Genomic DNA, 110940 nt, shown 5'->3' on the forward strand with positions numbered 1-110940 from the left:
TTGAGAAATCAAGAATCAATGAGCAAGCTCCAGGCTCAGACCTCAAGTCATCAAATTCTAAGGCTTTTAAATAAAAATTCGAAATTTTTATTGTAGCCTAGGAGTCCAAAATAAGAAATATCACAGAGTACTTTTAGAACAATTTTGAGATCAGTTTTTTTTTTTTATGAATCTACTTTTCATCTATATTTGCACAAGTGACCTTGGCCGAGCTATAAACTTTCCTAAGAATCTTCACCTGAAACATGAAATGATAGATACATGAAGTAATGTGTTGGCACACGAGCTACATCAAGTTTTGTTACTTGTAGCCACTCTCCTTATCAAGTATGATACAACGCAACGCTGATGCTATAGTGAACAGTATTTGGTAGAAATGAAGATTGCAATCAGTAGTTCATGTGCTACCTCAACAACTCTTTCACATCAGACTGTAAGATAACTTGTAGGCCCCAGCACAATGGCTCAGTGGCTAAATCCTCACCTTGCACATGCCAGGATCCCATATCAGCTCTAGTTCATGTTCCAGCTGCTCCACTTCCCATCCAGCTCCCTGCTTGTGGCCTGAGAAGCAGTAGAGGACGACTCAAAGCCTTGGGACCCTGCACTTGCATAGGAGATCCAGAAGAAGCTCCACAAATGACTAGAGCTGAGCCAATCTGAAGCCAGGAGTTAAGAGCTTCTTCTGGGTCTCCTACACTGGTGCAGGGTCCCAAGACTTTGGGCGATCCTCCATTGTTTTCCCAAGACATAAGCAGGGTGATAGATTAGAACTAGAGCAACCAGGACACAAACAGGCACTGATATGGGATGCTGGTCCATGCAGGTGGGGGATTAGCCAACTGAGCCATCACGTCAGACTCATTATTTCCTATTTCTAACAAGAGCGCATGAGGGGCCAACATTTTAGTTCAGCAGCTAAAGCCGTTTTCTGTGAAACTGGCACCAATGTGAGCCCTGATTTATGTATGGCCTGCTCTGCTTTCAATCCAGCTCCCAGCTAATGTTCTGAGATAAGAAGCAGAAGATGGCTCAAGTGTTGGGGTCATCTAGAGAGTGAACCAACAGGTGGAAGAGGTGCGTGTGTGTGTGTACGCATGTCTATAACTCTTTCATATAAATAAATACATCTTTTATAAAAGAAAAGTACACGAATAACCTTGCTTTAGAAAATTTATTTAAATATTCTATTTTTCTTTTCTTTGTTTTTCATCTTTTACTTTTCATCTAAACAGAAATGAGCGAAAATTTTATCACAATGTTTTGTGCAGACACGGGAGAGAAATGGAATGGAAAAGCCATCTATTCTGGCTGATTTTTGTAAAATTCACTTTCCTTGTCAGAGCCTGTTATCTCATCTGTAGAATAAAGATGTTATCCACCAAGTACTCCTGTCCTGCTCTGAATTTCCAAGTCATTGCAAAATAAGGCAACATATTTACCTAACTGCTAAAACCACTGTTAGACAAGTCACACCAACCCAGGGTGGGTACTAGCTTTATGTCAGCAAGCTACTAATTACAGTCAAGGCTCAGTTCATAAGCTCGTCAGTCCTTCCACCCATGTCGTCTTTCACCAAGATTCATGAACACTCTTTCTACATCATTTCCCTAGTAGAGTACCCAGAGGTGATGTGGAAACTTCCATGACTGGCACAAACCAAGGGTGACACACACGAGAGGAAAAGCGAAGCCAGGGAGAAGAATGCCCGCAACACCAGTTCAAGAAGCTTCACTGACTCTCCAATGAAACAAACCTCCCTGATGACCCTCATCATAAACAGTAGCATTGGTATATACTCTTGGAGATTGGATTAAGAGCCCACTGTAACTGATTAAAATGTTCAAATATCTTTAGGAGCTGGAAGAGTCTCTGGCTCGACCTCTTTGCTTTCCCTGTGTCTGCACTCAATCTGAGGGACCCAGTACACCGGACGGATGAAGCCAAGAGATTCTAGACTAGGGCTGCAGTTTCTGCTCAGAAAAGTCTGGCCTTCCCTCAGTGTCACAAAACCAAGGTCTGTGCCCCAAAATGCATGGCACCCACTGCCTTGCAAGCAAATGCGATTGAAATCCTTTTGGCCATGCTGCCCCACTCATAGGGTTGACGTTCTACCCTAGATAAAGCAACCCAGGAACAGTGGACTCCAATCATTCTCACCCAAGCTTGTTTGGCAAATTGAGCTCAGCAGAATGAGACACAAGCCAGAAGATGGGGGTGATGTGGAAGGCTGAAGCTATCTAGCACCCTATCCATAAAGCAGACACTTCTGCAGAAGCAAGTCATTGCCATGCCCCTGTCTGCAAAGCGATTGAAGAGAGCTCTGTCAGAGCAGGGAGGTACCCTAGTCAGAACACTACAGCTGTCTTGAGGAGCACCAACCTTAATTGTAAGGAAGTACATAGCAACTCAAGCCAATGGGCGCTGTCAGACACAATATATAATTAGCTTGTCAGCCATGGAAAGGAGCTAGTAGCCCCATGATAGTTACACATAATAGGGTATATCAAACAGATGATTAACAGAAGAATCATAGAAAGAAACAGCTACTAAGACACCCCTTATGTCAGAAAAGGTCTCAAAGACTACCCTTCAAAATTACACTAGAAAGGGGCCTGACTTTAATTGGATAATTATTTAATAGAACAATTTATACCCGATTGCTTGAGAACAAAAGACCAATCGCTCTAACAGTTGCTGGAGGCTGACAACTGAATATATCAGTAAAGATGATAGACCAGCTCAAAATTGGAGACTGTCATCTCTATAGGTACCTGCATTTAAGGTAACCAATGTTCCTAGAGATAAAAAGGAATATTTGAGAAAATCAAACGACCCAATAAATCAGAGCAATTAAAAGCTTTTATGTACCAAGTCAGATTCATTCATGGAAGCCAAGGACGGTTTAATACCCACAAACTACTTATTCTAATATATATTATGCCCATACAATGAAAGATAAAACCGCACATCCATTTCAATAGACTGAGAAAAATGACAAAAATCAGCAGACTAGCAAATGAAGTGAATTTTCCCAACTTGACAAAATCCACGGACAGCATCATGCTTGAAAGCTAAATGCAACTCCCCTAAAACCAGGAACAAGAAAACACGCCTATCTTCACCACTTCAATTCAATCATATACTAGAAGTTCTAGCAAGGGAATTAGGCAGTAATTTTTTAAAAGGCATTCAAATGGAAACTGAAAGAGTAAAAGCCTTCCTGTTTACAGATGACATATCATTTATATAGAACATACTAGATGATTGACTAAAATGCTTTAGACTTAATAAATGTTATAAGCAAGTTTGTAAGATATATGAAATCATTACATGAAAATGAGTCTTATTTTATGTTAACAAAAAAAGAAACTAACAAAATTAAGAAAAAAGTGTAATTTAAAATAGCATTTAGATGCCAGTTTTTAGAAATACTTTATAAAGGATCTGACACAATGGCTGTAGTGGCTAATCACCCTCCCTTGCGGGTGCAAGTTCATGTTCCAGCTGCCCCACTTCCCATCCAGCTCCCTGCTTGTGGCCTGGGAAAGCGGTCAAGGAGGACAGCCCAAAGCCTTGGGACCCTGCATTTGTGCAGGAGACCCAGAAGAAGTGCCTGATTCCTAACCCTGATTCCTAAGAATGGGTCAGCTCTGGCCATAGAGGCCACTTGAGGAGTAAATCAACAGAAGATCTTTCTGTGTCTTCTCTCTGTAGATTTGCATTTCCAATAAATAAATAAATAAATCTATTTTAAAAATACTTAAGAAAGTAAGTGTTGGGGTCTAGCCAGTTGAGCCATGCCTGGAATGCCAGCATCCTTGATGAGTGCAGGCTCAGTCCCAGATGCTCCGTTTCTGAGTGGACCCCCTGGTATTGTGCCTGGAAAGGCAAAACAGAATAGCATAAACACTCTGCCACTTACACACACATGGGAGACCCAGGCAGAGGTTCTGGCTCCTGGCTTTGTCTGGGTCAGATAAAACCATAGTTGCCAGTTGGACTCTCTCTCTCTCTCTCTCTCTCTCTCAGCCTTTTTAAGTAAAATAAATGGAACTTTAAAACAAGAAAGTCAAACTTCTAATCCGAAAAGCAAAACATTGTCAAAGCAGTTCAGATAAGTAGAAATAAGGTCTTTTTCATGGATAAGAAGACCTGACACTGTTATAATGGCAATACTTTTACAAAGAACCAAGTTGTCATCATTTCTACCAAAATTCTAGGTGTCTTTTTTCTTTCTTAGAAACTAACAAGCTTGTCCTGATATTTGTATGGAATATATCCAGACCAGCCTCCCTGCACCGCTCCCCCAAAAGAAAGAAAGAAAAGATAAAATCTCGAAAGGAACAAAATTGGAAGATTTATGCTTTCACATTTTAAACTTAATAGAAAAAAATTTGAAACCCAAACATGGTGACACTGAGCCTCAAAAGTAGATCTTGACGTTTATAGTGATGCCGAGATAATTTAACATGTATAAAACAGCCTTTCATAAATCTAGACACACTGGAAGAACATATAAAAATAAAGGGGACCTGGGTTGTATCTCCAATGGATTAAGTTCTTGTCTGTGATGCCAGCACTACACATGATGGTTCAAGTCCTGGCTGCTCTGCTTCCAATCCAGCTCCTTGCTAACATACGGGATAGTGCTGGAAGATGGTCCAGTGTTTAGGTTCCTGTCACCCACATGGGAAATCGGATGAAAATTTCTGGCTTCCAGCTGCTTTGGACATTTGGGGAATGAGCCAGCAGACAAACAATCTGGTGATTCATTCTCTCTCTCTCTCTCTCTCTCTCTCTCTCTCTCTCTTAAATAAATAAATCTTTAAAAGATTCAAATGCAATAAAAATGCATGAATACATAAGAAGTGAGCACAACATGGGGTTGAGGAAACCCTCTGAGAGTTCAGCTGTCCCTCTTGTATGTCCTGTGGATAGCAGAGAGAGAATGGGACGTTTATGAACACCTTTTATGTTGCAGAGATTTTTAACACCAGGAGGATGCAGACATTTAAGGATGGTCATGACACTTAACAAAAGGAAGCCTTATGCTTATAGCCTCACAGCTAATCTTACAGGCTTGCAGTTAGGGATTCATCTTGACATGGTTCATGGAAGTAAGATCTAAATGATAACAATGAACTAACCCCATGGAAGGAAACTATTCACAGAGGCACCAGGGCATCCCAGGGTGCTGGGAACATATCTGTGTATACTTGTACACATAGAGAGAGCTTTGGTGGGTGAAGGGACATGTTTGCTCTTATTTGCAAAGTCCAGAATTAATGAAATAGTTTTGAAATTTGAAATAAATAGTGAGTTCTTGAATTACCTGGAATGTGTCAGTCTAATTATCCAGGTACTTGACATTAGAGATCTTTCCTATTGTAAGCCCGAAAGGTGACAATCCTTGCAGTCTTTGCCATCTGTTCTTGCAAACCCATCCATCCCCAAGGCCAGTGCTGAGGAAGGAGTGACCTGTCTTCCTTTCCCCAACCCTTATAACATAGGTTGCCATGTCTTGTTTAGACTCATGGGAGTAACCAATCATGTAACGCCTCCAGGAGATTCTCCAATCCGCAAGACTTTAGCTGTGCACCGCCTGAAGCAGTTTGGTGGTTCTTTCCTCTTTTACCCTTAGTTTATGCTTCAGAGAAATTTCAAAGGAAGCAGGAAGAAGCCTGATATCATATCTGGGATGATATGATCATCACTTTATAAGAACAGCTTTCAACACGGTGAACAGCATACTTGTCTTCCTTGCCATGACTTGGTTGTACTTGATTTTCCCAGGAAAAGTTTGCACAACACAAAGAGGATGAAGTCTGTTGCTGCCTCCTGAGCACTTGTTGCTTTGTCAGGGCTCAAATTTCCTTTCTTTTTTTAGGAAGAAAAAAGAAAACAATAATGAAGAATTGCTTACGCTGTCCAGAAACACAATTTGCTTTCCAAGCCTTTAGCTAGCAATTAAGCCGAAAGGCCACAGATCAAGTTCTGGGCCATCAACACCCTAAATTGAAAGCCTTCTCTCCGTCCTGAGCTGGAGAGGAGTCAAACATCTTGACCCTGCTTTCAGGACAGCCAACGTGAGCTCTGTCGCTCCTTGCAAGCTTCCACCATTCACAGGGAAAGCAAAGAGGCTGAGGAAGGAAGCAGGAGGCTCCAGAAGACAAGATACCACAGTGCAGCAGGGCAGGTGGATCAGCAGGAATGTGAATTCTGGAATGAGGCAGATTTGCATAGCAGAGTGAGTGCCACCTTCTAGCTTTACTAGGGGATAGGAGTTTTCTAATAGGGACCATTTAGGGCATGTGTTAGACTCCTTCAGGCCTTGATGGCTTTGATGAGGAGGATGACAGTGACTACAGATTATTTTTGTCTATCTTTTATTAAAGTTTTTTCTTTTTAAAATTTGACTGAAAAGCAAGAGAGAGAGACAGGGAGAGAAAGAGATCTATCTGTTGGCTCACATCTCAAATGACCACGATCCAGGAGCCAAGAACTCTATCCTTAGTTTTATTTCAAATAGATTACAAACTCTTTATCAGTAAGTCTTTATCTACTGCTGGTAGTATGTTCATTTCTACAACATGTTCTACATGTTTTAGATGGTTGAGTTAAGATATCCAGGTGGTCAAAAATGAAATGCATCCTCTTCTATTATTTTATTTTTGATGATGTTTACATTGTTGAGAAGAATGCAAGCCCATGTGGACCACTGGGTAAAGTGGGAGGGGTGGAAGAATAGGAGGAAGTGGATGAAACCATTGTTTCCAGTTTTCTTCTTCTTAAATCTGGGGAAAGATGATAAAGAAAGGGAAAGCGCTGTACCTAGCACCCTAACTACATCAATACCCAGATATGCGGACAGCTACTCAATGTCATTCCTGGGTCCCCAATGTGGAGCATGTTCTGATGGTACTCCTTAAGACGTTTTGATAGCTCTAAGATGCTGGTGATTTGTTGCTCCAAAGTTCAGGAAATTCTTCCAAGACCCATTGACTGACATAGTCCACATTAGAGTTTTGATTCACCCCAGATACTTGCTGTGAAAAGTTAGTTGAGAGAGCTGTCCAATTTGTTCTGTCCTCCATTCTCTGTCATGGTACTAGACATACTCTGCAGGCCCACTGAGATGTCATGTCCCCATGTACATTTGGGCATGCTATCCACTCTAAAGGTTTCAGTAACCAAGGAGGCCCACTTCTGACACAGGAACTCCCCAGTCAGACCACAGATCCTGTGATTTTGCTTAGGGTTGGAGTTCTGAATCCAGTGGTGCAGTTGGGTGGGTCGCTGAAGAAACTTCACAGGTGAACCCAGATATGATGCTTGTATGTGCCAGCTAGTGTGGGGTCCAGCTCAGTTTATCACTCACATCAGCCTACACACACAGTGGTTGCAGTTCTGTCCCTAAGCCCATCTCATACATAAATGGATGCTGTGGCCTAGCCCGACCCTGCAACACCACACTAGGCCCTTATACACACCAGTGGGAACTGCAGCCTTGTCAGAGACACCTCCAATAACCTCCAGCCTCAGCTCCTGGGCATGCAGCATGTGCAGCAAACTGGTCCAATCTCTTCTAGTTCCCATTCAGCTTTTGTACACATCAATGGGTGCTGCAGCCTAGCCCAGCCCAACCAACCTCAACATCCGGTCCACACTTAATGCCAGTGAGTGCTACCACCTGTCCAGCCATACCCACCCCCAGCCCTGGTTCTCAGGCTATGGGAAGCTGTAGCCCATAAAAGGGGTACCCACAGTTTCCCTGTTAGGGCCAATCCCAGCCCCTAATCTTTCAGTTTCTAAGTGTTTCTATGGTCTCGTCTGACAGAACTTGCCCCCTTTCTCAACATTGCCAGCTGATGCTGAGGCAAAGCCCAACCAGCACTTACTCTGGCTCATGCCTGCACCAGTGGTACGGTCAGTTAGCTCAGTCTAGCTCTCCCCCTAATTCAGCTTACATGCAGGCCAACAGGTTTCGTAGCTCTACTCAGCCTAATCTAGCTCCAGTCCCAACTCTCACATTCAACACCAGGAGCAATGGCAGAGCAGGAAAGCCCATGTCCCCCTACCAGGCATGTGCCTGTTGGGGTCATGAGGCCCAGTCTGGCACAGCCCAACTCGCCTTGGCATTTGCCAGTGGGTATTGCAGTTTGGCCCAGCTTGGTCTGCCCCTGATTCCAACTGATGTTGGCGTGTGCTGCAGTCAAGCCCAGCCAGTCCCTAGTCTCATCACTAATGTTAACTGGTTGGTGTTGCTACCTAACCCAGCCTGTCCCACACCCCATCCATTCTAGTTCTCACATCTGCCAGTGGGTGCTGAGAACTGGCCCAGCCCATGCTGCCCCCAGACCTGACCCACACGTATGCCAGCAGGCACTGAAACCTGGCCTGGTCTGGGTTACTCCCCTGCCTCAGTCTTTGTGCTCACCTTCAGGGACTGCAACCTGACAGAGGAGTTTCTCAAGCTTCTCTAGCATGTCACCTTTCAATCACAGATATCACACACATCGGTGGGTTCTTGGCCTTGCCTGATTTGGCCCATCTCCTGTCCTGGCAGGTACAGTGGCCTTGCCCTACTGGCCCACATGCATTCTGGCTCTTACCATTGGGTGTTGCTACAGCCCTACCCCATATAGTCCACCCCCAGACTCAGCTCTCATGTGGTTCAGTAGGTACCAAGACCCATACTGGCCCATATGAGCTCCAGTATGTGCTGGAGCTTAGCCCAGTCTGGCATACCCCAAACCCAGTCTGAGAAATGCCCATGCTGAGAGATGCTGCAGCCATGTCCAGCCTAATTTACCACCCCATTCTGGCTCTTGTGCTCACCAATGAGAACCACAACTGAGGTGGGGTGTCCCCTTAGCTCCCTAACCAGACCTGTACCAAGCCACAGATCTTATACATGCTAATAGTTGCTCTTGCTCTATCTATCTGGATTATCCACCAGTGACTACTGGTCAAAAAATCAACAATCACAAGGCTAGTCAAGCATAAACTAGAACAGCTCAGCTAACAGTTGCATGTTCTGCAACTGCTCCCCCTCCTTTCTGGGGCCAGGAGCCCTCCCCCTAACACTCCATTCATCATCGTCACTTCTTGTACTAGCAATGCCTGTCTTCACCCTCTCTTCTTTCTACAGTTATTCTTCCTTTTCTTTTTTCCTCAACAAAATAGCTATTCTCTTAGGATAACATTGGGTTCCATTAAATTTCAAAGAACATTGATTCTCATACTAGACAAGTGGATAGCACACACTGATACTGTGAGAGGCTAGCTTTGTATGCCTGGAAGAACTGCTGGTAGATATTCAGACAGTTTAGATAACTGATTAGACATGACAGGCTCAGGCTGCTGAGATGGAGAGAGACATTGAGTGTGGGTCTCCTAGGCCAATTTGTGGTGTTGTAGCAGACCACTACAGAGTGAGTAATCAACTATGAAAAGCAATGTTTTGACTTATAGTTCATAGGCTAGGAGGTCCAAGATCATGGTGACAGAATCTAGCAAGGGCCTTCAAACTATGGGCTGACATCATGGAAGGTATCACATGGCAGATGAGCAAATCTTTTGAGCAAAGAGAGGACAAGCGTGCGTGGCACATCCTACAATGAGAAATCCACCCCCATGATAATGGCACCCCTCATTCCATTCATACGTAGCCTTTATACTTGAATTTATCTTAAAATCCCACCTCTTCATCAAGTTCTCTTTTATATGTGGAAGTTCAAGCCATTGGGATTGCAGTGAAGGCTCTCTACCTAGCTTGCCTATCAATCAGTTCTTAGCTATTATAACAAAGTACCTAATGAAGGCTACTTTATAAAGAAAAGAGGTTGGATTTGCAATCTTGAAGTACAAACAGCATGATGTTAGCTTTTTCCAGGCACCCTAGCTACATCATATTATGGTAGAAGCCATGACTGCCTCATTGTAGTACAGACAAAGCCACCAGGACTCATTCATGAGTCACTACCCTACAGATGCTCAACTCACTTTCCAAAGGCTCCAGTATAGACATGACAGTTTTGTTACATTTCCACACTCCTTATACAATCAGCATAATACTGGAGGAATAAAACTCATGCATGAATTTGGGGATAAAAAAATGATTCAAACAATAGTGTCTGCAGATGTCTGCTTGTTCTGTGACATACTCATGCAGCCTTCCTTCTGTACTTGTTAAAAAGAAAGAGATGATATGAAAGAGATGAAGGAGATGGAGAGGGAGAAAAGAGAGAAGAGAGAGAAAAAAGGAGAGAAAAAGAGACTTTGGTGTCTCTTTGGATAAAATTGTAAACCCTAATTGCAAATACAGTACCACTGTGGCTTAGGGCTTCAACACTGAATGACATTTGATGACACAATTTGGTTCATACTGGAAAGCTTTTGGAAGTGCTTTGTTGGTAACCCAGCTCTTAACTTCCCTTGATGAGAGATGATACCTACCGGATTGTTCTTTTTCTTGTCTTATAGAACCAGAGTTGGTTTTCGTGCACTAATTGGGCACAAAAACCTGCCAGTGTTTCCGGTATGGCAGGCTTCCACAGGAAGCTTGTAATTTCTGAGATTTTCTGCTTTGTTGCCAGACAGAACTTTGTGTGCAATTCACAACATTGAGACTTAACGCTGGTCCAGGCTGAGCCCAGGAGCTAGGTCATCCAGGTCTCTAATCACCTTTTATGTTAACATGCACTTATATCACAAAACCATACCAGAAAATATCTCCTTTTTGAGTTTGTTTTGTTTTTCTTTCAACAGACTACATTTTAAATGTTTCCAATATTGTGATATGTAACTCAGGGCTTATCGAAATACTAAGCAGTGCTCATTAACAGAGGAAGAAGAAGAAGGTGGAGGAGGAGGAGAGCTTGCAAGATCTGGGATGGGAGCAGACTGAGCAGGGCCAGGTTGCAGCACCTGCTAGCGAGAGTTGGGACTGGGGGCTGGCTGAGTCAGGCCAGGTTGCAGCATCCAAGGGCAAAGTCTAAGACAGGGAAGGGGCTATGCCAAGTTGGGGCAGAGCAACCACTGGCTTGCATAATTTCTGTGGCTGCGAACAGGCCTGATTGGGAACTTGAGAGGATGCCCTGACTGGATTGTGGTTCCCACTGGTGAGCGCGAGGGCTGGAGTGTGGGCTGATGTCTGGCCTGAACATCGTTTCAGTGTTCCTCGACACAAGTGTGGATTAGGTCTGGGATGCACCAGACTGAGCTAGACACAACACCCACAGGAGCTTGTGAGAACTGGGATGGGTGTAGGATGGGCTGGGCTAGGTCTCTACCCCTGCTGAGCCATGTGTGAGCTGTGTCTGGGTGTGGACCAGGCTTGGATGGGCTGTACTCCCCAACAGTAAGAACTGGAAAGGGAAAGGGCCAGACAGGAAAGACCACTGTTCCTGCTAGGACAGAAAGTGAAACAAGTAGGGCTGGCCCATGTACCCACCAGTATGCGTGAGATCTGGCATTTGGAGAAGTTCTGATGGAGTAGCTTGGTAAATCCTCTGTTGGAACACAGTCCCTGAAGGTGAGCACAAGAACCAAGACAGGGAGCAGCCCAAACCAGGCCAGGTAATGATACCCACTGACATACATTTGGCTCAGGTCTGAGGCAAGTCAGGTTAGGCCAGTTCATATCACCCACTGGCAAGTTCAAGAACCAGAATGGTATGTGGGTCAGACTGAGTCAGGCTGCAATATCAGCCAGTCCACATTAGGGCCAGGATTGGGGGTTGTCTGGGTTGGGCTGGGCTGGGCTAGGCTAGGCTGCGACCCTCTCCAGCATGAGCTGGAACTGTGGACTGCACCAAGCCAGGCCAGGCTACAGCACCCACTGGCAAATGTCAAGGTGAGGCAGGCCATGCCAGACTGGACTGCAGCACACAACCAGCACATGCAAGACACAGGAAGGGAGCTGGTAAAGCTGGTAGGTAGGGGACCTGCATCGGGCTCCCCTGCTGAACCACCACACCCACTGGAGAGCATGAGAGTTGGAACTGGGCAGATAAGGGCAGCCAGGGCTACAATACTTATTGGCTTCATGTGAGTTGGATCAGGGGACAGCCAGGATGGACTGACTGTTCCTACTGGTACATGCATAAACTAGAGTTGATGTGGGTCAGTTGGGCTTTGTTACAGTAATAGCTGGTAGATGCTGGCACGGCTGGGGGCGGGGGTGGGCAAATCCTGTCAAGTTAAACTACAGAACCACCTGGAGAGTAAAAGATCCAGGAGTGGGAGTGGACCCAGTAGGGAAATAGGGGGCACCCACCTCTTGGGTTGTCACTCCAACTGGTGAGCATGAGAACCAGGACTAGGGCAGGCATGGCTAGACAGACAGTAGCACCCGCTGATACCTGTGTGGGATGGAGAGTGGGGCTGGTTGTATTAAACTAGACTTCAAGGCCTGTTGACATGTATGAGAGCTGAATGGGATGTGGGACAGATTGGAACAGTTTGTAGTACGTACTGGCAAGCACGGGAATCAAAGCGGGGGGCGGGCCTGCTGGGGGTTATTGCAGGTTGCCCCGACTAGGCTGCAGCTCCCACTGGTTTGTTTAAGGGCCAAGTGTGTGGTGTACAGAATCAGGCTGGGCTCCAATACCCATTAGTTTGTGTAAAAGGCGCAATTGGAAACAGAACTGACTCAGCAATTGCAACCAGCACCATATGCATAAGTTGATTGGGAGGACAGATATGCCAGATCCTGTATTGGCAAGCACACACAAGAATCAGGTTTGAGATGACCTCAGATGAGGTTTCTTTGGGGATCCCCCAACTGAACCACTGGACTCAGAACCCCAACCATGGAGAGAATTGCAGTTTCTATGGTCTGATCATGGAGGTTATATGTCAGGGCATCCTCAATGGCTTAGACGGACCAGTGGACAGCATATCCAGGTGCACGTGGAGATATGGCAGTACACTGGAACCTGCAGGACACTTGGTGCCATAACAGAGGATGGAGAACAGAAAAAATGGATTAATAACCCCAGCCATGTGTTGACAGTGAATATCTGGGCAAAAGGAGACTCTAAGGTGGACTATGTCAATCAGTGGATTCTGGAGAGATTTCGTTGTGATTGAAGTAGTGAAACTGGCAGAAATACAGAACTGTTGAACTAGCAAAGCATCTTGAGCAGAACCCTTGGAGCATGCCACACATCGGGGACCTGGGGTGGTTTCGAGAGATAGCCTTCCATCCCAGGGTACAGAGGCGATTGGGAGACTGGATGCGGCTTCTCCCCTTATCCCCTTCCCCCAGATACGGGAAGGAAAAAAGAGAGAATGTGGAAATGATGATCTCACCCGCCTTCCTGTAGCCCTTAACTCTTATCACCTGAATCAACTATGTAAAAATCATCAAAATAAAGAAATAAGAAGAAAAAAATGTTTATTTCATTTTTATTGGAAAGTCAGATATACAGAGAAGAAGAGAGACAGAGAGGAAAATCTTCCATCCTCTGATTTCACTCCCCAAGTAGCCACAGCAGCCAAGCTGAACTGATCTCAAGCCAGGATCCCGGAACCTCTTCTAGGTCTCCCACACAAGTGCAGGGTCTCAAGGCTTTAGGCCGTCCTCAACTGCCTTCCCAGGCCACAAACAGGGAACTGGATGGGAAGCAGGGTGCTGGGATTAGAACTGGCGCCCATATGGGATCCTGGTTTAGCTAGTAGGCTACCACACCTGGCCCACAATGTTAATTTTTGTTGCCGCAGGCAACTGGTCCTTTTTGATGAAGATTCCATACTTCAGCCAAACAATATTGATTACATTCCATAACCTTTCAGCTCTATTTGGGTCAGATTATATGTGCATTTCCAGTGGCTCATCTGAGATTTAGTTATTGTAAAAAAGTAAGCAATTTCCCTTCCTAGAAAAAGTGGGCTCTTGAATGTTCCCGTTCCTGCTGCTGGGAATGGTATTGTCGCTGCCAGCACAGATGGCTCAGGGACTTGAGAAGGAGAAAACACTGCAGCAGGAAATTCCTTTCCCTGTATTTAAGCCACTGCTAGTATCTCTTTCTGGACCTCTTCTGTCATCAAAAATGTAGACTTGTGGGCTTGAATGTTTGAATGTTTCAATAGATCCGCTTCTCTCTTTCTCCATTCCCCGTCCCTTTGTTCTTTTTCTTTATTTTTAATACGTTTTTAATTTTGTTTTTTAATAATGAGTACATGGTTGACCAGAGTGGGGAGGATCGAGGTTTAGGGAAAATTGAGTGATCTCATTGCTTCCAAATTTGCTATTTCTTCTTGTTGTTCCTGGGGGGAAGAGGAGAGACTAAGAGGGAAACCACTCATGACTTTCCACACATCCCAGAACCCAGGGATGAGGAACCTCCACCTTGTATCAACACAGAGTCTCCATGTGTGCATATTCCGAGGGTTCTGTCCATGTGGTTTGGATAGTTCTGAAATATTGCAGATTTCACCGATCCAAGAATGATGTCACCCTCTCAATGTCCTTTGGCTCCATTCACTGGGATTTTGTGCTGTCATTTTTTGTTTGGGGTAGTTGTCCAGTTAGTTCTGTTCTGCTACAGCACCAAATGTGCTGCCATGTTTTCCTTTTACAACAGGGCCTGTGTCCACTGCTCCACCTTTTTCATTAAGTAGGGTGCGTTCTTTTTTTTTTTTAAAGATTTTATTGTTACTGGAAAGCCGGATATACAGAGAGGAGGAGAGACAGAGAGGAAGATCTTCCATCCGATGTTTCACTCCCCAAGTGAGCCGCAACGGGCCGGTACGCGCCAATCCGATGCTGGGAACCTGGAACCTCTTCTGGGTCTCCCACGCGGGTGCAGGGTCCCAAAGCTTTGGGCCGTCCTCGACTGCTTTCCCAGGCCACAAGCAGGGAGCTGGATGGGAAGTGGAGCAGCCGGGATTAGAACCGGCGCCCATATGGGATCCCGGGGCTTTCAAGGTGAGGACTTTAGCTGCTAGGCCACGCCGCCGGGCCCAAGTAGGGCGTGTTCTTACAGGGAAGTCCGAGTACCTGGACCAGGTGCCCCGAGTACCTGGACCAGGTGCCCCAAGCATCACCAAATCCCTCACCCTGAGGCTCACAAACTCAGCACCCACCTAGTATGTGAGCCCCAGCATCTGGATCAGGAGACCCAAGCCTCACTAGATCCCCAAACCCCGGAGTTCCCAAAACCAATACCAACTTAGAAGGCAAGCCCCAGGATCTGGGTCATTCAGCCCATACCCCACTGGTTTCCCTGTCCCCAGGGCCCAGAAACCCAGCCTTCAGGACACAGGTGGGCCCCAGGATCTGGGCCAAGCTACCCGAGCCCAAGGGTAGCTTGGAAGACGGCCCAAGGGTTAGAGTGCTTGCCACCCATGTAGCAGACCAGGAAGGAGTTCCTTGCTCCTGCCTTTGGTCTAACTCATATTAGGTTGTTGCAGCCATTTGGGCGAATGAACTAGCAGAAGGAAGATCTTTTCCTCTGTCATTCTGCCTTTTAAGTAAATAGATCTATTTTTTTTTTTTGCTCAATCATAGCTTCCCAGACATAGAAAATTCATTTAAGTTGACTATTTTGCTTTGGTTGATTTACTTGTAAGAAATACAAATAACCCTTTTTCCTGAAGGTTTATTCTCTCTCTGCCTGGGAAGGAGTGCAAACTAACCATGTTAATGAGCGGTAAAGATCTCTCTTTGTGCAGGTGCAATCCTGGGGCTTCTTCACAAAGCTAAAGGACAAAACTCTGACCTTGTAAATGGCAGTAGCATCTTAGAATAAGGCAAACCTGGAAAGACTGGCCTCTGATGAACTCAGAGGTTTCTGAGTTGTGGATCTCAGGGAGCAGCTGGCAGCAGGGCCTGGGCTCCTGGCCATCCCCCAAATCTAAGGGCACAATGACAGTGTGGGTTCCTCCCTGCTGAGACCCTGCAATGATCCTTCCCACAGGAAACTTCCTTCAGGCATAATTGATACTCTGTAACTCCTCCTTAACTTCATCACTGACATTTTCAACAAGGATATCACTTGGTGCCAAGGCCTCACTGGTTTTTATGATGTGGGTGCTCTGTAGAGAAAGATCAGAGGAGCATCTCCCACAAGACCCAGGGGACCACATGACAATGGCTTTTAAAAGTCACTCTGGATGTGGATCACCTCAGAATGGAGGATGTGACATATTGCAAGGGAGTGAGTTAAGACGCTGCTTTTCCTTAGTGCTTGCTGGATGAATCACCATTACACCAAGGCACACAGAGCAGGCAGATCTTTCGTAGGCCACCCAAAACTACAGAGAACACTGTTTTGGCTGCATGGTGAGCTCTCATAAGGAAAATAAGAGGATGACATTGGCCTTGTTCACCAAGAGCAATGACTTGGCCCTCTAAAGTAGCAGCCAACCACTTGGTGGACTGAAGCTGATACTGCAAGGCCAGCAAGCACATGAGAGTGCCAACCTTAGCAGGCCAGTAACTCAGACAAAAGTTCCAGCCCACTTCCATTCTTGTTCAATTTGCCTGTGTGCACACTTACTGTCCAGACTCCTTATGTATCTACTGACTCTTGCCACCACCTTTCTAGTTTGTGCGTAACTGCTAGTTGATTCTGTGTTTCCTCAGAGACCATAATAATGTGGGCTTAGTTGGCCAGTGTCAACTCCCCAAGGTCCCAGGCTAAAGCTTTGTACTTTAAGCCTTTCACTTAGGTCTCCAGCCAATGACAAAAAGAAGGAACTGAAGTTGCCGCCACCTTGCTTGCCGTGCCTGTATTCTGACCTAGAGCACATCCACCTAATGGAAGATGCCCCTTCTGTAAACAGGCTCTACTGATGATGGCTTGACTTGAGACTTTCTGGCTTCACAGTGATGCAGAAGCAATATGCGCTCTGTAGAAATCATACTTAGGATTTTGCATCTGGGTCTCGTCCTGGTCTGGCTCTATGCAGTCTGATCCTCTTGAATGATGCTGAGCAGTGGCAGCTCCTGTGCAGTCCCGCGGTCATGTGGGAAACACTCGAGCTCCACAGTGTGCTAGGACACTCAGCAAGGATATTCAGGGTGCTAGGCAGAGTCCACGCCTTTTCACTTCTATTTTCTCCTTAACAGTGGATTTAGCAGGATGCAACCTCACTGCTGGTTGAGGGGGATCTATAGTTCATTGCTCAGCATGTGTCACAAGGACTAGCACTGATCACAGGCCTCTCTGCTTATTGTCCCACAGGACTCTTCATACTTAATTCCCATGCTTGATTCAATGAAGAAACAGTGCAAGAACCATCACAGGGGGCCAGTGTGGAGGTTCCAACAGGCTAATCCTCCACAGTGCGGTGCTAGCATTCCATATGGGCTCTGGTTTATGTCCCAGCTGCTCCGCTTCCCGTCCTGCTCCTTGCTTGTGGCCTAGGAAATCAGCAGCGGATGGCCCAAGAGCTTGGAACCCTGCACCTTGTGGGAGACCCAGCAGAAGTTCCCAATTCCCAGCTTTGGATCAGCTCGGCTGTGGCCAGTGTATCTAGCAGATGGAACATCTTTCTGTGTCCCCCTTCTCTTTCAAATGAAAACAAAGTAAATCTTTGAAATAAGGTTATGGTTGACAATAACTACTTGAGTAGTTCAAAAATAGCTAGTATGGAAGATTTTGAACGTTCCCAGCACACACAAAAGCATAAAGACTGTCTGAGCTGATGGGCTTGCTACTTTCCTTGGTTAGATCATCACACATTGCATCCGTATTTTGAAAGCTACCCTGCACCACCCAAATATGCGCAATCTCTGCATGTTCATTAAAAATGAAACATACATATTTATTGGAAAAGAATTCTCTTCTCATGGAAAACCTGGAGGCACAGTTGAACTCATTCTATCCTAACGCAATGGTATTTATCTGAGACAATATGTATAAACGAAGTCCTAAGTGACCACAGTCCTTTGTCACAAAGCAGGAAGTGCAGCACCGCAGCTTCCACTGTGATCGCTGGGAACATGCTGGGGGCACCGTGTGCAGGACATGCGCAAAGCTCTGGAGAATTCCCTCTGCCCCGTCCCATCCTTCAGCCAGCCACAGTGTTGTTCTCCTTTCTGTGTCTGTCCAGCCTGCTTGGGGCTGGAGGAAGGCTTGCTCTTCCACGTGTCTGTTGCGGGCTGGGTGTTGGGGCATTTCACATTCCTCCCACCCGGTGCCGGGTAGGCAGCGTGTTCTTACCCAATTCAGAGTTCTTTAAGCTAGGAGCTCTTTAAGGAGCTAGGAGTTCTTTAAGCTAAGTGGCTTCAGACTTCCTGAATCTTTCGTAGTGGGGGAAAAAATTGTGGGATAATTCTGAACTTGCTACATGCGATTCCTTTAGCGTTTTTAACAGGCATGTGGTAGCGCATTTGGGTCCAGAACCGGGAACCGGGAGGAACTGATTTTAAGCCTTTCCACGTGATGGTGGGCAAAACCCTCAGGGCTTTTTTCACTAGATGAGGTAGCGATTCTGGCTCCTCAAAGGCACGGAACTTAATTAAAATTAGTTTCAGTGTTTTATCATCCAGGGCAAGATTCACTGCTGCTTGTAATTCAAAGATACTCGGTCCATTGACATAATTTGGGCTCAAGATAAATACTCCTCTTCGGCTTTTCTTAATAAGGTTGATAATGTCTTCTGTATACACTGGAAAGAAGAAATATAATCATTTTGCAGTTGATATGGTTAAAGCTTGGGTCACAACAACCTAAACTGGGGCCTGTTGTGGCTAAATCCTCGCCTTGCAAGTGCCAGGATCCCATATTAAAAGTTCATGTCCCAGCTGCTCCACTTCCCATCCAGCTCCCTGCTTGTGTGGTCTGGGAAAGCAGTCGAGGACAGCCCAAAGCCTGGGGACCCTGCACCCATGTGAGAGACCTGGAGGAGCTCCTGGGTGTTGGTTTCTCTGTCTCTCCTCTCCATAAATTTGATCTGCCCTTGCAATAAATATAAATACATCTTTTTTTATAAAAAAAAAGTAAAAACAAAACAAATAAAACCTAGATCGCTAGATCTGTCGGGAGGGTTTCCTGCAATAGATACAATCAACAGTCTTACGTAAGGAGGGAAAGAGATAAGATTTATTCTATCACTGTCGATGGTTAGAGACACATTCTGGTGTCTAGAGATGCCATTCTACATCCTTCCCTTTTGTCCTCCTATCCCAAGTTATTGATTCCTCTCAACTCACAGGAACTGCAGGGTGGCTCGGACAACAGGGGTCTCCAAATGTCCCAGGAGCCTTGCCAGACTAGTCAGCAATACAGCCTGAAATCTGGCTGTTCTCTGGATAAGCTGAGCTTCCTCATGTCCCTGGGAGCCTGTGTGTCCCAGTGCTGGGGTCTATGAAGGGCAGAGCCCCTGGCTGAACAAGAGAGTCACCTCACTGTGCAAGGGGCAAGGAACCACCTTGGCTCCAGAGGTTCTCTTGAAGGCCTCAACACTACTTTTCTTCCTTTTCATGGAGGAACATGTTGCTGGAACATTCTGATCAGGCATGCTACCCAAAACGAAACAGCTCATGAAAATACCTGGAAGTTGCACCTTCCAATACAAAAGGCAATAAAGAAAGACATAAATCAAATTAAAATTTTTTTAAAAAACCCTCACTTAGGCTGGCTGGCCTCAAATTGCCCTTCTTATTCTTCAGTTTTTCTTGGCACGAAGGCCTACCTCCTCCCGGGGCTGCATCTCTGTCCAGCAAACACAAGGAGTACCCGTATTTTTTCTCCAAAACCTCAGGGAACAAATTCAAAGCCAGCAGTTCCTCACTCAGCCACGGGGAGGCGTCACACTCCGAAAGGCTCCATTTCGCGTAGGACACGAAGGCGTCAAACTCCTTTTCGTCTGAGAAAGAGGCAGATTGGACAGCGTAAGCTTTATTATCGAGGCCCGTATGCATGGGCCAGAGACACGTGGTAACAGCCAAGAAAGAAACGGAGGATTCTCACAGAACAGAGTTAAAAAACGAAGATAACTCCGGCTTGTGTCCCTTCGGAAGCCCCGCCGCTGAGAGGTGCGCTGCCCAGCTCAAACCGAGTTTTCATTTCTGAAGAAACTTGTCCCTGGGCTGAGATCAAACGGCTGAGGGCTCTGGTGATGCAGTCACACCACCCCGGAGTGCCTGGGCGTTCTCTGTGCCTCTGCAGTGTTTGTCTCATTAGCTCCACATCAAAGCGGGGTCAGCTGCATCGCAGGTGACAGGCACGGCTGAGCCCCACCACATGGCCTCCACTGCGGCGACAGGCGCCCCGTGAGAGAGGCCTGAATGCACCTTGCCAATGCTGAAGGCCCACGCGTTCCAAGAAAAAGGCCAGGAACTCACCAAGAGGCTGTTTCCAAGACTGCCTGAGATAATGTAAATGAAATGCTGGGTGCCTGGCTCAGAGCAGTCATCTGTGCAAGCAATTTATGAAATCATGCTATGAGAGATCTGAAAAAAGTTTCTGAAAAATGTGTATTATATATTAAAAAATGATGCTTGGATTTCAATTGCTTTCTGCACCAAAATAAACATATGTTTTCATTTCGTTGTTCCCACTGTTTTAAAAACCTCCCCACCTTTTTGTTGTCACGCAATAGCAAACGACAGTGCCGGGATGGAGCTTGCCCACAGTACACCTGTTCTATGTGAACCTCAGAGGCCCCAGTGGAAAGGTGTGAGAATCCAGAGTGTAGTACTGGATTTAAAGTTGAGCAAAATTCTCAAAATTTGTGTTTCTAAAATCTGGGGCAGGAGCTAGCTTTCTGGAGCAGCAAGCTAACCGAGTGTTTGGAATGCCAGCATTCCCGGTCAGAGTACGGGCTCAGGCTTCCAATCTCAGGCGTCCCTGTCCGGGAGAGCAGTGGAAGATGACCTGAATGCATGGGTTTCTCCATCAGTGTGGGGACTCAAGTGGAGTTCTAGGCTCCAGACCGGGGCCTGGACCATGCCTTTGGTTGAAGTCATTCAGGAAGTCAATCAGGGAATAATGCAAGATTCTTCCTCTCTCCTCTGTTCTCTCTCTCCTTTCTTTCTCTCTCAGCCTACTCTGCTTTCCAAATAAATAAATAAATCTTTGCAAACAATTAATAATAAAATGTTGAAGATTCAATATTAATTTCATCGAACAACATCGGTTTGGCCAGCAGGTGGCGCTGCATGACTGTGCTTACAAGCCTCGCTGTGGGTCAGGGCCTCTGCAAAGTCAGAGAAAGGGGACGATTTGGTGTCTCTGCGGGCTGATTCCTCCACACAAGCTCTAGAACTGTACAATAAACAGCATTTGGGCGGAAAAAAAGTGAAGAAGTCACCTTAGGACTCAAGTTAGAAGTTATTTCTTAATGGTCTTGTAGGTAAAAGGGGAGCAAGAAGGCAAGTTTACGTCTTCTGTCCTCTGAAAAGTAAATAGAGATTCTCCCACCAGGGACTATTCATCCTGCGGTTCAGAAGGTCAGTTTAAGCTGTCCCCACCCAAGTCTCTGCATTTCGTTGCTCTCTGGGAGCAAGATCTATCCAGGTTAGAAGGCCAGGGAAAACCACTCTTCTTGGAACTTTTCTTGGAACTCCCTACCCCTAAGACCTCATTTGTGCAAAGCCCAGTTTATGAAAAGGACCGGCCCTCTGCACAGGGGCCACTCTGTGTGCCCAGGCAGACAGCCACCTCTGGGAATTCAGTTGGGCTGTAAATTCTCTCCCTGTTTTCTGCTCTGTTCCTGCACACCTTCCCCAACATTCAGTGCTCCACTTCCTGTACCATTCTTCTTAACAAAACCTACCTCAAGAACACTGCAGGCCTAAAGATTTCTAGAATGGAGTCTGAAAATTAGTCTAAAGCCAGATGTGAGTCATGCACTTACTTTTATGATTGTTTGTAAAGCAAAGATGAGAGAGAGAATATCCCATACACTAGTTCATTCCCCAAATGCGCTCAACAGCTAGGTCTGAGCCATATTGAAACCAAGGTGCAGGAGTTCCATCTCATCCCTCAGGTGAGTAAGATTGAAGCCATCACTGTTACCTCCCAAGGTGTACATTAGCAGGGAGTTGGAGTTGGAAGTTGAGGACAGACTTGAGCAAGGAATGCAATGTCCAGGCTATGTGTCAACCACTGCGCCAAGCACCAACCCCTCGGTGTGTTTCTTTGCTAGTCTGTTGGCCGACGAGCTAATGATTCTTCCTGGATTCCTTACGAGAGAAAAGCACATGAATTTGGAGAAGCCTCCCAGCACAAAGCCCCTTCAAACACGAGAACCACTCACTACCACCAGAGACACCCTAATCTTGGAAGGTGCCAGAACTAGGACAGAACAGAAGCAGCTGTGCTATTCTAAAGAATGAAATGTTGATGTGTATCATTATCCTCTCTAGTAACGGTAATCTTGTAATGTAGCTGCTTGCATTGGACACAGCTTCCTATTGTAGAGGTTCGTTTGTGTTAGTGAACAGCCAGTGGGGTCTCTTCAGGCAGACTGCCACAGCTTCTAGTGGTGTAATTTGAGGCAAATGACTTCTGTGACAGTTCACGTAGTTCATATACATGGTCAGCAAATCCTCCAGTCCCCAAAACAACAGTGGCTTGCCAGAGGCTGGCAGTAGATTTTGTGCTCAGTGCCATTCTTTATGCTTGCTTTACCTGAACTCAAGGAGCCCTCGCAGCTTCTTTGGGACTGGTGCTATTACAGCCGTATCACACAGATCAATAAATCAAACCACAGGGATGTTTAGTCACTCTTCATGTTGATTTAGAGAGACCATGTTCATACCCGAGACATTATTTTGCCAAGAACATCATCTACAGGATTTCTGAAAACTGGAATGAAAACCGAATGTTTCTGCACCCTTCCCCACTGGGAGGCCTCCAGACTTGGAAGAAGATCTCCAAAAATTTGAGGCATGACTCACCACCAGGAAACACTCATTTCCTGAACTCCTCCCTCCTAGTCTGCCTCCCCCTGAAATTCTAAGATCACTCCAAGTAAGTGACATTGATGGGTGGTGGTGGCATTTAACTGCAGTACTAAGCCCAATCTGAGGGGGATGCGTGGGGTTGCATGTTAGGGAGACCTTACCTCCAAGCGTCTCATCCTTGCTCCGGTAGGTCTGGCACAGCAGCACTATTTCAATCCAGTACATATAGAGTAGGGCACTCGCTGCCAACAGGCCCAGCAGGGTCACCACGGTGCCAAGCAGGATGTAGGCAAGAACCACTGGGGAAATGGGGCAGTGGTGAGCACAGGTCTAGCAACCCGTCCAACTGCGAATGTCTCATACCCACCCCTTTCCCAACTCCATTTCTTAAGCAGCGTCACTGCCCCAGCAGCCTCTCTCTCTCTTGAATCTGGGAGCATCTTAAATTATGATTGAGGGGAACCACTGTACAAGTAACCACGGAGAAGTCATGGGAAGGGACAGCTCCCAATCACGGTAACCTGGAGCCTAGGTTTTCTCCCACCTAAGCAGCCACAAAATGTATGGCATCTCCCTCACAGAATGTTGTAAATGAATGTTGTGTATTGCCTTTTAACCTGGAGTTAGTTCTGACTTACCTTTGAGTCATCCATTGTACCTAGGCACCTGCAAGGCATCCTCAGGGAGCATCATTACAGGTTGGAGAGTCCTGTAAGCCTCACACCCCTCAATGCTGCCAGTCACCCCTTCTGACTGGATGAATGACTGCATAAATTATATTGAATTCATCTCTGGGCATCATCATAAACAATTAAAGGCTATAGGGAACGGTCCTTCACCTCAGGGTGACATATTTCAAGATCCTGTGGATACCCCAAATTGGAAATAGTTCTGCTTTATAGATATACTGTTTTTCTTATGCATATCTAAAATAAAACAGTTTATAAATCAGGCACATTAAGATTAAAAATGATACTCAATGGCAAAAAGTGGATTAATTATTACTATACTAAAAGCTATATGAATGGGGTCTCTCAACCTCTTTCTCATTCAGACTTTCTTTGTGGCCATTATTAAGTACAAGAGAGTAACTTGGACATAAGCATTACAAATGTTATGACAATTGATCTACCAGGTTAATAAAGGGAAGATAGCACATGCAACATAGTTTGGGCAAAGTAAGTCATGAGTCACACATCCCAGGCACATAAGGTGTAGTTTGCCTGAGATGTCATCACATAACAAATGATGTGCCGTCTAAAACTTGGGAATCATTTATTTCTGAAAATTTCAATGTATTCTTTTCAGGTGTTGGTGGTTCACAGGCCACTAAAATCTTACAAAGTGAAATTGCAGAGAAGGTTACCTAGAAATTCTATTCTATTGTTTTAAGGGTATGATCTGTGATTTTAAACATATTCTATGCACTGAGCAAAATCAATTCTTCCCTGCTCTATTCTCCACCCACCAGAACAGGATTCCATCTTATTTTCTGGATGTGGAAGCCAGGAAAGGATGAGAGGAAACTTGTCGTGTTGGCCATCTCATGGCATGACACTTTTCCAACACAGCCCCCTACACACAGAGGATCAATTCTGAATTATTGGCAAGCGATTTACCAGCTGTGTCTTTGGTCAGGACCAGCAAAGAACGCGTGACATTCCTGGCACCCAGAAACCATTCGTTGCTGTCCTCATTATTTCTATTCTTCAGGAGTTTTCTCCTCTCAGTGCTGGAAGCTGGTGCACCCTTTTCTCCAAGGCAAACTCACAGACTCACCTCCTTTCTTTTCCTTCAGTTGAATGGGTTGGGTTGTGTTCCCGATAGAGTTTTGAGCAAAGCAAAGGAACCTCTTGTGAAGATCGCTTTGAGTCACTTCTTTCAAGAAGAGAACACGCTCAATGATTTCATCCTCCAAGGTGGATTTAACGCTAGGGAAGGAGGGAAAATGCCACACCCACAGCAAAAATGGACAATCAGTGAGAGTATTCGGAGCTTGCACAAAAGTATTTCCAAAAGATTCTGGAAGATAGAATTAAAAGATAAACTCATCTTTGTGTAAATATTGAAATCCGTGCGTCATTTTTTCTCCAATATGTGTTATGTAGCGGTGTAGGCCACAAACTAATTTTTTTTTTAAGGATGTAAGGAGCAGCCTTTATTAGTCAAGTTTGGCAGCAGCAGCTCCTGTTATACTCCAGACACCACTACCAGACATGAACTTTTGGAAGTTTTGCACAGATGCTTTTCACCCAAACCAACTTATCTTTGCATTTTGTTTTCCATGGACTTTTGAAATACCACCATATAAGCAGACCTCACAAAACTGCTGTGGTATCAATAGCAAAAGAAGATAAAATGAACAGAGAAGTTTATTCATGCTTGAATTGTTGACTCTGGGGCCAGTGTGATGGCTGAACTGCCACTGAAGCATGTCCCAGCGGCACCCAGTTCCAATCCAGCTCCCTGCTATGATCAGCAAAAGTAATAGAGGATGACCTAAAATCCTGGAACGCTACACCCATGTAGGAGATCTGGAAGAAACTTCTGGCTCCTGACTTTAGATCAGCTCAGCTCTGGCTTTTTTGATCATTTGGGGACTAAACCAGCAGAGAGAAGATCTTACTGCTCTGTGAATCCAGGATAAGGAAGGCATCCCTTCTGGACAAGCTGATCTTTGCTGGCAAGCAGCTAGAAGATGGCCGCACCCTGTCCGATTACAACATCCAGAAGGAGTCTACCCTGCACCTGGTCCTGCACCTGAGGGGAGGTGTCTATGTTCTCCCCCTCAAGCTTTCAGCGCATTTCCTCGCACTTTTCTTTCAACAACGTTCTTGCATTCCCCAACCCCCCAAAAATAGCTTTTAAAAAACCTTATTGAATCTGCTAGGCATTTACCCTAACATAGAACTTCCTCGTGGGTCTCACTTGACTTTAGTTATTCTAAGCATTTCCCTAGAGTACAGATAATAACAATAATCCAAGAATAATATTTAAAATGACTAAATCTCACAGGGGATTTACCAGTGCCTCCTAGTGTTGAATAAGAAGTGTCTCATTTCCTCCATGTGTGTCTCACTTCTCAGGAATCGTACAAAATAATATTATGAGCATCCTAACTTGACCATGGATTCAGGCAAGAAGGTATGTGAAGGTATGTGATCTGCCACCTTCTCTTTGTATCTTTGTCTCTGTCTCTCTGTCCCCAAAATCAATCATATAAACAACTAAAAATTTCCAAAAGGAAGTCTTGTCTGTGTGGCTGATATTTTAGGCTATGTCACCCTGACCTTGTAAAATCAACTATTATCCACCATTGACTTCTTCCCTGCCACAGTTCTAGCAAACTGCAAGGAACTGTGGTGAATAGACTCTACTGCACTGACCCCTTACAGTGGGCTAATCCCAAGAGGCTTTGGATACAGTGACAGATACTCACAAGGGTTAGGGGCCATGTTGCCACTAAATGGAAAACAAAGATTCACACCTAAGACGGGTGACAACATATTCTTTGTCATTACACTTCATATTGCCATGGCAATGTTCCTTAAGATGGGACCCAAAGGCATCCCTGATCTTAAAAAGTTTCTACTGAACTTTATGGTGTTACCAAAATATTTTCCTTTGCTTTCTCTAATGGTATGCTTTTTATTTCCAAATGGTTTTAACGTTTGTTCATCAAAGCGCTTCCAAACATCATAAGATGGCATTTAATGCACAGACTCTTGCTACTGGTCTGACCTTGGTAAACTGGTAGAACTCATGACTGTTTGGATCTGACTGGATGCAAGCCCTTGGACTCTGCTTAGGACTTCAGCCCAGCATTTCAAGGCTCACGGTAGCTCTCACTGTGTGCCCTGAATCTCTCGCCTGGGTTCTGTGATCCATAGGTCAGCAAACTAAATTTAATTTCTCCTTTCACATGACATCTCCTAAGTAATTCTAGACAAATGAGCTACCCCCAAGACTCCTTTTCCCAGTGAAGTTGCTTCAGCTATTCCCCACTGCACACCTTTCTGTCAGATTCCTCATTACAATACCATTTGTGGTATTCTATCAGATTCTTAATGACTACCTGGATTCGAGTCCTTGTATTTTCCCCACACTGAATAAATGGCATTGATGAAAACAGCATGTTGGGTGGGCAGAACTGTTTCCCATTTGTTGGACGATGCTGTTCTGTTTTTCGAATAGTTTGTGTCCACACATGTCTGCATTACCCAAATTTGTAAGAATGTATTTATTTACTTATTTGAGAGGCAGAACTGCACAAAGAAAGAGAAAGACAGAGATCATCCACCCACTGGCTTACTCCTCCGACAGCTAGGACTGGGCCAGGCTGAGGTCAAGAGCCAGAAAGTTCAGCCTGGTCTCTCGCAGGTGTGACAGAGACCTAACACCTGGGCCATCTCCACTGACTCCCCAGGTTCATCAGCAGAGGTCTGGGCCAGAACATCAGCTGGGGCTCAAACCAGCGCTGTGATATGGGAAGCCAGTGTCACAAGCAACGGCTTAGTAACGATGCCTCAGCGGAAGATCTAGGGCTCTACAGTTTAAAGCAGACACATCAAACTGTTGCTGTAAATGAAGCAACAACACACATCACCTAAGAAACAGTTTCAAGATCTTAGCTTCTAGTCCTGTTCTAAACCATGTGAGGATCCCATCTTCAAACCCAGCCCTCTGTGGGACTGTATCCGTATTTCCTCAGCTAGTTGACCCACCACCTCCATGTGTGAGTTTTAGAGGTGTGAGCATCTAATCTAGGCTACAAAGACTGAAGTTCACTAGTGTTCACTAGTGTTCACCTCACCTTTTCCCCTTGGGTATTGGGGCTTCCCACTTCCTGTTGGACTCCATGATGTACCATCTGATCACAGGGTTGAAGTTCTTCTCAAAGCCAAATCGCACCTTGCAAGGAAGCGTTACAGGCTTTCCTGAAAATGCAGATATCAGACAAAACAAGAAAGGAAGACATGAGAGGACAGGAGGAGATTATTTGCTGAGCTAATCTGATCTTCAGCTAAAGCACGTGTGCCATGAATAACTCCATGTCAGCATTTCTCACTCAGAAACACACACATTCAGGTATTAACATTTGAGATGTATTGATACAACACATTTTACTGGAACTGGTGTTGTGGCATGGAAAGTTCAATCACTGTGTCTGGCACCAGCTGTATAGGAGTAGCAGTCCCCACTGCTCTATTTCTGGTCCGACTTCCTGCTAATGGACATGGGAAAGCTGCAGATGACAGCTCAGTGCTTGAGCCTCTCCGTGTGTGGGAGACCCACACGGAGTCCCTGGCTCCTGTCTTCAGGCTGGTCCAGCTCTGTCTGTTGAGGGCATTTCGAGTATGAATCAGAGGATGGAAGATCTTTCTCTGTCACTTGGCTTTTCACATCAACACATCTTATAAGAACAAAGTAAATGAAAATCTTGAATTTACTTTAGCATGTCGTTTAAAGAAGTAATTGTTCACATATTTTGCCATTTGAGGATGGGCATGCAAATCATTGTAATTTTATAAAGAATATTCATATATATATATTTTTCTACCTAAAACAGCATTTTACTATGAAATAATCAGTAATTTCATTCAAAAATTTAGATTTGTATCCTGAAATTCGTCACCATGTGTAAGTTGAATATGTATTTTGGATTCATTATTTTTTTTTTCTTCTTGTCCCTTCTATGTATTCTTGTGATGCTGCTCATATTTTTACTACTGTTGCTATAATTAAGATATATTACTACTGCCATGTAATATGCTTACTTCATAATATCTGTCCTTACATTTCTTCCTGTAATAATAAATCTCTTATTCGTGCCTTAAAAAGAACTTATTTTATTAAAACACAGCATTGGTTTTAAATACAGCAATGTTGTGTCTCTGGCTTATTTCACTTAGGATAATGAGCTCCAGTTCCACCTATTTTATTGTGAATTTTAGGGTTTTGTTATTTTTTCTGGTTAAGCAGTAGTCCACTGTTTAAACATAGAAGACAAATACCAGATGTTTTCTCACAAGTGTGGAAGTATACAAACAAGTTCAGGCACATATTTATATATACACACATGCATTGTGCAAATATCTTATTATTTTACAGATATTTATAAATGTTATTTGGCTGGGTGGAAGGAGATGATATTATCAAAGCAAACACAATGAAATAAGACTGCAGGGAAAATCAATTTCCTCTCTGCCCCAAATAAACTCTATTTTGGACATCACTACATTTTTTGAGCAGGAATTGTACTATCCCACCCTAATTCTCTTAGAGGCAACATCAAATAACATCAAACATCCACAGGGGTCAACACTACTCAAGTTGGTAAATTTATAGACATAACTAATGCATAACATTCATTTACACGCCCAGCTATTTCTGGCAGCAGTAAGAAAAAAATATAAAACTTATTGATCATATCCAAGGCACTGGCTGTATTTATTATACATTTGACCATTATTTCTTATAAAATCATTTTTATGATGCCCGTTTCCATACTTGAAGATTGAGTTTCAAAAGGATTAAGTCGCTGTGCAATGTCACAGAAGTAATCAGGGCCGACGAAGCTGCATATCCAAATCTGGTTGACTCTAAGGACCAGTGCCTTTTTCTCCTTTGGTGGCAGTGTCATTCGAGGTGACCATGTAGCTCACTTACCGATTTCTACTTCCACCATGTCCTTGATAGGATCCAAAATATCTGGTTTGAGTTTGGTGTTTTTCACTAAAAGAGAAAACAGGAGCCATGTACATTGACAAATCAAAGTCCTGCTTGCTGAAGATTTGAGTTTCTGGCTAACTAGTGAGAAATCTCTTCAGGTTTTTATCCAGTCTGGTTTATTCAAATATCTAGTTGCTGCCGTGACTTGGGTGGCTAAACTTCCTTTTAAAATGGATACTTATCACCTCCACTTTCTCCTCCAGTGTCATTAAAGGATGCCCCCATTTACCAACTTATCCCAGCCAGAAAACAAACATATCTTTAAATTCTGTCCTCAGCCTTCTTCATGGACTCCTCCCTTGACCTGTGCCCTGTGTTAGCTCCCAACCCTGACAGACTCTAATAGTCAGTTACAGAAAGTGCATCTCATCGCCCAACTCAAAGCCTGGCTCTGAGCCCTGGGGTCTCCTTTGCTCCCCCCTTCAATCACCAGATACTTACAGAGGGAGCTCACAGGTAGTTATGAAATCCATTCATGTCTATCCATCCCCACTGCCACTCACTATTCAAGTCCCCATCACCTGTTGCCTGCCTGACATACCAATCTTCTAGCTCTTTTTCCTGCTTTCTCTCTTGCTCTCAAAAATCTCATTTCTACACAGTAAACTGAGTGATCTATCTCAAACAGAAATCTCTTTATGGCACCTTCCCTTCTACAACATTCATACGGTCCCATTTTTCCTTGGGCCAAATTGTCAACTTATCTGAGCAGTGTGATTCATCCTGCCTCGAGACTTTCTCTTCCTGGGTTGTGATGTCCTCTTTCACTTCCTGAATACTCAATTCTGTTTGGAGTGTTATCTTTCATGCAGTGTGTCCTCATTTCTCACTTCTCACTTGCAGCTGGTTTACCCAGGCATGAGTCTAACGAGTTATGTCATGGTTCATCTCTTGCTCACTGCATTTTAAATATCTAGTTCTTATTGTTCATCTCACAAATAATTATGTTCTTAGAAACCACAAAATGTTTTCTTGGAGTGGAAGACAGACTCTGCCAAAGGAAATTTGAGGAGTCAAGTAACAATTGAATAAAAGGGGAACTGCGGCATTGGGAGAGTTACGTGGCACAAGTGGAATGGGCACACCCTGCCTTCTTTCCGAAGGAATGACATGAGAGAAGGTGGCTGTGACGTGAAGTGCTGGAGAGAGCAGGGGCCAATAGTTAGACAGATGTGTTTAATTTGGTCACCAGCTATTCTCTAATGTTTGAAAGCTATACTGAAGAAAAAGGCAGTAAAATTTACTAAGAACTAAATTTTCTAGCTCTTCAATACAATGACTGGCTCTGTTAGGTACTAACTCCATGCTTGAATTAGCCATATCATATAATTTATCCATACTCATCTTTCTTCATGCTCATCTTTATAGATATACTAAAAGCAAACAAAAGGAAAGGTTGGGGCAAAACCAGAAAAAAAAAAAAAGTAAAAACGAAGTTCGGAGAACAGATGGTTATGGCATATTGCTCAATCTCAGTATTAGCCAGGGAAATGTAAATTATAAGGGAAAAAACACACTTGATGTCAATCAGAAAGTCTAATAGTACCAGACATAAAAAAAACCTTAATGTGGTTTATGGAAAGTGAAGGTTCTTAAAAAAACTATACATAGTTCAAAACTTTTCTCACACCAAAACAAATACATCTTTCAATTTTGTCTTCTGTAAATATTTTGAATCATCCTCAGATTACTTGTAAATATGGGAGTATATATGTGAAATTTATGTGAACACAAAGCAAAATTTCATAGCACAAAATTATGGTATTTTTGGCTACATATGTAGGTAGAAAAGACATAAAACTATGAATCCATGAATTGAAATGACATGAGCTGCAAGATCATGACTTCTTGGGGGCAGGAAGGATATGGCAGGGAGTAGGATGTTTTATCTGTGTAAAGTATATGAAAACATACTGATGTGTGTTAAAGTTGGTGAAGAGTACATGGTTGTCATGTCATATTTTCCTTATGAAATATTTAATGCATTTTAAAGTTGATCACAAAAAGCAAATCAGGGACAAATGCAGGGACCACCTGTCTGTGATAATCTGAACTTTGTCCAGAAGGAAGTCTTCCTTGAGGGATGGGATTGGAGTCAATGAAAAATGATGTCTACCCGTGATCAAAATTACAGCTCTACAAGTGAAGAGAAGGGTAGCAGGCCAAAGGAATGGGACATTGGGAATCAGATCTCAGGTCTTAAGGTAAACGTCTGGCTTACCGATGGTTCTCACTTGAACAACAGCTCTGACTGTCCATGAGCCTGTGTTATCCGACTGAATGTAATCACACACATACGTGCCCTGATGATAGTCATAAATTTCATCCACCACGATAGGGCTGCTCCTTTTTTCAGAGAGGAGTCTTCCATCCTAAACCCAAAATAAAGAAAATTATATAACTTTATTTAACTGCGGAATTTCTATAAATCTTTATTATATCTTTAGAAAAACCTGGCGAGTTTTGTTTTTCTGTTGTTTTTCAACATAATTAGTAATTAGTATTAGGGAAATGTTAACTAAATTCCCATTCATATAATACTGCTCATCTCTACAAAATGTTTAACATTGTGTCTGAGCATAGCAAATATTTCAGAACAGGTTTCAGCATTTAAATGTGCAAGTGAACATATAAATATTTTATGTCTCTTTGTTTTTCCTTTTTTCTCTCATTTTCTTTTTAACGTTACTTACATATGTGAGAGGGATGCCTGCCCATGTGAGTATCAGATTAGGATGTGGAGGGTCAGATATGGAGGAAGTTAGGTGAGGCAAATGTTTCATTCTTTTTCTTTTTTCTCCTGTGTCTGCAGGGAAGGAGATGAAGGAGGCCATTCCTTGCTATCAAACTACATAAGCGCCCAGGGAGAGGGGACAGTCCTGTGACGATACCCTAGAGACCCCAATGTGGGTAGCAGTGTTTCGAAGGTGTTTTGCGGGTGGTTACAATAGCCCTGAGACATTTGTGGTTCCAAGGTTCAGCAAATCTTTTCAAGGTCTACCGGTTTACAAAGTTCACCTTAGTGCATCCACAGACTCAGGAACATGATGCTAGCTTGGCCAGGATTGTTCAATCTGTTCTGCTTTCTACACTCTGATGAGGCAAGTCCATGTCCCCTGCTAGCCCAGATGAACTGGCTGTCATTTCCCCCATGTGCATCCAAGCATGCTGTTCATCACACAGGCGTCAACAACTGAGGAGGCCTAGTCCCAGCACATGTACTTCAAGGTCAAACCACACATCCTGGGAATTCCCGGGTGACCAGGGTCTGAGTCCAACTGTCTAGTTGAAAAATCCCCTCAAAAAATACCACTTGGAGTGACTTCAGACTTGACTCTTGTGTGCACCCATCAGTGCAGGGTCAGGTTCAGTCTGTCATCTGTACATGATCAGGTTCAACCCAGTGAACTGATAGATGCTATGGCCCAGCCCATCCAGCCCACCACAGACCCAGTTTCCAATGGGTGCATGGGCCTAGTCAGGGTGACACCCCAATAACTCCTACCAGGCCTGTACCCAGCCCTGGGTTTTGCATGTACCAGTATCTACTGTGATGTAGCTTAGCCCAGCCTATATCCCATCCAGCTCTCAAGCACACCCATGGGTGCTACAGCTTAGCTTAGCCCGACCTGCCCCCAGACCCACCCACATATATACTTACAAGTACCTCTGCCTTGTCTACTCTGACCTGCCCTAAGCCCTTGTTCTTGTGTTCACCAGAGGGAGATAAAGCCTAGCATGGCTCCCTTGCCAGGCATGTTCCCAGCCCTGGATCCTGCATCTGCCAAGGAGTACTATGGTCCAGTGTAACATGACTCACACCCAGCCCTGACACTTGCCAGCTGGTGGCGTGGCCTACCCTGGTTGGCCCATACCCATCCTAGCTCTTGTGTGCACAAGTGGGTGCAGCAACCTAGCCCAGACTGGCCTGTTGCCAGTGCCAGCTCTCACACTCACCAGTGAGAACAGTAGCCCAGCAAGGGAGTCGTTGACATTCCCCCACTAGACCCATCCCAGCTCTGTGTCTTGCATGTGTCAGCGGGTGCGATGTCCCAGTCTGAAATGGCCTACCCTCAGTCCCAGCTCTTGCTGGTGGGAGCAGCAACCTAGCCCAGCCTGGCTCAGCCCCAACCCTCATGTGAACTGGTGGGTGCTGCAGTCTAACACAGCCTAGCTTGTGTCGCATCTTGGCTCTCACTTGTGCCAGTGTGTGCTGTGAACTGCCTCGGCCCAACTCACCTCCCCAGACCTTGCACACACATATAGTGACACGTGCTGTAGCTAAGCCTGGCCTGGCCTGCCCCCAGCCCTGGTTCTTGTACTCTCCAACAGATGCTGCAGCCTACCAGGGGAATTCCCCAAGTTCTCCTACCAAGCACTCTGCCAGCACCAGATCTCACATATACTGGTGGGTGCTGTGACCAAACCTGACATGGCTGGCCCTAGAAAAATCTGGAGAGTTTGAGTTGGAGAAAAATGTTCATATGTTTGGGCTTTGTGTTTCCAGAGTATAGTATATGAGGCAGTGACGGTACACTCTTTGTAAATGATGAATAAATAAATGAAGGTGCAACCAAAATGAAGAGTTTATAGCTAGATAAGTGCATGATTAGTATCTTAAGAGAAAAAATAAAAAAGCACTTGCACCTAGATATGGAAGCTCTTAAAAGTTTAAGTAACCACAATTGTAATCACTTTCTCTCGTTCATGGTGGGGCATAGTAATGACTCAATAAATATTTGTTTGGTGAGTGATGGTCATAGCACCAAAAGTGCTATAATCCCTGGTCTTCTTATCTGAGTATGCTAGTATTTCTATGGCACACAACCTTCCAGTTTTCAACTGAAAGCATTAGGAACATATCCCTTAACACTGTAGTTAACAGGAAAAAACGAATAAACAGCCAAAAATTAAAAATTGATAAGGACCTGTCATGAAGAGACTATAAAATTCTGTTTCATGTAGTATTGCATATAATCAACCAATAATCCTCTAATTTGATTGATATAGATTACATTTCTTTAAAAAAACAGAGCTTCTGGATATAAAATAAAAGGAAGTAAGTGAAAGACCAGTGAGAGACTGAAAAAACAACCTACACTTTTCTAACTTTGAGTTTCATGTTCTGATTAATTTCCTTTCACTATGCCTGATAACTGGTAGAAGCAAGAACTAGCTCCCCCGCCCCATTCCAAGCCTCTGGTGTGGTTTCTGTGGCCCAAAAAGGATTTTCCAATAGGTTGGCAAAGAGTCTAAGGGGAAAGGGGTGGGCAGATTCTTCAGAGAGAGATAGCTGAGGTAGGAAATAAAGCAAGCAGACCCCTTACTGGCAAGCACACAAGAGTCAGGTCTGAGATCACCTTACATGAGGTTAATCTGGGGACCCCTACCTGCAACTGAACTCCTGAACTCAGAGCTCCAACCATGGGGAGAATTGCAGGATCTGTGGCCTGACCATGAAGTACATGTATCAGAACTTGGCCTCCTCAATTGGTAAGATGGTGTAGTGCACAGCATGCCCAGATGCACACGGAGGACATGGCCGTCCATTAGGGCCTGCAGAAGGTATCTGCTGCCATAGCAGAGGAAGGAGGGCAGAACAAATTGGTCAACTACCCCAGCCAAGCATTGACAGCAAATATCTGGGTGAATAGAGACCTGCAGGTGGGCTATGTCAGGCAATGGGCCTTGGAAGCATTTCCTCATCCTTGGATCCACAAGAACCACAGCATTTCAGAACTATAGAAACCACTTGAGCAGAACCCTCAGAGCATGCTCCACATCAGGGATTCTGTGATAACACAGGGTGGTCATTCCCTATCCCCTGATATTGGGGTGGTTGTGGGGCTTAGTGTGGCTTCTCCCCTTATCTCTCGTCTCTCCCAAGATACAGGAGGAAGAAAAAGAAAATGTGGAAACAGTGGTCTCACTCACTTTCCCCTAATCCTCGACCCTTCCCACCCTGATCAACCATGTAAAGAGCATCAAAAGTAAAAATAAATTAAAAAAATTAAAAATTAAAGCAAGGTCAAAATGTGAGGAAATATAAGGCTAAATATTTATCAAGTAATCGGGGTGGGCATGGATGATCCAACTTTGGAAAGCACAGTAATATCATATACTGGATATAGTTTAGACTCAAGATGTGCAGTAAATCACCTGAGAAAGTGATGGAGGGGGTCTCAAGATTTGGCAATGAGAATTGAGTTGAGCCACTAGGGAGGATGGTTAATAAGTAGACTTGAATTTTTTTTCTCATAAAAAGATGCAGATGGTTTAGTATATACCATTAAGGCTACTCAAGGAATAATGTGCACGAAAAGAAAAAGAAATTAGGGAGAAGGAATTCTATGCCAAGGATCATAGGAAAAATCATTTAAGCATTGTAATCATAAATGATGCTAATAAGAAAGAGAGATATTAATGGGGCCTTACAGGAAATTGTTCACTGTGCTTGAATATGAAATGGAGATGAACAAAATGCCAAAGGCAGAGCATCCACGGAGATATATTTGTAGGAAAAGTTGCTGTATCCTGAAAAGAACTGAACAATGCACTAAATGTGAAGACATTAAAAACAAGCCATAAAATTTGTATGAAGCAAGGAGAAGAGTAAAGTCATTCTTACCATCGGGGACAGTTATTATAACATTCTACAACCACAGCAGAAAGTTCTTGTGCTACTCAGCAACCCAGTTACTCCAAGGAGCACCACACACATCATACAAGGCTACTTCAGACAGTTTACAGAAAGTTTGTTTTATGAAAAACTATACACGGATTTAAAAGTGTTTTTTTACCCAAATGAACCAACTGTTGATTAATTTTTTTGAACTATTGCCATACTTATTGCATGGAAATGATGCTTCCTGAAAATGGAGCTCCAACATGGTAGCTTCCACCACTGTAGTCTGAGAGGATTCCAAGGATCCTTGTTTCTGCCCTGTCCGCTGTGATGAGCTAGATGTTTTCATGTCTGTTTTAATATTCCCCGTCATGGATTCACTGGGTCTAAATTTTTCTACATCATCTTTCCACTACTCCTACTTCAAACAACTTCTCTTTCACAAATTTTGCAAATGCTATGAATATAATTTACATAATGATCAGGAATATTACAGACATCCCTTTAACATGCCTCAGTCAAAAATTTAAACATTCTTTTATCCCCTGAAACTGTCACTAGCATTTACCCACCTTCACTGTCTTCCCACTGATACTCATGTGGATCAGTACTCACACTTGCAAAGCTGAGCACACTGGAAATTGTCATCAGAGAAACAAAACAGAATAAAGAAGGATTGTGAGAATTATGCGGCATGATCAAGAGAACCGACTTTCCCTGGTGGGAGTTTCAGAGAGAGAACAGAGAAAAAGGCTAAGAAAGCATATTCAAGGACATTGTGACAGGTTTTCCCAGAGGTCTGCAACCAAATTTAACCCAAAGAGAAATTCACCAAGATGCATCATAATACAATCATGAGAAATAAAAGACAGAAAAGGAATGTTTCAGGGTAAACCCGGTATGATCCAAGAGGATATTACTAATTGCTAGTAATAAACCAAAATGACTATAAGAATATATTTTATTCCTAGGAGTGCTATTGCTGGATCATACGGTATGTTGATTGAATGTTCACTTATTTTATGAGAAACCAACATGCACTCCTATGTTCATAGCAGCACAATCAGTAATTGCAAAAACATGGAAGCAGCCAAAATGCCCATCAGCAGAGGATTGGATAAGAAAGCTATGGTTCGTCTACTCCATGGAATACTACTCAGCTATTAAAAAAAACAAAATGCAGTTCTTTGTGGCCAAATGGGCCAAACTGGAAACCATAATGCTAAGGGAAATGAGCCAATCCCAAAAGGTTAAATACCACATGTTTGCCTTAATTTAAGATGATATGATGTTAAGTATGACATGTTATGTTATGTATGTTATATGTTGTGTATAAACTAAAACTGAAATGTCAATGAGGTGGTCACAGAAGGTGGTTAAGAACTCGCATTTACTTTTAACATATTGGTTACTCATTACTATGTCAATTAATTCCATAATGATGTAAATTTTTGCTGATGGTATGTTGGAGCTTTTAATTGATCGGGATGATACTCTGCTGGCTCTGTCTTCAGACCAGAGAGGGTATACCTAAGAAGCCGTTGAACTTGACTGGACAATAAGATGCTGGACTCTATGTTTGGTATATGCTTGCAATGGGGGAATCTCAACTGAACTTGAACTGTGGTTGTGCAACAAGGTGGAGGAATCCACCATGGTGGGAGGATTTCCAAGTACCTATAAAACTGTGTCACATAATACAATGTAATTAATGAATTAAAAATAATAAATAATAAATTAAAAAAAGAAAAAACATTTGAGGAATAAAAAATAGCGGATAAAATATAATAATAAAATAATAATTTAACAAAAAAAGAGTATATTTTAATGGATTTTATGAGACTGTACTCTCTTGCTCTCTCTCAAAATACTTTATTGTACTGTTCTAACAATGATGTGAGATGATCCAACGGCTAACGTAGGAGGTGAACTGAGTGAGGAATGATGTAGACATGGTGATGTAGTTTTAGACTACTATCTGAGTGTTACCTGAACACAAGCAGTACAGTACTTCCACAATCCTTCAGATAACTAAGAGAGCTACTACATAACTGATGGGTGCCAGCATGAATTCAGTGTGACTACCCGGGACAAAGGAAAGGCACAAATCACATAGAGAAGAGAGCTAGAGAAAGTAAGATTCATCATGTTCCTTAAAGCAGAGCACATTTAAAGCTTAAGAATTGTTTGTTTCTGCAATCTCCTATTTAGCTTTTGAATTACTATTGATCATGGATAAAGGAAGCTATGGAGAAATTGTATATATCTGGCAGTTAAACAACATATTCCCAAGGAACCAATGGGTCATGGAAGAAATGAAAAATGAAACTAAATGATAAGAAAAGGAACCTTGAGACAAGTAAAATGGAAAACATAAGTACCAAAGCTTTTTGGATGCAGTGCAAGCAGTCATAATGAAGAAATTTATAGCAATAAATGTTATATATACAAAAAGGATGGATCTCAGATCCAAACAACCCATTAAGATCCAAAGAATAAAAACAAAGTAAATTCAGAATCAGAAGGAAGATCACAAAAATCTGATTACAAGAAATAGAGAACAGAAGAACAATAGGAAAATTAAAAAGATTAAGAGATAGCCTTTTAAAAAATTATTTATTTTTATTGCAAGTTAGATATACAGAGAGGAGAGACAGTGAGGAAGACCTTCCATCCAATGATTCACTCCCCAAGTGTCTGCAACAGCCGGAACTGAGCCAATCCAAAGCCAGAAGCTCTTCTGGAGCTTCCTCTGGGTGCAGGGTTCCAAGCTTCATGTGGGTGCGGGGTCCCAAGGCTTTGGGCCATCCTTTACTGCTTTCCCAGGCCACTAGCAGGGAGCTGGATGAGAAACGGGGAGCGCGGGATGCAAACTGGTGCCCATACAAGATTCCAGCACATACAAGGTGAGAACTTTAACCGCTAGGCTACCACACTGGGCCCGGTGACTTTTTTTTGAAAGACAAAACCAACAGACTATGAACAATACCAAAACCAACAGTCTGTAAGCAATGCGTAAATATATAAAATCATAAATGAGAAAGGAGCTGTTGCCACTGACATAATTCTGTACGTAGGGGAACCAAACAGCTTTCTGAACAGGCATTCCAAAAGTTAGAGCTTTCATAAAATTGAAAACCAAGCTGGGCAGTTGCAATCAATTGGCATTGGCACAAGAATAGAGATGTGGACCAATGGAGCCAATATGAGAACACAGAAACTAATCCATGAAGTTCTGATCAGATCATTAACAAACTAGGAGATTTGATCAATAATAAAAAATTTTTTCCAGCTGAGTACCTGGGATTCAGCTTACAATAAACGGGTATTAGGCAGCCAGCATTTTGGGAGACACCACTGACTCGAGGTCTGTAACTTCCAGACTCCTACGTGCAGGCAACTTAAAAAACATAGCATGAACTGGTATGTGTCCCAGCATGAACCAAAGGGACAGTTTGCTGACAGCCATTGCTAAGCAAATCTCAGAATGTCTGCCTGCTCCCAGTTAAAATGCATGCTGACAAGAAGGGAAACAAAACTACCTTTTATGGTATAACAGCCTTAGTGTTTTTCTTTTTAGAGTAATATATGCTGAGAGTTGGTGGCCCCTCTATGGCTTGTGTGTAGTTATAAGGGAAAGTCCCTTTCTCCCAGGTATGCCATTATTGAAAATTCAAAGCATAATTCACCTGGAAAAAAAATGGACACAAGATAGCTTTGTTGGCCCAAAACAGGCCATCTAGTGAGCCATCTGCCATTCCAGAACTGAGATGACTGATACGAGGAAAGTGAAGACAGAACTGAAAATACGAACAGAACTACTGGCTCAACTTACCAACTTCATTTGAGAGGTTATGAAATTATCGTACCTTCCAAATGAAGTTTTTCCACAGTTAATATGGTTTGTGCCATTCTAAGGTCATGGAATACCTGTTACCCTCTCCCTTCACATCTCTGTCATGACCTTAATGCCTGTCCACTTACCACTGTGCTGTCTGGCCAAGCAAGTGGAGAAAGCTCCATGCCACACCACAGTAACTACTCCCAAAAGTCCCTCAGTTTTTAAAGCCTGAAGCGCATCAAACGTTATGGTAAACATAGCCCACATTCATAATAATTATATCAATGAACACAAGGAAACTTCCAAGCAGTAATAGAAATCTATGCATGAATTTTTGAAAGTATTTTTGCACCCAAATGAATTCATCTATTAATTTCTCCATTAACTTTTGCAATTCTTTAGTATCTTATGAACTCAAAAATTTAGCACACATTTTAGTATGAAATACTGTGCTCTCTAAGGTCAATGTGGCTGTAGGAGGCAACTTTAAAATCCATTCCCAAATTCCACACCCAGGTTGCGACTGACACAGAACTTCACAGGGTAAAATTCTTACACAGCTTTACACAGCTGCTTAACACTTTAGAAAACAGAAGCACAAACCTGTGAAGTCTGTCTAGTTGTGGTTCAAAGACAAACATTATTGTGAAACCATATTGCGTCCCCTTATCCCTTGAGCAGGATACTCTCTCTACCCCTTCTCCTGTCCAAGGCATTCTTCACTTGATCTTAGCCAAAAGGCCGAGAAGCGATGTCCAAGGCATTCTTAACCTCTGGCTACCCCTGACCTCTGAGATGTATTCTCTTTGGAAAATCTTCAACCCTCAGATTTCTTCCACAAACCCATCAACACACACTGCTTTCCCTTTGCAAATATCAATTTTTTTTCAGATACAGTGCAAATGAGCTAACTGTCCTCCTACATTAGCAGTTCTTAGTGAGTTTATGTCCCAGCTCAGCATATTTGAATTTTAGAGACATTTCCGGCATGGATCAAATGCTTTGTTCCAGTCACTGGAATTCCTGGTGCTGTGGCTAGCCAGTAGACAAGATAACCTGAGAAATTCTGGTCTCCTGCACAGAAAAAGAGTTCCCTTTGGGATCTCTGAATCTCAGACTCTCAAACACATTTTTGGGAAGTACCTATAGCAATGTTAGCATACAAACAAATGCTCCTACTGGAATACCACAGAACTCACCCTTACCTGGTACCAAGTCAACTCTGGATTTTTCACATCACTTTGGCAGCTGAGACTGGGACAATGGATGTGAGCAGTGCTACCGAGAAGTAGGTTTTGCTTATGTGAGACATGGTTCTGGCAGGATGCATTTATCTGAGGTTCAACCTTCAAGATCATCTTGATACAACAGGTCTTGTCCCAGGGGCTCCTACGAGATTAACAAGTTCCTGTGAACATAGACATTTGGTTTAAATTGTAGGAAATCAGGGAATGTTTTCAGGTGGGAATGAATGTGGCATTTACCTAATCCTGGGCCTACAAACATACAACCCTGAATTATTCATCCACGGGGTTAAAAAGCGAAGTGTGTTCTTGTCCTGAATGATGTGAGGGTGGCTCTCAACAATTTCTCCCAAAGGTTCTCCATCGTGGGGTTGAAGATACCACTGCACATCAGATAGTTCCTTACTGCCATTGCAGGGCAAGCGTTGAGGACCTTGGGTTGGTGAGAGTTGCCTTCTGTGGTGGAAGCGTGGTTTCTGTGCCTCTGATAAATCACAAAATATTACAAACTCCTCTTCTCTGCTTGAAGAATATGCCCAAAGGAGTGTTTTGGTGGCGCAGTCTGAGAATCACAATAAGCAAAGCAACACAGAAACTTGTTAGACGATGCCTTTATAACTACAAACAGTACTGAAGGCCACAAGGGAGCACACTTCACTGTGCCCATACCATAGTAGGAAACAAGCTCATGTTCTGATTCTCTCCCAAAAGACCTCAACATCCTCTACACCAGCTTCGACCTTCTTGAACTACTGTCAGACCATCATCTACTTCCTTCAGTTGTTCCTCTGCACAACACCCTCCCCCAGTTGTGGCAACTGGGCTCCCCTTTAATGTCTGGCATTAACTGAAAGTTGTTCAGTGCAGTCATTCCCTCCCACTCTCTGCTTAGCAGTAGGGAGGAAATGTTGTGTCTCAATATCATGCTGCTGCTTTCTGCGATTATCTGTGACTAAAGAATCTCTCCCCAAGACTCACGGTGCTAATGATACGAAAAGTGAAAACTCCTACCTGAAATATTAAGCCCCTGGATTCTTCCTTCTGCAACAAGCCAGAGAAACATCCAGCCCAAACAGAGCATCGTTGTCCTTTGTTTCTGTCATCACGCCAATGACTTGCTCGGTTGCCCACTCAGACTGCCAGCTTCACGGAGTTTCCCTGATTAACATACTCATTTCTGCAAATTTAAAAAAAAAATAGGAAATGGAGAAATCAGTACTGGTGACCAAAACGTAAGTGACACAGGAAGCTTTCAAAGGGCAGTTCTTACCTCAATGGGCGTTGCATGCTCTTAATTTGTATGGGTATTTTCAATGGTGAAGAACACGCTTTTCCTGCCGACTTTTCTCACACCTCTGCAGAAGGAGGAGTGTGTCAGCCACAGGAACTCCCTGGACCCAAGCACCAAATGTATGCTCTTCTAATGCCATTTTCTCCTCATGGAATACTTTCTTTAATGATCTTGCCTAGTACACACACACACACACACACACACACACGTAAGTGTGCATTCTCTATGGAGATATGCAGATTAAATAGATGTTTTTCCCCATGAGTAATTCAGCAAGAGTTAGGTGTAATTTTCCTGAAAAAATGACCCAACTCTGATGAATATGTCATGTTTCCACAGTTAGGGAAGTTAAAGCTGTAGCTTCTATATATAACACTGGAGAGTACCTTGCAGTACTAGTTTGCTAAGTTAAGTATTAGAGACCAGAGGAAGCCTGCTTCTTTTTCTCTCTGCCACCCTAAGCTTCCACCCTCAGAGCTCCCCAGCCACGATGTTCATCTTCTAGCTCCCTGTTCCATGCTTTTTGTTTGTTCCTGCCACCACCTCTCACTTTCTCAAACTTTTCTCTACAGGTATCTTCATAGTTTCTCAGAAAGGAACATTTTGATGTTGTTATCTTATAAAAGTCTTCACACCTGATCTATCCAGCACACACACACACACACACACACACACACTCACACACACACACTCTCACACACACACAACACCACAACTCTAACATCTTCAGATGTAGGAAGAGGGGCTGAGTTTAATTACTGTAAGTGAACTGTTGATATTAAAGTATTTTCTAACAAAAACATCTGCAGAATCCAACTGGAGAACTCCCAAAGCAGCTGTTGGGAGCTTGGGGGGGCAGCAACCAGGATGGGTCTGCAGTGACAGGGAAGCCAGCAATGGGTCCGTGTGCCTGCGTCTTCCATTAGACAGGGAGCTCCTGAAGGCCAGGGATCCTATTTGAGAAGTCATGTCTCCTGACCTGGGGACACTGCTGATGCTTAAGTAAGCAATCAATTTGTTGGTGAGGATCCCTGGGAAAAGGTTATTTCAGAAGGAAGAAGGAAGCAGAACAAATACACAGCAATCGATTGTCAGAATTTTCTTCCTGAGGACTCTAGGTACGTCACGTAGATTTTGCCACTTTCGATTTTGTCTTTTGTACATGCAAAAGCAGTTTTTTGAGTTAGTTCAATAATAATTCTACCTCACAGCGAAGGTATTTCACTTTTGGGGATTTAAGCAGGGAAGGTTGCTGGTAGGACTATATGATTGGTAAGATTGTCTTAGTTCTACTATACTGCGATCTGAATGCCCAAGCAGGTAGCAAGTCAGTACCACAAAATTTAGTGTAACCATACTGAGTGCGTCTTTCTTTTCACATTCTAGTGAACAAAGGTTAACCAATGAGTGTGAAACTAATCACAGTGTTCAATTCAATGGACAACTTACAATGTGACTGGAGGCCAACATGTAGCTAAACTTTTCCGTTGCTCCCTTATTTTTTTTTAAAGATTTATTTATTTTTATTGGCAAGTCAAATATACAGAGGAGAGGAGAGACAGAGAGAAAGATCACTCTCCAAGTGATCGCAATGGTCAGAACTGAGCTGATCTGAAACCAGGACCCAGGAGCTTCCTCCAGGTCTCCCACATGGGTGTGCAGGGTCCCAAGGCTTCGGGCTGTCCTTGACTGCTTTCCCAGGCCACAAGCAGGGAGCTGGATGGGAGGTGGGACTGCTGGGATTAGTACTGGTGCCCACATGGGATCCTGGTGTGTTCAAGGTGAGGACTTAGGTGCTAGGCCACTGCACTAGGCCCCTTATTTTTGACTCCTCTTATCTAGCCTTTCTGTTCCTTTTAAAAGTTTTCTTTTAAAGGAGCATATCTGGGACTAAAAAATTTAGCTTACCCCTTCTACTCCTTTGCAACAACTCCTTTCTCTCACGTAATGGTTCAAGTGGTGAGCAGCCTGGACCTAACATTGATGGATAACACTGTACATTGCTTGTGAATTCCAGCCCAATCTTTTTTTTTTTTTTTTTTAAATTTTATTTTAAATTCATTAATTACATTGTATTATGTGACACAGTTTCATAGGTACTGGGATTCTCCCCACCCCTCCCCAAAAGCTAGGTACTCTGCCTGGTGCGCTGCCTCCTGCTTATCTCCAACCTCAGGCCCCCTGGGGCTGCTCCCGAGATGCAACTTTGTTTAGGCACAGTGTTTCTCATATTGTCTTGACTATACAAATGAACTGAAAAACAAGTTACAATGCATCTTCACGGGCTTCCCCCAAGGTCTTATTAAATCAGATCTGTCCTTAAGAGAGAACACTAGAATCTTCTTTATAAACCAGCAGCAGATCAGTCTATGTGATCCAGGAGATATCTTTGGGAAGCCTTCCACAGGGACAAGAACAGAGCTTAATCAGGCGAGCTAACAAGGGGTTCCAGGATCTGAACAGTGTCACCAGCCACTGAACAACACAGCAGCAGCTCACTTGGGAGATCCCATCCATGGGGCTTACATCTCATGTGGCTTCCTTGTCAGAATCTACCTTTTAAGACATTCTAATGGACTTTATGCTTGGTGTATGCTTGCAATGAAAGAATCTCAACTGAACTTGAACTGTGGCAATGCAGCAAGGTGGAGGAATGCACCATGGAGGGAGAGGGTTTGGATGGGGGGGAATCCCAGTACCTATAAAACTGTGTCACGTAATACATTGTAATAAAGAAAAAAAGAGACATTCTAATGGCCATTGATGCCTCTTCCTCCACCACCACCACCACCAAAGCCCTTCACTGAATCCTGAGGAATCACCCAAGTGCAGAGTGTATCATCCGTTAAGCACCAGGCAACTTCAGCTCAATCAAGCTGCGAACTGCTCCTGGGAATACAGTGACAATTTGACTGAATAAATCACCTGTTTGCTTGCTGGTCATGCTTTGGAAGATGGGTGCTATGCTTCTTCTTTTATAGAAGGACAGCCAAGGCTTGTGTGCTTAGAACAGGAGGCTCTATTGTTAGGGACAAGCACCTATCTGGTCAGTATGACAAGAGAGATGGGTATGCAGAAGCAGAGCATCTCGGAGCTTCTGGTTTCCTCTTCGCCATGAAGATGAGGCTATCACACGTGGAAATAAGAGCACAAATTATGACTTTCACAATCTATAGGATATCCCCCCCAAACATTTTCAAGATGTGTTTTTAAAAGCTTTTTTTTTTCCTCTTCCATTAGTGATGAAGATTTTTCCCACCAGTTACTAATGACAATGCCTTCAGCTATCCTTGGGGGAGATAATGAGCTGAAATTTTCACTGGCAAAGATTGTTCTGAGAGACAACAATGTCAGAGAAAACAGGTGTCAACAAGGACATCTGAAGGGAGTACTCTCATTTGGAGGCAGACTTAAAATACAAGTATCTGTAGGTTCTATTGGTTTAACACTAACAGCAAGTAATTTGACTAATAGTATTACAAATTTCAGATGGTCCATTGTATTTTTATTCCCCATTTTGTAGGGAAAAAATGTAAAATAAAGTACAAGGCTCCTACTCTCACAGATATTAAAGTCCAGTCAAGCCAAGCATTTGCAACAGGTAAACATCTTTAATTCATCTGCCCTCAAATATCCTGTGAACTCTCCGTGCACTTTAGATAGAGTTGCTTTGTAACAACATTTCTTTTCAAATGAAGAGTCTGCACATATGGATAGGCTGTGCTGCTAATTAGCATATGCGCTAACCAAAATATTTCATAACCAATGATTTTGGTAATAATTCATTTTTTAAATTATACAAGCTCATTTCTCAAATGACGTGGTTAGGAAATCCAGTGTGAAGTAATAAACTGTTTCTTACCTTTATTTCCTGTTCTTAAGATGCAAAGAAGGAGGAAGGAAGTTCAAGTTCTTTTTTTCCAGTGACTGCTGAACTTATATCTGAAGAACGGCATGTGAGAAAAGATTCATTTTCAAAGAGTCCTATTCTGTTTCTTCCTAGCCAGAAAGATCCTAGAGCAGTTATGATCACCACTTCATTCACACAGTTTAGGAGGCATAAATTAAACCTCTAGGGATAAAGAAATCTCATTAATATTGTGAGATACCCAATCATATACAGGGAAAAAATCAAATGACCTACTAGACAAGGAAATGGCTAGTAGATGAAGTATCTGAATTCTTCTCTGACCAACCTTCTTGATTAGCAAAGGCTTGTGGTTGGATTTATTTGAAAGAGTAAGTAAACCTGTTTCCTCTACAGGGATTTCCTGTAAAGAATATTAGCACCCAATTCAGTTTTTGATTGTGGTTATTTTTTTTTTTCTTCTTGTAAAACTAACCTCCAAACTGGCAACCTCTAAAATAAAAGTTGAAGCCCAACTTTTTTTATTTTCTAAAAGATAGTCTTTTTAATGTCCAATATTTTCAATAATATCTTTTCAATGCAACGAAGGAAAGAAAGTCTAAATTCACTGAGGTTGATATGCATCTGCCTTATTTCAATTCCATTTTAATTTTATTTGAAAGGCAGATAGAGAGAACTCTTCCATTTGATAGCTCATTCCCTAGATGACAGCAACAGCCCAATCGAGGTTGGACTGAAGCTGAGGGCTAACTAAGGACTCAGCCCAGTAATCCCTGTGGATGGCACCATCTCAACTGCTTCACCCTTCCAGGCAATACCAGCAAGAACCTGGAACTAGAAGCAAAACTGAAATTCAAAGCAGATGCTTTCATATGAAACTCACGCGACCCAAGTGGAGGTTTATACAAGGCCCCAAATATCAGTCCCATGCCTACTTACTAAGCCAAAGCTTGCAGCTCTCATTAGCTGCTCCTCTCTCCTTTGACACAGAAGACACAATGACTCAATGTTTAAAATATCTGAGATCACACTGGTCTGGAGCATTTATCTAGAAAGCAGCTCTGCTAAGCATAGATAAGATTCTCCCTTGAGATTTAAAAACCCTAACAAAGATAAGATTAATATAACTGAGCCTATCAAAACCTTAGGCCTGCCCATAGATAGAGAGTACTGTAAAATACAAATTAATGCTAAATTTACTTTTTGAATTCCTCTCATAAAGGCAGCATATCCATCGGATTCAACAGAGATATGGCTAGGTTGGAAGAACAAGACTAAACTCAGTGCTGCTCAGGAGTGGTACTCAGAAACTTTTACAACTGGATCCCAGTGAACTGGGATGTGGGCGTTTTCCTTATATGAAGTTTCAGCGATCTTCATACCCGACTTAAAAAAGAGTCTAACCTTATTTAGGCAGATGGCAGTTAAAGTGGGTTTGCCAGATTTTGTCTGGACATAAACATGCTACTTATAACTTCATATGAAAAAGACAACTTACAAAAAGAGACAGAAAATTACCCTAAATGGGAACTTTGAGAAGAGACCATTGACAAAATCACTATACAATAATTAAACACATTATGAAATCTCTATAAGTAACATGGTGAAATGTTACCACATGAATGGGAAGTTGGCCAACAAAACAGAAAAGAAAGCAGAGAAATAGAACTGATGCATTATGAAGATTAAGTAGAAGTTAAAAGGAGCATCCACACTAAGTAGATAAAATAAGGTTTTTAAAAAGTAGTGTTTGAGGCTGGCAATACTGACATGGCAGATAAAGCCATGAGCTGAAGTACCAGCATCCCATATGGGCACCAGTTTGAGTCCAGCTGCTCCACTTTCGATTCAGCTCCCTGATAATGCACCTGTGAAAGCACAGATGCTGGCCAAGCTTCCTGACCTCTGCATCCATGTGGATGCTTCTGCCCTCTGGTTTCAGACTGGCCCAACCATCTGGGACATGAACCAGTAGATGGAAGATCTTTTCATCTTCTCTCTTGCCTGTCTCTCATTATCTCTCTCTTGAAAGTCTGCCTTCAAAATAGCTAGATAAATCTGTAGAAAAAGAAAAGTCGTGCAGTGGTAAGCAGATGGCCACACGAAAAATAATACAATAGATCCATTTCTTGAGCCACACACTGGAAAATTCCAAACCAATAAAAGATTTAAAGAGAAAGTGAGTCCATATAAATACTTTATGCACATTTAAAGAATTACTTGATCTCTACAACCTAACATATGTAAGTACCACAAATAAAATAGGCCAACTGGGAAAAATCACCAACTGGGAAACATACAACTTAAATCATAATCTATTATCTCTAACTCTTGAAGACAACACAAAAGCAGAGATGAAAGAGAGTAACATCTCTCAAAACCGCTGATCAGAAAACAACTTAGTAAAATGTTTGAGGAAAATCTGGCAATTACCCTCTAACCTGGAAATATCTTGCATCCAGAAGTCTATTTCAGAAGTATCGCTAAAAAAAAAAAAAAATAGTGAAAATGTGTATAAATGTATTTAAAACGTATGTAAGATAACCCTTCATTGCATAATTTCTAAGTGGAAAAGCCTGGAAAGATTTGAGACTAGTTAAATTAACTATGGTAAAAGTCACACAATGACGCATTATGCACCTGGATTAAAGAATAAGAAATGACACAATGTGCAATGAGAGAGTAATTCCAGGAGTGTGTTATGGGGATGACAATACAGGGAGAAATGCAATAGATAATATCTACCTTTGCCCATGAGCAGCAAATGGATAGAGACATGTTTCATATTAAAACATAGATGGATATGCCTTTAGGATTTTATGTGTTTTGCTGCAATATCAAAAGATACAGCCTTAAATACTATAATCATGAATGTTGAAATTCTGAAAGAGCAAAATCCCTAAAGCCTAAAATTTCAAAATGCAAAACTCAAAATTATGATTCCAGAAAACAAATTTAGCTTTTTTTTTTTTTTTCAAAAAATAGAGTGGAGAAAATAGCTCTGCTTCTGATCCAGCTCCCTGCTAGTGGATGTGGGAGAGCAGCGTAGACTGACCCGTGTACCCGCATGGAAGGCTGGCTCCTAGCCTCAGCTTGGTCCAACCACATATTATGTAAGAGAATTCGTGAAGGTATTAAGGTTATCCTTTTGCAGCACATTTTTCAAATAATTCATGTATTTATTCATTCCCTATCAAAAATCCTTTTAGACAGTTATTTTTTTTCACTTCCAAATGGAGAACGATAGTTTTGCAGGTGTGTTTTAAAGACTAGGCTGGGTCCTTTTAGCTTTTAGGGGGTATAACCCAATTCCTTTATAATCATATCCAGGATCATAATGGATTTTAGCAGATTCCATGAGCAAGTAACCAGAGACAAATCTCACCAGGCGGACTTTAAGGCATTTGCTTTTTAGCTTCTGTCTGCTGCCACTTCTCCCTCTCTCTCACCTTATGATGGCCACTTGGAGAGTACCTAAGACACCAGCTTGAGGAGGATGGCAGCCCATCTTGGATGGCATTTGAATGACATGTCTGCTTAGAGTAGCTACAGGGCATTATGTTGAATGCATCTAAAGCCTGGCCTCTTCAGAGGTGTTTGGCTTTATGAAGTAAGATGCTAGGTGAGGACCTCAACATACAAAATGAACAAATACAGTGCATTTCTGGACATGGTACTCATAGCGCTTTCAAGTGGTGAGGTGAAGGGGTGCGGTCTGGGTTCAGCTCACACTTTCCACAGTTTTCCATCTCTGAGTTTTTGTGGTTTTGGGGGACCCCAACACACCCAAAACACATGTGAAAATGTCCTGTGGTACTCTATTAACATTTCTGGAAGGCAGGTTTAAAAGATAAGTTTATTTTGGTGCAAGAAACCTGTGCACAGTTTTGAATAGAAGGCATTTTCTACAAACCTCAGTTAACATAGCCACCAATAACTACTGGGCATATACACCAAGTTGTAACAATCCTAAGGGAAAAACAGTACATGGACTGTGTTCTCTCTGTGTTTGTCTCTCATGAGTGTGTGACAGACAGATTTTTGCTTCAGAAGCCTCACACACAAACATAGCTGTTGACCTCAAGGCTCACAGACCAGATGACAATCACTATCAGTGTGGTATGCAGGTGGGACAGGAAGGGCTCTATGCACTGTCCACAGTGTTCACACATGCCATTTCCTTTAGCCCTGTGGCTTGGCCATGCTTTAAAGATCATCCATCATGTGGACCCTCACCTCTTAAAACAGCTTCTACTCAGTAAACTGGCTTCTGACTATGGATTCCTCCCACGGAGCAGTATTTCTGGGTGGTAACAAGTTATTTCTCTGTAGGGTTTGAAGTGACAAATCTCACCAACTTGCTCTGAGTCCTGGCAAACCCACCCATCCTAATATTGAGGATCAACACGGCTGCATACCTGTACCTGTTGGAAGCACATGTTCCCTGGATCTCCACAGATGCTATAGGGACATGCTCCAGCCAGGCGCATACTTTTATCCTCCACAGAACTTGAATGCTTATTTTACTCTCTACTTGGACTGGAATGCCTTAGAAGGAATCCTAAAGATCTCTCTCTCTTTTATGCCTCCTCTGAGCCACACCTCGGTAGCCTGTTTGCTCTGCAAGACCTGCCCTGTGTTTACTCAGTGTAAGCTGCTCCCCAACCCCAAAAAAACATTTCGAACTTCTAACATACTCCCTGCCAGCTTCACTTCCCAATAGCCACATTCTGAAGAGACAGCTGTCCCAGACTGATAATGTAATTGCCTATGCTTCTATGCTCAAGTCCTTGGACTTACCATGTCTTATGTTCCTGGGTTTGAAATATGTGATGGAATATGTGGGTCATAACATCTCCTCTGCTTTGAGATTTATCTCTAGAAAGTTCACCTAGGACATGAGAGATGCAGGGTATCTCTTCATATGTTATATTTATGTGTTTTCACTCTCTAAAATGAACTCCATAGTTTGCGCATTTGAAGTCATGAAAAAGATGTCCTTGCACATTATTGTTAATTCTATTCACATTGGAACACCGTAGAATATTCTGTTTATGTCTCACAGCACTATACCAACTGGTTAACCTTTTCCAGTACTCATTCCTCCAATCTCCAGTCTCTGGTAACCAATTTTTCTATTCACAATCTCTATGAAAGCAACCATTTTAGATTCCATTTGTGAGTGAAGTCATAACACCTTTGTATTTATCTGACTTAAGGTAATGACCTATTGGTTCATTCGTGTTGTTGCAAATAACATGATTTGATGGTTTTTGTGGCCACATTTTCTCTATCTAGACACTGATGGACACTTAGGCTGATTCTGAATCTCAGCTATTGTGAATGGTGCTGCAATAAACACAAGAGTGCAAATGTCTTCTCATTGTGTTAAATTCAGTTCCTTAGAGTATATACCCAGCAGTGGGATTGTTTGGTTCTATGGTATTCTAGTTCTAGTTTCTTGACGAACTCCGGTACTGTTTTCCATAATAACTGTGCTACTTTGTTTCCACCAAGAGTGTGTAAGACTTGCTGTTTTTCTGTATCTTTATACAATATATATTTTTTCCTTTTAATAGTAACAATTCTAACCTAGGTAATATATCTCACCTGAGTTTTGATTGAGATCTTTTCATTAATGTATGTGCTGTAGAGCAAATTTTCAGATAGAAATTGTTCACTGCGTTTTTTGGGGGGGAAATGTAGGAATCCCAAGGCAAGTGAAAAAATGTCAAGATACAGTTAAGAAGACAGAAGATCAAATGTTCATTAATTGATCTCAATGTATTTTAAAACCTAAAGAAACAAATGTAATGCATACATTTAACCTATTTGATATGAAATACACTTAATATACTATAAAAGCAAGCATAATAAAGAGAAACGCAAAATCTCAGATAGATAATGATTATAGCAATAAAATGTCTGTGGGTTGTCTATTTTCATATATAAAATGTAAATTGCTAAATTTTACCTTTTCTAGCCAGCCAAACTTTAAGTTCTACAAAATTAAATAACTTTCTTACACTGAAAGTCTTATTTATTATTATTGTTATTATTATAATTAGTATTTTTCAAAGTATATGTGTAGGCTAATGTGGGTGATGGACAGAGCCGGAATGCACACTGGCAAGCACACACAAGAGTCAGGTCTGGGATCACCTCACATGGGGTTTGTTTGGAGATCCCCCCAACTGAATCACTAGACTCAACCATGGGGAGAATTGCAGGATCTGTGGCCTGACCATGAAGTGCATGTATCAGAACTTGGCCTCCTCAGTGGTTAAGATGGAGCAGTGAATGGCATGCCCAAATGCGCTTGGGGAGTATGGCTGTCCATTAGGGCCTGCAGAGGACATATGCTACCACATATGGAAGGAAGGAGGGCAGAACAAATTGGTCAACTACCCCAGCCAAGCATTGACAGCAAATATCTGGGTGAATAGAGACCGGCAGGTGGGCTATGTCAGGCAATGGGCCTTGGAAGCATTTCCTCATCCTTGGATCCACAAGAACCACAGCATTTCAGAACTATAGAGACTACTTAAGCAGAACCCTCAGAGCATGCTCCACATCAGGGATTCTGTGATAACACAGGGTGGTCATTCCCTATCCCCTGATATTGGGGTGGTTGTGGGGCTTAGTGTGGCTTCTCCCCTTATCTCTCGTCTCTCCCAAGATACAGGAGGAAGAAAAAGAAAATGTGGAAACAGGGTCTCACTCACTTTCCCCTAATCCTCGACCCTTCCCACCCTGATCAACCATGTAAACAGCATTAAAAATTTTAATTATGTACCAAAAATTATTTTTGTTTACTTTTATTGGAAAGTCAGGTCTACAGAGAGGAGGAGATACAGATAGAAAGATCTTCTGTCCACTGGTTCACTCCCCAAGTGGCCACAACGACTAGATCTGAGCTGAGCCAATTCAAATCCCGGAGGCAGGAGCTTGTTCAGGGTCTGCCATGTGGCTACAGGCTCTTAAGGCTTTGAATCATTCCCCCACTGCTTTCCCAGGCCACAAGCAGGGAGCTGGAATGGAAGTAGAAGAGCCAGGACACAAACTGATGCCCGTATCGCATCCCAATTTTTGCAGGCAAAAATTTAGCCACTAGACCATTGCCCTGTCAATCTCATTTTTCTTTGATTTCCAACAGTATCTATTACATCTGTTTTAAAGTCATTGTTAAAAAGTTTAAAAGCTTTTCTGGAACATTCATACTTGTGCATATGTTTTCAAACCAGCCTCTCGTGCTGATGGTTTTGCACATATACAAACGCCTTGTTTCTCTTTCAGGCTGAAATTAATCACTCTTTGATTTCATGGACAACCTTTGCTTCTGAGACCATTAGAGAGGCTTAAAATGCTGTGGCCCTTTAGAGAAAGGACATGCCCAGAAATGTAAAAGTTTGCAGAAACACAGAATTAAAAGACACATTTATTTGGGTGAGAAAATGTGCAATCCATGTACAGTTTTGAATAATACATATTTCCTGTGAACTTTTGGAAGACCCCTAGGTGCATGGGAATGCAAAACTATCTTATACCAAAATATCCATATTGTTTGATTCCACTTGCTGCAAACATTCTGAGAGACTCTCATCTATCTTCTCCTGTTGGATGTTACAGATATCCAGTGGATTAATATCCTGGTAGATCCACAGCTTCTCCTGAATGTTCCTCTACACAGGCGAATGTCCTTACGGCTGTTTTCGACACCAGGCAGACTCCTTCCTTTCTGCTTCCATTAGTTCAGTGCTGAACAACTGATCTATGTGACATTTAACAGCAATAATAATAACAGTACTAGTACTACACTCCTTCTGGATTGTTAAGTCTCTAGGAAGAACTGTACTGTAAGCACCTTGGTTGTGTGTATTCATCTAGCACCCTTGAGAGGTAATTGTATCATCTTACAGCCGAGATACACACCGAGGCACAAAGAAGCTAGATACAGATCCATAGATCCCCCCAAAAATGAGCAAACTCTGGATTAGAGTTCTGGATGGGCTGTTCCATCCACCTTCTCAGCCACCACAGAAAATAAGATCTAATGCCCATCCTGAATATAAACATTTAGATCTAGTAAACAAATATTTCTTAGATGATTAATGGTAAAAAGCTAAAATATATATCTCTTATGAAGCATGAAGCGGTAGTTAAATTAGGATTGGGAACTTTGGGCATGTGGGCCATAAAAAGGCTACTAAGCCATTTGCTCTGGCCCTGTGAAGGCAACTGTAGGTAGACTCTTAATTCAATTAATCTGTAATAGGCTGATTTTAACTTGACCATTTTATGGCCTATGGATGTTATAAATATACAAACAGCCCCTGACAGAAAAGGATTCACAATCCTGGTAAGTGAGTCTAAATAATAAACAAGCCAGCCTGATGCAGAACTTTACCACAATTCCAGGAACTACAGTGCCCAGTGACTGTGGGAAGCATGAATGGACCCAAGGCCCAGGCCCTGCCTGCTTTGCCCTCCTGCCCAACACTTTTAATTGGCATAGAGCCCTGCAGGTGTAGCTCTGTCCACCCCATACCCTGCAGACTTCAAGACGTTTGGGTTCTTGCTATGGAATAAAGGCAGCATTGCAGTTACTGTACCCTCTTCAGGTTCAAGGAAATGCTTCTCCATGCATGTAACATCCTTTACTTCCAAACTATCTTTAGCGTTGAAAACTCTTGAAGAGGTGAGCTCTTCATAAGGTATACATTATTTTGCATCACTCACAGCTTCACGTTTGTATTATATACAGGATCAACTATGAACAACAGCACCCTAACGTGGAAGTGAAAGAAAGAACAATCTTTCGCTTGAATTTTAGAGTCCTCGGGGAAGACCGTGACCAAAGATTACCACTTACAGTCCAATCTCTGACAACTTAACAACAAGTGTCCTCTTCAAAATGTTTATATTTCCACAAAGTTAAATATTTTGGACAATGGTCTTTGTTATAAATAGGCTGACACACTCAATTCCCCATGTAGCTTTTCTGTGGTTGAAAAAATAGGCAAGATTTCCGATTCACCTTCAGCTGGCTTGAATGCTTTTGCAGGCATTAAATAAAGAAGATTTTTCCAGAACCTTGAGTTATAAGAAAGGGATTTCTCAGCCTTCCACTTCAGAACTCTGTGAGATTTCAAAAGCTTCAGTGATTGAGGCAAGAATGTGAAGTCACTAATTGGTGTAAATTCAATGAGAATTATCTTAATTTTCCTTTCCACCAAAGCTTCATGGAGTCCACTTTCAAGTTCATATCTGACTGCATCAGACATATACCTTTTACTTAAGACGATGATTATTCTTCGGCTTTTTTGAATCAACGAGTGGATTTCATCAACAACAGCTGAAAAATCCAAGATGTGTCATATTAGTTTAAGAGAATTGAAAGGCAAGCCATGAGAAAGAAATCACTATGTAAAATATCCTATTTCATATTATTTAACTCTAACCTACACTGCTAAGTTTCTCTTCAAGATAACTTATTTAGTCTCAATTTTATATGCCTTTTAAGGATAACTTTCCATATAACAGTAATTATGATCTTAGCATCTACTATGTTATATGCTCTCTTAAATACTTTTTAACCGACTTAATCGTCATGATGACCCTGTGAGCACCCCTATTAGGCAGACAAGGAAGGAAGGTCAAGCACAGAATGGCTAAAGAACTTGCCCAGGCTTGCACAACTAGTAACCAACAACACCAGAACCCAAACCCAAATGGATTATGCTGTCTTAACCAATATAAAACCCTGCACTCCATTTGCATAGAAAATCACATTCAAATCAGGACATAGAGAATAACACAGGTAAAATTAAGCCAGACATTACTGCCAAATTTTTTCCTTCAAAATGCCAGATATAGGGCCCGGAGGCGTGGCCTAGCAGCTAAAGTCCTCGCCTTGAACGCTCTGGGATCCCATATGGGCATCGGTTCTAATCCCAGCAGCTCCACTTCCCAACCAGCTCCCTGCTTGTGGCCTGGGAAAGCAGTCAAGGACGGCCCAAAGCATTGGGACCCTGCACCCGCGTGGGAGACCTGGAAGAGCTCCTGGGTCTTGGCTTTGGATCGGCTCAGCACCGGCTGTTGCGGTCACTTGGGGAGTGAACCATTGGATGGAAGATCTTCCTCTCTGTCTCTCCTCCTCTCTGTATATCTGACTTTGTAATGAAGATAAAAATAAATCTTTAAAAAAATGCCAGATATAAAATAGTTTAACCTTGAAGGCCACACTCTCTTTGCCACAACGGCTCAACTTCGCTGCTGTTGCTGAAGAGCAGCCAATGCCTATCGCTGTGTTGCAGCCAATATGATGGCTCCCCAGCCCCTATTCTAGACCCTTCACAGGTGTAGCTACCAGCCAACATAACTACGATCAAACAGACTCTTAATGCTATGTAGTAACTACAAAGAGATCTATTTTCAAAACTAGTTCTACAAAATAAGGGGAAAACACTTAACATGATATAGAGTCAAAGGGAAAAGCTTTCTAAATAACAATATAGGAGGCAAAAGAACTACTTGTTATTTATTGCTTCAGAAATTGACATAGGAATGAAATTTAGTAAATATAAATGATCAAATGGTGTAATAATGAAGACATTTGTATTTTTCATTAATATCAGTGTCCAAAATTTAGCTTAAATCAAGATTTCAATGTTTCCCTGGAAGATATCAGAGAAAACATTAAAACATGATTATATTTTATTAAATTTGATTACACCTGTACTTTGTTTCAATATGTGTATCATGGGTATTCATATACATTTGTAAGTATTAATAGAAACTACTGAATTACATAGGTACAGTTTGGAAGGAATTGTTAATTTTCTTCTTTTTCTTTTTTGGAAGATTTTATTTATTTTTTTATTGGAAAGGCAGATATACAGAGAGGAGGAGAGACAGAGAGGAACATATTCCATCCAATGGTTCACTCCCCAAGCGGCCACAGCAGCTGGAGCTGAGCCAATCCGAAGCCTGGAGCCAGGAGCTCGTCCAGGTCTCCCATGCAGGTGCAAAGTCCCAAGGCTTTGAGCCATCCTTGACTGCTTTCCCAGGCCACAAGCAGGGAGCTGGTTGGGAAGCGGGGTCGCTGGGTTTAGAACCAATGCCCATATGGGATCCCAGCGCATACAAGGCGAGGACGTTAACCACTACGCTATCGCGCTGGACTCTCTTCTTTTTCTTTGAAATTATTTATTTGAAAGGCCTAATTGGGGTGGAGGAGTCAGCCAGGAGAGAGAGAACCAGATCTTTCATCTACCAGTTCTATCTCAAAATGACCACAACAGCCAGAAATAGACCAAGCTGAAGCCAGGCATCTCTAATTCTGTTCAACTTTCACATGTGCGTGTCAGAGGTTCAAGAACTTGAGCCTTCTGCTGCTGCTTTCAAGGAGCATTAGTGGGGAGTTGGGTTGGAAGTGCAATGTCCTGGACTTGAACTAGCATTCTGTATAGGAAGTGGGTAGCAGCTCAATTATGTCACAACATCAGCCCCCGATTCTCCCACTTTCGACTTAACTTTCTGACCTATATTAACACATTAAAGAACAAATATTTTCCAGTAGGAATTATCCTGTATTTTTAGTATGAACAGCAGATAGTATGTCTACAATGCTACTCTGCTTACTGTGGTCATTTCACACCACTGCAGCTGGTCCTGGAATAGAAATAGCTTCTCCTTTCCCCAAAGCTTCAGTGAACCCTGAAGCAGAATTAATAGAGTCCAAGAAGAGAGATTATTCCAAGCACACTTTTAAGTGTGTCTTCTTACTACTGATTTTGCTTGACTTACCTGTTTGCTGTTTCAAGGACCTTGTCCATTTGTATGTTTTGAAGAATAAGGGAGAGACATTTGTATGGACAACCAATTCCTCAGCTTAAAGAAAAATACCTCCCCTAGTGCCCCATCTAGCATTCCCTTTCTTACCTCCTCCAGGCATGACATCCCTTTCGAATATGCATAACTTATACCCAAAATGTTTCTCCAACACCCTGGGCAAAACCTCCACAGCAAACATATGTTCTTCTCCATCCTCGGGTCGACTTTCTTTTAGGTAAGATACAAAAGCATCATACGTTTTCCCATCTAGGAGATAAGGTTGATTCTTTCATTTGGTATGTAAATAAATGTTCAAGCAGCAATATCAGTGAATGCTCTAGTAAGTGAGCATACATTATTTAAAAAGAAAAGGCAGGAACAGTACGGTCAAGCCCAGGGTGCTAACCAAACAACCAACTTTAGCCAAACGTCTTTTTAATCATGTACTTGAAAAGATGTTAAGACTCACAGTTTAGCCTTGCAGACGAAAGTACATACAAGGAATCGAGCAGGTAGCCATATAATTTAAAGAAAATTCGAGCTGAAGAAGTACACGTGTGTCCCCACTTCAGGGGTGGGAAGCAAACCCTACCTTGTTTCACTCGGTTCTGCCACATCATTACTACCCTGAAAAAGAACCTCCTGACAAGTGAAGGTAGAAACAAAACTAGAGAATCGAGATGATCAATACTTCCATGCTATTGGATCGAGATGATCAATACTTCCATGCTATTGGAACCCCTGCTGTGATACTCTTAAATCTCATAGGATATTACTATTATTATTTTTATAAGGAGATTTTTGCTGATCACCACTCCTTCAATTTAATTCCAAATAATTTAGCATAATCCAAATGGCTATTGGAACACACTCAGGAGGAAATACGTTACAAAAATAAAGATCATTTTCCTGGGTAATTAAAAAGACACAATTCTATCTCCTCTAGTTCCACTGAAAATATCTGAGGAGAAAAAGCAGTAAGCACAACAACCTGAGAGAAGGAGCATCACACTGACAGATGAAAGCGCAAAACACAAGCAAAAGTAAGAAAACAAGCAAACAAAATAATTCAGCTGGAGGATGACGAGTTACACAATGCTTTCTCAAACAAGCAAGTTTTTGTCAGGTTCTGAATAATAGAAGTGATACTATGAACAACTGGGTTCTACAGGAGAGCAAGGACATGTTTAGGCAGCGTTGTCTCTTTATCCTGTGGTGACTGGTCAGATGGCAAAGAGGTTAGATTTTTGCCTGAGTACATGATTGGGCTTGACAGATTTGCAACTGTGTTGAAGGCTAGACGGATCCTGTAGTAATATCAAGTGTCGTGAAACCGTTCAAAATCTATTCCCTCTGTGCTTGCCATGTCGGTTATAACCAAATGCCAATCTCAACCTGCTCAATAGCATACAGGCTCCCAAGAACACACTTTAGGATAAGGCTTCCTCAGTTGCACCTACAGCCTCTGGCTGAGTAACTCAGGTCAGAAGCTAATGATTCAGTGTAGCAACAACACTTCTGAATTGTTTGCAAGACAGAGGACATTCTGTTAAAAAAAAAATGGGCGATGGCTTATGAAATAATGAGATTCAACAAAAAGTAAAACCAAGTATTGATTCAATCTGTAAATAGTTTCCCTGGATAAAGCTGTTACATTTCTGTGAAAAATAGCTATTTACCAGGTAAGTAAAAGGTAATGCTTCAATCTGTTTTGCCATTGTGACTGTGTTGCAAACAGACACCAAAATATATGATAAATAGATAAACTTTTTAGAAAGATGTATTTTCTTATAGTTAACATAGAGGTGATTGCAACAAATGGATAAAACAATTCAAACACAGTTTATATATGAAATAGCCTTGCTGTTATGCACGAAAATTGATTTTTCAACAACGAGTTACTTTCTATAATTTTTTTTGTTTGCTTGTTTGTTTTGGGTTTTGTTTTTTTTTATTTTGTGGGTTTTTTGTTGTTGTTGTTGTTTTGTTTTTTTAGATTTACTTGTTTAAAAGGTAGATTTACAGAGAAACAAGATGACAAAGAAGAGAAATTTTCTGTTGGTTCACTCTCCAGCTGCCTACAACAATCAGGACTAGGCTAGGCTGAAGCCAGAAACTCCATCTGAATCCCTCCTGTGGGTGGCAGGGAGCCAAGCACCTGGACCACCATCTGCCTTATTGCAGATCTGGAAGCTAGATGGGTAATGAATCAGCCACTACAAGTAGCACTCCTGCAACAATGTAGGAATCCCAAGAGACAATTTAACCCAGGGCACCAGTTATCTGATCATTTTTAAAATTTCTAATTTTTAAAATTTCTAAAACTTCTAATCACAAGTTATTTTAAAACCAGATAATCCAAGATTTAGTGGCTTTGATAATTGACAAAACAACATTTCCCAGATATGGAATTTGAAATCAAGTGATAATTATTTTTCTGGTTATGTATAAGTAATATCATTGTATTTGGGACGACAAAAAGTCAGACCAATGCTGCCACTATGTATGGTGACTGCAGAACACTTTTAATTCAATTGACTTAAATTAATTAAATTCAATATTTTACATTTTTGTTATTTCATTTCCAATCTTTTGCAAAGCAAAACTGAACACAGTCTTGGAAATTACAGCAATGTCAAATTGCTGTTGAAGTGTTCAGTTTTGTATTTATAGCATCTCTCCTGCCCTTTTTAGGGTCCTGCGTCTGTTCATGCGTCACACTTTTGACAGAAATCATTTAGAGCGTGCCTTTCAATGTCTGCATACTGCCCTACTGAGAACTGGGAAATTGAGCTGCAAAAATCATCTGTAACTCTGAAAGAAAAGGAGTAGTCAGTGTCCATTTTGAGATAAATGCTGGTCAGGCCCAGCATAGCGGCTCAATAGCTAAACCCTCACTCTGCAAGCACCAGGACCACAGAAGTATGCCAGTTCATGTCCCAGATGCTCCACCTCCCATCCAGCTCCCTGGGAAAGCAGTTAAAGATGGTCCAAAGCCTTGTGGCCCTGCACCCATGTGGAAGACCCCGAAGAAGATCCTGGCTCAGCTCCACCCATTGAGGCTAGTTATGGAGTGAACCAGCAGATGAAAGATCTTTTTCTCTACCTCTCCTGTTTCTCCACAAATCTGATCTGCCTTTCCAATGAAAATAAATAATTTTTTTTAAAAAAAGATAAATTCTGGTATTTAAAAATATATAAATTCTGGGATTTTTCAGAAAAAAAATTTAGTTAGATATCCCAGTCTGTATAGCATTGCTCTCCATTGAAGCTTCATACAAGCATACACTCAGAGCTGAATTTGTTAGATTTGTTAGATTTGTTAATTTTATATTATTGGATTAAAGTTGTTCATGACAATAAAAGCAAATCTGCAAAAAAATCAGAGTTTCTAATTTACAATTTTTTTACAACTAGATGATAAAACAGCCTTTGTAAGTAGATAGGATCCCAAATCCAGAAACCACCCGAGATACATTTGAGTATAATTCTTAAAAGTCTTTCACATAGCAAGGCACTAGGAGTGAGACTGTAAGACAAGTACAACCTGGGAACATTTGTACTTCATATCTTAGATAATATATTCACCCTCCCTCCCTAAAATATCAATAGACCCTAGAATGACTAAGCAACAAAAAACTTTTAAAATCATAAATCCAGTGCAATAAAGGGGAATGGCATAAAGGAGTATATTTCAAAAAGAAATTCAAGCAAATCTTAAGGAAGCAAAAAGTTTCCCCTGTCCTTACACAAAAAGTAAAAGAGGAGTGAAATTAAAACTACAACTTTCGCTTATTGGTCTGGCAAGTATCCAAAAGTTGGTAGGGAAAGATACACTAATGAAATTTACCCTCATCCTTTGAAGGCAGTAGGTAGTGAGGAGGGAAAATGAACAGCATCTACTGAGCTAATGGCTGCATGTACTCCTGATATTTCTAGAAATTCTACTTTGGAGATACATGACACACACATATGCTACACACATACATGAAACAATTAATGTATAACAACTATAAACCATAGCATTTCTACAATAACAAGATACTGGAAATAAACAAAGCACCCATGGAAAAGACAAAAGAAACAGTGGCCCTTTCACACAAATGAAAAGTTAAACCCTAGAAAAATGAGGAAGATCTTTATAAGGCACCTAAAATACAGTAAAGTTGAAAGTCGTGTGCATAAAAAGCCAAGATTTAAAAAAAAAAACTTTAAAAAATGATGAGTGCCTAGGATTCTGATTTATTTTGGGCAGAAGATGAGCTATCAACAACTAGTACAATGGGAATCCCAGATGTGAGACAAGGCTAGGAAGGTGGCCTCCTACTCCACAATTTCCTAGACATTTGAGCTTTGTACCAGGAGATGCTTGTTCTGCTACCCGCCACCACATATACACATGAATATACACACACACACACTGAGCCCAGAAAAACAAAAGCAAGAGCAAAGGATCAGATTTGTTTATTCAGTAATTGTCTCGAAACTTGAGGACGTCTGATCATGTTCAAATTTAGGGAAACTGAGGCATTTAGTCAGCAGGATATTCTAAGAGGGCAGGGTCTAGGTCATTTAACTTCCGGCTTAGGGTTCTTCCAGATACTCCAAAATAGTGAGCCACCATCAATTCAACACAATTTGGATGGACTTTATTGATTGTATGCATTATATATACACACTTAGTATATATAATACTAAGATTTTGTACACACAAGGACAATCACATAGACAGTCACTGGGCTCAACTATCCCATAGGCATGTGGGAGGATAAGACAAACATGAAACAGGTAGGCAATAACTTTCAACATCAACATAGGTAAACTCAGGCAGAGGTTGCATAAGCAATGTTCACAATGGATGCGACACATGAAGCTATTCTTGCATTGAAAATCTTCCCTTCAGCTTAGGTCAGCAGCTTTTGTGTGATCAAACTTAGAGGAAAATTAAGGATTTCCAAGTGTGTTTCTTAACAAGAGCATAAAATAAGAAGTCCTAGCATTTCGGTAACCATTACCTGTTAACGTTTCATCTCTTCCCATGAAACGTCTATAAAACAAAACTAAGTCCACTCTATAAATGATTCCCAAGATCACAAGGCACATGACTACCACAGAGAGTAAAACAGCTATGATCATCCCCCCAGTGAAGACATGGCCTGGGAGATCAGTTCCGTGTGCTAGAAAAGAGAAAAAAACAGGTAGTTAATCAGACAAATGGTCCTAGTGGCTTCCGGCATGGTGCAATGGTTGTCATGGTTGTCAGTGACGCTCCTTCACACTAATCCTGCTGTGATTCCAACTACTTCCCCCTTTTGACAAATCTATTCCACTTTCCTACCTTTATTTTAGAGTAATGACTTTTCCATCCAAATTTTAAAAGGATAAACTTGTGCCCAGAGACACTCTAAGCCCCACGTTAAAAACACTGCACTGTGTTCCATCAGCGCCTGCAAGAAACCAAGTTTCTCAGGGAGGCAAGATAGCAGGATGAAGTACACAGTGTTGAAAGCTCTCAGTTCCAGCTATTGGGCTGAGCATATTGGATTTGAGAGGAGCACTGGACTGGAACCGTCTGGGTTTGCAGGCAGTTACCTTGTTTATTTTGTATTAAGGAAAAAAAAATCAGGGATATTTCTACCCTCTGGTACTCTTCATCTGTAAAATGGGGACCTTAGAGTCCCTGCTTCACTGAAACAGTTACTGTTTGGGAGAACAACAGAAGAGATTCTCCAGTATAAGGCAACTTTCATGCAAAATACAAAATCATTAGACATCTAGATAATCATGTATATAAATATATTCATCTAGGGAAACTAGCGTACTGTAACGAGAAGATACAATGCAGTATGCATCTCTACTCCTGATAAAAGATGGATTCCCAATGAAACTGTTAAATATATCTTGATAATAGGATGCTGAACTTTCTGCCACTGTCTATGCCTACAATGTCAAGATACATGTAGATAGATGATTTGTGACATTTGATGAATAACTATACTCTTGTAATAATATGAGGAAAAGCAACAGTGGGGTGGGAATGATGGGGAGCAGGGAAGGGGAAATCCCTGAGCCAAAAGGAGAAAAGAAATCAATTAATTCATAGGAACCCACAGCAGGGACATTCAAACTTTCCACAATTGCTTGAAAACAAAACTTGCATACTTTTTTCCAACAAAATGTATCTCTGGGTGTCTGTGTCTGCTTCATTGGTCGCCGTGCAATTGTATGAGAAATTTAGATTGTTTTCATTGACATTCTTAATTCTCAATATTTTTGAAGCAAACCATTTGCCTTCTGGAGTCCTGGAAGAGATGAACAGTTCAGCAGAAGACTGTGTTCAGCAAAGGTACTCACAAGAGAGCATGTCACGCATTCAGATACTCTATGGCCTTCGACATGTTGAATGCATCAGATCTTCCCTTTCTGGTGGGCATTTTCAAAGTGAGGGCTTCACAGAAGCTCAGACCTCTCCATGAAACAAGAGAATGGAGAGAATCAGCCCTATAAGACTACTGGGGCACAGAGCTATCAACAACAAGGATTTAAATGACTGAGGAATTATGCTGCTAGGCTAAACATGCAAGAAACTCCCTGTTTCTTTAAAGTTGCATTCACTTTAAAAGTTAAGTTAAACACACACAGGCACACACGTACATGATGGTGTGACTAGTTCATTCTTACACTTGAGTGCCTATGTTACAGTGCTGTCCTCTCTTTAATTTTTGCATTGCCCTCCTCAGTATTTGGAGTTCTTCCCACAATGCTGTCCTCATTAATTGTGACAAAGCTGTAAATAATTTAGTATAGATACAGATTCACATGGAATTTGCGCATGGAATTCTAAAGCAACACTTTCATTTTATTAAGCCTTAAAAAGAAAACATTACACTCAGGAAACTCCAACACATGAGATGTATCAGGTAAGCTGTTCAGAAGGATCAGAAACGGACTTGATAGAACCAGTAACACTGACCTCTCCTCTCTAACAATTGGAGCCACCCAGTTTTTTCCAGGAAGCAATGCTCACGGTATCCCCTTACCTTACCAGTGACAGACTGAGAGGCTGTGGCAATCGCACAGCCATCTGTGGTCCCTGCTGGCCTGCTTACATCTCTAACAACAGGCTTCTACGTGAAACCCCCACTGAAGCCCTCAGAGTCTCAAATATATTTTAGAATATAATTTGTTCACACATCAGACACAGAAATTAGAGATATCTATCTAAAAACACCAACCAAAACCTACAAATGAAAATCCAGAAGACATAAAAGCTACTGAGAAACAGAATTGATGATGTATCAACCTCATGTACCCAACTACAAAGATATGCCACTCTATAGTGTCAATTCATTTCTGAAACTTCTGACATAGGAGACTGTATTGAGCTCAAGGCTTCTGGCTTCATTTCCAGCCAGCCACCATCAGCTGTGGGCATTTGAAGAGTAAGCTAGAGAATGGGTTCACTCCCTCTCTTTCTCTCTCTCTGTAGGTAAATAAACATTTAAGTAAATATTTTTGTGAGTTTGTCTTCTATCCTCAAAAGATTATTAACAGATCCCTAGAAGGGAAATTGAAAACTCTGATGGAAAACTGCTATTGAGATGGAATACACTGGACAATTCATCACTTGCTTACTTCTTCCCAAGGAGCCACATCGAGCAGTGTAAAGGGTTTATAGCCAAGTGTCTGCAAGAATTGGGAGCTTCTAGTACAATAGTGATAAAGGATGTACTGAAAAATGTGCAAAAAGTAGGAAGAAAAGTGTTAAGGTGATATAACAAAGGCAGTACACTATTTACTAGATCATGAATGGGTATTTTAGGGTCATTATAGACAATTACAGTGAAGTCCAATGACATTCAGGGTTTAAATGATTTTTTGGCTAACAGCAAGTGTGTATGGTCATCTGTTTTATAAGTTTTGTTGTAAGAAGTCTCGTCTTTCATTAACGGAAGAATGTAGGCTGTTTAAATGTGCGTATAAATGCGCTTTGAACTTTAGTCACTGGGAAAACAGACTTACAACATCTATAAAAATCAGAACTACTAGCATGGATATTTGGTCTAAAGGTTAAGATGCATGTGAGATCACCCATTTTGTGTGTCAGAGTGCCTCAGTTCCAGACCCTGGTTCACGCCTCAGGCTTCCAGTAGCAATGTGCACCTTGGAAAACAACTAATTGGGTTCCTGCCACTCACTAGCAGATCAAGTTTGTCTTCCCGGATCCTGGTTTCAGCCCAGTAGGCCCTAGCCCAGTCATTGCACAACATTCCACAAGTAAGTCAGATACTGGGAGCTCTGTCTCCTCACATCTTAAATTTTAATTTTTTTAAATGGATAAGTAATTTGTTTTTTCTAAGATGTGAAATAAAATCCTTTCTTCCCTCAGATCCTGTCTGGTCAGAAACTGCTTTGTAAAGATGACCTGGGAACCCTTATACATCTCCTCATTGGTCTTCTTTCTCTAGCTCAGATCTTGGCAAAACTGTGTGAGTCAAAATCAGCCATAGAAATTATGCTAACAAAATACATAAATTATAATTATAATTAAAATAATCCAAAAACCCACACCAGTGACTCAAGACCCCATACAAATTGTATCAAGTATGTAGGATACGACAATCATCTGTATGTGCTATGAAAAGTCTATCCTGATATATACCATATTTCACATAGACATACCTAATCCTCATTCCATTCTCTTCTTGTACATTGGGGTCTGGCCCATTCTCTCTCTGAAAGTTCCAGTAAATATAGCCATCTTCATTTAGCAGGGCAGAGCAGTTGAGCTGTACATCTTTTCCTATGTAAAGGTTGATAACAACAGTTCTGACTTCACAGAAACGCACATTTCCCAAAAGGTTTAAATTAATATAATTATTATATGTAAGCTTAATATAAAAATAGTGTTGCGTCCTATAAAAAGAAAAAGGAAAGCCTCATTTTTACTTAAAAATAACGGCAATAATATGGGAGAATTAGAAAGCAATTACATTTCTCTTTAAACACTCATTTTAAATCCATTACTAAAACTTGGGATGCCAATGAAAACTTTTCAGTATACATTTGGCAGATAATACCAAGCCAATGCTTTCACTCAACGTCCAGAAAAACAAAATGAAAACATCAGAAAAAAGTTATCAAGAATAAAAACTGAAGATACACGCAAAAAGGACAGAAAATGAAAGATAATTATCACTAGGAACATACATAAACAAAGCCAGAGGTGATTCTAGATTTGTTAGAAAAACACTTTGAGTTACTATTTGAAAGTCAATAAGGATTTGAATAAAGCAATGAAAAGATGGTAATTGTAACCAATGAAGAACAGTATATTTTTAAAAGAATCGAGTGAATGCTTTATACCATGTGCATATTATACATGGTATAATAACACGTGTTGGAAATAGCTGAAGCACTGCTTAGAGGGATATTTGGACCTTAAAATATAATCCTATGTGAGAGGATAGTTGAAATTGATTCTCTGTCCATAACAGGAAACCAGAAAACAAGAAAGAGGCACTCAATATGAGTAGAATAAAATGAACAATTGCGATGAGAGCAGAAACCAGTGAAAGTTAAAAAGCAAGAAAACCGCAAATACAAATGACCTAATATTCAAGCAGCGATGGGCGTGTGATAGTGTGTGATGTACCATCACTCCAGATTTATTTAAAAAATGTGAACTTGAGAGATTCAACACAAAACTATTGTTTTTTCTTAAACAGTATATCTTTTGACAAGTCTTGGCGCTTTTGCACTTCGGATATTTAATCTATAACAGAGAGCAAAAATCCTTGGAGCTGTTTGAAGAATTTAGTGCAATAACAATTTCAAAACCCTAGTTCAATATTCAGTTTAGTATACTTACCATGGGAATTCCTCTTCCCTTTCCTTTCTGAAAAGAATTGCTCAATTGGTCATGTTGATGTACAGTCAATTCAATCCATTGATCCATTGCCTAACAGTGAGTCCATTAATCAGTATTCAGACAACACAATAGCTTTGAGCCACCTCTCCATAATGGCTTTGCTCTATTTTCATTCTTAGTAATGACTATTAAGGCAGCAACAGCGACAACACCTGGTCTGCAAGCCACAGATGGTTCTACTGTTTTGAACACACTGTTTATTTTGATTGATCCAAAAGTGACAACAGCAAAGGCAATGATAAACTTTCAGTTTTTAATGTTCTTCACTAAATATGGGATGTGTAGTGTATGTAATGTTGATCAGTAATGAATCAAATTGACTCTTGCTCCCACTGATAACTGCATTTGACAATGCTCCCATTGATAACTGCACAACACAAATGTCAATATATACCTAATTCCACTTCAACGTAGTTAAGCTTTGGTCCAAGAAGAGCTGGAATTATATTATTACGATCTAAAAGTGAATAAAGAAAAGAAAAATGGATTAGTACTATCTTGAACTTTTTTCAAGAAAACATGTGTTATTATATACTCATTTCCTGTGACAAATATTCCAATAGAGCATTCCCTTTCCTTTCGCAAATTTGAACTTTACCTTTCTGCAGTTTCATTTATCCTGATCCACTGTGATCCAAAAATATTAAATGGGAAATGCCAAAGACAAATAATTCCTACATATTACACTGTAGGAATTGGCATATTACACATATGCCAATCTGTGTAGCCTGATAAAATCTCACAATATGATGCTCTGTCTCACCTGAGCTACGGTTTATTCTGCTGTCCAGCCAGTTCACACTTTGTAGGGAAGCCTTCCCCTAGCTACTCGGCAGCTGTCCCAGCTATCAGATGGAGGCTGCTGAGGCCGTGTGAACAGCAGCAGCTGGTGTTTAGAGTGTAGCAGCATCTGTGATGTCAGGTACCCTGGGCAGTCTGGAAGCACATCCTCCAGGGGAGCTGCAGCAGCCATGCCTTTACGGCTTCTGTGTTGTGCTTTCGTAACTCAAGCGTGAAACTCTTAGTTGGTTTTTGTTTTGGCCCTTTTGACCTGAGTGCCTCGCTGGACTGTCTACACCTGTACTTCCAGTTCTGTTTCTGTTCCTGAGTGACTTCTGTTCCCATCAGGAAGTCCACAATATCAGAACGTCCACAATATCCTCCCTCAAAACAGCCCCTGGTGATGCTTAGTCATCACCCAGCAGCCTGTCCCACTTTACTGAGGTGTAATCTGAGGTAGTAAGGAACTATGTGATTTCTTTCATCCAAGCTCATAACCTCAGAAAGCTGTTGTCAGAGTGGGGTATGATTATTTCACTGAAGCCCTGAGTACCATCCTTGGCCCAGAGGAAGTAATACTTTAGTAAGGAATGACATCATTGCTTCTTCAAAGAAGGAAAGGATTGCTCATGTACTGAAAAGCAGAGATGACAGTGGAGTGACCAGAGATTTACATCATATTGATATGCAAAGCTGAAGAATTTAGACCATATAATTATACATAAAATTACGGATTTTAAAATTTAAGAATGTTCATGTATTGGATTTCTGGATTAGAATCCAGAAGTAGAAAAAGAAAACCCTCCCCTACCCCTGCCAAAGTTTCCACATCCTAATTCCATAATTCTCATGTCGTGTTACCTGGTGCAAAGATTAGCATCTTCTTCAATACTCATGTTGAAGTTTAACTATCTTTGTAACAGCATCAGTGGGAGGAGTTTTAAGAAGTGGTTAGATCACGAGTTTTAAGAAGTGGTTAGATTATGGCAGCTCTGCCTTCACGAATTGATGAATGTCGTTATTTCAGGAGTGGATTAGTTATTATGGAAAAGAACTCTTGAGTAAAAAAAAAAGCAGGGGAGGGGAATGCCTAATTTTTCTCTGTGTCTGGAGTATATTCACTTATCCTTCTGCCATGGATGAAGCATCATGAAGGCTCTCTCCAGTGCAGCACCTGCACCTTAAATGTCCCGGTCTCCAGAGGCATCAACCAAATGCATTTCCATTATTTATAATATTCCCAGTCTGTAGTTGCAGTCTGCTGCAGCAGCAGAAAAGGACATATATCAACCATGAGTTCATAGATGTGGTTAAATTGAGGGTCTGCAGAATCAGAAATGATCCTGGATTGTCTGAGTGGGCTCCAAATGCAGTTACATATTTCTCTCCTAGGAGAGACACAGAAATGTCACAGAAAAGATGTAATGATGGAAGCCAAGAGAAGTGGGAGAGAGAGAGAGAGAGAGAGAGAGAGAGAGAGAGAGAGAGAGAGAGAGAGAGAGAGAGAGAAAGTGAAGATGCTGTGCTGTTGGCACTGAAGATGAAGTAGAATGAGCCATGCCATAAAGGTGGCTTCTATGGAGCGGAAAAGGCAAATCAGTGTATTCTCTCCATCTTCCTCCAGCAGTAACACAACTCTGCTGAAGCCTTCATCGGGACTAGTGAAACCATTGAAAAGTATAAGGACCCTAAGTTTAGGGTAGTTTGTTTCAGTAGCCAATAAGTGAGTAGATGGTTACATAAGTGGATAACTGATATCAAAGGAAACATGTAGCAAAGAAGGCATAGTCAACAGTGAGTGCCTAAATGTTGTTTTAAGACTTTTGTTTTATTTGCAAGGCAGAGCAACAAAAAGCTGGAGCACAAAGGATAGAAAGAGAGAGAGAGAGAGAGAGAGAGAGAGAGAGAGAGAGAGAGAGAGAGAGAGAGAGAGAGAGAGAGAATCGTCCATCAGCTGGTTCACTTCCCCAAATGGCTACTACAGCCAGCTCTGGGCCAGGCCAGAGTCACAATCTAGAAACTCCATCCTGGTCTCCCACATTGGGTGAGTGACACAGTCACTTGAGCCATCTTTTGAAGCCTTCCTAGATGCATTAGCAGAAAGCTAGATCCACATACAGCAGTCAGACCTGGCACCTGCTTTGCAGCTTGGGTTACCAGGTCACAAGCAGCAGCTTAACTGGCTATGTCACAATAACACGCCACACTCTGGGTTCTGTTGAGTGAATCTTTTGCACAAGTTGTGTACTCTCTACGGATGAAGCTAAGGGAATTTCAGAGTACATAAGCCACTTGTCTTCAAATAATAAAATAGCTGTCAGTTCTAGAAGGGAACAGACTTTGTGAAGAAACTAAAGGCCAAGAAAACCCAAAGGGTGGAATTTTATAACCAGAAGTGGGATATATGTACTCAAGGGAGGAACGGGGCTTTTCAATAATCAGATATTAAAATCTGGACTAGATAGACTGGCAATTGTCTTAGTAATTTTTTTTAAAAAAAGGATCAATTACTGACTGTGCCATATGAAGAATGTCCTCAGAGGGTCAAGTTTAATGTACATTCCAGTGGGGCCCTTGCCCTTGAATGTCTAGACTTCTAGGTAGATTTTTGGAGTTGTGATTAATACTACAGTTAAGGTATCTGTGTCCCACACCAGAACATGGATTTGCTACTCAACTCCAGCTCCTGGCTGCAAGTGCCTGTTAGTATAAACCCTGGGAGAAAGTATTTGAATCCCTGTCCCCCACATGGAAAGAACTAGCCTGAGTTCCCAGCTGCCAGGTCTGGGCTCTTGAGGGCTTTGGCAGGGAGCACATCAGCAGCTGGAAGTTCTTTCTCTTTCTATCTCTAATAAATAGATATTAAAATTTCAGCCTTCTGTTTTTGTAGTATACAGCAAGTTCATAAGAATCCAGACTGTGTGCTGTCCTCCCCAACTCTTACACAAGTTTCTTCCCTTGGGAATCCATTCTCCTCATGTCTTCCTGCTCATTCCTGACCCTACGTCTCTAAGATCCGGCTCAAACAGAGACTCCTGCATCTCACTGCTCTTACTTGACTTGGCCAAAAGCCAGAGAAGCGATGTTACTGCCCTCAGAGATGACACTGATCCATTTGATAACTCTCTTCACAGCTTCTTGCCTTTTCTGACAAAATCAAATCCCTTGAGAATAATGATTACTCAATTTGTCCCACAACTTCCCTTATCCCACTTCCTTTGCCTTCTAGTTCTAATTACAGTTTATCAAATAAGTGCCTCTCCAATAAATATCTGCTAAGTGAAAACATATGTTGAACCACAGACGCTTCCAAAATTTACTCACACTCCAGAGAGACAGAGCGCTAATTTATGTGAACCTCATTCAAATATACTTTTGTTTACTGTTCAAAATTTCTTTTCAGGGCCCGATACAATGGTGTAGTGGCTGAATCCTTGCCTGGCATCTGTGGGATCCCATGTGGGCACTGGTTCATATCCTAGCTGCTCCACTTTCCATCCAGCTCTCTGCTTGTGACCTGGTAAAGCAGTAAAGGATGACCCAAAGCCTTGGGACCCTGCACCCATATGGGAGACCCGGAAGAATCTCCTGGTTCCTTGCTTGGGATCAGCACAGCTCCGACCATTGCAGACATTTGGGGAGTGAGCCAGCAGACAGAAAATCTTTCCCTCTGTGCATCTTTCCAATAAAAAAAATCTTTATTTTTTTTCAGTCAGGTAGATGGACTCAAAGTAGAAATTTTGACTCTTTTGGTTTAAATAATGTTGTAGTCTTGAGCTCAATTAAGTGTTATCTCAATTCCCAAATGGTTTTAGGAGAAAGATAAAAATTCACTTGACAGACATACCTTTGTTTTGTGCCAATTCTAAGATTTCTCTTACCTCCAAGAATTGTTACATTGAAGGTCTTGGTGATATTAAACACCTTTCCATTATGATGAATAGAAAACACACAGGAGTAATACCCCTGATCTTTAAACTCAGCATTCTTCTGTATCAATGGATTTGTATCACTCTCGGCTATCTTTTTATAGTCCTGTGTTTCAGCTATCTTTTCACAGTCCTGTTTTTAAAAGAGGAAGTTGAATCACTTTAAGTTGCTAAGAGCGTTATTGAAACAACAGTTCAAAGTATTGAAAACTAAAGATCCTTACAAGAAAAAGAAAACAGAATGAAATATTCACCTAAGTGTCCTATGACTTGGCATTGCTTCTACTGGAACCAAGTCACTGGCTGTTATAGTCATCATTATTACTAATACATTTTGGGGTATATGACATAAATTCCTGCTTGGGTTAAAACTGTCTGCATAATTCTGTTTCATCAAAACTTTCAGTCCAATTTCATATGCCCCAGAAAACTCACGCTGGAAATGACAAGTGGAGGTTGATGCAGAATTAGAGAACTGAATACCTAGAAGCTATTTTGATGCCTCCCACTGGAAGACAGGGGACAGATTAGAAATGTCTCAGGAATATTCAAATCCATAGGCACGTTCACACATCCAACTGCCCATCTGCCCATTATGATTCCCAAGTGTGGCACAGGCAGCAATAGTGAAAACACCACCTTTTTCATTGCAGTCATCAGGTAACCCAGGCATAGACGAGGAAAATGGCAATGGAATCGTCCTGGTCAATCCACACTGTCCCTACAAATGCCAAACCATGAGAGCTGGTTGCCATCAGATTTCTCCCTCCAAAGTGGCCCTGGGTATGAACACTGGAGCTAGAATCAGAGAGTGAGTGCCATGGACTTGTGCAGAACCTACACATGTACTATCCATCACTGAACTGTATAAATGAGATTTTTTATAAACCCAAGCTGATTTTTCTAAATATGAATACAATATGAGATACTCTTCCATTTATTTCCAACCACCTACTGACTGCTTTCACATCCTGGAACCTCCACCCTAAGGTAGGTCATTGACAGCCAGTGGGCTTAGAATACTTAGGCCTATGGCTGGTGGCTCAGATGAAAACATCCTTGGTATGGAGGATATCAGACCTTTAAGTTGAGATGCTGTTAAGACATCTAGATGCCACATCAGTACCTAGATTTGAGCTCAGCCTCTGGCTCCTGACTCTGTTTTCCTGTTAATCCCGACCCTGGGAGTTACTCGTGATGATTCAAGTAATGGATTTCCTGCCACCCAAGTGGGAGGTTGGGATTGAGTTCTTAGTTCTTGCCTCGGTTCTGGCATTTGGAAAGTGAATCGTTGGATGGGAGTGCTCTGGGTTGGTCTTTTCAATAAGAAGGAAAAAAAGAGAGAAATAAAGCTCACAGTATATGTTTCTCTAAATTTAACTATCTTCATATTGATATTTCTTAAAATCCAGCACACTGCATTTCACTAATTCCTACGTACAATAGACAAACATACTTTTGACAGCCAAATCAACTCAGGACTGAGACAGAAGTTTAGCAGACAGTTCAGAAAAGCAATCTCTTTGAAAAGTCACAGGTAAGTAGTATTTGAGTAAATGATGCAAGCAAAATTTTCAAGGTCATTTTTATATATGTATACAAATTGTCTTCAAACAGTTCATGTAAGTTTCCTTTTCCAACGCGGCCCTGTAGGATGGCTCCCACAAAGAAGGGTGGTAAGAAGAAGGGCCATTCTGCCAGTGGTAACCTGAGAATGCAGTATCAACATTCACAAGCACCTTCATTGAGCAGGATTCAAGAAGCATGCATCTCAGATACTCAGCGACCTGAAAGCTTGGGCATGAAAGAGGTGACTCCAGATATGCACATTGACAACAGACTAAACATAACTATGTAGGCCAGAGAAACATGGAACATTCCGTACCACATCTGCCTGAGATCGTTCAGAAAATGTATTGAAGAGTCACTGAACAAGCTTTATACTTGGATTCCCTATGAACCTGTTATCTCTTTCAAAATTCCACAGGCAGTCAAAGTGGATTAGAATTGATTAAAGCTATAGAACCTCAACAACAACACCAAAAGATTCATGGGTAACGTATATTATTGTTTAATTTTATTTTCGATAAAATCTGAAAAAAAAACGATATGTTGTTTATTTACTAGAGAGGCAGAGAGACATAGAGGGCTCAGATAGGCTGGTTAACTCCCCATAGTTACCAAGGGTGAGAAGTCTGGAGCCAGGAATGAAATTCCAGGATCCACATGTGGGTAGTAGGAACTCAATTAGTTAAATGATCACTACTACCTCTGAACTTCTGCATTAACATGAAGCTGGATACAGGAGCTACTGTGAGCCATGAAATCCAAGCCACCAAGTGTAGGACACAAGCACCTTACACATTAAAAAAAAAAATAAAGGTCTGCCCTCAGCCGACTTCTGGGATTTGGTTGAGAGGCGAAACAGATTAGCACCCAAAGACATCTGGAAATTATATTTGCTAGTTAAGAATACAAAACTAACAAACACCAAATAAAAGGAGATTATATTAGAGATGAAATAAGGCACATGCAAACTGAAATCACACGTTTGGAAGAATGCTTAAAGATGTAGGGGAATGATCACAATAATAAAAAAAAAAAGAAGAAGAAATACCACTTTGTAAAAGAAGTCATTTTCCCAAATATGCAGTCCTATGGGGTCCTCACGAGTAACTTTTCCATTCTTCCTAATGTCTTCGATCTTTCATTTTATAAAATGAACTCATATAATCAACAACAACAAAATACACTAGAGTTTAAATTGCTGAGTGTCTGAGACAGAAGTGAAAACTCTGAAGTTAGCATTCCTAAAAGTTAACTGAAGAAAAATAAATGAAGAAAGGGGCATCGAAGGAAGAGTTGTGAACATGGACTGAACACAGTAAAGGGAAGTTTCTGCATCCCACACATGGGCACTGTGGCAGGCAGGGAGGACACGTGACTTGAACAGGTCAGGTGAGCTGCGTAAAGTCGGGCAGTTTGCCTATTGTGACGCCGCAGTTGTCCACAGCCATCAGACCCTCCTTTTGGAATTTTGCCTTCTCTAGCATGTCTTAAGGTAAAATACTGCATAAGCATTACCTTATACAGCCTTATTCTGTGGATCAGTCCTTGAAAATAACTGCTTGCACATAATATTTTCAAAGTTTTTTCAACTTCTACAGTTTTACTAATTACTTGGTTTTTAGCAAAACAGCTGTGTTTATTTCTTCTGACAACATTTAAGTTCCAAACTTTAGTAATATTTCTGTAAAAACAAAAGTGTAAAGGTATGTTTTTATTATGACAGAGACCTTAAAACATCAAGTATCTTACCTTTAGCAATCAATCTAATTTTTTGGGTTTTTTTTCTTATCTTTGCTTACAGATGTTGATAGATGTCCAAACCCTATTCAGCCTTCTCACAGTTCAGAGCAGGAAGAAGTTTAGCAGCTTCTCATGAGATAGGGTAAACGTGAAAGACTGAATCCTATGGGTACACACACACACACACACACACACGCAAGTGCTTGCACACACACAGATGCATCCTTCCACAGACATACACTGAAATGTCATCACAGCAGGTGTTGAGAATTTCAATAACCTGTAGAGAGGGACAGTTCAAAGATTCACCATTCACCACTGCAGTGGGAGCATGGGGCAAGCCACAGCCTTGCACTTGCTCTCAAAGAATTAAAAGGCTGACATGATGTAGAGGCAACTGTGCCAAAGCCCTCTCTTCTCTGTCACCCCATCCCTGCACACCTCACTGATATCCAGCTTCTGTCAGTGGGTCCCACTTCTTCTCCATAACCCAGGTAGAGTTCTACAGAGTCCAGATCAGAAAGAGAATTAACATTTCCTGCCTCTGGCATCTCCAAGAGGTGATCGCACATGACAGGTTTATCCCTTCAGTGTGCTCTGCCTGCCCTATGCAGAATGCTCTATTCTTTTAAATCATGTCTTTACTCAATTAGGATTTCAGAGCAGGCATATTCACGGTTCTTTTCCTTCTATGAAGGTTGTGAAAATTTCTTCTTTCTTGGCTTGCCACAGAAAGCCGTAGTTCTAATCTATTTCTGTAATCTGTCTTTAGAAATCACATGAATTAGACCGTTTTTTTTTTTTTGTAGTTTCTTAATTTCTTTCTGATTTCTCTGAGTTCCTACACACACCACACACACACAACAACAACAACAAAAAGCCTCATTTGGTGCAAAACCGCAAGAGAGATGTCAAGATCCCCCCGTGATATCTCACTTTGTTCTCAACAATGTGGCTGATAATGATCAGGACTCATGTTAAGAGAAACTTGTGATATCCAGCTGCTCCCCACCAGACCCAGCTGGCACTGAGTCACTGACACACGTCAGTCTCAATTCTATGGTGTTGCACGTGAGAAGCCTACAGAAGTTTCACTGAAGATGCTTATTGTGAAAAGAAAAATCAATTATCCTTAGTTTTCAAACATTTTGCAAGAAAAAATCCTACAATTTGATTTCATGATTTCTAAAAACTTTTTTTAAAAGATTTATTTATTTTTATTGGAAAGCTGGATATACAGAGAGGAGGAGAGACAAAGAGGAAGATTTTCCGTCCGATGATTCATTCGCTAAGTGACTGCAACGGCCAGGTCTCCCATGAGGGTGCAGGGTCCCAAAGCTTTGGGCCGTCCTCGACTGCCTTCCCAGGTCACAAGCAGGGAGCTGGATGGGAAGTGGAGCTGCCGGGATTAGAACCGGCGCCCATATGGGATCCCAGTGCGTTCAAGGCGAGGACTTTAGCCACTAGGCCATGGCGCCCGGCCCTCTAAAAACTTTTTAGATGTTCTAGTATACATATACAATGATAGTATCTAATGCGCTCGTTTGCTTGTTCCCATTTCATTGAAATTATGCTTTTCCAATGTAAAGATCCTTGTGGGATCTACAGACATGCTGTTATTATACGGCAAAGCTCTTCCTTGTGGTTCTTTTTTTCTGGGGGGGAGGAGGGGAGCCCATGGCAGTGGATTTGTGAGTGGCTGTGAAAGTCATAGCTCCTTGGCTACCATTGCTACCTGCTTCCTGATCACCTCTGAAAACTAGACAAGACTGGACCTACTTCATATCCAGCTGCTCTCTCGGTAGAGAACATCACCCACAAAGCAGACCTTGTGACCCCCTCACTACACATTCACATCACTGTGAGTTTCCAGCTGTTGATTTCATTTGACAAGAGCAGCTAAATTCAAAATGCAACTTTCATTCAATCTTCACTTGTCATTGATATGGATCTCCAAATGCAAATCCTATGAAGGCGGTTGCCTTTCATCAATATCACCAAGAAACTAAACATGAGTGGCTATTCAATCTATTTTTTTCAATAATTAATTATTTATTTCATGTAGTAGAAAGTGTAAGAGAGAAAACATGAATGGCTTACCTATCCTTCCAGATTTTACCGTAGATTTGGGTTGTTGAATAAAAGACAGAGTATAATGAAGTGAATAAAAGACGCACTCACCCCATCTGGAAAAAATAAGATCCCTTGTCATCCAACTCAACTGGCCAAAATTCCAAAGAAAAGTTGTGCAAAGAAATTCTGGGTAAACTCCTTGAGTTTAACTCAACCTGTCCTTGTGATCCATTGCTTTTATACCATCTTATAGTATTTGATTCACTCTCATGCTCAGATGAAGATAAGCAAAACTTCAGATAGAAAGGTTCTCCTTCCACTGTAGTAATGTTAAGACGTGAGGTACAAGTTTCTACAAAATACAAGCAAAGGAAAAAGGATTAAAAACCAAAAAAATGACTTTTTTCTCCTAATGTCTTAGAAGAAGCAGCAAAGTTAATGCAAAATCTCAGCATCATGTTCCTGGGGTTCTGTTATCTCAGCATGATGTTTTACAAAACTAGGAAGGATAAAGCACAGTGAGAACCTCAACCAGGCCTAGAGCAGAGGCCTAGCAGCAAAAGTCCTTGTCTTGCATGTGTCCGGATCCCATGTGGGCACTAGTACTAATCCCAGCTGCTCCACTTCCCATCCAGCTCCGTGCTTGTGGCCTGGGAAAGCATTTGAGGATGGCCCAAAGCCTTGGAACCCTAAACCCACGTGGGAGACCTGGAGGAAGCTCCTGGTTCCTGGCTTCAGATTGGCTCAGCTCCAACCATTGTGGCCACCTGGGGAGTGAACCAGCAGAGGAAAGATCTTTGTCTCTCCTCTTTGTATATCTGCCTTTCCTATAAACATAAATAAACCTTTAAAAAGAGACAGAAAGTGAGAGAACCTCGATCAAGAGAAAATTCCCAAAAGCTTCTCCCAAATAGAACCATGTCAAAACTCTACTTGTGATACCTAGATGGTAAGTAAGCATTGTGTCATCTTTATAAGGAAATATTATACATCACAGCTTAAAGAAAAAAGTCTCAGAAGTATTGCCACACAAGCATTGCTTACTCCAAAACATCTCAGCTAAGGAGTCAATAAGCAAAAGAAAAAGTAAACCTAAAGACCTTGGTATGTTTCATCTGTATCATCAGATGTCCCTCCTGGCTTCTGTCCAGGCAATTGAACTGACCATTTCCCAAGTAGCAGTGAGGATGATTAAAGGTATGCTTATGTAGTTTATGACGTGTTTAAAATGGTTACTACTGTGGGTGATACCCAAGACTGATTCATAAAATCTCTCTTCTCCATGAACTCTCTCCTTCTCACCCCTCCATCTTTCTCAATTAACCCATTGTCTCTGGCTTTGAATAGTTAGCTGAGCTTTTCTTCTATACGCAGTAAGTACTGATTTTCCCTCCTGCACTTCTGTGAGTTTGGAGTTGTCATTAGTGAGCCTGTTTCACATCCTGTTCTGTGGCTTCAGGGAGCCTTTTAACTACATCTGGAGATTGATCAGCTTCTACTCGGAGGAAACAGTTTCTTGAGGACATAGGTGATGTGCCCTCCTTAAACTTAGGGCTGGTTTCTCAAAACAACCCTCTGGTTTCAACTCAATGTTGTTAACCACAGCAAAAAGAGGAAGTGGCTCAAATGACAGAGTCATCTTTGAAACCAATAATGTTAAATCTCTCCTAGATACGAGAGTTAATAAGCATCAAACCTACATTGGGTGCTAAATAATCTCTAGTCTACATTTCAATACTTCAGCAGAGATGAGGTGATTCATGTGAATATGTAAAATGTATATGCAATGTATCGGTACTGATTTTAATTGTGACTATCTAACAGCTTATACATTCTATTAATTAATAATGAATTGGAGGGATGTGGGTTATTGGGGAACTGCCTAGTGGATATTTTAGTTACTTCCAGACTTCTATGTTTTGGTCCTATATTAAAAGTTTGCACAAGCATATACTAGTACTTTATCCATTTTCTGCTGTGTTTTGATGTCATTATGCACTCATTCTTCTTTGGAGGCTGTTATCATTTGAAAAATCTTGTGTGAAAAAAACATATCCTGTAAACCACAGAAGAGATGATAGTTCAAAGTGCAGCAGGTGGCTTTAGACATCTAACTTCAACTTTTTAACATTAGAGGCTTTGTTAATTGATGGAATGTTTGTTGGAAATGGTTTTGGGTTGGCGAAATGATGGAATTCAAAGTGTGTGAAGTTCAGTATGCCACAACAGGCACTTCCATTCTGCCCTGAGCCCAGCAGGACCCCTAGCCTATATCCTTTGAAATGAAGTATGTATGTGAAGTTGTCCTGTGTTGGAGACCCAGAGGATGTTGTTACTTAATGTCAACTAGCTTAAATGAATCTTAACCCTACATGTAGTCAATTGCCATGTCTTCCTAGAGTTAACCATCCATGAGAGATACTCTCCAAGCATCTAAAAGGACAGGACTAGGATTTTAGCATTCATATGCCATGGCTTCAGAGCTTTTTTCTACACCTGGAACATAAGTGCATGGTAACTGAGCAAGGCTGTCAACAAGTATCTACGGAGCATGGATCTCGTGACACGTTTTCCTGCACCTTGCTTTTTTACTTAGTACTGTGGGGCATCTCACCCCATATCAAAAAGAAAATATTGGTTTCATCCCTCCAACATGTAGGTAGTATTGCATCGTATGAATCACCACAATACAGAATTTAAGTAAATACACCTGCATTTTGGACTTGGCAATATTGGAACGTATCAAAAAGTTAAATTTGCCATCTCTGCAGCAGTAACGCTCCGAATAGTGGCAATGGATCCATGTGTTTCTCAAGGTGAAAAGACTTCCAGTTGTGCTCCCGCTTTCTCTTCCAAAGCTGAATAAAATTCTTACTGTTGTATCAAAGAATTATTCTCCAAACAATAAGTCCTCAAACTTCTCAATTTATGGGGAAAAAAGATCCATGCTATCACTGCCAATACACAAGCGTTACTTTTCAGGCTCCCCAATCTAACCAGTCTTTCTTGTGTACTCCTAATTTCAATCATATATGTTTAGAATCTTTAAAGGATGTCTCACTTTCCTTGTTCTCACCTCAATAATAAGGTGAGACTTTATCTTTTCACCAGAAAGGAGAGTGTGAACAAAACCTTGCACAAATTAACATAAAGATGACTTGGTTTGCTCTTCAGTCTCAGATAACACAAAGCAATCTTCATCTCAGGCAAGTATAACTTATTTAGGGCACAGCTGGTTGCATCCTGCTCTCTGCATAAACTCAGAGTGCCGCATCCTTTCTCTTTCAGTGGTACAATTGTGTTTTCTTTATCTGATCCTACTTTATGAAATATTCATTCACCAGATGATGGCAACTTTCTTTTTTCCCTTAAGACTTATTTTGTTTATCTGAAAAACAGAAACTGAGTGAGAGTGAGAGATTTTCCACCTGCTGATTTACTCCCCTACAGGGCCACAGCAATCAGGTCTTAGCCCAGCCAATGCCAGGATTCAAGAATTCCATCCTAGTCCCCTATACAAGTGGCGAGGGATCAAGTACTCCATTCATTTTCTGCTGTCTTTCCGGGTGCATTAGTATGCTACTAGATAAGAAAGGCAACAGCCAAAATGGCAACTAGCACTCCTATATGATATGTGAGCTTTGCAAAGGTAGCTCGATCCACTGGGCATCAACCCCAGCCCCAGGTTGACAATTTTTGAAGCCCCCGTCAGATGACTAATGGGAACATGTGGCTGAGTATTTATAATCACTTACCTGAGGTGTGAACAAATATACGCACCAAAAGGACTAAGAGGAATTCTCTCTGACACATGCTGAGTTAGAATTGTGCTTGAAATGGTTTCTCTGAAAAACAACAACACAAGCTCAGCCAGAACTTTCTAACAAAAGCATATCCACCTTAGAAATATTTAAAAAAAAAAAAGATGTTGTGGAACAGCCAGCCTGTAAGATGGCCATGTTCCTAGACTTCAAAACCTTCAGCCATATGAAGTTAATACAATTTTAAAATCTGAATTTCAGTGTTCTGGGACTGGTGCTGTGGCTTAACAGGCTAATCCCTGACATTCAGGTGCTTGTATCCCAGGTGGCCTCTCATTCATGTCCAGGCTGCTCACTGCCAATCTAGCTCCCACTTACAGCTTGGGGAAGCAGCAAAGGATGGCTCAAGTTCTTGGACTTTGCAGCCATGTGGGAGACCTGGAAGAGGCTTGAGGCTTCTAATTCCTGGCTCTGGAACAGCTCATGTAGCTATCTGGGGAGTGAACCAATGGATAGAAAATCCTTCTATTTCTCTCCTTCCTTCTGTAAATCTGCCTTTTCACCAAACATAAATAAAGTTTTATATATATAAAAAAACTTAGCTCCAGAACAAATTTCTAATAATGTCATTGTCTAACACAGTGAAGGCTGATATAGTTTAGGCTTGGCCTATTAAATTCTGCTTTCAAGGTAAAAGTTAAGGGACGCTATAGTTCTAGAAAATGTACCACTCAATAAAGTCTGTGATTTATCAAGGCAGGTTTGACAGTGTTGCCCACGAAGAATTGTGTATGTATGTGTGTACCTAAGTATTCAGCAGAATTTGTCATTAGAGCATCATTTGGAGGTTAAAATTTTTTTTAAAATTCATGTTATTTCTAAAAAGAAATAAATTTCATAAGGCTAGAAAGTCTCATGTATAACACTGTAACCCAAAACAATGCCTAGCAAATAGTATGCACGTGTTAATATTTTATCAATGAAAAATAGTTATTTGCATTTGTGCAGTCGCCTTTTTCTGCTTTATTTATCTGTTTATTTGAAGCACAGAAAGAGGGAGAGACAGGATGGGAGAAATGATTTCACTGCAGGTTCACCCTCCAAATGCTTGAAACAGTGAGGGCTGGGCTGGACTGTAGTCAGGAGCCAGGAATTCCAGCCAGGTGTCCCATGCTTGTGGCAGGAATCCAGGAACTTGAATGTGGCCTCTCAGGGCATGAGTTAGCAGAAAATTGATTTAGGATCTAGGAAGACAGACCCAGAGTGGCACTCTAACATGGGATGAAGTCCCAAGTGGTCACTTAACCAGTCGAATCATGATGCACAAGTTTCATGTGTACTCCAGCACCCTCGTCCACATTGGTCACCACCCCAGGAAACTGAGATCTAAACTGAACTTTTATCACATGCCAACCCAAACTTCGTCCTCCTAATTACAAATTTCAAGAGTCCCAGGTGGAACCCAGACAAGGTTTACTGGAGGTTTATCCTGGTGCACAGAAGAGACAGCATAGCCAAAAGAAATCCTACCAACTGCCTCATAAAGGAAGGTGGATTGGGGCTTTAGCAGGTGCACAGGTGTGCTGTTACATTCTTAGTGCAAAGCAGTTTGGTTTAGATGACTCCATGTTCTGCACAGGTGTAGTTCACCCCACTGCAGACATGGCATGCTGAAATGGGAGTGCTGCTTAATACTGCCACCCCTGGAACGTCACATATTAGTCACATTGGACAATTTTGAACATGCATGAAGGTTGGGGAAGTCCCTAAAAGGACACCAGGGGTGCTCCTAGAGATGGGCATGTAGTCAGGAGATGCAAATGGCAGTTGGGAGAGACCATGAATTCCCAAGCCCTGTTCTTCCTTGTCACAAATGAGAAGCATTCATCCCACATTCATTGTTTACTGTATGCCTCCTTGTCTCTGGACAGGGAGAGCACAGAACAATGGAAAGGTCTTAGTTTCAGGTATATGCACCCTGGAACTTGCATTTAAATATGAGCCTTGATGAGTTGTGCAAGTTACTTACCAACACAAAGCTGATGACAAGGCCCACCACCCGAATCACTAAGTGATGAACTCATTAAATATTTTAAAACTTCTGGGTACAGATAACCAGCTAGCTCGGGACCATTTTGCTCTCAGCAACTGCAACTCATCCCCACCATAGAAAAGAAAGGTTATTCATATCAAAATCCTGGGAAAAGATTAATGATTAACTTCCAAATAATTTACACCAATCTTATTAATACATCACCACATAGCTGATGGAATTTCCAAGAGATAACAACCAATAATAGATGAAAAAGAGTAAGCATATGTGGAAAGTACCAACTGCACATAATCAAATTGGAAGACTTCTATGATGTTAAACTGTCCCTGTTCTTGTACCTCAAATGACATTTTGTTATTAAGGTTGCCTGTTCTTTTCTGTTAAGTCTAATGAAAATCAGTCTCCTTTATGTCATTTCTCAGGATGACACAGATCTTTTTTCTTAATTTTCAAGATCTAGATGTAATGACATTATTCAGTAGTCTGATAAATCAAGCTGAATTTCTAGAGGAGACACATGAAGACCTAATGCACTTACTCTTTTGTATGAGTGAAATTATGTTTTTAATGTAGAATGAATTCATTTCACTGGGCCCAGCACAGTGGCCTAGTGGCTAATGTCTTTGCCTTAAACACGTCAGGGTCCCATATGGGCACTGGTTCTAATCCTGACAGCCCTGCTTCCCATCCAGCTCCCTGCTTGTAGCCTGGGAGGGCAGCCCAAAGTCTTGGGATCCTGCACCCGTGTGGGAGACCCAGAGGAGACTCCTGACTCCTGGCTTCAGATCGGCTCAGCTCCAGCCGTTGTGGTCACCTGGGGAGTGAATCATTGAATGGAAGATCTTCCTCTCTGTATATCTGACTTTCCAATAATAATAATAAATAACTGCTTTTTAAAAGCAAGGTTTTCTAAGTCATGCCATAATCATCCAAAAAGTATAAATAAAATAAATGTTGGAGCACACAAATACTAAATTTCCTGCAAGCAAGAATTTGGGGGTATATTTTTAAGGCTATGTTTGGTGTTGATAAATTTGTGGTTTTATTTTTTGCGATTTTTATGTCTCTATCATCTTTCTTTTGAAAATCTTTTTTTCCAACTTCTAAAGCAACATATACCAGTGTAGGATATTTACAAAGTAAAGGTGGAAAGTGGAAAATAATGTTAACACAAATAGCTTTTTAGTATGTCTTCTTATATTTTTGCACTTATATTCTAATAATTTAGATGGCAGTTAAATAATTTCATGTCCTGCCTTTCCACTTAGTATTATATAATGAAAATCTTCTTTGTCATAAAACTTTCTTTAACATCATCTTAATTGCCATGCAATATTTTTCCAAGTAGATGTATTATCATGTACAAAGCGAATTATATTGTGAATACCCAGAATGGCCCCACAACCACCTTCACGTGTAAGGTGATATGGCCTCATTGAGGGGACGTGGTCTCCAGTGTCAACCTAGCTGAGTGAGTCCCCATTCTACCCTTCACCAGCTGAACAAGTTCAACAACTTCAGGCTTGACTTCTGAGCTTCAACTTCTTTTACCACAGGAGGCTATAACTATCTCCTTAGGGCTGATGAGAAGGTTACTTTCTTGTGAAGTGTCTGGTGATTAAATGTTGACTATCATTATATGCTTACATTTCTCTTACTGTTGTTTTCTTACATTTCTAGTTCTTTTCTTGGGGGCTACTAAGTGACAGCACAGTGAATGAGTGCAAGGACGCATTTGAAACATAATAAATGAACCCTGCCAGTTCACATTCCTGAAACGTTGCAATAATCCATACTTCCTCCCTCAGTAACCAAGGACAGACTCTAGTACCATACCCAGGGAATGAGCATTTTCATTTAAAAAACATAATCAGGTAGTCAAAAATTTAAAATTATATGTGTATATAGTTACATACAAATATGTATGTATGTGTGTGTGTGTCAGAAAAACAGAGAGCCTGAGAAAGGTCTCATCTGTTGTTCATGCCCCCAAAAGCCTATAATGCAAAACTGGCTGAAGACTGCAGCCAGAGAGCCGGTCCAAGTCAGCCAGGTGAGTGTCCGGAGCCCCACCACTTTAGCCCCCCTGGTTGCCTCCCGGGGTCTGCAAGAATGGGAACAGGAGTCAGGAGTCAGGGCCAGGAATGGAAGTGAGGCGTTTCAATATGGGACACAGGTATCTTACCCAGCAGCTTGTTTTTTATGTGAAACACCTGCTCTTCATTAGTTTTTAGATCTGTATTTTTTTTTTTGGTATAAATGAGGAAAATATTACACTATTAAACATTTTATTTTCATGTTTATCCACCGTTTAATGGCCCCTTTTACCAAATTCTCAGATCTTAAGTGGTTTGTTCAGCTTGCTCTTTAGTTTCTATTCAGTTCCCCCTTTGATGTGATAATATGTAGAAAAAGTTATATTATTGCAGCTAAACCAATCATTCTTTTGATTCGTGATTTTTCCCTTTTTAAAATATTTTTCTGTACATTTTTTTCAGTGCTCACTTCCCTCTATTGTTTTATATTATGATTTAGTTATTTTCTTTTTCTTTTTAACTATTTAATTCACCAGCAATGTATTTACTTGTTTTGTGAAAGGATAGTCTAATTAAACTTACTTTTTCTGAATGGCTACTATACACTTCTCCATAATTAATTAAACTATCTTTAGAACTTGTTGGCACCAAGCTCTCATGTATTGCTCCTCCTGCAGCACTCTGGGAAAACCTGGCAAAGTTGGCTGACCCAAGTGTAAGCACACATAAAGAAACCCACCATCTCTCTCCTTTCCACCTTGCTTTGTTTGCATAATCAGAGCACTTGTCATTAATTGGACATATTCCCATTGTGTGTCTACTTAGAGGTCTAACATTTACTGGATTAAGGACTGCACTGATCCAATCAAAGAGTTTTCAGGTGAATACCTAATCCATTGTCAAAGCTACAAACTCTTCTACTTTTAAAATGCTTTTGTAAACCGTAGCATTTTGAGAAGCAAACCTTGGCAGCCAACACAATGTCCAGGACACTAATTATCACCTTGATCTTAAAAAACATGCATAATGATTCATGGTCATCCTGTTCTCCATTTTCCAGATCATTCTAGCATGTAGTCAAGCACATATCTAAGGGCATATTTGTGTGCTTGCAAAAGTAAATCCAGTACCTCAAATAACCTGTGGAAAAATAAATTTAGAAGATTAAATTTTGATGTAGCATATTTTCAAGTGTATGCAAAGTTTTTTTCATTATATACATTTTCCACAACGTTTTTAAAACCCCTTATTTGCATAGATTTCAAAAGTTTTGACAAAAATAAAACTATTCTAAAAACTTATTTTTAATGAGCCCCTTGAAGTACCCTAATATTAAGTTGATGTGTATGTATATGTATATGCTGTCTGTGTGACTTGTATACACACAAGAAAAAGCGCAAACTTATCCAGGGCCTGGTGTGATAGGCTAGTGGCTAGACTCATTGCCTTGGGTGCGCAGGAATCCCATGTGGGCACAGGTTCTAATCCCGGCAGCCCTGCTTCCCATCCAGCTCCCTGCTTGTGGCCAGGGAAAGCAGTTGAGGATGCCCAAAGCCTTGGGCCCCTACACCTGCATGGCAGACTTGGAAGAGGCTCTTGGCTCCTGGCTTCAGATCAGCTCAGCTACGACAGTTGTGACCACTTGAGGATTGAATCAGCAGATGGAGGATCTTTCTGTCTCTCCTCTTCTCTGTATATCCGACTTTCCAAAAATAATAAAAATAAATCTTTGTTAAAAACAAAACAAAAAAACCCAAACTCATCTAAATTTTTCAATGCACTGTTTTCTGTAAATTAAAACATAATAATAGCTTTCTTTCATAATCGTGTGACTGATCAATACAAACTGATCCCTCCCTCTGGTCCCCAGGCAATGCAGCACAGGCTGTTTCAGATGTCCCAGTGGTCACTGGAGTCCCACCTGCATCCAGCTGTGCTGGCTTTAGACCCTGCACCCTGGGGAAACAAACCATTATCTAGAAACCCATTTCACAGGAACCCATGGTTGCCAGACCACTTGCAAGCTCCTTCTCAGAGGAGCCTGTGACTCAAGGAGGGGAACAGACAAACCCCAGACTGCGGCTGGTTTCACTGTCAATGGCCCAGCCTGAATCACAGCTGCTTCGCCAACTTAACAAATAGGTATAAATTGCTCTGATACAAACCACGCCATTAGCAAAACATGCAACTGAGAATCCCCTAAAATAAACTGCTTTGATGAAAATTACAACATCTGTGATTCTTAAAAATGTATGTTATTCTTGGGCCCAGCACCATAGCTTAGTGGCCAAAGTCTTCACCTTGCATGCACCACTGGGATCCCATATGGGTGCCAGTCTTAATCCCAGCTGCTCGACTTCCCATCCAGCTCCCTGCTTGTGGCCTGGAAAAGCAGTTGAGGATGGCCCAAAGCCGTGGGACGCTGAACCTGCATGGGAGACCTGAAAGAAGCTCCTGGCTCCTGGCTTGGGATCAGCTCAGCTCCAGTCATTGTAGGCATCTGGGGAGTGAACCAGTGAATGAAAGATGTTTCTCTCCGTCTCTCCTTCTCTCTCTATATCTGCCTTTCCAATAAAAATAAATAATTCTTTAAAAATATAGGTTATTCTTTATGGCATTCATGCACAGCCTACAAAATGATATAAACAACGAAGAGTAGAAAATGGTCACACACAAAACACACACATACTAAGGAATACAAAAATAGCTTCCCACCGTGCAGGTCCAAAAGCATCTTTGCCGGTACACAGCTCATGACACAAAAGCATCAGTCACTCGTATCTTCATTTTGTTTTCTCATCCCACCGTGCAGGTACACGTCCTGCCACCTGAACACTTTCCCCATTGCCCCTAGCTGCTAGGGGCCTACAGGCCTCACAATGTGGCACCTTGATTGCCTTTGCAAGGAAGCCACGGACATTCAAAGCATGACCAGGTGTCCCCATGGCTCTGGGGCCAATCCCTACATCCTGGACAGGCACCTGCCTTTTCATTCTGTGTTTCTGAGCCAGACAACTCCACTTTCCTCTCTCTCTCTGCTCAGGGCAATGGGGTATGCTGTCCCAGAATCTAAACAAACCCAGCTCCCAGCTGTACCCCTCCCAGCACATCCAAAGCCTCTGCTCTTAGGGCTCCACCAACGGCACAGCATGTATTTCAGAAACCACAAGAATGAAGCAAGAGAAGCTGTGACATAAACAGCAATTTCACATCCTATCTCTGGCAAGGGTTGTTTGGTAATTCGTCACTCCTGTGTCTATGTGTGATACAATCAAGTATTCATCAGTCTGAAAACACCTCAGATTAAGGACAAAGATCTTGAAAACCAGAAAATTCTGGTAGAAATCTGGGCTCTATTCCCCAGTAGTATGCTGGGGGGTCAATGAAAAAAACAGTTATTTAGTCTCTCTTCCTTTTACTAAGCATGAGGTTAGTGCCTGCTTTGTCCTGTGACCCCAAGAAAGAAAGAAAAATTTAAAAGCTTCCCATGCAGTATGAAACATGCAATAAGTTTCATAAATAATAAGCATTGTCATTTATCACAGCTGTTGTCACTCCTGCAGAAAAGGACCTGAGAAATGTCTTCACCTGCAAAGTTATCAGTGAACGCTGACAATGCTTTTCTTTCAGTTATCCTTCTGTACACACACACACACACACACACACACACACACACACGCATGGTACTGTGTTCAGGCTCCGTCCCATGATCAGGGCGATAAGGAAGGGCCCAAGTTGTCACAGAGCTTGTTCTTACCTTCAGAGGGGTCCCCTGAGGCTGGGGCTGGCTGTGTCTCCAGCACACCAGGTCACCACTTGTGCAAGCAGAGCTGAGAACGCAGGTGAGAAGAAGGGGAGCTCCCTGCCCCAAACAGCTGTGAAACTGGACAGGAAAGAGAGACACCGCAAGGGAGAGGGAGTGGGGACACGGGTGTGATTTAACAGATAAAGCCACTAGAAAGGGTTCGCAAATCACGAAGAAGCAAGAAGTAGAAAGAAATTGGCTTTTGCCGGCTGCAGAGGGGGCGCTGCTTCAGGTTCGGCAGTTTCGGGATCCGCAGTACTAGGGTGACACCAGTAGTGAGCTGCTCGCCTCTAGCGCTGCGCAGGGCCTGGGCTGCTCTCCGGTGCTGGGGATGGGAGACGCTTGTGCCTGCGAGCCCAGCAGCTGCACCGGTTCCTCCACCCAGGCGCCCTGCCTGCCAGCTGCGCCAGTCCTGCCAGCCACAGTATCGCGGGGGCGCTGGATTGTAGCTGGGAAATCCCACGCCTTGCCCCGGCGGTGGTAAGGGTGGCGGCCTTACGGACTTTACGCTGTGGGGACCTTCCACCCCAGAGGCGCAGCGTGGGCCCTGGGGAATACCCAGAGATGGCCCTGTGACCTGCGGGACCTGGAAGAGGCACAATAGAGCCCGAACGCTCTTGCACGCACCCTTTAGGCCCAGGGGCGCTAGGAGCGCTAGCAATGGGGACCGGTGACATCTGCGCCGCGCCACCCGTTTGGGAGAAGGTTGGGCTTTGTAGTGCCACCCAACCAAGGGACACTGATTAAGAGATCACAATAACCTAGAGGATGGGTAGCTATGAATCCTTCCGGAAATTTGATTCGTCTTCAATTAGGGTACTGAAAAGTATTGGAAGACATTTGGGTTAAAGATGGAGACATTGTCTGTCAAAACTACAGCTCAATTTTATGTTGCAAATTAAATGTACAAACTGTATCCTATGTTAAACAGCTCCACTGAGGCCAGGCTGTGCTAAACAGCTCCACGCAGAGCTCCACGGGAGGCACTAACAGGACTGCCAGTCCGGGAACTCTCCCTTTACCTCTGCCTCCACTGTGAGGGCTCCTATGATCTCTTCATCCGATCCCAACAGCTGCAACCCGTAAATGAGTTCCACCTTGCCAGAACAGTTTTGCCAAAATATCCTACTAATTTCATAAGAGGTTATAGCATCTACAGTTATCTCTAAGTAAGAATATATATATATATTTTTAATTGAGCAATATAATGCTGATAGCTCATCGGAGAATTATTTATAGCGATGAACGTTTGTGTCCACTATAACAGACCCATCAGATGGAAATGTTCAATGACATACCAAACATTTTTATTATAATATTGTCTAGAAAGAGAAGGCAGAAGTTCATACAGCATAATCTCAGGGATGCAAACAGTATACATAAATATAATTAAAATGTTTTGAATGAGAAGCAAACTTAGCAGAATAAATGTAATATGATTTTTATATGGACCATTTTTATTATTTTGTTCTTTTATTTTCAGGTCTTCTATAAATGTTTCTGTCACTGTGATAGAAAAGTACTACCACTAAAGAGAACCAAAATGTAGAATCGCAAAAACCTCTGTCATCGTGGTAGCTGAAATAAGACAGTCCAACAAAATCAACAACATGGGGATAATACAGCTGAGCATTCACGCATATAAAATACAGTAAAAACATTCTGAGGGTGGAAGTAAGATGTATACGAATATTCTTCCCTATGAGTCAGAGTATTCTCTTCTAAAGATTTCCTTTATTTTGAAAGTGTCAGAGAAAAAGTGAGAAACAAAAAAGAGATCTTTCATCTGCTGCTTCAGTTCCCAAATGGCTACCCCGACTACCCTTGGGCCAGGCTGCCATCAGGAGTCAGGAGCTTCATCCAGCTTCCCCGGGTGAATGGCCCTGGCGCATGCCCTCAGCCTTCTCCTGCTGCATTCCCAGGCCATTGGCAGGAGGCTAGTTGGAAAATGCAGCATCTGGATGAGAACTGGTTCCTGTGTGGGCTGCTGGGCTGCTGGTGACTGCGTCACAATGCCAACCTGCAGAATGTTCTTCAAGGTGCCATGAGAGTCTAACCATATAAATTTAGCTTGATACTGAGAAAAAAAAAAGCAGGATGAGGAATTGGGAGAAGTGCCCCAGAAAGGGCAATGGGGGGAAGTGAAGGTAAGCCCTAACCTGAGCTGTGTACCTGAATACCGCCACACCTCAAGCCCCAGTTCTCTGAGCCTGGCACAGGCACAGTTCAGCTGGGAGGAGCTAGGGGATCTTTATAAAAACTTTTAAGTGACCCTCAAGAAATGTATTGCTTTTTTTTCTCTTTTTGCCATTTTCCTGCTCTAAGTCCATTACGCAATTTCTATTTCTCACACATGCATCAGCTAAATCAAGTTCAAGTTCTCAATGCAGAGCATTTCTGATGCCTCAATCACATTCATAAACCATTTACACAGGATATTGTAACATTTAAAAACAGACTGTTCCAGTAAATCAATGTTTGTCAATCTGAAGATTTAACAATGTCTAAGAACATTCACGGATCAATTTGCAAAAGTTTACAATAAATGCATATTTAACAGTTTTTTTTACTAACTTGATAATTTGTAAGGCACGCCTACAATAGGAAAACTTAGTTTCATTACATATCATATGTTCAGTTATGAGTAATAACAAAGCAAAAAAATTAGCTAAACAGAGAAGGATCTGTTTTTACAAAGTGAAAAGAAGCCCAATGCCAGCAAGTTCAATGACGTTCATGATACTCACCATTAACAACAGGGAGCCAGGACCTTTCCAACTTTCAATTCTGCTGATCTTAGAGCACAGAGTCTTTCATGTTCAAGAATATCCAGTGGTCATATAAGACCTGCTGGCTTCAAAACCATTAGACAACCATGGGGGTGAAAGGTGACATGGCAAACAGTTTCTTTCTAGAAATGTATTGCCTTTTGTCAAGTATAAAGTCCTTCAGAGATTTCTGGCTGTATCTTCTTGGTTACAGTTTTGCTCTACAAATCACTGTGGTTTCAGATCTCTGATTTTTTTTTTTTTTACTATACATATATATTAAAAAGCAACACAGAGTTCTCAGACTCAGAAGCATCCATTCATGAAAGCAAACCCTGTTACCCTGGACCCCTCAGGAAGTTCTCCTGGAAGTCTAACTGGGCAATTTGCTTGGCACAGGCATTTGGTACCGGACATGCTTCCAAAATTTGGACTTGAGAGGTTGTTTCTTAGCAGCATGCTCCTCCTTCCACTTGATGGTTCCCTGCACTTTCATCAGGTGCTTGAGGGAGTCCTGCAGTTCCACAGTCTGCTGTATGTCTGACTCACCCAGAGCCTGCATTTCAATAAGAATCGCCTTGGAGTCATTCTGGATGAGGGTGCTGTGCAGGGCGATCTCCTGCTCGTAGGCAAACTCTTTACTGTGCACGATGAGAGGAGTCAGGATGAAAATGTGCCGCCTGCTCTTTTGTATGCTGGATTCCACTGCTGTGGCTGCATCTGGTAATCCAAGCAAATGAAGATTTCCTGTCATTTTTTTTTTAAGTCCAGTGCTTTGCTCATCAGTGTTATTGAGGATCTGGTGTGAGATTCTGACACTGCCCAAGTCACTTGCTCAGAAAAGTGGAAATGTACTTGGGTGGAGGACTTGACTTTGTGTTCACTCCTTTCATCATCAGAGTATCAGGCTCAGTGTCTGTCCTGAGACAGGGAGGATGTCCAGATACTTGGCCTACCATTTCGTGGGACACTTAGGATCTGAGTTCACCAAGATCGCATTTCCTTAGTACACTATCTGTATAAAACATTTGCTTGCTTGTATTAAAGCATCTTACCAATTGAAGGAGTGCAAATTCAGGAAGCCTTGCCCCTCCGAACTGACCAAATCTCTAGGGAAAGGCCTGGATTTACATAAACCTCCCCCTACATTCTGATTTGATCTGGATAGGAAAATCTTAAGGAAGGATAGCCTCCATTCCACTCCACAGTGAATCCAATTGCTTCTGGGTAGACTGAGGAACCTGTGAAGTACCTGGTTCTCTGCCATAGCAGGAAGTGAAGCAAGTTAAGGAAACAAAACCACTCAAGGTATTCTTAGAGTAGTAGGTGAAATCTGCAAATACATGTAATCTGAAATGGGGAAAAGAACATAACCTAAAACCAAAAGGTGACTTGTGTCAGGAGGCAGCCTGAATGGAGGAGGCTGTTGTGTGGATTAAAAGGCTCAAATTTGGAAGACAACTGGAATAAGAATTTAAAAGCTGCTTTGGCCAAGGATAGAATGAACTTCAATGTGTCCTGTTGGGTTGCATTTTATTTCGGTTGAGGAAAGGCAAGAGGACATACACTGGGGAGAAGTAAGGAAATGTTTCAAATGACTACATTGTTGGACAATGAGGATTAGGAGATTAGAGCACCAGAGGGCTGGCCTCTGAATTTGGCTTGGGAAGGGGTAACAAGAAATTAGGTTGATGGATCGAGAAAAAGTAGGAGTGTGTGGGCAAATGTTGAGCACAGTATGACCCGATAGGAGCCCCTGAAGGATGCTGAGCAGTCTTGTAGCTTAATGAAGCGTGTAAGACTATTGCTTATTAGTTTCTTTCCTTTGGTGGCCAAGGAGAGCTCTGGGAAAAGAACTGGATCATATCTTCTTAAATTTTACACTTCTTCAGTGTCCTGGCCATTAGCAGGTTGTCAGCACTCCTACATACACCAGAGTAAAGTGAACTGACTTTTTCAGTTTTCGTTTAAATCTGTAGGCACCTGAATATCCTCTCCCATTTTAGTAGGAATATAAGTTTAAAATACTAACCTAGAAAAAGGTATTTGGTCTAGCAGTTAAGCTGCAATTTCAAAAACCTTTGTCCTGTGTTGGAGTAGCTGGGTTGGATTCCCAGCTTCAGCTCCTGACACCAGCTTGCTGCCAATACAGGCTCACGGGCGGGGGGTGGGAGGAGCGAGCGGGTTGGACAGCACTGAGGGCTCAATTAATCAGATTCATGCTACTTAAATAGAAGACCTGAATTGAGTTTTAAATCCTCTTTTAAACCTTCCTAATGGAAATTTCTAGAAGTCATAGAATTGTCCTAAAGGAGAACATGGAAACAAAGTAGAAATTCAGCAATGTTGATAAATCCATTGTTCAAAAGACCCCTGCCTGGCTTCATGTCACTGATAGCAATGTGTAGATCTTGTCCTGAAAACAGTGACGAGATTTAAAGTATTTAAAATATTTGATCTTAAGGTCTGCAAGATAGTAAACACAATTTTTCATCCACCTGCAGGGCTAGGCCCATCCAGCTCATAACCTTGTAAAAGGCATGAATTTGTGTCACTAGTGCATATTGGTAGCTTTACCTTCTCCAGGTAGCAGATCTCTCCCATAAATGCATAAGTTATATCCGCATTTATTCTCAAGAATGTCAGGCATGATCTGATGAACAAAAGTTTCCATAGAGCTGGCCTCCTCTGACCAACACTGGTAGTTACGTGGATATATAATGTAAGCATCATAGAGCTTTCCATCTGAAAATGAAATCAAGATGCACAACTTCATTACTTGGTTTAAAAAACTCTCAGTTGAGTTCTAATAGATATCTCTTGCCAAGTTTTATGGTTCAGGTGAAGGTATCCCATCTTCTGGAGTATTGTAGAATCAAGGAGTGATAACAATTTTCCAGTGCCACAAAAATCAGAAAGCCACAGTCTTGGTCCTGAAGTCCTCTTCTTTTTCAGTATCTCAGGCTGACTAATAAGAGACTAAGCAAAAATCTGGCCAGCAAAATTCTGACCATATTGTCTAGCTTGGTTACTAATCTGTTAGTATGAGTTCATAGTCGGCAGGAGACTTCTGTAGATATCCGTTGCATCTTTCGCTCTCCCCCCTACAGTAGTTCTTGTCGTATCCATGAGGAATACATTCCAAGATGCCCCTCAGAGTTGCCCCCAAACCACAGAATGTGCAAAATCCTGTATACACTATGATTCATCCTATCTATACATACTTGTGACAGTGATTAATTTACAAATCAGGCACAGTAAGGGATTAACTAAAAGAAAAATATCATAGAAGAGCTACAAAAATGGTCTATGATAATATTACAAACATTACTACTGCTGTTCTTCGGTGCCATTATTGAATCAAGTGGAGGTTACCTGAACACAGCAAGCAAAGTGATACCACCAGAGTCAATCTTTAATCTGAGACACTCACTACGTGACAAGTAGGCAGGTATGGATACACTGGACAGAGATGACTGGCATTTTATAGGCAGGCAGAGCAGAATGGGGTAGGGTATGCTGACATAAGATTTCCTCACATTCCTCAGATGTGTGAGCCGCTGAAAACTAAAGGATTATTCTATTTTTTGAACATTTAATTGCTATTTTTAAACCACAGTTTGACATGGGCAACTGAATCCATCAAGGCAAGCCCGTGTATCTGGGAGTACTCCTTCTCCTCCCTGGGAAAAGCTACAGTGCTAAAGCTTGATAGTGTCAAGGAGTAGAATTCCCTAATGGATCTGAAATCTCACATAAATTGGTCACAAATGCACTCCATGTGGAAACTCTAACACGTATCTTCCTTCCCTTGAAAAACTGTTTTCTACAGTTACCAGCAGAACTATCTGCACTCATGTAACATTTACATGCAAAGGTGAGGCTTTCTCTGGAATGGGGTTTCAGGCAACAGGCACCTGCATTCTGACCAACCTGCCCAATTTGTGCCTATCCAAAAGAGAGGAGAAATTTTGTTACTATGCTTATTTTCCTAAAACCTTTCCAATACATTTTCCTAAATAGTTAAACATTTCTAAACTTGAGGCAGAATCTTTTATTGGGGATTTAGATGGAAGATTATCCTAACAGGGAGAAAAATGGTGCTACTAAGATGAACTCCAGGACCACAAGAATGGAAAACCACCTCTGTATAACATGAAAACACTGTTTGCTGGCAATGTTAGCAGGCAAAATGGATTCTAGATTTGGCACCATAACTCTTATGATATTAAGTAATACTCATTAAGGGTTTTTTTTAAGAGGAAAAGCTTGAATCTTTCTACTTACCATTCCTAGTTTTGTATGGTCTAAATGTATCTCTCCAAAGAAGAATCACCTCAATCCAGAATACTTTTAGCATAACCACCGAGAAAGTTATTAGCATTAACAATGTACTACACCCCGCAACTAGATAGTAGGTGCTCTGATGATCAGCTATTAAGAAGATAAAGGAAGAGGTAGAAAATGAATATTATTACTAAATATATTACAATAAGACAACAGGAACAAATACAAGGATGCAGGCCTCCACTGGGAGAGGAAAAGACTTCCCCAAAAGATACCTGCTTGGAATTTGTGTGGCTGCTTTAAGGACCAAGAAATTAACATTTCTTGAACCCCTACACCAAGCTAGGTGTTGGGATGAACCTAACTAGGGTGGTTATAAAGTCACTATTGTAGCTGGCACAGGATTTTAGAAAGAAAGTTCACTCCATCCTAGACTGGTCATGGGAGACTTCCTGCAAGAGGAGACCCTTAACAGATTTATTGATGGATATCAGAGAAATGAACCCACCTGGCCAGAGAGGATGCTGTAAAACAAACTGCAGAGATAGAAATGTGTTTCTAAGGAAGTGCTATAAACCAATTTGGGGACATCCTGGGAAGTATGATGAAGAAAATTGGTTAGGGCTGGCTTCTGGCCCAACCTGGAACCCTAGCTAAGATATTTTAGCATCATTGTAATAGTTTTAAAGACTAGAGGAGAGTGTTAGATGGGGAATTAAAAATGAATGTGATTTTCTTCTAAGATTGATCTGATAGTAGAAGCATAAAGTGTGTGGCACTCAGATTAAGATGAACTTGAAAAGTAAGTTAAGGAGGTTCCAATTCATGGACAAGGAGAACCAATTGGCAAGGCTTATGGTGGGGACATTAAAGGGAATGAGCGGGTCTGGGTGCAATAACTTAGTGGCTAAATCCTCACTTTGCACACTGGGGATCCCATATGGGCACCAGTTTATATCCCAGCTGCTCCTCTTCTCATTCAGCTCCCTGCTTGTGGACTGGGAAAGCAGTAGAGGGCTTTGGAACCCTGAACCCACATGGGAGTCCTGGAAGAAGCTCCTGGCTCCTGGCTTTGGATCAGCTCAGCTCCAACCATTGTGGCCACTTTGGGAGTGAACCAGTGGGTGGAAGATCTTTCTCTCTGTAAATCTGCTTTTCCAATAAAAATAAATTTTTTAAAAAATTAAAAATGCATTAAAAGGGAAGGAGTCAATAGATATGGGGTATTATTGCTTTTAAGGTGTGAGAGTATACAGAGCAAGGAAGGAGCGAGAATTATGGTCTAAATCATATTTGATGGGAAAATCACTTAATTGGCTTCTAAATCTTATACATCTCACTTCCTTCTGTTATAGTGATCCCTAACTGGCCATCCCTGAACTTCATTCCATGGAGGCTTGGCTCACAAGACATGCATCAAATCAAACCAAGGACTTGCAACAGACATGTGCAAGTAAACTGTGATTATTTAAGGAATGTTGTGGTGTTTCAGATTTAGTTCCCTCTTTAGAATTGTCAGCTGTCTTATCTTAGAAATAGTCCCAGTTAAAGATCAAGGTGAGAAGAATCTCAAATAGGAATTAGCTATCTATTTCTTTTTCATTTTCTTCAATGTCTGGGCTCCTGATTTTCACAGGAAATTGAAGGCTGATCTTTGTAAATGTCTGCAGCATCTTTGGAAGTTCATTAGCTCTCCGAGAGTCCTACATCATGAAATCAAGAATGGTCAAGTAATCTAAAGACAGAAAGAAAACTGGAAATTAAGAACTTACTATCTATACTGTCATCAATTTAAATGACATAACTAACTAAATTATTTCAACAGAAGTCTTCTTGAGATCACTCTGTCCAATATTGTAATCTGGCTTGGACATTTGGCTCAGAAGTCATGACATCACTTAATTCCAAATTAGAGTGTCTGGGTTTGAGTCTTGGCTCTATTACCAATTCCAGCTTCCAGTGTTAGTTCCCAGGAAAGGCAACATGTGATAAATCCAATGGTTGGGGGCCCTGCCTTCCAAGGGACAGTCCCAGATGGAGCCTTTGATTCCTAGCTTAGCTTAGCCCAGTGCCTGCTGTCGTGGGCAGTTAGGGAATAAGCCAAGAGATGGTACTTGTTTATAGGTATTTGCCTCTGTCTGTCGCTCTTTCTATGCCTGCATCTTTCAAACAATAATGTATCTCTTTTTAAAAAGATTTGTTTATTTTTATTGCAAAGTCAGATATGCAGGGAGGAGAGAGAGAGAGGAAGATCTTTTGTCAGGTGATTCACTCCAGAAATGACCACAATGGTTGGTGCTACGCCTATCTGAAGCCAGGAGCCAGGAACTTCCTCCAGGTCTCCCAAGTGGCTGCAGGATCCCAAAGCTTCGGGCCATCCTTCTCTGCTTTCCCAGGCCACAAGCAGGGAGCGGGATTAAGTGGGGCCACTGGAATTATAACTGGCACCCATATGAGATCCTGGCACATTCAAGGAGAGGACTTTACCCACTAGAACACTGTGCTGGGCCCCAAATAATAATATATCTTAAAGTAAAATAAATAAAAATAAAATCCTGTATAGGCGCACATTGGGAATGTTTACTTCTTTGAAGGATTATTGGCACGTAGCCATGCTGATGGCTGCTCATTTTCACCTGAAGAGAATAAGTTGATCCAAGATGTTAATGAAAATTGAAGTTTGACATCTTCCCAAGTGTTGAGGCTAGGATAAATAATATGTAGATAATTCCTGGGTATGATGAGATAACTAAGCTCTAAGTATGATCATTAAGTATTTTTAAACAAGAAAATGCTGCCTGTCTTTGAATCTTTGAACTACACAGTACTGAACTTATTCCATTCTCTTTAAGTTTGCTTCATTTATAAAATTAAATGAGTGCAACCATGTATCTTTTATTCCTTCATGGATTATTATGCGATAGATGAGAAATTTAAGTGTAAAATAGTTACACAGGGTATGGCATGTAGAAAACAAAGAATAAATGTGTAGTACCAGTTAAGAGAGCATCAAATATTTATTTAATAACATACAGAAATAGCTTTCTAAGATTCTGCTTTGGAAATTGAAGAAAAGTTGCAATTTCAGAATGGGCATCAGCAATAATCCAATAGCAACAGATATTTATGCATTTGTTGAAACAGAGTGTAAACATGTTCACTTGAGGAAAAAAAAACAGCAGGTGAGAGTCAAATATTTAGAAAGACAAAAATCACCCAATATATGTGACACAGAGATACACAGGTAATTCCCAAACAGAAGCAACTAGAGAACATTTGTGAGTGATAATGTAAGCAAAATACAAGGATAACGCCACAGAACTGTTGCCTGGAAAGCAGTGGGGACAATGGTCTCCCCCTCCCTGCTGGACCCACTATGTCCACTACCCCCCAGAGACAGCTCTAGCAGAATATCCGTGGTCATCTAGTGGTGAATGAAATTGGTTCTCAAAAACTGGATTGGCACTCCAAACCATGTGAGTCAGGGCTTTGTGTGTTTTAGTAAAATTATAAATCAGAAGTTAATGTTGAAATTAAAACAAGGAAAATGTTAAAGCAGCACCTATGGCAAAGATTGACCCTGTCAAACTAGTGGTCTACCTTCCTTGAACCCTCAATCCTACATCATCAGTAAGGCCTCTGTGGCCTTACTCAAATGAAGCTGGGCCTTGTCTTGAATAGGGGTGTGAACTCAGAATATAACTCTCTTTCACTACAGAGATACACCCAGGATGGGGAGATCCAATCTTGCCCTACTAGGACTGTTGTCTAGGCATAGTGGCCACAAAAATCACAAGGATATGTACATGATTTTACTGTTGCTTTTGGATCCTGATTTCATTGAAGTCAGTTTCATATCTCTAGATTATGTTGTGTGAAATTCATGATGTCATTAAAAGGCTAGATACAAATGAAATCACATGGAAGCTATAAGTAATTCAGCTTTTCAATGTACGTGGAAAGGACCAAGCATCAGTATGGAATAGTGCTTCTATATTAAGTACTTCTGTGTTAGGCATAGAAATGGATCAAAGCTATTATATTGGTAACTTTGTTGTGTTTTTGTTTATTCACTCAATGAGCATTATTGAGCACATGCTAAGCCAGGCAATGCGGGACAGACTGTAATGAGTAACTTGGCTATCTCTCCCCTCAAGGAGTTGACAGTCTTCTTGAGCCAACTGCCTTGGCAAGACAGTGTGATGGTTTAACAATGGAGATGCGATGCTATACATGAATATACACCAAAACAGTGGTCAAAGAAGGTTCCCCAGAGAAGGTGGACCCTGAACTGCTAGAATAACATGTAAGATATGGACTAAACTACTCAACTTCTCCCAAGTTTCAGCTAAATGTAATAACTTGAATAACCAGTGCATGTCTTCTTATGAAATGCATCTAAGATTCTCTGAAATGGGCGGTAGTTGAATAACTTTTTGGAATACTTTCTTTTTGTCCATTTTACTGTCCTCACCATGGAAGGATGCCTTCATTATGACCAAAATAAGTAAAAGAAAACATGCGAGGTCACATGTCTTAAAAGTTATATAATGGAACAAGAGAACATGTTTGTTTTCCTACTGGTATGCTTTATTTCACATACAGCAAAGCAGGGAGCTAGTGAGATAAAAAAAAAAAAATGTAGGAAAATCTCCAGGAAGCAGTGGATTGCTGAAGACAATGTCACAGAGGAGGAGGAAGAGGCTATAGGAAACCTACAGGAAGAAGAAGCAAAGTGGGAGAGAAGCAAACAGAAAAAGCAGAGAGGAGCGTATTGCAAGTAATTAATGTTCCCAAGAAGAGAGGCACATGTCTGTCATCTTGATGGGTCCCTTGGGACTAAATATCAACCTACATGACCAAAGAAAATGATTGCAACTTCCAGTTGTCACTACAAACTCTGAAGACCCGGGGCTCAGAAACATTCCTTACTTGGCTTTTTCCTTCTTAATCTTGTGGTGTGAGTTCTTATACCAGCACGATTCAGGGCAATACATTCAAAATTCAGTGATAAATCTGTCTCCTTGACATCAGTTATTCTTAAGACCACACTGAGACAGGCCATTTCATTGCTGAAAGTGAGAAGACAATTTGTCATTGAAATGTTACCGGTGCAGGCAACGCGAGGGAAGGAAAGGGAATAGTTTACATGCGACATAAGAATACCTTTCATTTGATCTTTCCACCTCTTGGATTCTTTCTTCATTAAAATTTTCCACTTCAGATCCATTAATGTGCCACTGGACCATAGTATCCTTCTGAATGCCTTTCCCAAAACAAGCGTGGCAAGTTAAGGTTGCTGTTTCTCCTAAATGGGAAAGAAAAACAGTCACCAATAAAATCCCATTGTGCCAACTGTACTGAATTTCACTTATTGTGAAAAAAAAAAAGCTTTGATGAATATCTAGTGTGTGCCATGCAAAGACTTCCATTTCCCCTCCTCTTTTCTGGCACCCTTATCGACCTATGTCCTCATGTTATTTCTTCCTCCCTTCTCCAATTTCTTCATTTCACTCACTGCTAAGCTATAAGCTCAAATCCTACCACCCACTCACCTGTAGAGGAAACTAAGGAAGCTAACGGTTGTGGCTTAACCAGCTCTGTATTTTCACATAGGGTTTCCCTTTACTAGGAATTGGAGTGCGTTGAACTCTCTTCCCTAGCTTCCTCCTCCTGCTGAACTGCTGCTGAATCTCCATCGGTTAGATGTGGAAGCATAGCCGTGCTTTACCTCAGGCATTCCATCCTAACTCCTTCAACCTGTGCCTTCCTCCTTCCAGAACTGAAAGCCTATGGGCTGTTTTCTTGTGTAGATGTGTATTGAATGCTCCCTTCCTCAGCACTCAGTTCCCTGCAGAAATCATATACAGTGTTAAGGGTTGGCGAGCTGAAGAGGAATGGTGAGTGTAGAGTCTCTGGAGAGCTTGTGATGCTATAAACAAGTACTAGAACGCATGTGACTCCAGTACTGTGGTGAAAGGATGCACAAGCGATGAAGGAGGCCACAGGAAAATGGTAGGGAGTGTAGTTGTCTGATTGCATAGTGAATGGTGCCTGGATTTGATCATGCTCTTCAGTAGGATGGAGGATGGCATTGAGGGACTGCTCCAAGGTGGGGGATATTTGAGCTTAGTTTTGAGACAAATGAAGGAGGAACAACATGGACAAATTTAGGGAAGAGTGTGACAAGTATCACTTAGCAGTGGACAGAAAATATGTCAGAAAGTATGGTGGAGTTAATGGCTACAGATGGCCAAGAGGGAGGGAAGGGGCCCATCATATGCTCTCTGGTTTTAGAAGCTGAGAATTTTGTGTTGTGTCTCATTTTGGTGGGAACTGGGAAACACAGATGTGGAAACAGTCAGAAAGCCCATGTTCTCATCTCTGTTCCTTGGTGATCCATAATCATTTGTCATTTCTGGGCCTAAGGTTCCTTACAAGCAAAGTAGGACCAGCATGTACCTTCTAGATAGAAAGAATGAAATGAGATGCACTGAAGAAAGGACCGTGATTTCCCAAATGCATTGCCAAGGTAAATGTGGCATATTGCTGTGATGGGGCTCCTAGCAGCAGCACGTGACTGAAGCCAGTGCTTCTGCACCGTCATCTTGGTCAGTGCTCAGGGTCCCTGCTGCTAACTGTCTGACCCTACACTAGGCAAATGCAGAACAAGGAACATATGCAAAGACTTCCCAGATCACATCTACGGCATTTTTCAAATTTTCTTACCTAGTTCAACTTCTTTCGTTTCGTTGTTTGGAGGAGCTCTAATCACTGGAAACACAGGAAAGCCTTGAATTCCTTAAAAACAAAAAGGAACACAAATATTAAACAAGTTATTAAATGATCATCACTATAAAGCTTGCATTTTCATATTTCTCTCCTATTTCACAGCAATGTTTCCAAATCACCCCGGCAATAAATCCTATCAACAAACCACACACCAACACGTATGCACACCCATGGACACACACAAAATAAACCATATTTAAACAGGAGACTTCAGAAAGTTTGTGGAACATATCTATCATGGAAAACTAAGCATGGACTTAAAATACTTTGCAACAAAATAAGCTTATCTGTTTTTGTCCAATTTTTCCATGAACTTTTTGAGGAACTCACACTAACACTCTCACCACTTTTGATGTTCTTTGATACTATTTGTTTAAAGATCTATTTACTTTTGTCAGAAAATGAGATATACAGAGAGGAAGAGAAACAGAGAGGAAGATCATCTGTCCAATGATTCATTCCCCAAGTGGGCGCAACAGCTGGAGCCAAGCTGATCCAAAGCCAGGAGCATCCCCAAGGTCTCCCGTGCTGGTGCAATTCCTGCCGTTGCAGCCACTTGGGGAGTGAACCTGTGGATGGAAGATCATTCTGTTTCTCCTCTTCTCTGTAAATCTGACTTTCCAAAAATTAATAAATAAATCTTTTTTTTTAAAAGATTTTTTGTTTGTTTGTTTTAGAATCAATCAATCAACTTGAGACCATTGGCCAAGTTTAAAGCATGATTTACTAAACTGAAACCCACTCTGCATTCTGTACCACATGATAATCCATCTCAGCACTCTGTCTCCTCCAGTTCCACAGCCATAGGTTCAGTCAACCATGGTCAAAAGTATTCAAGAAAAATGAGTTGTGTCTGTATTGAACCAGAACAGCCTTTTCCTTAGTTCTCTCAATACAATATTACAACTATTCACAACGACATTTACATTGTATTAGATATCATAAATAAGCTACAGACCATTGCAAGTATAGGATAGGATTTATATTGGTCGTGTGCCAATATTACAGCACTTTTTAAAAAATAAGGAATTGAGTATTCAATTATTTTGATATTTGTGCAGGATCTTAGAACCAACCCACCACAAATTACAGTATTTAATCTTGAAAATGGTAAACTCCTTTAGTAATTCAGACCACTGCATCTTCAGAAAACTAAATTGTGAATGAAGGAATGTAGGTATCCTCAGGTTGGTCATGTCATCTCTCCCATATGCTTCTTGAAACTTGCAAGTGTGTACAGAAGTTGTCTTTGTACAATACAATATCGAGTAGGAAGAAGTGTCAAGAAGGAACTTGCAGTAGAGAAAACTCAACCAAAAGCGCAAGCTTCTCCCTACTTTATCTTTCTCCAAATAGCATATTTAGTTAAAGACATACCCTTCACATAGAGCGACCTGGTGGCTGTCACAATATATTTGGCTCCATTTTCATTGTGCAAAAGTTTACATGTGTAATCCCCAGCATCGTCACTTGTCAAATTTTCAATGAGCAAATATGTGCTGTACACATTGTATTTTGGTCCAGTCAGGGCTTTACAATTCTGAAATAAAAATTCCATTCTTTTTTCAGGATGTCTTCACTATAATCTATTTTCAATATGTCATCTTCAGTTGTTTCCCTTCAAACCCCCCCTCCTTTACCTTAAACCACTCAAGAGGTGCTGTCCAATTGTAGAAATCAGATCTAGGACAACTTATTCGGGGACTTTTTTCTGATACACTTACTGTTGAATACATAAAGTCATCTGGAATTCTGCAATCTGGTTGTCTTTTATATATGGTGACATTAACATAGTTCGTACCATTGAAAGTGGGGCTATTAAAATGAATAAAACCATTAAAGAAGAGTAATTTAGCATTTTCAAATAGGTTAATACAACTACAATTTTTCCTTAATGTCACTTTTATCCTATAAAACACGTTTGCATAGTTTTAGGTTTTTCTTTTGTTTTAACAATGCAGATGCATATCGAAAGAGGAGTGGATAGACACACTGTGGTTTATCTACTCTATGAAATACTACTCAGCTGTTAAAAAAATTTGAAATTCTACCATTTGTAACAAAATGGTCCCAATTACAGACTATTACACTCAAAGGACAAATATCATACATTGTTTTTGTTTGTTATAAGGCAACCTTCATGCAAAATATGATATCAATAGATACATAGGTAAACATGCATGTACATATAGTCATATAGATAAACTGTATAATAGAAACTATCCATATAGAGACGGAAGATACAATGCAGTCTACATCTCTACTTTCAATTAAAAATGCACTCCCAATGACACCATCAAATATATCTTATGGACTCTCTGCCATTGTCCATACCTACAAAATTAAGATACACTTAAACAGCAGAATGATGGGTTTATGACTGTTTTTGAAAGACTATATTATTATAATAATATAGGGAAAAGAAGGGGAAGGGGAAGTCCCAGAGCCTATGGATCTACATCATAAAATAAATTTCAAAAATGAATAAACAAAAGTTAAATTTAAAAATGACCACTAAATCGTAATGTTTCAAATATTTGTGTTACTCTTCTACTAGGACATAACCACTTTGGGAATCCTAAAAGTGCCTCTATCACCATTTCTTTACACACTACATCAACTGTAGCACCATCAGCTTATGTGAAAAGATAGCAACTATTGACTATTTTCTGTGTACCACTTATACCAGTAAGTTCTCTTCATTTTATTCTCACAAGTGTGCTTTAAGGCAAATAACATTACGATATGAAGGATTTCCAAAAACTTTATGAAAATCTACTCGTGGGTTTTAAAATATTTTTTCACTAGAATAAACTGACCTTTCAGTCCCAATTTCCATGAACTTTTGATATGATGTGATATGAATTCTTCAGAAGAGGAAACTTGGGATCAGAGATTCGGGGCAGAGAAGTAGCACACTGACATCACACAGCTAACCAGAGGAACAACATGAATTTGGAGCTCTACAGTCTCAGAACCTAGACACTTAACTGCATCTATCCTTCCTTTTCATGTAATTCAGCTGACATTTTTGCTGGACCCAATCTTAGCAGAAAATCAAAACATTAATACTGTATATTCTGAATACGTAATTGGTATACCCACAACTCCATGTAATCTTCTTTAAATTAACAAGTTTTAAGGCATGGCTCATGGCCCTAGTTCAAGCCTACCATAGGCAAAGGCCATTGAGATTTTCTCTTTGTTTTTGTTTTTGCTGATTTCTTCTTATTTCCTACGAAAAGTGAACAATTACTCTCCGTTCTCTCAGACACTAGGAAATCAGAGTCTTTTTTGAAGTATTCTACATTTAATTCCTGTAATTCCAAATGAACACAGCCAGCTCACAGCCACCTAAACCTTACCCTGGTAGTGTTCCTAGATGTATTTGTTTTGTCAAATTACTTTAGACATTCAACTGTCCCAGAACTGATTACAAGAGGAAGGGAAGTGAGAGTGGCTCAGACTCCTAGCTCCTAGAGGAAGGGAGAAGTTTCAAAGATCACAGTGGCTTCTCGGGTACCTTCGGATAACACAAGTATAAATTCCAGAATCGCTGATTTGGGCAGGCAGAAACTTAAGATATCTTGAGGAAAATACACGACTTCCTTTCTCAGTAGAAATTTTTTGGTTAGTTACTGAGTGATACCAATCCACTTGGTGACGATATTCCTCAGATAATGGACAGTTCACAACTAAAGCCTCATTTTCCAGACCCCAGAATGGTTTACCTGCAAAAAAAAAAAAATGCTAAAAGATCCAGAAATCAATATCTGAAAAGACCTTAACTCCTATATTCCTATTAGTCCCCTCAAAAGGATTAAATGTCAGTGGGTCACACGTTGATATATTTTGAAAAGAAATAAGCAAATATTGAGATCTTTTATGAAATTATCTCTGCCTGTTATGGACTAATGAGCTAATTGGAACCTGAATCGCCCATGCTGTTCCAATAGAAAAGCAGCCATGCCTGAATCAACAAATGATGTGCCAGTCAACAGACGTCTTCAACACCTCCTCCATGCAGACCTCATGGTAAAATCTGATGTATCTAAACACATAAAACTAAAATATAAATACAGTCCCCGTGAAGAATCTCTCCAGGTAGATTTGTCATATAATGAGAGGGGAAAATAATGTTTTCAATACCCAAATTGGCTGGAACCTTGAAAAGGAAGCAGTAGGAAATGAGATAGCATTCTCCTAATGACCTCATTCTGATACTTACTGCTTGAAGCTGATGTCAAATACGCAGGAATAGTCAGAACTGCCAAGATCCACAGCGGCATTCTTGGTGTATCAGTCACAAGCAAGTGCTGCGTTTATTCAAGAAGAAGCTGTGATGGGTAAGCACCCACTAAGCAGCAGGTGGTGCCCCTTAGGACCCAGAGTTGGGAAAAGTACTGGAAAAGAAATTATAGCAAACCTCAACATGTCTTTTTTAGGAACAAATATGCACCATAGCAAATTCCAGACATGCTCCTTGCATTTCTCCCTGCTAACTCTACATAACCCACATAACCCTCTTAAAGATCATGCTATTGTAGAGCTGTATATCACCATTATCTTGAAAATACCTGGAAAGAAGCACTATTAAGGGGAAATAAAAAGAGTTGTTATTTAGAAAAATAATAATAATAATTTTTTAAAAAAAACCCAGGAGACTCTAGAGAAATGCAATGTTGCAGGAAACCATAACTCTCCTTCCTGCCCCCTTTTTGGCTGCACACATACACAGCTCATTCTCCGACACACAGGCAAACAGGCAGGACAAACCCACCCAAGAAGAAAGGATCACAGAGCTAAAACTTCAGCCAAGGGATTGTCACTGACTCCATTGCCAAGTTTCAACAGCTGCCCTTGCGTCGGCTTATTCCCAAGAATCACTGAAGTTCTTCAAGACTTGTTGAACTTTGGAGAAAAATTAAATACTTTCTCTCTCTCTCTCTCTCTCTCTCTCTCTCTCTCTCTCTCTCTCTCTCTCTCTCTCCCTTCTTGTCTGTCTTTTATTTGTAAAAAGCCAGAGGAAGAACTGAACCCATAGAAAAATAAGAGAAACATTGTTTAATATATTCCAAGGCAAAGCTAGCACATTCCTCTTAAACACAAGTTGCTGATACTCATTGCAAGGTTTAGAGAAGTGCTTCCTGCTTACCCAATGCCAGAAGAGTAGGCAATGAGCTCCAGGAGGATGGCTAGTGGAGAGGTCTCCAACACTGCTAGTTCCTTCTGTACAGATTGCTCACTAGCAGGCACGGTTTGCCCTATTTGAAAGGACCTGTGTGTCCACCCACACTGAAATCTGATTTTCAGCCAAAATTCATGACTTGTTCAATAATCTTACTGTATCATGTACTTATAAGGGAGTCTAGGACTGCAATCAGCCCCTGGCTGGCATGTACCCTACACACAGAGAGAGAGAGAGAGAAAGAGAGAGAGAGTGCAAAAAAGGAATGGAAATCCCTAACAAGCACTTGCCAACAAATAAATAAGATACAGCTTTCAGCAAAAGTTTGCAAACTGGAAAGGGCTCCAGGGGTACTGCCACTGCCTTCATGGTGATTCAGGTATAAGTGACACATTAGCTCCCTGGAGATAAGGACGAAAGACATGCATACACCCCTAGAATGAGAGACATCAGCGGTGTGGACTTCCTTTCTACCAGCCCCCACTCTCACCATTTTGTCCGGGCTCATAAAGTGTCATTGACATCAGGGTTGAACCCGGACTCATCGCATTCATTTTGCTGCAGCATTATTGGAGGCTCTCCCAGGATTCCCCCCTCTAGGCCACGAAACAGCCTATCGCTTGCTCTTTCTTGTCATCTTATAATGTCCTTTCCAGAATGCTGCAGTGGGTGCAAGTGCCTGCAGGCAACCAGGTGAAGTCCCGAGGGTCACAGGCTCAGGTCACATCCTCAATGTGATCAGAAACTCGTGGAGTGAGTTCCAGACTCGCACCTCCCCACCGCAGAATCAAGTGCTGACTTGCCATCGGCTCATTTCTGATTGGACGACTTTCCTCCGGGGTGAGATTTCTGGGATGCTCTCTGGATCCACCTTGGGAATTTTCCCCCTGGAAATGACTGCTGTGAACCTTCGGAAGATCATCCCCAAAGCACCAGCCTCTTTACTCTGACTCCCCATCCGGAAATTCTGCCTCCTGACTGGTCTCTCGCCTCAGCTTCCTTGCATGTGATAATTTGCACGTGCACATTATTATTTGGGAAGGGGGAGAGGTTGGGAGCGGGAGGAGCCTGTCACAGTGTCCTCAGGTCTTACTCTCTGGAAATTGACCCTGTCATGAGTCACCAGTGTCTGACTGTTGTTGGGGGTTTTTAATTCCTGGTAGAGGAGAGTTTTATCAGGGGACTTTTACCACCGTGGCTACAATTTTGGAGTTTCTAGTAAAAACCCAGGCCTACCAACTTCAAATACTGCTGAACATATACGAATTAATGTCTCAGACTTCTTGATTCACTTCCAGATCTGACCCCTCAACCCTCTGACTGATTTAACTGACAGTCCCCAAACGAATAGACCCTTCCAGTACTGGCTTTTGGCCCAGGGTAAAGGGCTACTGCATCTTTATTGGCTCTCACAGCAGTATCCTTATAGATCCTTAGCCTTGAACCCTACAGCAACAGCCCTGTGGGACCTTTGGGGATGGCTCCATCATATAATTTCTGTTCTTTTGATTTTGATATTTCTGAGAGCCTGTTTCAAACCTGGGCCCTCCTCTGGTGGCTTATGTGGATTCTGACATTGAGCAGAGGGAACACCACAGAGCTGTGAGGATTAGATGGGGTGATGGGTGGTAGGACTTGGGTCCCTGGTGCGATGAGAAAGGGGCATCTCTTTGAAAGTGCGTAAGACGCCTTCTTTTCACTCTCCAGAAACTGCCTTTGGAAAGGTGGTATACTGGGGCAGGCTAATCCTCTCCACCCTGTGGTGGGGGTATTCCATATGTCCCGGTTGCTGCAGTTCCAATCTAACTCCCTGCTTGTGGCCTAACAGAGAGTAGATGATGGCTTAGGACCTTCAGCCTCTGCACTTATGGGGGAGACCTCGAGGAAACTCCTAGCTTCCAACTTTGGACCTTCTTGACTTT

General features: G+C 41.6%; 3 protein-coding genes across 5 annotated transcripts; all 3 read right to left on the reverse strand.

Annotated features, from left to right (window-relative positions):
• Window positions 1–18243: 18243 nt before the first annotated feature.
• On the reverse strand, window positions 18244–46708 carry IL18RAP (interleukin 18 receptor accessory protein). Of its 3 annotated transcripts, XM_058667464.1 has the most exons (11): window positions 46466–46708; window positions 42324–42489; window positions 41553–41874; window positions 41274–41457; window positions 31824–31974; window positions 29540–29605; window positions 27684–27807; window positions 24650–24801; window positions 23032–23169; window positions 19654–19827; window positions 18244–18627 (listed from the first exon to the last, which is right to left on the reverse strand). In XM_058667464.1, exons 2-11 carry the CDS (start codon window positions 42391–42393, stop codon window positions 18245–18247), a joined length of 1764 nt encoding a protein of 587 aa, XP_058523447.1. In that variant the 5' UTR covers window positions 42394–42489; window positions 46466–46708; the 3' UTR covers window position 18244. The 3 variants fall into 3 exon arrangements, with proteins under 3 accessions (XP_058523447.1, XP_058523449.1, XP_058523448.1); XM_058667466.1 differs by lacking the exons at window positions 41553–41874; window positions 46466–46708 and having other exon boundaries at window positions 41274–41476; window positions 42324–42379; XM_058667465.1 differs by lacking the exons at window positions 42324–42489; window positions 46466–46708 and having other exon boundaries at window positions 41274–41476; window positions 41553–41633.
• Window positions 46709–53795: 7087 nt separating this feature from the next.
• IL18R1 (interleukin 18 receptor 1) lies at window positions 53796–90276 on the reverse strand. Its single transcript, XM_058667467.1, has 11 exons — window positions 89936–90276; window positions 82084–82173; window positions 78437–78680; window positions 76031–76196; window positions 72899–73079; window positions 68632–68694; window positions 66989–67109; window positions 64469–64608; window positions 63322–63483; window positions 58415–58573; window positions 53796–55826 (listed from the first exon to the last, which is right to left on the reverse strand). Exons 2-11 carry the CDS (start codon window positions 82139–82141, stop codon window positions 55432–55434), a joined length of 1689 nt encoding a protein of 562 aa, XP_058523450.1. The 5' UTR covers window positions 82142–82173; window positions 89936–90276; the 3' UTR covers window positions 53796–55431.
• A 2775-nt stretch (window positions 90277–93051) lies between these two features.
• IL1RL1 (interleukin 1 receptor like 1) lies at window positions 93052–109196 on the reverse strand. Its single transcript, XM_058667468.1, has 11 exons — window positions 108986–109196; window positions 108059–108233; window positions 107354–107561; window positions 105471–105645; window positions 105208–105370; window positions 103768–103839; window positions 102205–102346; window positions 101971–102110; window positions 97039–97185; window positions 95329–95496; window positions 93052–93471 (listed from the first exon to the last, which is right to left on the reverse strand). Exons 2-11 carry the CDS (start codon window positions 108117–108119, stop codon window positions 93125–93127), a joined length of 1623 nt encoding a protein of 540 aa, XP_058523451.1. The 5' UTR covers window positions 108120–108233; window positions 108986–109196; the 3' UTR covers window positions 93052–93124.
• Window positions 109197–110940: the final 1744 nt, after the last annotated feature.

Source organism: Ochotona princeps, chromosome 8 (assembly GCF_030435755.1).
Source record: "Ochotona princeps isolate mOchPri1 chromosome 8, mOchPri1.hap1, whole genome shotgun sequence".
Lineage (NCBI taxonomy): Eukaryota > Metazoa > Chordata > Mammalia > Lagomorpha > Ochotonidae > Ochotona > Ochotona princeps.

Excerpts from the sequence above, each read along its gene's own strand:
- IL18RAP (XM_058667464.1), bottom strand. The coding sequence starts at position 42,393 with ATGCTCTGTTTGGGCTGGATGTTTCTCTGGCTTGTTGCAGAAGGAAGA. Across the intron at positions 41,458-41,552 it reads GTTTGTAGGCCCAGGATTAG|GAGCCCCTGGGACAAGACCT; the intron begins GTAAATGCCACA and ends TTAATCTCGTAG. Across the intron at positions 27,808-29,539 it reads CATGGTGGAAGTAGAAATCG|GAAAGCCTGTAACGCTTCCT; the intron begins GTAAGTGAGCTA and ends CTGCATTTTCAG.
- IL18R1 (XM_058667467.1), bottom strand. The coding sequence starts at position 82,141 with ATGTGTCAGAGAGAATTCCTCTTAGTCCTTTTGGTGCGTATATTTGTT. Across the intron at positions 64,609-66,988 it reads GAGAATGGAATGAGGATTAG|GACTCCAGAAGGCAAATGGT; the intron begins GTATGTCTATGT and ends CATCTCTTCCAG. Across the intron at positions 58,574-63,321 it reads AAGAGATGAAACGTTAACAG|ATGGGAAAACGTATGATGCT; the intron begins GTAATGGTTACC and ends CTTATCTCCTAG.
- IL1RL1 (XM_058667468.1), bottom strand. The coding sequence starts at position 108,119 with ATGCCGCTGTGGATCTTGGCAGTTCTGACTATTCCTGCGTATTTGACA. Across the intron at positions 107,562-108,058 it reads TTTGACATCAGCTTCAAGCA|GTAAACCATTCTGGGGTCTG; the intron begins GTAAGTATCAGA and ends TTTTTTTTGCAG. Across the intron at positions 105,371-105,470 it reads CACCTCTTGAGTGGTTTAAG|AATTGTAAAGCCCTGACTGG; the intron begins GTAAAGGAGGGG and ends TTTTTATTTCAG.